The sequence below is a fragment of the Aquarana catesbeiana genome, linkage group LG06, assembly GCF_042186555.1.
Source record: "Aquarana catesbeiana isolate 2022-GZ linkage group LG06, ASM4218655v1, whole genome shotgun sequence".
NCBI classification, from domain to species: domain Eukaryota; kingdom Metazoa; phylum Chordata; class Amphibia; order Anura; family Ranidae; genus Aquarana; species Aquarana catesbeiana.
The window spans coordinates 32074303-32218481 of record NC_133329.1 but is presented as its reverse complement, the minus strand read 5'-3'; the positions used below and the strand labels follow the sequence as shown (position 1 = coordinate 32218481).

The window sequence follows — 144179 nt, the reverse complement described above, 5'->3', positions numbered from 1 at the left end:
CTGTGCTATTGGTAATAATGACTGAACCCATGCTCTCAGAGGTGTCGGAGGACTTGCAGTGTCAGGGGAAACAATTGGGGTACAGATTCTACCAGGGTAGCACTACACCTTATTTCAGAGCGCCTCTCGGCGCTCACGTGGCCGCCCGCCGCTCTCCTCACCAATCTGAGAAGGACAGCAGGAGGGGCTGAGATCTCCCCCGCTGACGTCAGCTGCGAGGAGTGGAGGAGAGGAGGGGGGTGGCAGGCGGTCACGTGATCGCCGAGAGGTAGACATGTGCGATTCGTTTCATACGAATAGGAAATTCGTACATTCATAAGGATCCGAAATACGAATTTTTATGCATACGAATCCTGTACGAAATACGAAATTTCGTTTACGAACTTCGGATAAATTTATCATAACGAACTTTCGTTATTGTTACGAAAAGTTAACGAAACTAAAAGTTAAAAACCCCAGGAAGTCAGCACAGCACAGGGATGGTGGGAGCCCCTCATAATGATAAATGTATCATAACGAACTTTCGCTATTGTTACGAAAAGTTTACAAAAATTCGGTTGAATTTCGGACACTAATTAGGAATTAGGAATTAATTTTAATACGAAACGGAACGAAACAAAACAAATTTATTGACGGCACACATGTCTACCGAGAGGTGCTCCGAAATAAGGTATAAAGCGACATATTTTTTATAAAGCACACACACTGGGCACACAGGGGATTCTATTAAGAAAACACAGTTATAGCAGCAGGAGAGGATAGACGGCGGGCTGACGGAGGCGCGTAAACTGACCACAGTATCAGGGCTAAGCAGCCATGATAAAAGTGGTCAGTTTATAGAGGGGAGGGTAGCACCAGGCGGGATCAGCCAGGTATTTTAGATTAAAGAAAGGGACAAATGACACAGCACAAGCACTGTGCTGTTATTCATGTTTAAAAGGAACAGGATCAATCTTTTTTTTTAGGGTTACAACCAATTTAATACATTCTTTGGAAAGTAATAGCAGGCCCACACGTTCATCCCACTTGCTTGCTTCCAGTATGTCCCGGTTCGTATTAAAAGCACTGAAAAGGTTGCAGCCTTCCGTCCAGTATTCTACGTCTGTCCTTGGTGTATAGTTCTTTACTTGATAGCTTGTTTCACATATATTTACCTAATGTAACTTAATAGTTTCATTGAGACTGTAAACCAGGGGCGTGACCGGATGGGCGGGTGCGTGCTGGGTTGCAGCATGGAGTGAGTGAGAGAGAGCGAGGACGCTGTGTGCTCTATCCCACCTCCGCCCCCTTTTCCCCTTCGGATGTGCGGGCGGCTTGCCAGGTGGAGTTGGATGCGGTGTGCTGCTCGCGTGGAGGGGCGCCTGGAGACTTGGTGGCTCGCCGCTTCTCCTGCTGGGATCCTCCACTCTCTAAAGGGCTATGAGTGCCGATGAAATCTCCGAGCGTGACGTCATCCCCTGCACGCTGGTGTGAGACACACGGTAGGCGGCTCACATCCTCATGCTAGCCACAGAGCTGAAGAGCTGAAGACTTCTAGAGCGGGTACAGTATGTGGACACTAGCTTGTAAATCAGATGATGTTTAAGAACCACAGATAATCTTTGGTTTGGATTGGACTGGATGGACCCCTGATAAGCAGACAACTTTGAAATAATACAAGATACCTATATGCTTCAGTGTCTTGCTTTGCTGGCTGAGTGAGCAGTACAAAGCTCGGGAGATAAAAGTGCTAAAAGAACTAATACAGAGTAAATACTTCCCTTTCTGCGCTGAGATTGGCTTGGGATCAGGAGCAGCAGGGGGGACTATATCCTTCCTTCCTCTTATTCTCAGGTGGTGTCACCCCCAACTCACCAAACTTAAACTAGCCAAAAGCCCAGGATACTTTGTGTGCGTACCTTAACCGCTGCATACCGCTGGTGATTATCTTAGGGGCCTCAATTAATCTTCTCAATCTATGGTGTAGCCCGCTAGGGGGGGGTAGCACTAACTATTAAAGCAGCTGGGGTGCATATGTGGGGAGGGGGCTGATTCATACCGAGTATTTTACCTTAGAGTGCTGCGGTGCATCCCTTGTATAGAGCGTGGATAGGCGTGTAGCCTCTCTCTTTTTTTCTCCTTTTCATCTTCTCCTCTCCCCCTTATTCCCCGGAAACTAAATTGTTGCCAAAAGAGCATATGATGCAGAACCTACGCTCCTCAAAAGATAAAAACCCGCAGCTCGCCCTAGCAGCATCAGCAGCAGCGAAATTGGAGCAATATGCTCACGCCCCCACTCTGACCCCTCCAAAAAAGGGGTCACAGTTGAAAATACAACAGGGGGGGGCATTGGATAGGAAAAGCCAGGGCCAGACCCATTCATAGCCTTCTGGGGCTGTGTCGGCTACCCAGTCATCTAAAACACATAGCAATAAAGGACCGGGGCCAAGTGAACAAAACATAAATGTGAATATGGAGGTAACAAGCGCCCCGAACCTACCCCCGGAGAAAGAGCCAACCTTAACAGATGTATTCATGGCAGTAGGGGTGTGCAATGGCTCGTTTAAAGAACAGATGAAGGGAGTTAAAGCAGACCTGCTATTGGTCAGGTAAGATTTACAGAAAATTGCAGAGAGAACAACAGCCCTGGAAGAAAGAGTCAGTGGGCTAGAAGATAATATGGCCCCGCTGATTAAAGAAATAAAATGGATGAAGGAACAGATGTCCAAGCAAGCCTCCAAATTGGATGAGATGGAGAATAGGAGTCGAAGAGATAATGCGAGGCTAGTGGGACTACCGGAAAAAAGCGAGGGCACCAATCCGATCGAGTTTCTAGAGAAATGGCTGGGGGAGCTATTTGAGAAAGAATCATTCTCGGCCTCATTCTCTATCGTAAGAGCTCACAGGATCCCCTTTAGGGCACCCCCGGAGGGGGGATATCCTAGACCCCTACTTCTGAGGTTCCTTACCTATAAGGATAAAGTGACTTTGCTCCGGAAAATAAGGGAGGCAGGGGATGTTTTCTTTAAGGGCGTAAGAATATCATTCTACTCCAACTTTTCACCTGATCTGCAGAGACGCAGAGCGGAGTTTATCCAGGCAAAGCGCAATCTGCAAAAATTTAAGCTGTCATATGCTCTTCTCTATCCGGCAGGCTGCGGGTTACAGCTTTGGGGGGAACTCTGTTTTTTGACTCTCCAGCTGGGGTTGAGAAGTGGCTTGAAGATAATAGAGAAAAAATCTTAGGCTACACGTAGAGAGATACGGGAGGCATAATAGGCCTGTGATACAACTGGGTGCTACAATAGGATATTGGGAGGTATATGGGTAAAAATTATAAATTTCACGTAGAGGGTTAGGGAAGATGCAATAGGCCGGTGGTACAATAGGGTGATACAATAGGGTATTGGGAGGTATAGGGGTTTTATATTTGCATTTTTTTTTCTTTTTTGGTCTGTGCTCCTTAATATTTCACCCCTACCTGCCTCATGCTAATGTTCTTTGCTTATTGGGGGATGGGGGGGGATGGGTGCACACAGATGTCTGCATGAGGGGAGGTGTAAAAGGGTGGTGTTAGTAGATGAGTTAACGGTCATGGTAAACCCTAGATGGGTGGGTGAGGGTGGGGAAGAGGGGGGGGGGGAGTGTAGGGGTGGGAGAGTGCGGGGGGAGGGTAAGGGTAAGAGGGCGGGAGCGAACGGAGTTAGGGGGGGCAAACCACTATTTATGAGTATATACATCACTAGAAATTATCCTGGAGGTATCCAGGCTTTCACGTATAGATTTTTGGCTTTTAAACATACACATGCAAATACACTCTGTGGCAAATTCCTATTTAAGGAAGGGTTGACATGGCTAAGATGAGCATATGGTTTAGAGATTATAATGTCTATGCAGATAGAAGTGACACAGAATACACTAGGGGGAAAACATTAATTTTGAGTGAAGGGGTGCAAAAATCTTACTTTATAAAGAAACTTGTTACATATGGTAGCACTTGTTGGGGCAATGTACGTTTTTCAGTATCCCAATGCAAGCTAAAACCCTGAAAATAGGATCCTGGAATGTCAGGGGCCTGGGAACACCACTTAAAAAGCTGGCAGTGATCTCTATGATGGAGAGGTGTGGGGTAGATCAGGTCTGTCTGCAGGAAACCCACCTAACCAAGGATACCACTCAGCAGATACAGATGAACAAAATTTCAACATCAATTTCATGCGATCCACTCCTCTTTTAGTAGGGGGGTGAGCATCCTGGTGAAAGCTGGGGTGAAATTTTCCTGCAGACAGGTCAGTATAGATGAGCTGGGTAGATAAATTTTTCTATACTGCTCCATTGATTGCGTTATGTATGTGGTGGCAAATATATATATTCCTCCGCCCTTCAACCTGGATGTTTTGCTTAAATTGAACAAATTTTTGTTAGACAAAAAAGAGGTCCCGATTGTAGCAGTAGGAGACTTTAATGAGATCTTAGATAAAAGGCTGGATAGATTCCCGTTACGAACGTGCTCAGAGGATACAGTGAGGAGTCGTTTAAGTCTATTTCTGGAGGAAGTGGGGTTAGTAGATTTATGGAGGGTGCGGAACCCAGGCGTGTTGCAATATACCTGCTGCTCTGTGTCATACTCCACGCTTTCAAGGATAGACCTAATCCTGGGAAATGACAGGGCACTCCAGATACTAGAGAAAATAGTGTATTGGCCAAGAGGCATCTCAGATCATTCCCCTATGGTAGCTACACTAAATTTAGGAGAGGTTAGATACCGGAAGGGCTGGAGTATAAGCCCGTACTGGTTCGAAGCAATTAAAAAATCAGATGGGATTCTTCCCACCCTGCGGGAGTTTGTCGAGTTCAATCAGGGAACGGTGACTCCTCCTGTGCTATGGGACGCCCTCAAGGCTTTTCTTAGAGGGGTGCTAATACAGCAGATGGCTAAATTTAATAAAGAGGCTAGGAGTGAGGAAGAGAACTCTCTGAGGGAAGCTCTTGAGGCCGAAAATAATTTCATTAGAAACCCAACTCCGGAGACGGAAAGTGTATGGCAAAAGAAACAACAAGCGTATAAATTCGTTGTCATACAGAAAGCAGAGACTAGGCGCCTACTTCAGAGACAGGAATCTATGGTAGAGGGCGAGAGAATGGGAAGGACACTGGCTATGCTAGTGAAATCAAATACAGCTCCATCCACGGTCCTCGCCATTAGATCTCAGAGTGGAGATATCGTATCAAGTACCCCAAAAATAGTACAAGCCTTCAGGGATTATTATAAAAAACTGTATACCTCTCAGAAAAAGGGAAAGGAGGCCAAGATAGAGGACTTCCTGGGGGGGCTGTCAATTCCCGCCATATCACAAGAAGAAAGGGACATATTAGAAACTCCAATAACAATAGCAGAACTACACCAAGCGGTAGCGGGCATGGCAAGCCTTAAGTCACCTGGTCCTGATGGACTTCCAATTGAGACCTATAAATATTATGGCAAAGTTCTAATCCCTGAACTGCTAAAGGTTTTGGGGGGGGTGCTTAAGGGGGGCCAGTTGCCTGCATCAATGCTAGAGGCAACAATTATTTTGCTACAGAAAGAAGGGAAAGACCCCCTGGATGTGGCTGCTTATAGACCAATTTCTCTCTTATGCACTGACGCAAAAATTCTGGCCAAAGTTCTGGCAGTAAGATTGAATGGAGTTATTCATAAACTGGTTCATGAGGACCAGGCGGGTTTTATAGCTAATAGATCCACGAGTTTGAATATTAGAAGAGCGTTTTTTAACTTACAGTCTCCAACGGAGAACGAGGGCTCGAGAGCGCTAATGACTCTCGATGTATCCAAGGCTTTTGATAGCGTGGAGTGGGGCTATATGTGGCGGGTGCTGGAGAAATTCTGATTGGGCCTTTCTTTTATAGGGTGGATTAAAATGCTATATACCTGCCCTAAGGCAAGATTAAAAATTAATAATTAATTATCGGATTGGTTTGAGTTGGAGAGGGGGACGAGGCGGGGGTGTACACTCTCTCCACTACTATTTGCGCTGGTGATGGAACCCCTGGCCATCCCCATAAGGAAGTGCCAGGCGATAACTGGTTTCCAGAGAAAATCGGGCGAGGAAAGAATCGCGCTGTATGCGGATGACATCCTGCTTTTCCTGGGGGACTCGAGAAACTCACTGCCGGGAGCGATGAGAATAGTGGAGGAATTTGGTAGCTTCTCTGGCCTGGAGATAAACTGGGAGAAATCCGAGTTTTTATCGTTAGACCCCATAAATGAGCCAATAGTACGTGGAATGCCCCAGCTGGTAATGGTGGATGCCTTGAAGTACCTGGGAATTGTTCTGACGAAGGACCCCACCCTATATATTAGTAAAAACCTTGCTCCACTATTAATAAAATTTAAACAAAAAATAGGAATATGGAGACGCCTGCCCTTATCAACCGCAGGAAGATGTAGTTTAATAAAAATGGTATGGATGCCACAATTGCTATACGTCCTGCACAACTCTCCAGTGTGGATTAGCAAGAGGTGGTTTAAAAGAATTGATAGCCTCTTTAGGGAACTGATATGGAAAGGGAAGCAAGCCAGGATTCGACTTCGAGTGCTTCAGCTCCCCACCCGGGAGGGGGGCCTTGCCCACCCACGTCCTGAGCATTATTTTCTTTCAACACAATTGCAACAGCTATTGGGATGCGGGACACCGAAAGGAGGCACCCCTAATGGCAGGTTGCTTTGTTAAATGCTCCACACAACACAGTAATTGAAGCTCTAGAGGCGGATATGTTCCATGATGAATGCCCAACAATTAAGCTGATAATTAAACTCTGGAAAACAGTCAAGAAAATAATGAGGTATGAGGACCTAACAGTCTACACCCCTATCTGGAACAATCGCAACCTGCAGGAAGTCCTTAAAATAGGCACTTTTAGAGAGTGGGAGAATCTTGGCATTAGAAGGCTAAGTCAACTTTATAATGGCACTAGGTTAAAGAAATTCTCGGAGTTAGTAAGGGAATTTAAGTTACCACAGAGTTCTCTTTTTCTATACCTCCAGCTAGAACATGCCCTCAAAGCTCAATTTAAAGTTCAGACTCTGAGATGGGAAGAGATGCCTCTATTTCAGAGTATAATCCAGGTAACCCCCACTAGGGGGGTAATATCAAGAATTTATGATCAATTAAGTAAATCGGACAACAGTGGGGGGATACTTCAGGGCGTAAGAGCTAAATGGGAAGAGGATATAGGAGTAATGACCCAGGAACAATAGGTGAGAATCTTGGAGCTGGGGGTTCAGGTCTCGGTGTCCCCTTCACAAAAGCTCTCACATTTGATGCTGCTAAATAGAGCCTATTATACACCTAAAAGACTTTTTAAGTTTGGGAGAAGGCCCAATGACAATTGCCTCAGGTGTCGGGGGATGGGAGATCTCATCCACATGTTGTGGAGGTGCCCCAAGTTGTTCAGATACTGGGAGGGGGTGACTGGGAGTTTGGGTAATATCTTTGGCACCATAGTGGTGAAGGAGGCTATAGTATGCATTCTGGGGCATAGAAGAGTGAAGGGAGAGAGGCTGTGCACTACACTAGCCATCACGCGGGCCCTGTTTCAAGCCAGGAAGATGATAACATTAAGATGGCAATCAAAGGATCCCCCTACTGTGAAAGACTGGATCTCTACACTTAGCGAAACCTTGGGTAGGGAAAGATTGAAGTACATAAAGAGCGTCAATCTTCAGGAATTCGAAAGTATGTGGAAACTATGGGTGGAGAAGGTGGGGTGCCCTCAATAGCGGGCGCGATACGGAGCAGAGAAAGTGTTAGGCTTAACACAGGTATATAGGTAATTGGAACCCTTGACGGTATATAGTGTTATAGCGAGGTGGTTTTGACAAGCATATTTTTTAGCCAAACAAAAGATTAGATAGACACATATTAAATATGGGGGGAGGGTGGGAGGGGTGGAATTAGGAATAGATAACTTTCCGTATAACATCGGCTTTGTTAGTAAAGGATGGACATGGGGGGCCCATAAGTTGGCTTTCATATGTCCTTCATTCTCCCTCTTTTCTTCTTTTTCCTCCTTTTTTTTCTCTTTTCTCTTTTTCCTGTTTTCTCCAAATTGGTTCAGTGAAGGATAAGCTTTAACTGATACCGGGCCATAGCCTAGTTACAGCTGAGTTTATGGGTTTGGAGAAGGCAGGAAGGGATGGTAATGTAATGTAATAAAGTCTTATGTTGTGATTTTATAAAAGGAATTGAGGAAATGCATAATCCACTATGAAGTGAATTTGAGAAGGCGACAGTTAATGAACATCGAGCTGATTTAGCCCTCTAACATTGTTCGCTGATATGGAAAAAAAAAAAAAAAAACGTAATAGTTTCATTAACCGTGCGTGAGAGGCACTTTTGTCCCCGCGCCGCGTCACACCCCCTACCCCTCTTTGGTCTCGCCTAGCTTTTAGGATGTTGTTATGAGTGCTATTGGGTTTTATTCTATTATTTATGTCACATATGCCTTCCTCCCCCCCCCTTTTCTTTCTCCCACAAAGAAAGAAGAGCAAATGTGTCTCTCAATTATTGGCTACTTTGTCCCATTATATTGAGTTTGGATACCATGTTCCTATCCTGGGTTTTTATGTGAAACGGATTAGCTGATCCTTAAATTTAACTAGGACATTTATGTCGAGTGGAATGTTGATTTGTGGTGCCATCCAGTATGGATTTGGGTTGGTTACCTATACAATCTGACAACCCCCCCCCCCCCCATGACAATTTCACTTTAGTATTTGTTTAAGGGACCGTCTTGTCATGTTTGATAAGGCGATTGGCCCACCATTCAGTCTTCAGCACCCTAAGGAGGGGGATAACACCACGTGTGGGCTTACCCACTGGTCGTTTCATGATACATTATGATATGACTACAGTGGGCAATTATGCAAGTTTTTCTTCCACTATATGGCCTTTGGGCTCCCCCCGGGTTATTTGGACGATGTGGCGTTGCTCAGTCCTCACCTTTGGTGGCCTGAGCATGCATTACTTTGTCTGACCTGCAGGGGTGGATGACCTGGGTCAGGTTAGACGTATAGCGCGGTAAGTCTAATTCCACACTAGGATGCACTGTTTAGGATGTCTCCTTTGTATCCGACCACCACGCTGGGCATGTCCTGAATGACAGTGTACATATGGTCCACATATTTGGCCCCCTCTTGGTTGGCGACCAAGAGGCTAGAACCGGACCTTTTAATGTGGCTGAGCTACCCTGTTGCTGTCTTCTATTGTTGCCAGGGCAGTTTGTATCGTGGCGTTCAGATGACAGGAGGGGGAGTGGTTAACCACCCAGCTTGCCAATGAGTGATCCGGCCTGTCCTGAGTATAGATGAGGTTAACTTTAGAGCGGCCGCTCCTCCCTCCCACACAAGAGGCTTGGAGCGCACGCTCCATAGGAAGGAGTGAGGGAGATACCGGCGGCGCATTGGCTGCCAGCTTGTATCACCTCCCTTGTCACGTTCGAGGCTTGGAGTGCATGCTCCTCGTGGATGACCGTGAGAGATGTCAGCGGCGCACTGTTCGCCGGCTGTTGTCTCCTCCCCGGTCACGTGCCCTGATGACTTGGAAATCAAGCTCCTCTAATTACTGTGGTAATCACTGTGGAGGTGAGGCTTGGAACGCAAGCTGATTCGGCGATCCGACGTTTGGGGCCCCCTCCACTGTGTAAACCCCTGTTCGACCCCTGAACTATTCCCACACTCCAGGCCTAATGCTCTGTGTCGCTACACATGCGATCAATACCATATGAGGCCAGTTTATAACGATTATAGTATTAAACTGTGTACTTCCGGTTCCGCCATGATGGGGGCGGACCTAATTATTTTGAAATGGTGTTCATAGTCTGTATACATGGGCAACGTGGGGAGGCTGTTTCATGCCCCAGTTGAAGGCTTTTTAGTCGAAACGCGTAGGGCGTTTGCTTCCCACATTGCCACCATTTTACTTAGTAATCACTTTTTTACTTTGTGAGGCTTTTTATCCAATAAAATCCTTTTATTTTTAGACCTACGCCATGTGGAGCCCCTTTTTTCTCTTTTTTTTTCTCCATGACTTCATCCATGATTGATTTCTTCTGACCTTTTGAACCTGCCTGGAACTGGAGAGTGTGCGAGTGAGCTGACAATCCCCACCTGTGACAATCCTGGTTATCGGTGACCGCGACCCAAGTGACAACCCTGCCTATCGGAGATCGTGACTGAAGGGATAACATCTGGGTGGATTCCACGGGAGGCCACCTCCACAGGCTCTGACAGACGTACTGCTATATGGCAGATATGTCCTACAAAATCCGGTAAGAGTATCCAACTCTAGATGTCTATGACGTGTTGCCTGTGGTTGCTGTGCAGTTCAGTCTTCAGCCAACATCCTGTGTCCAAGCACCCCCACTGTCTGAGAAGACTTCTTTCATCTATATTTATGGACTCTGGTCGCAGAGTTTAGCACATTGTATTATAGACATTTATATATACTTCATAGGTTTTTGTGTTGATTCACATTATTGATAGTTGCTTTAATAGTCACAGATTTATTTTTGTTATCTACAAGTTTTCAGTTTCGGTTTAGCGCTGCACTTGTTTTATATATATTTGATGTGACTTGGTTTGTTTGTGTGCTAGCTGCTATTCATTACATTGTTCACATACCGTATATACTCGAGTATAAGTCGTTCCGAGTATAAGTCGAGGCCCTAATTTACCACAAAAAAATGGGAAAAACTTATTGACCCGAGTATAAGACGAGGGTGAGAAATGCACAGCTACTGTAAGTGGAAAAGAGGGTCAACAATGCCCATTTGCAGCCTCACTGTGCCCATTTGCAGCCATAGGTCCCCTGAACTTCAAACTCGGTAGTTAAGGGTTCCTAGATGCCCCCTAGCTGCAGCCAAAATTTGGGGTCTCTGAACCCAAAGGGTCCCAAAATGACATTGCTGCAGATGGACACAGTTGACCAAATTTGGGGCCCCATATCTCGGGGCCACTTAGTGCTAAGAACCCCAAATTTGGTGTGCAAACCCAGTGGAACTAGCACCATTAAATATAAAACACAGTTATAGCAGCAGGAGAGGATAGACAGCGGGCTGACGGAGGCACGTAAACTGACCACAGTATCAGGGCTCAGCAGCCATGATAAAAGTGGTCAGTTTACAGAGGGGAGGGTAGCACCAGGCGGGATCAGTCAGGTATTTTAGATTAAAGAAAGGGACAAATGACACAGCACAAGCACTGTGCTGTTATTCATGTTTTAAAGGAATGGGATAAAAATTTTTTTTAGGGTTACAACCAATTTAATAGATTCTTTGGAAAGTAATAGCAGGCCCACACGTTCATCCCACTTGCTTGCTTCCAGTATGTCCCAGTTCCTATTAAAAGCACTGAAAAGGTTGCAGCCTTCCGTCCAGTATTCTACGTCTGTCCTTTGTGTATAGTTCTTTACTTGATAGCTTGTTTCACATATATTTACCTAATGTGGTTTGGCTCGCTATTTACTGAACGGTTGTATATACAGTAGATTCAATAGCAGAGGTACAGCCTTCCTTCCAGATACGTCTTATAGTACATTGGATTTTCTAATACAGTGCCTTGAAAAAAGTATTCATACCCCTTGAAATGTTTCACATTTTTGTCATGTTGCAACCAAAAAACGTAAACGTATTTTATTGGGATTTTATGTGATAGACCAACACAAAGTGGCTCATAACTGTGAAGTGGAAGGAAAATGATAAATGGTTTTCACATATTTTTTACAAATAAATATGTGAAAAGTATGGGGGGGGGGGGCATTTTTATTCAGCCCCCTTTACTCTGATAACTAAAATCTAGTGGAACCAATTGCCTTCAGAAGTCTCGCAATTAGTAAATGGAGTCCACCTGAGTGTAATTTATTCTCAGTATAAATACAGCTGTTCTGTGAAGCCCTCAGAAGTTTGTTAGAGAACCTTAGTGAACAAACAGCATTATGAAGGCCAAGGATCACATCAGACAGGTCAGGGATAAAGTTGTGGAGAAGTATAAAGCAGGGTTGGGTCATAAAATAATCTCCCAAACTTTGAGCATCTCACGGAGCTCTGTTCAATCCATCATCCAAAAATGGAAAGAGTATGGCACAACTGCAAACCTACCAAGACATGCGGGTGCATTCAGGAGTGCATCTCAGAAAACGCACCAAATCCACAGGTAATAACAGAAGTCTATGGCTCAGTGCAGGTAACCTGCAGGGCAACTGCACTGCGGATCAGTTTGAAAGCAGCCCAGAGTAACCAGTGCAGAACTAGAACAGATATGCTCATTGGTATGTCATTTTATTAACAAACAAAAAAAATGACCTTCAAACACAACCTTCATTCAGGAATCACCCTGCAGGTATTCCTGGCTGTTGCTGTGCCAGGCGGAGTGCATTTGGTATCACTCCACATGTGACAGGAGCTAGGGTTGCCACATGTCTGGGATTCACCTGGACAGTTCGGGTTTGGAATCATGCGTCCGGGTTTCAGACCGCCTGCAACCCAGACACATTATTCAGGCCGGACTATGGCTTCCCAGCAGGGTTTCTGGCTGCAGTTATCTAAGCTGAGGGTGTCTGTTACATTCTCTTTCACACTGTCGAAAGCAAACATTAACAATTACCCCTCCCCCGACACAGACGGGAGAGGAGAGAGGGCTTCCTCCCGCCAGAAAAAAGGGGGGACAGAAATTTGAAGTCCAGCAGACTCAGCTACATCTGGATGAGAGGTGCTGACTGCCAAGGGGTGAATGAGCTCTCCCTGTCTGTGACTGAAGTCTCCCCCCTTCTCTCTCCTGCCTCTGATTGAGTACATTAAGGATAAATCAGGGTCCTCAGAACACCCCTTACATCAGAGTTCCTCTTTACACCAGAGGCCACAGTGTTCCCCCTTACATCAGAGTCCTCTCCGTACATCAGAGTTCTCACTCTTCCCCCCTTAGATCTGGGTTCCCAGAGCATCCCTTATGTTAGAGTCCCCAGAGTTCTCCCCTAGATCAGAGTCTGCAGAGTCCCCCCTTATGGGGCGTACACACGGTCGGACTTTTCAGCTACAAAAGTCCGACGGACGCCGACGGACTAAAGCTGGCTGACAATCCGATCGTGTGTGGGCTTCTCCGGACTTTCAGCGGACTTTTTCAGCCTCAAATCCGACGGACTTTAGATTTGGAACTTGCTTCAAATCTTTACGTCGTAACTACGACGGACCCCGAAATCCGCTCGTCTGTGTGCTAGTCCGACGGACAAAAACCCACGCTAGGGCAGCTATTGGCTACTGGCTATCAACTTCCTTATTTTAGTCCGGTGTACGTCATCACGTACGAATCCGTCGGACTTTTGTGTGGTCGTGTGTAGGCAAGTCCGTTCGTTAGAAAGTCTGCCGCAAGTCCGCCGAAAGTCCGCCGGAAGTCTGTCGGAAGTCTGTCGGAAGTCTGTCGGACGGGCTGTCGGACGAAAAGTCCGACCGTGTGTACGCCCCATTACAGTGTAAAGGAAACTCTGCGGATTCAGATGGAAAAGGGGGTCTCTGTGGACTCTGATGTAAAGGAGGACTCTTGTGATTAACTTCATTTGATTAGAAATGTTATTTAATTGCAAAATATATGTATAGATTATACTATAAAAACAAATTGCTGTGCGCCTCTAAAGTGTTTGGGTTTGACTTGAAGAAATGGTGGCGATCCTAACAGGAGCCGGCGCTATACGGGAAGCCTTGGTTCTGCTCTCTACGGACAGCTCCATTCTCAACACTGATGCTCTGGGATGGAGGGTCTGGAGCCGCCCGCCACCCCGGAGCAGGAGATCACGGGCCGCATCAAAGAGCACCCCTGACCCATTGGATATTAGTATAGGAGATTACACATATAATGTATACGAGTGATTTATGTCTGAGAGAGGTGGAGCGTATAGTTGTGTGTTGGATATGTGTGTAGTCTGAGAATGTTTTTAAGCTTGATATATGGAATAAAGTATAGCACTTTTTGTACTTAGTCCAGTGAGTTGCTTATGATTTTTTTTTTTTTTTTTTCTACTTTTTTCTTTTGGTTTTGTAATATACGGTATATACCGTATATACTCGAGTATAAGTCGAGGCCCTAATTTACCACAAAAAAATGGGAAAAATTTATTGACCCGAGTATAAGACGAGGGTGAGAAATGCACAGCTACTGTGAGTGGAAAAGAGGGTCAACAATGCCCATTTGCAGCATCACTGTGCCCATTTGCAGCCTCACTGTGCCCATTTGCAGCCATAGGTCCCCCGAACTTCAAACTCGGTAGTTAAGGGTTCCTAGATGCCCCCTAGCTGCAGCCAAAATCTGGGGTCTCTGAACCCAAAGGGTCCCGAAATGACATTGCTGCAGATGGACACAGTTGACCGACTTTGGGGCCCCTTATCTCGGGGCCACTTAGTGCTAAAAACCCTAAATTTGGTGTGCAAACCCAGTGGAACTAGCACCATAAAATTTCCAAAGCTGGGGTTTCTAGTACCAAGTGGCCCCAAGATACAGGGCCCCAAAAATCAGTTCAGAAAATGTCAAGCAGTTTTCAGCAGCAGAGAATGACATTTTCTGAACTGGATTTGGGGCCCCGTATCTCGGGGCCACTTAGAGCTAGGAACTTCAGCTATGTGTGGGTATGTTGTGGTACCAGTTCAACTGGGTGTGCACACCAAATTTGGGGTTCCTAGCACCAAGTGGCCCTGAGATACAGGGCCCCAAAGTCGGTTTGGAAAATTATTTTTTTTGCTGCAGAAAAGTGCTTGACTCGAGTATAAGTCGAGGGGGGTACTTTCAGCACAAAAAAATGTGCTGAAAAATTCGACTTATACTCGAGTATATACGGTATATATTTTTTTATAGATGAGAGTTGGCAGTGCTAGGACGATGTCATCCAGTACCCAGGGCAAAGATACCAAACTGCGCCCCCCTTCCCTTAGGATTAGCGTCAGGTTAACCCTCATCCCTGCAATAAACCACTGCGCCCAGGGCAGCCGCCCCCTCCTGCCCAACCCCTGGTCCCGGACCCTGAGAGTTGGTAGAGTCAAAACCAGGTTTTGTTTTCATTTTTGGAAGCTTTTCATGGTAGTTTTACCATTGACTCCCATCATATCTTATTATACTATATTATATCTATACATACACAATATATTGGATTGATATACATTTAGGGATTTGATTGGGAGGGGTCAAAAGAAAGTTTTGTTGCCTGTTTAGTTTGCCTCGACCTAATAGAGAATAACGTGGAGTTTCTGGGCGTGAGTCAGAGTTATTTTTGTTTTGACATATGGTGGCCGTTGACTGGAAACCACGTGGCTGAGTCATATGGTGACGCTTTACTGATCTCATATAAAGTAAATGTAGAATGTTGCTGTGATGATTTATCACCTTCAATATCTTTCTTTGAAATGTTACTTTCATTTTCTGACGATGTACTTTGGAATGTGGATGGTCAACTAGAAGATCAGCTACTACTTGTTCCTCATCATTGGCTTCTTGTTTAGCGTAGCATTTCTTTCACTTGATTCTTCTCTTCTGAGCTCATGACTTCTGAATTTGCCATGGGATATACTGGATCTTCTGCGTCAGACTCTAATAAAAAAAATAAATAAATATATATATATATATATATATATATATATATACACACAGTGCCTTGAAAAAGTATTCATACCCCTTGAAATTTTCAACATTTTGTCATGTTACAACCAAAAACATAATATTTTATTGGGATTTTATGTGATAGACCAACAAAAAGTGACTCATAATTGTGAAGTGGAAGGAAAATGATAAATTGTTTTCAAAATGTTTTACAAATGAATATGTGAAAAGTGTGGGGTACATTTGTATTTAGCCCCCTTTACTCTGATACCCCTAACTAAAATCTAGTGGAACCAATTGCCTTCAGAAGTCACCTAATTAGTAAATAGAGTCCCTCTGTGTGTAATGTAATATCAGTATAAATACAGCTATTCTGTGAAGCCCTCAGAGGTTTGTTAGAGAACCTTAGTGAACAAACAGCATCATGAAGGCCAAAAAACACACCAGACAGGTCAGGGATAAAGTTGTGGAGAAGTCTAAAGCAGGGTTAGGCTATAAAAAAAAATGCATGTATTTGCAAATGTGTGCAACTAAACCCCTGTTTTTAACGCATACTGTTAGGCAGGTTAATTCGGTTGGTCGCAGGCTGGTTGGTAAGTTGAGCTTGGAAATTCTTTGGTTTTATTTTACATGCGTTTGCCCTTCCAGTGCTCCTTGCTGTGAAGACCAGTTATAGGTGTGGGCAGTGACCTTTTTTTGTATTGTTGACATATTGGTCAGGCAACGCACTGACACCTTTGCTGCCATTGTGCAATGCGCTGGGTGTTCAGTGTGCTCCTGCATCTTTAAGGAGAGTTGGGCTCCCTCCAGTCATCTGCCCTTCATCTATCCATTAGCATACATGTGCTCCCACTGTGGAGACTCTTCAAAGTTAGAGTTAGGGTCTGCAGGATACAGGGTGCCTTGCTGTGGCCTGCAGCTTATGCATGTATTTGCAAATGTGTGCAACTAAACCCCTGTTTTTAACACATACTGTTAGGCAGGTTAATTTGGTTGGTCACAGGCTGGTTGGTAAGTTGAGCTTGGAAATTCTTTGGTTTAATTTTACATGCGTTTGCCCTTCCAGTGCTCCTTGCTGTGAAGACCAGTTATAGGTGGGGGCAGTGACCTTTTTTGTACTATAAAAAAATATCCCAAGCTTTGAACATCTCAGGGAGCACTGTTCAATCCATCATCCAAAAATGGAAAGAGTATGGCACAACTGCAAACCTACCAAGACATGGCCGTCCACCTAAACTGACCGGCCGGGCAAGGAGAACATTCATCAGAGAAGCAGCCAAGAGGCTCCATGGTAACTCTGGAGGAGCTGCAGAGATCCACAGCTCAGGTGGGAGAATCTGTCCACAGGACAACTATTAGTCGTGTTCTCTACAAATCTGACCTTTATGGAAGAGCAGCAAGAAGAAAGACATTGTTGAAAGAAATCCATAAGACGTCTTGTTTGTAGTTTGTGAACAGTGGGGGCACAGCAAACATGTGGAAGAAGGTGCTTTGGTCAGATGAGACCAAATTTAAACTTTTTGCCCTAAAAGCAAAACCTTGGCTACCTATGTGACTATGCTTCTGCCTCTGCTTGGCTCCACGTTCCTTTGACTTGGCTCCACGTTATTACTGAGTGTCTGTACTGGCTACATCCAGCATCACCTGTCATAGGCTTACCGGAAGCACTTATGACCTTTGCCTTCTGAACCTGCAGTGCAACCAAAGATCCCCTTGAACCTCAGCTGGTTCTTCTCGCAATTCTGTTGTTTCTGACCAGGTGTTCTGCTGGATCTTTCATATCTGCATCTCCTGCCCAAGGTTCTGCCATCAACATCAACATCAGCACTCATGTTCCTCCTGTCCCTTGGCACTATCTGTTTCACTTCCAGTGGTGCTTGGGGCAGAGATACAAGAGAGGTCAACCTCATCATTTCAGTAAGGTACATACTTACATTTACAAAGGAAAAATGGTTTAAAATTGCCCTAAAATGACTTTGACAGCTATCATTACCAGCGTATTTTTGTTTTTAACCCTCCATCTCCCAAGGGTCTACTATGTATTTTGGGGGACCTTTGTATAGGTCTTGGTGCTGTGTTTTTTTTTTCCCCCTCCTTGAGTTTGGTATGGATTTTAACCACTTCAGCTCCTGAAAATTTTAAACCCCTCCATGACCAGGCCATTTTTTGCTATTCGGCACTGCGCTAGTGGAAAGTCATGCAATGCTGTACCCAAACAAACTTTATATCTTTTTTTCACACAAATAGAGTTTTCTTTTGGTGGTATTTGATCCCCACTGGGTTTTTTTATGTTCTATCTGTTCTGTTCTGTCTGTTTATAAAACATATCCAATAAGTCTCGGTTCACACTGGGGCGACCTATCAGGCGACTTAGCTGCCTGTGCCTGACAAGTCGCGCTCTATTCAGTGCAATGGAACCGTTCTAATCGGAGCGACTCAAATTGGGTTGACTTGAGGTTCCTGCACTACTTGGGGGTGACTTCGGAGCAGAAGTCATTTGCAAACCACGCTGAAGTCGCACTGTATGGGATGGCTTCAGAGTGGGGCGACTTTCAAGCCGCCCCAGCGTGAACCGAGCCTAAATAAAAAAAATAAAATAAAACCCCCCCCCCCCCCCGAATTTCTATACAAATGTCAGCGACTTTATAGTGGGACTGTGATAGTGCTGTGAGAAATCTGACACTAATTCCGCGTGCACACGAGCGGACTTTTCGACCGGACTGGTCCGACGGACCGAGTCTGGCGGACAATCCGACCGTGTGTGGGCTTCATTGGACCTGCAGCTGACTTTTTCGGTCAAAAATCTGACAGACTTTAGATTTGGAACATGTTTCAAATCTTTACGTCGGAACTCCGCTGGACCCAGTTCCTATAGAAAAATCCGCTCGTTTGTATGCCAGTCCGACGGACGAAAACTGACGCTAGGGCAGCTATTGGCTACTGGCTATGAACTTCCTTATTTTAGTCCGGTGTACGTCATCACGTACAAATCCGTCGGACTTTGGTGTGATCATGTATAGGCAAGTCCGTTCTTTGGGAAAGTCCGTCGGAAGTCCGTCAAAAGGTCAGTCAGAAAAGTCTGCTCGTGTGTACACGGCATTAATGACACTGGGTGGGAACTTGTGAAAATGAAATAAAAAGTAGCGCATAAATGGTGCCAAAAGTCTTCAATCAAGAAAACAACTGAAAAAAACAAATGTCCACAAATAATAAACATAACAGTGAAAAAACTTGTAAGTCTCTCAATATAGGTGAATAAAATCCTGTCGGTGAGTGGGAAACAAATGACATGGAATGTCCCACTGAAAACCATGCATGGATGCAGGGAGACAGAAGTTAAAACGCAAGTGAATCAACAAATCATCCCCAAGTTGTATCTCTCAACAACATGCGACTTGGTAAAGATGGTGTGTAAGAAACTCTTACCAGATGCGATGGACTCCCTTGTCAGCGACAGGGAGTCACTCGAGCGGGTTGCCTCTCAGGGCCAGTGAACGGACATCACAGCTCTGCGAACCTTCTGGGTCAAACTCTGCGCGGATCTCCCGGGGTCACCAGGTGGGTCCTCCCAAAGGATGGCCGAGGTGCGGATCAGAGGGAACAATGCGTCACGTACAAAGGCTGGAGTGAAGGCTGGTTGAATCTCTCAGTAAGTATGTGGAGAAAAAATAAACAAGCTCCACATAGTGTAGCTGAGCAAAAATAGGATTTTTATTGCTAAAAACGCCAGGTAACAATAAAATGTGATCACAGAGTATAAAATCGAAAATGGGCAACAAGGAGGATGCTGGAAGCGCCCGAAGCTTTTCGATCAATGGATCGTCTACTGGAGCATGCTCCAGTAGACGATCCATTGATCGAAAAACTTCTGTCTCCCTGCATCCATGCATGGTTTTCAGTGGGACATTCCATGTCATTTGTTTCCCACTCACCGACAGGATTTTATTCACCTATATTGAGAGACTTACAAGTTTTTTCACTGTTATGTTTATTATTTGTGGACATTTGTTTTTTTCAGTTGTTTTCTTGATTGAAGACTTTTGGCACCATTTATGCGCTACTTTTTATTTCATTTTCACATGTTTCTTTGGTTGTTGTCACCTTGTAAGTAGCTGCTCCGCACCATATATTCTTTCAATTTAGCGCAGTGTACACTTTTATTATATTTGCACTGGGTGGGAACTGACTAACTGACATCACCATTGACACTAATACAGTGATCAGTACTAAAAATATGTACTAATGACTCTGGCTGGGAAGGGGTTATCATTGGGGTGATCAAAGGGTTAAATGTGTGCCTAGGGAGTGCTTACAAACTGTAGGTACTATGGGAAGGCAGAGATCCGTGTCTCTGCTTTGCAGAAACACAGGATCATTTATCTTTCCTACTGACAGAACGGTCATCTGCCTTGTTTACGTAGGCAGACCGCTGTTCTGCCTCTGCCTCTCAAATGATCAGCGGGTCCCGGCGAACAGCGAGCCTGCTGGACCTGCTGCTTGGCTCCTGATGTGTCACCTGTGGCGCGTGTGTGCGCCCCAGACCCGGAAGTGCAGGATCACGTACAGGTACGTGATCCTGCGCAGGAGAGCCACCTTGCCGCTATATATATATATATATATATATATATACAGTATACTTTTGGCAAGCGGTTAACATGGGTGGGTGCCTTGCCAGGGAGACCCCCTGGCAAAGCACCTTGTCCCCATGTTGATTAAGACAAGGGTCTCATCCCCACAACCCTGACCAGTGATTATGGGATGTGCGGGTTGGGGGCTTATTAGAATCTGGAAGCCCTCTTTAATAATAATGGGGCCCCCAGATACCAGCCCCCCTACATGAATGAATATGGGGTACATAGTACTGAACCATCCGCGTTCATACCTATTTATAGCCTTTGCTTTTTATCATCCATTGGAACCGTCACTTTGTTGCAGTCCTGACTTTTTATGATTTGTTTCTACTTCTTACTAAGTAAATTCTTTTAATCCCAATTAAGAACCCTCATTTTCTGAAGTCTACATGGTTTATTGCATTGCCAGAGTTACAAAGTTACTAATACTTTTTTTTTTCATTAGCCATAGAAAACGTAATTTCACTTTGTTATTGGAGGAAAAACTTCAAGGCTGCCAGCTGTTATTTTCCTACCCTTCAGCTGACAGCTGATGGAATTTGATATAACCTCAGGGCAAGTAAAACCAGTAACAAAGTGAAACTAATTCAGGAAGGGTTTTTCCTTGTAATAACTAAATCATCTTAGCTGCTAGGCAGGTTTTTTTTTTTTAAGTGCATGTAAATGGAAAACCTTAGTGGCGGGCCGTCCATAAGGGGGGCAGAAGTGTTGTCGCCCCAATCTCTATGCGCCGGCCCCTAATCTCCATGCATAGAGTTCTATGAGGTTTTTTTTTGTGAAGCACATGAGGCCTGAGGCTCTAATTGACTTCAAAAAGGGTGCGCTCAGGGACCCCGAGCCCACCCACTTGTGATATTAGCGAATGTTGATTCGCTAATGTCTTCCTGCTTCTCCTCCTGGCCAATCGTGACAGGAAGCAGGTCCTAAGACCGGACTGGCCAGGAGGAAAAGCGACCGAATTGGCCAGGAGGAAAAGCGACCGAATTGGCCAGGAGGAGAAGCCGCCCGCGACCCGGATGGGGTAAGTGTGGGGCTGGTGGGCTTGCGAGCGGGCAGAGGGAACGGGTGGGGGGTATGTTTGACCCCCAAAAAACGGAGCACCAGCCACCAGTCGAAAACCTTCCAAATAGTATCAAACAGAGCGGGGAAGCATTAAACTCTCTGTCAGGTATTTATGCTGTGTCCCCACAAGGCGGATTCACTGACAGACTAAAGTAAGCTATGGAGTACACCATTTTCTTTCCTTCCACTATGGGAAAAAGACTGACAGGTGGGAGGAGATTGGATCCCCTTCTGCTTGTTTGGTAACGGACCGGATAAAGGACCGGTCTATAGGGGTGAATGGAGATGCAGCGCTAAGAAATAAGTATTCCCCAGATTTGCATCTAAGGAGTAAAGTGTAAAATATGAAGTGCAGTGAAAGGATGAGTGCATATATACTTAATAAATAACCCTTGAAGTGATACAAATAAGTGTTAAAGAAAGAACATAAAAGTTCATGGTGATGTAACAACATGAAGAAGGTAAATAAACCTACAGCAGGTAGAAGGCTTAACATATGTTAATATATAAAAAATGGAAAACCGCATGAAAGCAGGCAAGGTGGGTACCGACATAAAAACTTGAGAGTGCTGCTACGTAGACTCATCCCCTTCATTCCAGAAGAGGACAAAGCAGCAGTAGTTGGAACAATCATCCATTCCCGACTCGACTATGCAAACTCCCTCTACATAGGACTACCTAAATATCAGATTGCACGCCTACAAGTCATCCAAAACACGGCAGCAAGACTGGTAACGGGAAAAAAACCCTGGGAATTCATCTCCCCATCCCTGAGGACCCTACATTGGCTAACCGTAAAGGACCGGATCACATTCAAGACCTTCTGCCTCACCCACAAATGCACACAAGGAAACGCAATACCTATGCGAGAAAATAAAACACTACACACCCAATCGAAGTCTCCAATCAACTAACCAAAACCTCCTCCTCATTCCCAAGTCCAACTACAAATCAAAGGGAGAACGAAGAGTCACAGTCCAAGGACCACGGCTATGGAACGCTCTACCCACTAACATCCACATGGAAGAAAACCATCGGCCCTTGAGAAAAAAACTCAAGACCCACCTCTTCTAAGAAGCAGAACAACACAGGATGGATCAAGCGCCTTGAGGCGATTCAGTTCACATTTACAGCGCTATACAAGTCATTCATTCATTCAGAGTCAATATGGCAAGATATAGTTCATAATAATAGATATACCACGTTCAATCTCTCTGACGTAATCCCAGGATGATGTTATTCACTAGGTGTAGTTATATGGCTGGACATAGTGGTATTAACACACAACACCAAGGATTGTGTTTGCAACACCAGGGGGAGGGGATGGATACTCTTACCCTAGGCTGTGGACACACACGCCAGTGGCGGTGGGTCAAATAAGCATGGATGGCAGTCAGGAACCCAATCACGATCCCGAACTCCTATTGCTGAAACCGGTGTATGCATACACCTGCATTGATCAAGCAAAGGATGATCCAAGAAACCAGACTTTAAACTGAGATGTTCCTGATACCTGTAGTATTATTTTTCAGCAGAGATTTAATTTCCTTCCTAAGCATCTTCTTCTCTGCAACGTTATATCCTCTCGGCTGCGATTATATGTATCCAGGAGATTAGCAGCCCGCTCACTGACCCTGGACCTCATCACAGATGGCCTCACTAAGGACCTTCAATGTAGAAGCTTCGGCAGGGAGCTGTAAGAGTAAAGAACGATGTAAAGATGTTGTATTTGCCCAGTTTAGTATGAAATAAGATCATCTGGTGCTACATGAACACCTGGAATTTGTAGTTCTAAAAAGGGACAGGCCAGTTAGTATAATATTCTGCTGACTTTTGACTTTTTTAGATTTTCTCTTAACCACTTCAAGACCGCAATACGTATATATATATATATATATATATATATATATATATATATATATATATATATATATATATAATGTTGTGGCCTTGGAATGCTTTTCTGGAGTTACCCCATATTTTTTCTTAGTGGCTGGCTTTCTCATGAAAGTGGTCTGAACAGCTCATGAGCCGCTGGAACGCTTTCAGAAGCGGCGGAAGGGGACGTCCCCCCTCCCCTCCCGCTGCTCCCCGGTTTTTCTCGGGCTGACCGTTTTTAGCGGTGCGCCCAAAAAAACTATCTGATGGTGCATCCAGCTGGTCACAGAGGCGATAAAAGACCAGATCGTCTTTGATGGCCTCTATGGCCAGAGCTATGTCATGACGTCACTTCCGGTCCAGGGTTGAAGTAAATTTTTTTTATTTTAAATGAAAAGATCAAAAATGTTTTTAATCTTTTTTTGCTTTTAAAGTTAGAAAGGAGATATTTGGGGTCTTTTTGACCCTCGATCTCTCAATAAAGAGGACCTGTCATTCTTATTTCTATTACAAGGGATATTTATATTCCTTGTAATAGGAATAAATAAAAGTTATCAAGAAAAAAAGGGACCTTGTAAAAATAAAAAATAAAATGAATTAAACAATTTATAGTGCCCCCATCACTCTGTGCTTGCACGCAGAAGCAAACGCATATGTAAGTCACACACGCATATGTAAACAGTGTTCACACCACACATGTGAGGTATCATTGCGAATGTTAGAGCGAGAGCAATAACTCTAGTGCTAGACCTATTCTGTTACTCTAAATAGGTAACCTGTAAACATTTTTAAGTAGCATAGTTTGTCACCATGCCACAAGTGTACGCAATTTTATAGCGTGACATGTTAGGTATCTATTTACTCAACATAACTTCATCTTTCATATTTTACAAAAAAATTGGGGTATATATTGTGTTGTTTTTTTTTAATGAAGCACTTAATTAAGCCCTAGACTTAAGCCCCAGAAGATTTGGCTACTCAATGACCAGGCCATTTTTTGCGATACGGCACTGCGTCGCTTTAACTGACAATTGCGCGGTCGTGCGGCACTGTACCAAAACAAAATTTATGTTCTTTTTTTCCCCACAAATAGAGCTTTCTTTAGGTGGTATTTAATCATCTCTGCGGTTTTTATTTTTTGCACCATAAACAAAAAAAGAGCGACAATTTTGAAAAAAAAACACAATATTTTGTACTTTTTGCTATAATAAATATCCCAAATTTTTTTTTTTAAATAACAAATTTTTTCCTCAGTTTAGGCCGATATGTATTCTTCTACATATTTTTGCTAATAAAAATCGCAATAAGCGTATATTTATTGGTTTGCACAAAGGTTATAGCTTCTACAAAATAGGGGAAAGATTTATGGCATTTTTATTATTATTATTTTTTTTTTTTACTAGTAATGGTGGTGATGATCAGTGATTTTTATCCGGACTGCGACATTACAGTGGATACATTGGACACTTTTGACACATTTTTAGGACCATTGACAATTATACAGCGATCAGTGCTATAAAAATGCACTGGTTACCGTGTAAATGTCATTGGCAGGGAAGGGGTTAACACTAGGGGGCGATCAAGGGGTTAAATGTGTTCCCTCGTGTGTGTATGTTCTAACTTTAGGGGGAGGAAACTGACTAGAGGAGATGACAGATTGTTGTTCCTAGCTAGTAGGACCACACAATCTGTCTCTCCTCTCCTCACAGAATTTGTATGTTTACACACACACGTCCCTGTTCTGGCTCTCGTGCTCGCAAACGTGCGTGGCCGGAAGTCATCACGACCGCTGGCCACGCGCATGGGCACCCCCGCAGTGCAACAGGCGCGCGCCTGCTATCCCCGCTTAAAGGGCCGACGTACAGCTACAACGGTTTGCGGGAACGCGCTAACCTGATGCAGTATAATGACCGCGGCTGGTCGGTAAGCGGTTAAAGTGTATTTTTCCCAAACAATTGTGTTTGAAAAATCTCTGAACAAATATTGCATGACATAAGAAAAATTTTATTCCCTAGGGTGTCTGCTAAAAAATATATAATGTTAGGGGGTTATAAGTAATTTTCTAGCAAAAAATACTGATTTAAACTTGTAAACAAAAAGTGCTAGAAAAGGCCTGGTCTTCAAGTGACATGAAGGGCAGAGTGGAATTGAACCTAAAAAAAAAAGTCCCTTTGTAGCAGTTTTCCTGTTAAAATAAAATAAAATTGAAAAAAAAACGTTAAATCAGGGCTATTCATATTTTTAAATTTTGGATGAAAAAACAGTACAAATCTTTTACGAGCTATAGCAAAATATGCAACATAGTAAAATTCAGGGGCTCCATCCATTGAGGGGAAGGTCGTAGATGAGAACCTTGTTTGAGCAAAGGAAAGCTCTCTCTCTTCTTCTCTCCCCAACTTAAACTCCCTTCCTTCCTTTTTGCTCGTTGTCTTTATCCTGCTGCTTCTTTTACTTTACATTACTTTTCCTTTTCATGTCTAACTACTTTTTACTATATCAAGCTCAGGTAATCATTTCTCCTCGACGGGTCCACCATCTAGTGGAACTTCTCCTGCATTGCAGCCAGACCAGTTTTTTTGTAAATTAACCATGTTAGCTATCATTAAACCCTGACTGCATATTTAATGACCCTTTAAATAGTTAGTTTGAGCCAAGCTAGCCCAAACCAACAATTTAATTATATTGTACAAAAAATAGTCCCAACGTTCCACAATTGCAACGCTGGGACAAGGGGATTTATATGCGCCCACAAAAATATAAGGAAAAAGAGATTATAAAAGAATACACAATTTTATTAATACATTAATCGCTTTCTGCCGCCTCCCTCTTTAAGGGTTTCAAAAGCTGGGCAGCTGAGGCGGGCATTCGGGTCATCTGACTGCTGTGATTGGCTGTCAAAGCAGTCACATGATCGGAAAGCTCCTGATCGCTAGTATGCATTGGCAGCTTTCTGGTACCTGCTGGCTACAGTGCTGGGAGCGCACTGTCAGCACGGTAAGTGGTTTACACAGGGCCGCATATATGTGGCCACTCAGCATTAAGGCCCATCCTCTGAGCGTCTGCATATATATATATATATATGCGGCCAGTGTCAAGGGGTTAAAACCTATTCAGTGTTAAAACCACATCAAACTAGCTACCATCCGAACAGAAGAGAGATACAAATATAATTGCACATGTAAACAAAGAGAAGTAGATCAACACGTTTCACTTGACAACAAAGCTTCTTCAGGATCCACTTTCTTGTTTTCAATATAATGCGTGGTAGCTGATAAGACACAAATAATATTACAACCAACACAAATTTGTTTTTACATGGTTAGTGATTTATTTTCCCCCTCCCCTTTTTTACTTTTTAACATGTTTACCTATTAATTTCCCTCTTCCCCTTTGTTTTTTTTTTTTTTTTTTGGTCCATTTTTGGGATGCTCCCCTTCTATGATTACCTCCTTTTTTTCTTTAGTTATTGTTTGTTGTTGGATTATATTTTATTGATTGCCCATCTGGGTTGTTAAACTTTTGTTAAATTTTGTATTGGTTGTAATATTATTTGTGTCTTATCAGCTACCACACATTATAATGAAGACAAAAAAAGGATCCTGAAGAAGCTTTCTGTCAAACAAAACGCGTCAATCTACTTGTCTTTGCTTACACGACTAATTTTATCTGCATCTCTCTCCTGTTCAGTTGGTAGCTGATGTGATGTGACATACTATGGTTTTCAATGTATAAATCAATTTCTTTGGGCCCTCACACAAGTGCAAAGATGGAATCCAACTGCCAAATAGCAGCCGTTGATATCAGGTAACACCTAATGACACGTACCATATCCAAAGTGTGCAAAACCTTGTACCCCTTCGTCTGAGGTTGCAGACAGAATGATGGTAGTCCCATATCCTGGCTAAGATGGAACCGCCTTAGGCAAAAAAGGGTGACTGGGGCCATAAAAACCACCTTGACCTGGTGGAGTATCAGGAATGGCTCTTTAAGGAAAAAGCAGACATAAAAATAAAGTCAGAAGGGATATCCTGAATGGGTTCAAATTGAGACTTCTGCAAAACAAAATACTAGGTTATAGTCCCACTGTGTCAAAGGAGTCTTAACTGGTGAAACAATGTGCTTATCTGCTTGAATAAAAGCCGGACCAAAGAATTTCAAGCAGTTGGTCTCTGAAAGAGAATTGCCAAGGCTGATATTTGACCCTTGTCCTTACTCAAGGCCAGTCCCTGATCCACTCCATATTGCAGGAAGGGCAGACTATGACTAACCACTTTTCTTTTTTTTCCAAAACTACATTTTTACGGGAGTGAAATCCCAGAGCTTAATACTAAGAGAAATATAAATTCTCCTGGAAGTTGCCTTGCTAGCCTTAAGCAGGTTAGGAATGACGCATCCAAGACACCCATCGCTTAGGACCCTGGTTTCAACAGCCATGCCATCAAAGCCAGAGACTGTAAAGCAGGATGGAAGATTGGGCCTTGCAAAAGCAAGTCAGATCAGACTGGAAGAGTTCAGGGTTCGTCTGATGCCAACCACGTCAGAGTATCAAGTCTTCCTGGGCCAAGGCGGGGTGAACAGAATCACTGAAATCTCTTCTATTTCAAGCTGCAGTGGTGGAAAGGCATACTGTACATTAGGGATAACTAATTCCAAAGTATCACTAGCCTATTTAGGACCCTGGCTCCCGGGTTTGGTGCACATTTTGTGTGTGGCTAAGTATGTGTACATGGCTGTGCCCTACTGTGTAGGTAGGTAAAAGGCCTGTGTACATGGCTGTGCCCTCCTGTGTAGGTAGGTGTAGGCCAGTGTACATGGCTGTGCCCTCCTGTGTAGGTAGGTATAGGCCTGTGTACATGGCTGTGCCCTCCTGTGTAGGTAGGTATAGGCCTGTGTACATGGCTGTGCCCGCCTGTGTAGGTAGGTGTAGGCCTGTGTACATGTCTGTGCCCTCCTGTGTAGGTAGGTATAGGCCTGTGTACATGGCTGTGCCCTCCTGTGTAGGTAGGTGTAGGCCAGTGTACATGGCTGCGCCCTCCTGTGTAGGTAGGTATAGGCCTGTGTACATGGCTGTGCCCTCCTGTGTAGGTAGGTGTAGGCCAGTGTACATGGCTGTGCCCTCCTGTGTAGGTAGGTATAGGCCTGTGTACATGGCTGTGCCCGCCTGTGTAGGTAGGTGTAGGCCTGTGTACATGTCTGTGCCCTCCTGTGTAGGTAGGTGTAGGCCTGTGTACATGTCTGTGCCCTCCTGTGTAGGTAGGTATAGGCCTGTGTACATGGCTGTGCCCTCCTGTGTAGGTAGGTGTAGGGCTGTGTACATGGCTGTGCCCTCCTGTGTAGGTAGGTATAGGCCTGTGTACATGGCTGTGCCCTCCTGTGTAGGTAGGTAAGGGTTCCTCTGTGTTGAAAAGATCGAAAAAGGCTGCCCTAGACCCTGTATAAATCATTAGAATCTAGATTATATGCAAATTTATAATACAATAATAACTACCTGCAAGGGGGAAATAAAATTTGTACTCTTCATTTGGTAACACGATGACAAGTTCCTATAAAATAAGACATTGGCAAAGCTTAAGCCATTGTTTTAGTAAGAGGTTGTATATTTCTCCTGGGCGGGTTAGTAGATGCCCCAGACTTCATGGTACTATGGGTTGGATAACAAAAGTAGTACAGGAAGGTTTCACAAACTATTACATCTCCCATTATGTTCCTGGACACCCGACATCTGCTTTGACCCATTCTATGGTGCTTACATTTAGTTGAAGGAGCTAGAGAATCCTGAATACTTTATCCTCCCTAGAGCAGACACATATTACACAACGCACTTCAGTAGAAGCTGTAATGTAAGTGTTAAACTTGTATAATTCTAATTGATTGCTATTGATAATTACTCTTTCTCTCGTGTATGAGCCTGAATAATTTGATCATATGACCGCTGGTCTCTGTGATGGACTGACCTTTAGCGCTCTCCCCACATGGCCACAGGTGATCCTCTTTCCGTTGATATCGGCTTTCTGGTGGTGTCAAATTCCTTCTGCAAGATCGGAGATGTATGTTGTGAGGAGATCTCTGAAATCTTCATCTATGTCTGTGAATAGAGAAGGACTCTCATTGGTCAGAAAGACACATGATGGCAGCAGGGGATTTTGTTGAAGGCTCCAATGCAACAAAGTCCCACTGAAAAAATGCACAAGGTGGAACCATTGCATGTACTATATAAGAGAGATGAAGTAGGTGAAGTTTAGCTGGCTGGAGCAAAGAGGGCTTGGGCTTTAAACTGCCATTTGAGCTGATAACCAGTACATTGGCTACTTTAGTAGGTTGGAGGGGCGAGACGGACCACAATCTCTTCATGGGGACACTGGCAGAAATACATGACTTGAGAGTTTCTAATAACCCCCTCCCCCACTGTACAGGGAGATTTGTTACTCCTCGGTCCCTTTGCTTCCTGTCCTGGGGGCAATGAAGGGGTCAGAGGGACAGGAAGTGAGGGGAAAGCTCAACAAGGGGACACCACACCAATACAAAACTCTGTTTCTGACCCTCCCTGCTGTATTGGAACATCTATTATTCTTGCCTGTGCCCCCTCACTTCCTGTTTTAGGTAGGACAGGATGTGAGGGGACATTTCCTCCAGGGGACATTGACAGTAAAATCCCTGATATTATCACCCTCCTCCACTGTAAAGTGTAGAAGTTTGGCTCCATCCACCATTATCTATGTATTATTATGATTTCAGTGATATATTTAGGGTTGCCACCTTTTCTGCAAGTCAAACCTGAACACTTTAGCGGTGCACAGCAATTTCTTTTATAGTATAAACTATAGATATACTTTGCGATTAAATAACATTTCTAATCATATGAAGTTAATCACAAGAGTCCCACTTTTACATCTGAATCCACAGAGATCCCCTTTTACATCTGAATCTGCAGAGTCCCCCTTTTACATCGGAATCCACAGAGTTCCCCTTTTACATCTGAATCCACAGAGTCCCCCTTTTACATCTGAATCCACAGAGATCCCCTTTTACATCTGAATCCGCAGAGTTCCCCTTTTACATCTGAATACTCAGAGTTCCCCCTTTACATCTGAATCCTCAGAGTTCCCCCTTTACATCTGAATCCGCAGAGTTCCCCTTTTACATCTGAATCCACAGAGATCCCCTTTTACATCTGAATTCACAGAGTTCCCCTTTTACATCTGAATCCACAGAGTTCCCCTTTACATCTGATTCCACAGAGTTCCCCCTTTACATCTGAATCCACAGAGTTCCCCTTTTACATCTGAATCCACAGAGATCCCCTTTTACATCTGAATTCACAGAGTTCCCCTTTTACATCTGAATCCACAGAGTTCCCCTTTACATCTGATTCCACAGAGTTCCCCCTTTACATCTGAATCCGCAGAGTTCCCCTTTTACATCTGAATCCACAGAGATCCCCTTTTACATCTGAATTCACAGAGTTCCCCTTTTACATCTGAATCCACAGAGTTCCCCTTTACATCTGATTCCACAGAGTTCCCCCTTTACATCTGAATCCACAGAGTTCCCCCTTTACATCTGAATCCACAGAGTTCCCCCTTTACATCTGAATCCACAGAGTTCCCCCTTTACATCTGAATCCACAGAGTTCCCTTTTACATCTGAATTCGCAGAGTTCCCCCTTTACATCTGAATCCGCAGAGTTCCCCCTTTACATCTGAATCCGCAGAGATCCCCTTTTACATCTGAATCCGCAGAGTTCCCCTTTTACATCTGAATCCACAGAGATCCCCTATTACATCTGAATCCACAGAGTTCCCCTTTTACATCTGAATCCACAGAGATCCCCTTTTACATCTGAATTCACAGAGTTCCCCTTTACATCTGAATCCACAGAGTTCCCCCTTTACATCTGAATCCACAGAGTTCCCCCTTTACATCTGAACTTGCAGATTTCCCTTACACTGCAGCCTCTGATGCAGGGCCGGACTGGCCTACCGGGGTACCAGGACATTTCTCGGTAGACTGCCTGCCCTGGGGCCGCTTTGATCTATGCTGTGGCTGTGGCTCCAGCGCTCCCCTCCCTTCTCCTCCCCTCTACTTGTAACACACAGCGCGCGGGAGACCGCTGTGTCACGGAGATCAGTGTTAAATGTTTGGCCGCGCTGTGACAAAAGTCCCGCCCTCCCCCTAGACCAGCTCGTGTGATAGATGCAGTGTTCTGTCTATCACACGAGCTGGTCTAGGAGGAGGGCGGGACTTTTGTCACAGCGTGGCCAATTAGTGCAACGATGGTGAGGCTGTATGAGGGCACGGTAAGGCTGCAATGAGGGCACAGTAATGCTGCAATGAGGGCATGGTGAGGCTGCAATGAGGGCACAGTAAGGCTGCAAAGAGGGCATGGTGAGGCTGCAATGAGGGCACAGTGAGGCTGCAATGATGGGCATGGTAAGGCGACAATGATGGGCACGGTAAGGCGGCAATGATGGGCACGGTGAGGCTGCAATGATGGGCATGTGAGGCTGCAATGATGGGCACCGTAAGGCTGCAATGAGGGCATGGTGAGGCTGCAGTGAGGGCACGATGAGGCTGCAATGATGGGCACAGTAAGGCGGCAATGATGGGCACGGTGAGGCTGCAATGATGGGCTCAGTAAGGTGGCAATGATGGGCATGGTGAGGCTGCAATGATGGGCATGTAAGGCTGCAATGAGGGCACAGTAAGGCTGCAATGAGGGCACAGTAAGGCTGCAATGAGGGCACGGTAAGGCTGCAATGAGGGCACGGTGAGGCTGCAATGAGGGCATGGTGAGGCTGCAATGAGGGCACAGTAAGGCGGCAATGATGGGCTCAGTAAGGCGGCAATGCTGGGCATGGTGAGGCTGCAATGATGGGCATGTAAGGCTGCAATGATGGGCACGATGAGGCTGCAATGATGGGCATGTGAGGCTGCAATGATGGGAACAGTGAGGCGGCAATGATGGGCACAGTGAGGCTGCATGGACTGGCACAGAGGCTGCATTGATGGGCACAGTGAGGCTGCATTTGATGGGCACTGGTGAGGCTGCATTGATCTCTTGTATCATGTCCACAGTCTCTGGCCATTTCCTGTATCATGTCTACATTCTCTTAACATCTTTAGTATCATGTCCTCATTCTTTAACCATCTCCTGTAATATGCCCGCAGTCTCTGTCATCTTGACCTCTCCTGTACCATGCCCACAGCCTCTGACCATCTCTTGTACTATGCCTGCAGCCTCTGACCATTTCCTGTATTATGCCCACAGCCTCTGACCATCTCCTCTGCCCACAGCCTCTGACCATCTCCGGTATCATGCCCACAGCCTCTGACCATCTCCTGTACTATGCCCGCAGCCACTGACCATCTCCTGTACTATGCCCGCAGCCTCTGACCATCTCCTGTACTTTGCCCGCAGCCTCTGACCATCTCCTGTACTATGCCCGCAGCCTCTGACCATCTCTTGTATCATCTCTGCAGCCTCTGACCATCTCCTGTACTATGCCCCCAGCCTCTGACCATCTCTTGTCTTATTTCATGTCTGCAGTCTCTGAGGGAGTCTGGAGAGGAGTCAAGAGTGAGGAGACTATAGGAAAACCAGAACCACAAAGCTGGAGTCGCTTGACTGATCCATGCAAGGTGAACCTGAGAGGATGTCAGTGACAGCGCCGCCAGGCCAGTCTGAGGGGGGTCACTGATGTAAGGAGATAGTGAATACAATAATGTAAGGGGGCACTGATATAAAGGTTTTCCCTTTATATCAGTAATTCCCCCCCGCTTACCTTAGTGTATTTTCTGCGGAAGGTGGTCGCTGGTCACCATAGTCCCCCTCTTTCCCTCACATTCCCAGAGTCCCAGATGTCCCCCTTGATGATTGCTTCACTCTTACTACTTTTAACTGAAATTTGCTGTTTTATATATATCTATATATCCCTAGGCCTATGTGCTTTCTCAACTGTCTCAACTATATATAATACGCTCTTCAAATGTGCTTTAAAATGCATGATTTTCCCTTTTATGAACAAAAAATCATGATGTTATGCTGTTGGACTGGTATAATAATGCTATGGGCTGGTATGAAATTATTTCCAGGGCTGGTTTTTATTCCCAGTCCGGCCATGCTCTGATGTAAGGGAGAACTCTGGGGACTCTGACATAAGAGATGCTCTGGGAACCCTGATTAAGGGGGAACACTGAGAACTCCGATGTATGGAGAGGACTCTGATGTAAGGGGGAACATTGCTGCTTCTGGTGTAAAGAGGAACTCTGATGTAAGGGGTGCTCTAAGAAGCCTGATTTACCTTACTTTCCGTTTCTGAGGCACAGCGCCAAGGATTGGAGAGGGGCAGGGGCAGGAGAAAGAGGTGCAGATCGATCCTCTCTCCTCTCCCATCAGTTTGTGTGTGTGTGGGGGGGGTTGTTAGAGAGTGTAACAGACATTTCCGGCTTAGACAACTGCAGCCAGCAACCCTGCTGGGAAGGAATAGTCCAGTGTGAATAATGTGGCCGGGTTTCAGACAGTCTGAAAACTGATACATGATTCCGAACCCGAACTGTCCGGGTAAATCCCAGACAGGTGGCAACCCTACCTATCACAGTTTCAAAGGCCATAAAATGCCAAGATAGCACAACCCCCCCCCCCCACATGACCCCATTTTGGAAAGTAGACACCCCAAGCTATTTGCTGAGAGGCATGTCGAGTCCATGGAATATTTTATATTTTGCCCCAAGTTGCGGGAAAATTACAATTGTTTTTTTTTTTGCACAAAGTTGTCACTAAATGATATATTGCTCAAACATAGCATGGCTATATGTGGAATTACACCCCAAAATACATTCTGCTGCTTCTCCTGAGTACATGGATACCTCATGTGTGAGACTTTTTGGGGTACGGGACCCCCAAAAACCAATCACCGCCTTCAGGATTTCTAAGGGCGTAAAATTGCGATTTCACTCCTCACTGCCTATCACAGTTACGGAGGTTCTGAAATGTCCAGATAGCACAAACCCCAAACTTTTTGCTGAGAGGCATGGTGAGTATTTTGCAGCTCTCATTTGTTTTTAAAAATGAAGAAAGAAAAGAAAAATGTATTTTGTTTTTCTTTTTTAAATTTTCAAAACTTTGTGACAAAAAGCAAGGTCTGCAAAATACTCACTATACCTCTCAGCAAATAGCTTGGGGTGTCTACTTTCCAAAATGGGGTAATTTGGGGGGGGTTGTGCCGCCTGGGCATTCCATGGCCTCCGAAACTGTGATAGGCAGTGAAGAGTGAAATCATAAATTTACGCCCTTAGAAAGCCTCAAGGCGGTGCTTGGTTTTCGGGGTCCCGTACGCGGCTAGGCTCCCAAAAAGTCCCACATATGTGGTATCCCCGTACTCAGGAGAAGCAACAGAATGTATATTGGGGTGTAATTTCACATATGCCCATGGCATGTTTGAGTAATATATAATTTAGTGACGACTTTGTGCAAAAACAAAATTGTAATTTTCCCGCAACTTGTGGCAAAATATAAAATATTCCATGAACTCAACATGCCTATCGACAAATAGCTTGGGATGTGTACTTTCCAAAAAGGGGGGTTTTGAACTGTCCTGGCATTTTATGCACAACATTTAGAAGCTTATGTCACACATCACCCACTCTTCTAACCACTTGAAGACAAAGCCCTTTCTGACACTTTTTGTTTACATGAAAATTTTTTATTTTTTTTGCAAGAAAATTACCTTGAACCCCCAAACATTATATATATTTTTTAAAGCAAAGGCCCTACAGATTAAAATGTTGGGTGTTGCAATTTTTATTCACACTGTATTTGTGCAGCGATTTTTCAAACGCAATTTTTTTTGGAAAAAACACACTTTTTAAATTTTTAATGCACTCTAAAACACACTATATTGCCCAAATGTTTGATGGAGTAAAAAAGATGATCTTATGCCGAGTACATGGATACCAAACACGACATGCTTTAAAATTGTGCTCAAACATGCAGCGGCGACCAGCTACATACATTTCAAAGCCTTTACAGGTTACCATTTTAGATTTACAGAGGAGGTCTACTGCTAAAATTACTGCCCTCGATCTGACCTTCGCGGTGATACCTCGCATGCATGGTGCAATTGCTGTTTACATTTGACGCCAGACCGACACTTGCATTCGCCTTTGCGTGTAAGCACGGAGGGAAAGGGATGCTTTTTTTTTTTTTTTTTTTTTTTTGCTTATTTATTTTATTTTTAAACTGTTCCTTTCATTTTTTTTTAAATCATTTTTATTGTTACCTCAGGGAATGTAAATATCCAATATGATAGCAATAATTAGTGACAGGTACTCTTTTTTGAAAAAAATGGGGTCCATTAGACCACAGAGCTCTCCTCTGCCCTCAAAGCATCTGACCACATCAAGATTGGTGTGATAAAATGCTTTCCCAATTTCCCAATGGCGCTGTTTATATCCGGAGAAACCTAAGTCATGAAATGCTCATAGCTTCCGGTTTCTTAGGCCATAGAGATGATTGGAGCTGTTCTGGTCTCTGATCAGCTCTATGGTCAGCTGGCGGAACCACTGGCTGCATTCTCGGGTTCCCTGTTGGGACAGGAGTACCCGGGAAAACCATGGAAGACGGTGGGGGGGGGGGGGACGTTCCCTCCCAATGCTTGTAAAAACGGTCTAGAGGCTAATTAGCCCCTAGGATTGCTTTTACATGAAAGCTGACCACTGGCTGAAAATAACGAAGCCAAGATGATACCTAATCCTGCAGGCATCATTCTGGTATAACCACTCAAAGTCCAGCAACATACCAGTACGTCGCTGGTCCTTGTTGGGTATATATTGTAATTTTTGTTTTCATGCAGCCTGTGGGTTGAACGAAAAAAAGAGATTGATCGGTGTTTATGCCCACCATTAGAATACCGCCCTTCATGCACCCATTTCTAATGATGAGCATACATTCACCATTTTTTTTTTTAAACGCGGTGGTGAAATCACCTCCTACAGCGCTGGAGTCGCTGATTTATGTATTGTGAGAGCAAATGCTGTGGCTGCAAGATAAATAAATCAGTGCTGCAGCTGAATGACGTACCTGCTAAGCAAATGATGGTTAACAATAAAAAAGAGTAACATTACAGTATAACAGTAAGACTTACCATACCTGCAAAGCAAATACAATAAAACATAGTAAAAAAAAAACAGAGAGAGAACTATATAGAACAATAGTGAGCAAACAATAGAGCGGACAGTAGAGAGCGAACATAAGAGAGAGAACAATAGAGAGATAGAGAGAAGAAAAATTAAACCACAACTATATTTGTCTTTTTTATTTTATACTTTTTTTTGTGTTTTTGTGTGTTTTTTTTCCACTTTTATAAAAACTGTAAACTGAACATTGCAGATTAGGGTCTCTCAAAATGTGATGGTCATCTCATCTTTTGAGACCCTGTGTTAGTGTGCCGTAGGACTGTGTAGTGCTGTACCCTATGCTGATACTCCACTAGTGTATGGTAGTGTTTGAAATAGTCACCGATGCAAAGACCAGGTTGATCAGGACAGGAGGGACAATAAAAGCGGGTGTCACGCCTAAATCCGCGTTTTCTGCAGACCCGAATTCTTCTTTGGGGTGTTCTTTGGGTAGGGGTACTCGGGAGGACATACGGAAAATGCCTCTTATGCAGCCGGCTCACTGCATTTGTGTTGGGAAGGTGGGGCACAGCACCGTCTGGAAACGGAAGGGCTGTGATGATCTCTTTCTGGAATTTTAGGAAGGATCCAGTTCATCCTGAAGCTTTGTATAGCACAAAGCATTCAGCAGAGCCAATTGAAATAAGTATACAGACACTTTTTTGTACCAACTACTGGCCTTACATTCAATTAGGTATGGCACCAACAACTGGTCATTGAGGTCCACCCCTCCCATATTAAGGTTGTATTCGTGGACACAGAGGGGTTTCTCCACAACACCAGTCGCCGTAGGAATTTGGACTGTCATATCTGTGTGAAAGGAGGACAGAATGAAAACTTTCTGTGAATCCCTCCACTTCATTGCTAACAAATTATTACACTTCAAGCAGGCTCTCTCCCCCCATCTAAGTCAGGATTCTACAAGCCGTTGGGGGAAGCCTGGCAATTAGATTGCACGGTGCCACATACGCCAATTCCATAATCAAAACTGTAAATGTACAAGTGGTACCCCTTTCCGAATAAGGGTGACACATTCCCACACAATCTTACCAGCGCTCCCTATGCAGTCTGGGTAGTTCTCCGGCTTTATGTGACCATCTCTTCCCTCGTAAACCATAAAACTATATGTATAGCCTGTTGCCCTGTCACAGACCCCATGCTTGCTGGGAAGATACTGTTTGAATGACAAGCGGCCAGAAAACTTAATCAGGGACTCGTGAACGCAGACAACTTGATCGGGAGTAAACAAGGCTGCAAACTGTTGGTTGAAGTGGTTTACGAGGGGCCGAATTTTGTAGAACCGATCAAATCCAGGGTCACCCCGAGGACGACAGAGTTCATTATCATTGAAGTGCATGAACCGCAAGATCTGCTCGTATCTTGTCCTGGTCATGGAAGCAGAGAACAAGAGCATATGGTGAATTGGGTCAGTGGAGCAATATCACCGCAACTCACTCTTTTTAGTTATGCCCATGAGGAGGGATAGGCCCTTAAATTCAGAGACCATAATAGATCTCCAATCTCTAGCAAGGGTCAACTGGGGATTAGCAGCGATGAATTGACCAGCATACAAATTGTTTTGGTCCATAGTCGATCTATAGAGATCTTCCGTGAAAAACAGCGAATAAAAATCAAGTGACGTAAAATCAACTGTTTCCACCTGAATTCTGGGTTGGCCAGTGAATGGGGGAAGTACGGGTGCTGCAGAAGTGATGGGCTCCCAATTAGGATTGGCAAATGCAGCAGGAAGGGCTCAGTAGGTCTGTGTTTGTCTTCTTCTTGGTGGCTGCAGGACATGACTATGGGATGTGGCATATAGTGAGGCTCCCTTAATTAACCCAACCTTATTCACTACCTATTTCTTACCAAATGACCAGACGACACAATCTTCTTTGGAGTCGAATGGCCATAGCAGCCTTTTATTATAACAAAAATACCAAATATCAACATTCTTCAACATATAACTTAAATGCTTATAAATACATTTTTAAATAACATTAAACCAACTATACAGCATAACAACTTTTTTTATCTGGAGGTCTTTGAAGGCTAACTTGCCATTTTTTCTGGGAAAGGTCGCCCATACATCCGTATGAGCCCAACCCCCATTTTTAAACCTCCATTATTCTCATCACCGCCTTCAAAGACCCCCAATACCTACTGCCGCTACGACGTTTTAAAGAATTACCCTTAACCCCCTAAAATTCAACACCCCCAGAAACAAAAAATCCTTCACCAAGCTACCCGAGAAACACTACTACATACCTATAGGGAGGGCGGGTGGGAAATTCACCTTCCTTACTGCCTTCTTCTTCCCCACTGACCACTGCACCTAAGCTCCACCCCCCTAAAAGTATACCAAACTCCCCCCACTGACCGACTGATTAACCCCTACCTCTCCGCCTCACAGCCCCACCCCAGTCATGCTACCCCTGCACTTAATGTTACACTCAGTTCTGGGCTGTACTTTACTCGTGCTAGCCACCGCACCATTTTGAACTGCACTCGCCACGTCACCAAGTGTTACTGCAGTGCTGGTTTGACACGACCAGGGTGTACTAGGCCACTGGTGCTTGCTAGTTCACCAGAAGGATGAGCGGCAGTAGTACTGGTTCTCTGCTCCAAACGAGACCCTTGTGGTTCTTGTACCTCAATGACAGAAGAAGATCGGGGTCTGGTACGCCTGACCTTGGCAGGGACCACAACTCAGTCATCAGAGCTATCTGTTAGGGTTTCGCTGCTGTCTACAGGTTCGTTTTTCTGAGCCTGAATCTGACAGATGAGTGACTTCCTTTTCACTATCTGTCATGCTCAGAAACATGTAGGCCTCTTTACTACTGTACCTTCGATTGGAAATTTTGGTCTCTAAATTTACTGGCACAGTAGTGAGACTCACAGGAAAAAAAGCTCCTGACCGTTAGCGTTTGCAGGGATCAGGCCTGACTCTGCGAACGCTGCAGTTATGTGTTTAGTGTTTTTGTGACAGTGATCAATCGATACTGCACTTGGCTGGGCTGGGCGGAGGGGCTAAACACAGGTGCTAGCAGGTATCTGGGCTGATCCCACTAACACAATGCGTTTTTGGGAACCCTAAACTGCTGACGCTAGTATAGATCTGATCAGATCAGATATTGATCCGTTCAGACACTATACTACAAAGGGAGGTGTATGGTGCGTGCGTGGGTGTTAGCGGTACTGGCACTGATCTGACACTGCCTGGGGTGACGCTCACCCCTAACCGACTAAAACCTAACTGATATCTCAACCGCCGGGTGATCAGGGGTTAAACCTTTATTTAGATAATATACGGCGGGTGCCCTGACACTATAAAAAAATAAAAGAACTAACCAGCCTCATCCGTGACACTAAAATGTTGATCACTGGTGACAGGGGGTGATCAAGGGGTTAAACCTTTATTAGGGGGGGTCCCTAAACCTATCTGGGCCTACCACTAAGTACCCTAACACTGATTTTTTTTCACTAATGACACCAGTACAGTGATAAAAAAAAAATCTGAACACTGCACTGGGTAACACAGTGACACGGGGTGAAGGGGTTAACTGAGGGGGCGATCGGGGGTGACAAGTGTACTTACATGAACTGGTGTCAGTGTAGTGTTGGTGCATTTACTGTGAGATGTCTCCTCGCCTCTCTCAGGAACAGAAAAGTGTTCCACGAGGAGCGATGACATGACTTCCCCTGCTGTGTTTACACTTACACATGCAGGGGAAGGATTTCGTTCGCCAGGACCGATCACCAGGTCCAGGCCATTGGCCATTGAGATTGATCGGTTCTGAAGCAAATCCGATCGTTGGGGCCGCGCGTGACGTATAGCTACAATGCTTCGTGCAGCCGGGCCAACCTGCCTCAGTATAACTGGCCCGGAACTAGTTAACCACTTCAGCCCCGGAAGAATTTACCCCCTTCCTGACCAGAGCACTTTTTACAATTCGGCACTGCGTCGCTTTAACTGCTAATTGCGCGGTCATGCAATGCTGTACCCAAACGAAATTTGCGTCCTTTTCTTCCCACAAATAGAGCTTTCTTTTGATGGTATTTGATCACCTCTGGGGTTTTTATTTTTTGCGCTATAAACGGAAAAAGACCGAAAATTTTGAAAAAAATGATATTTTCTACTTTTTGTTATAAAAAAAATCCAATAAACTCAATTTTAGTCATACATTTAGGCCAAAATGTATTCGGCCACATGTCTTTAGTAAAAACAATGTCAATAAGCGTATATTTATTGGTTTGCGCAAAAGTTATAGCGTCTACAAACTAGGGTACATTTTCTGGAATTTACACAGCTTTTAGTTTATGACTGCCTATGTTATTTCTTGAGGTGCTAAAATGGCAGGGCAGTACAAAACCCCCCAAATGACCCCATTTTGGAAAGTAGACACCCCAAGGAAATTGCTGAGAGGCATGTTGAACCCATTGAATATTTATTTTTTTTGTCCCAAGTGATTGAATAATGACAAAAAAAAAAAAAATTTACAAAAAGTTGTCACTAAATGATATATTGCTCACACAGGCCATGGGCATATGTGGAATTGCACCCCAAAATACATTCAGCTGCTTCTCCTGAGTACGGGGATACCACATGTGTGGGACTTTTTTGGAGCCTAGCCGCGTACGGGGCCCCAAAAACCAATCACCGCCTTCAGGATTTCTAAGGGCATAAATTTTTGATTTCACACCTCACTACCTATCACAGTTTTGAAGGCCATAAAATGCCCAGATGACACAAACCCCCCCCCAAATGACCCCATTTTGGAAAGTAGACACCCCAAGCTATTTGCTGAGAGGCATGGTGAGTATTTTGCAGCTCTCATTTGTTTTTGAAAATGAAGAAAGACCAGAAAAAAAAATGTTTTTTTTCTTTTTTCAATTTTCAAAACTTTGTGACAAAAAGTGAGGTCTGCAAAATACTCACTATACCTCTCAGCAAATAGCTTGGGGTGTCTACTTTCCAAAATGGGGTCATTTGGGGGGGTTTTGTGCCACCTGGGCATTCCATGGCCTCCGAAACTGTGATAGGTAGTGAGGCGTGAAATCAAAAATTTATGCCCTTAGAAATCCTGAAGGCAGTGATTGGTTTTCGGGGCCCCTTACGCGGCTAGGCTCCCAAAAAGTCCCACACATGTGGTATCCCCGTACTCAGGAGAAGCAGCTGAATGTATTTTGGGGTGCAATTCAACATATGCCCATGGCCTGTGTGAGCAATATATCATTAGAAAGCCTGAAGGCGGTGCTTGGATTTCGGGGTCCCGTGCGCGGCTAGGCTCCCAAAAAGTCTCACACATGTGGTATCCCTGTACTCAGGAGAAGCAACAGAATTTATTTTGGGGTGTAATTTAACATATCCCCATGGCATGTTTGAGCAATATATCATTTAGTGACAACTTTGTGCAAAAAAAAAAAAAAAAAAATTGTCTCTTTCCTGCAACTTGTGTCACAATATAAAATATTCCATGGACTCGACATGCCTCTCAGCAAATAGCTTGGGGTGTCTACTTTCCAAAATGGGGTCATTTGGGGGGTTTTGAACTGTCCTGGCATTTTATGCACAACATTTAGAAGCTTATGTCACACATCACCCACTCTTCTAACCACTTGAAGACAAAGCCCTTTCTGACACTTTTTGATTACATGAAAAAAATTTTTTTTTTTGCAAGAAAATTAATTTGAACCCCCAAACATTATATATTTTTTTAAAGCAAATGCCCTACAGATTAAAATGGTGGGTGTTTCATTTTTTTTTTCACACAGTATTTGCGCAGCGATTTTTCAAACGCATTTTTTGTGGAAAAAACACACTTTTTTAAATTTGAATGCACTAAAACACACTATATTGCCCAAATGTTTGATGAAATAAAAAAGATGATCTTAGGCCGAGTACATGGATACCAAACATGACATGCTTTAAAATTGCGCACAAACGTGCAGTGGCGACAAACTACATACATTTTTAAAAGCCTTTAAAAGCCTTTACAGGTTACCACTTTAGATTTACAGAGGAGGTCTACTGCTAAAATTACTGCCCTTGATCTGACCTTCACGGTGATACCTCACATGCATGGTGCAATTGCTGTTTACGTTTGACGCCAGACCGACGCTTGCGTTCACCTTAGCGCAAGAGCAGGGGGGACAGGGGTGCTTTTTTTTTTTTTTTCTTTATTATTTTTTTGCTTTTTTATCTTATTTTTAAACTGTTCCTTTCATTTTTTTTTTTAAATCATTTTTATTGTTATCTCAGGGAATGTAAATATCCCCTATGATAGCAATAGGTAGTGACAGGTACTCTTTTTTGAAAAAATTGGGGTCTATTAGACCCTAGATCTCTCCTCTGCCCTCAAAGCATCTGACCACACCAAGATCGGTGTGATAAAATGCTTCCCCAATTTCCCAATGGCGCTGTTTACATCCGGCGAAATCTAAGTCATAAAATGCTCATAGCTTCCGGTTTCTTAGGCCATAGAGATGTTTGGAGCCACTCTGGTCTCTGATCAGCTCTATGGTCAGCTGGCTGAATCACCGGCTGCATTCTCAGGTTCCCTGTTGAGACAGGAGAGCCAGAGAAAAACACGGAAGACGGTGGGGGGGGGGCATTCCCTCCCACTGCTTGTAAAAGCAGTCTAGAGGCTAATTAGCCGCTAGGATTGCTTTTACATGAAAGCCGACCGCTGGCTGAAAAGAATGATACCAAGATGATACCTAAACCTGCAGGCATCATTCTGGTATAACCACTCAAAGTCGTGAATGGAGTACCTGAAGACAAAAAAATGGTAACAATAAAGCACAGTAAACGGTAAAGTATAAAAAATTGCATACCTGAAAAGCAAACATGATAAAACATAATAACAATAAAACATTGCAGAATAGAATACAGTAAAAAAGAGCAGAACAATAGAGAGAATAGAGAGAGAGAGAGAACAATAAAACGACAACTATTTTTTTTTATTTGTTTGTGTTTTTTTTTTTGTTTTTTTTTTACACTTTTTTTTGTAACTGTAACTTTTATAACTGTAACCGGTTCCAGGTTCGGGTCTCTCAAAATGCGATGGCATCTTGGGAGACCCTGGGAAAGTGTGCCTAGTCTGTGCAGTGCTGTACCCTACGCTAATACTCAACTAGTGAATGGTAGCGTTCAAAACATTCACCAATGCAAAGACCAGGGTTGTCAGGACAGGAGGGACAATAATAGCGGGTGTCACGCCTATATCCGCGCTTGCTGCAGACACAACATCTTTTTTGGGGGGGTTCGTTGGGTAGGGGTACTCGGGAGGACATAAAGAAAATGCCTCTCATGCAACCGACTGCATTTGGTTGGGGATGTGAATGGGGGAAGTGCGGGTGCTGCAGAAGCGGTGGGTTCCCAATTAGGATTGGCGAATGCAGCAGGAAGGGCACTATGGGCACGACGGGCTTGTGTTTGTCTTTTTGGTGGCAGCGGGACACTACTTGTGCTTGCCACCTCACCAGCTTGAACTGCACTTATGGGACTCGCCACGTCACCAAGTATTACTGCAGTGCTGGTTTGACTATGACCGGGGTGTACTAGGCCACTGGCGCTTGCCAGTTCACCAAAACGCTACCAAAAAAACTGTAGCGATCGCAGGGATCAGGCCTGACTCTGCGAATGCTGCAGTTATGCGTTTAGTGTTTTGTAAGTGACAGTGATCGATCGATACTGCACTTGGGTGGGCTGGGCCGGGCGGAGGGGCAAAACGCAGGTGCTAGCAGGTATCTGGGCTGATCCCGCTAACACTGCGTTTTTGGGAACCCTAAACTGCTGGGGACGCTAGTATAGATCTGATCGGATCAGATATTGATCCGTTCAGATACTATACCACTAAGGGAGGTGTACGGTGCGTGCGTGGGTGTTAGCGCTACTGGCACTAACCTGACGCTGCCTGGGGCTGGTGCTTGCCAGTTCACCAAAACGCTACCAAAAAAACTGTTAGCGATCGCAGGGATCAGGCCTGACTCTGCGAACGCTACAGTTATGCGTTTAGTGTTTTGTGAGTGACAGTGATCGATCGATACTGCACTTGGGTGGGCTGGGCCGGGCGGAGGGGCAAAACGCAGGTGCTAGCGGGTATCTGGGCTGATCCTGCTAACACTGCGTTTGTGGGAACCCTAAACTGCTGGGGACGCTAGTATAGATCTGATTGGATCAGATATTGATCCGTACAGATACTATACCACTAAGGGAGGCGTATGCTGCGTGCGTGGGTGTTAGCGGTACTGGCGCTAATCTGACACTGCCTGGGGCGACGCATATCACCGCCGGGCGATCAGGGGGCTAAACCTTTATTCGGTAATAAACGGCGGGTGCCCTGACACTATAAAAAATAAACGAACTAACCAGCGTCACCCGTAACAGTTATACGGTGATCAGTGGTGAAAGGGTTAACTAGGGGGCAATCAAGGGGTTAAAACCTTTATTAGGTAGTATATGGGGGTCCCTGTCGCTATAAAACGCTGACGGCGAACCTAAATATTTACCTCCCTAACTAGCGTCACCAGCGACACTAATACAGCGATCAGAAAAATGATCGCCTAGTGACACTGGTGACAGGGGGTGATCAAGGGGTTAAAACTTTATTAGGGGGGGTTAGGGGGGTACCCTAGACCTACAGGGGGCTACCACTCACTGCCCTACCACACTAACTGTCACAAACTGACACTATGCAGTAATCAGGAAAAAAAAAAAAAAAACAGCTTGGTGTCAGTTTGTGACAGGGGGGGGGTGATTGGGGGGGGGATCGGGGGGTGATCGGGGGGGGGGATCGGGGTGTTTAGTGTGCCTGGCATGTTCTACTGTGTGTGTTAGTGTGTTACACTTACTCAGATTTCTTCTCTCCTTGGCGCGGGAACGGAAACTGCAGAGCCGAGGAGAGATGACATCACATCCTCTGCCTGTGTGTACTATACACAGGCAGGGGATGTTTCTCATTGGCTGGGAGCGATCGCGAGGGGGGGGGCCACGATCGGATGGCCTCCCCCTCATCTCTGATCGCTGCCAGACAAATGCCGACCGCCGCTGGCACCGGGGGGGGTCCGATCGGACCCCCCGCCCGCGGGAAGGCAATCACGTACCAGGTACGTGATTTTGCCTGCCCGTGCCATTCTGCTCACGTATATAGGCGTGAGGCGGTCGGCAAGTGGTTAAGCGAAAATATTCACTTTGCTCATGTAGCGGTAGGGACTGCTGGATATTGTGGTCCAACCTGTCACCTCTACCCAGCCCAGCATTCACTTCTCATTCACCTTAGAGACAATGAACAGTCCGTATGTTTGTTTTGTGTTTTATTGAGGGATTTTGAACTTGGATAGGGTAAGGGAAATTATGGGATGCCCAGAATCAATAATAGAATCAATAAGATGATCAGTTGGAACCTCTATTTGCTCTTCTAGAGCTCCAGCCTCCAGCACAACGCTTATTTGTAGACTGTTCCTCTCTCTCCTGTACAATACTTGGTTTCAGGCTCAACTAGCACAGGGTAGGCCCAACTCTGACTCGGTCAGGCCTTAGCAACTGCCATTTGCAGGCAGGGACTGCGAGGGCCCCTTTAGTGTAGCAACAAATAGTGAAAGAAAAGTCTTTTAATGCTAGCTGTCCTATGGTGGACTACTGCTCCCAGTCAGTCCTCCTCAGGCCCTGCCAGCCCTCCTGACTGCACCCGCCCGACCAGGGCCGTCTTTGGCGCACAGAGCAAACGGGGCACTTGCCCTGGGCCCAATCTTTGTTGGGGGGCCCGCGCTAGCCATGAATTGGGGCCCCGATGACAGCTTTGCAGAGCGCACAGAGGACACGGGAGGATGTATTCCGCGCTATCCAGCTGAGAGGGGGCGGGAGCGGGAGCTCCATGGATGCTCTGACCCCGCCCACGCGCAGCCTGTAAACTCGGAAAAGAGCATCTGTATTGAGAGCCAGTGATCAGAGTGGGAGCATCAGTGGAGTTCCCGGCCCCAGCCCCCTCTATACTGGCTGGTGAATACAGAGGTCCGGGGGTGGGGCCAGGAGCTCCAATGACACTCCCACTCCGATCACTGGCTCTCACTACAGACGCTCTATTCCGAGTACACAGGCTGCACGTGGGCGGGGTCAAAACGTCAGTGGAGCTCCCAGCCCCGCCCCCCTCAACTGGCTAGCGCGGAAATACATCCTCCTGTGTCCTCTGTGCACTCTGCAAAGCTGTCATCTGGGCCCCAATTCACGGGTGACGCGGGCCCCCCAACAAAGCTTCAGTGGAGCTCCCGGCTATTGTAGTGAGAGCAGAGAGTGAAAGCCCCGCCCACACACCTGAATGTATGTAGTGAGTTTGGCTGGCCAGGTATGTTCTTACACACATAAAATGCCTGACTGTTTAAACCCTTAGCTGTGTTATTCAACTGTAACGCTGTGCGTTGCTGAAAGTTCTCTGACCATCTCCTGTATAATGTCTGCAGTCTCTGATTGTCTCCTGCAGTATGTCCGCAGTCTCTGATTGTCTCCTGCAGTATGTCCGCAGTCTCTGGTAATCTGATGCAGTATGTTCGCAGTCTCTGGTAATCTCCTGCAGTATGTCCGCAGTCTCTGATTGTCTCCTGCAGTATGTCCGCAGTCTCTGATTGTCTCCTGCAGTATGTCTGCAGTCTCTGGTAATCTCCTGCAGTATGTCCGCAGTCTCTGGTTGTCTCCTGCAGTATGTCTGCAGTCTCTGGTTGTCTCCTGCAGTATGTCCGCAGTCTCTGATTGTCTCCTGCAGTATGTCCGTAGTCTTTAATTGTCTCCTGCAGTATGTCTGCAGTCTCTGGTAATCTCCTGCAGTATGTCCGCAGTCTCTGATTGTCTCCTGTAGTATGTGTATTAATGTGCTCCTTTACTTGCTCAATTATTTGGGATTGCTGCACTGCTCAGTGAGAGGTAATGATGTGCATTAACCTCTAGCAACTAATCAGCGAACAGTAGTGATCTGCTTTAATCTCTAGCAACCAATCAGTAAGTGGTAATGATGTGCTGTAACCCCTAACAACCAATTAGTGAGCACTAATAATGTACATTAACCTCTAGCAATCAATCGGCAAGCAGAAATGATGTGTTGTAACCTCTAGAAACCAGCCAGTGAGCAGTAAGGATAGGCTGTAATCTCTGGCAAACAATTGCAATCACTGCATGATCTGCTGCAGTAAACTGATTTTGAGTCTACCTGCTATTTTTTGTATGTCTCAGAATGGAGGGGGGGGGGGGGGGGGGGGGGCAAGAAAATGATTGCCCAGGGCTCAATCAAAATTAAAGACGGCCCTGCGCCCGACTCTACTACCTATGACATCACAGTCTCTCCTGCTGGCTCTACATCCATCTTAGACTGCACACTCCCAGTCCGCTCAGGCATGCCTCTCCAGCTCTCCCAACTGTGCCTGTCACTCACCAGCCCCTCTGGGTGCACTTCGGTGGATCCCTCCTGGAGACTTGTCTGGCAACACCAGCTCCCGTTGTCTCGGCCGCTCTCTGTGCCTCCTGTCCAGATTCTTCTTTGTTACTCAGAATGGCTCCGACTTGCACCCGAACCCCACAGGCCCAAGGTCACCCCCCCAGAATGGGGAGTGCCTCAAAGGCCCCCGGCAACCTAGTGCTCCATCTCCAGCTTCTTCCACCAAACAACAACAGCTGTGCTGACCCTGGGTATGTCAAGGAGGCCTGCCCCCTGCCAATCCTAGTTGGGGACTGGTCAGGACTCCCTGAGACACCTTCAGACAGCTCCACCTCTCTTCCCCTCCTCTCTTCTAGAATCCTCTAGAATCCAGAGGGCGGTAACTGAAAGATGATGCTGTGAGTCACCTGCTGCTGCTCTAGTCCACTCCCAGCCCATACAGATCAAAACAAACAGGCCTAGCTTCCAGCTAGGCCTGATTAACCACTTGCCGACCGCCGCATGTACATATACGTCGGCAGAATGGCATGGACAGGAAAATGGGCATACAGGTACGTCCCTTTAGGTTTGCCACCGGCGGAGCGCACGCGACCCTGCCGCAAGCTCCATGAGTGTGATCACGGGTCTCACGGACTCGATGTCTGCCGGGATACCCGTGATCACCTCACGGAGAGGAAGAACGGGGAAATGCTGATGTAAACAAGCATTTCCCCGTTCTACCTAATAACACTGATCACAGCTCCCTGTAATCGGGAGCAGAGATCAGTGTCATGTCACACATAGCCCCTCCCCCCCCACAGTTAGAACACATCCCTAGGACACACTTAACCCCTGCAGCGCTCCCTCTTGGTTAACCCCTTCACTGCCAGTCACATGTACACAGTAATCAATGCATTTTTAATCGCACTGATCGCTGTATAAATGTGAATGGTCCCAAAATAGCTCCAAAAGTGTCCGATCTGTCTGCCATAATGTCTCAGTCACAATAAAAATTGCTGATCACCGCCATTACTAGCAAAAAAAAAATATTAATAAAAATGCCGTAAAACTATCCCCTATTATGTAGACGCTATTACTTTTGCGCAAACCAATCAATAAACGCTTATTACGAATTATTTTACCAAAAATATGTAGAAAAATACGTATCGGCCTAAACTGAGGGGAAAAAAAAATGTTTTTTTATATATTTTTTGGGGATATGTATAATAGCAAAAAGTAAAAAAAATTTGCTTTTTTTTCAAAATTGTCGCTCTCTTTTTGTTTATAGCACAAAAAATAAAAACCGCAGAGGGGATCAAATACCACCAAAAGAAAGCTCTATTTGTGGGGAAAAAAGGACGTCAATTTTGTTTGAGAGCCACGTTGCACGACCGCGCAATTGTCAGTTAAGGCGACGCAGTGCCGAATCACAAAAAGTGCTCTGGTCTTTGGCCAGCCAAATGGTCCGGGGCCTAAGTGGTTAAATTTATCTGCACTCAAAAAAAATCCTACTTCTAGCACTTACCTAAAGTAGAGAGAGCAACACTAATCTTTGTATCTGTATTCTTAAAACTTATTAAAAATTGAAATAAAAGAAAAATATATATAATTTTTGAAAGACACAAATCGAACAGAAAAGATTAGGAACTGTTAGTTTATTGGAAAAATAAAGTTGCAGAACAAGGCTTGCCTTCAATGGACCTGAGGGACATTGGTGTTATTTAGAGATGTCCCCTACGTGGGCCTGTGATGATGGGCAGTTTGCCTTCAGGTGGATTTCACTTGCACTGGAGATGAGTTTAGAAGCTTAAGAGGTCATTCATGGTTCATTAACAGGTACAGGTAACCTTCTAAGATGCATCAACCTGCTCTGAACTGCTTTTGCACATCTTTTGAGTTGTATGGTGGAAAATAAGCAGTTCTGATGCAAACAAAAGCTGGTTGGCACAGGCCCTGTATCTGGTTTCTATAATGTATTGTTGTTGTTTTTTTTTTTTTTATCTCTGAAAGAAATGTAATGTAAATACGAAATCAAATTTCAAATGAATCAAAAAATAATTACCCAAAAATCGTAAAGCTAATAAATGTTAAATATACATATAAAGATATCCGGTAAAAGAATGTGTCACCGTTATAGTAAACAGTTCATAGGTAAAAGAACTTCAGAGTCCTTCCAGAGATATTTCCAGGAACGGTGTCAGTCTTATTTGTCCACCAGATGTTTGGTGTCCTCTGTGGACGTCTCTGTACGGCACTCAGCTTTTATGTCTTTTTTCTTTTCCACGTGTCCAACAACGCGACCAACGCCCGCTCCAACACCTGTGCCAATAGCTCCGAGGGTGACTCCGCCTCCGACGGCCCCTGTGACCACTGCCACGGTTGTACTGCCCAATAAAGCTGCTGCCTCAACGGCGAGCACAGTCCCAGCCACGGCTGCCCCTACAACCCCACCGGCCAGGCAAAGGAATCCGCCTCCTACTGCACAGCCAATACCCACTGCGCTCCTGGTGAAGCTCTTTGAATATTTAGCGCAGAAACCTTCTTCTTTTTCTTTCAACAGAGATTTCATCTCTTCCATGAGCATCTCCTTCTCTGCAGCATTATCGCCTATCAGCATACCCTCATACGCTACTAGAAGAACATCAGCCTGCTCTCTGACCCTGGTCCTCATCTGAGATGTCCTTACCCCAAGGACTTTAAATGGAGAAGCGTTGGCAGGGAGCTGTAGGAGAAAAAGAACAGTAAAAAATAAAAATGTTGGACTTGCCCAGGTTAGAGTGAAACTAGAAAATCTGGTGCTACATACCACACCACCTACATTAAACCATAGAAATTCTATATCGGAACGTGCAAGTTTGGTCAAATATCTGGGCAATTTTTTCAAATATTCTCTGAAGGCAATAATTAACAAGAACTTTAAAAGTACATTTCTAGCAGTCTCTTAGGGTGGATAGAAAAATATTACATATTTTTGACCAGCTTTGGAGAAATAAGTGATATTATAACAACATTTAGTGGCTCCATCAGTCAAGTCACTGGATCTCCATAGGGGAAAGTTGTAAATGCCAACCTTGTTTGAGCACAGGAGAGGAGCGCTCCTTCTACCTCAATCCCCTTCTCAAACTCTTTCCCTTTGTATCTGTTCCGCTTTCTCTTTTGCTTCTTCCTACCCCTCTGTACTACTAAAAAAACTCGGAAAGTGGTTCTAAAGTCAGTAGGTTTTCAATCTTAATGCTTTCTTTGCATTAAGATAAAAAAACCTTCTGTGTGCAGCAGCCCCCCTAATACTTACACAGCGATGTTGCCCAAGAGTCTTGGCTGTCCGGGGCTCACCCTCCTCATTGGCAGCAGCAGGATGCCATTGTCTCCCGCTGCTGTCAAGTCAGTGAGCCAATAAGGAGATAGACGGGACGGGCGAGACCAAGGGGGCTTTGTGTCTGAATGGACACACAGAGCAGCGGCTCGGCTGCCTCCATAGCAAGCTGCTTGCTGTAGGGGGCACTCGGCAGGAGGAAGGGGCCAGGAATGCAGTCGAGGGACCCGAGAAGAGGAGGATCGGGGCTGCTCTGTGCAAACCCACTAAACAGAGGACGCAAGTATAACATGGTTGTTATTTTTAATCAAAAAAGCCAAGACTTTAATATCATTTAAGGAAGCAATCCGTATACAACTGCATCAAGCTCGGCTTACCAAAAAGCCACATCTCTCTCCTCTTCTGAACTGCAGCCAGTGGCAACAATAGACCATGCCTGAGCTATGTGTGTAGGTATAGCAGCTTGTAGTCTCCAGAGGAGCATGTGACATGGTGACAACTCAGAAGCACAGTTAAGAGTTGTCACCCTCTTACAGGAAATATCTGAACAAGGCTGCAAATTTTACACTTTTTAAAACAATCTTTTAAATGAATTTGACATATTAAAAGGTATATTAAAATTTAGTGATTGGATTTACATCTACTTTATCTTTTACAATCAATGACTTTTTAATTCAGTAATGATTTCACAGGCAATTATTAATTACTATGATATATAGCCAATATTTCTAAAAACACCAGCTAGAGGAAGTGTCTAAAGAACCTTATTTTAACAAAGGCTGCAGAATAAAAAAAAAAAAAAAAAAAGAAAAGAAAAAAAAAAGTTTTAAAACAATTTTTTAAAATTAATTAAATAGGGGAAGTTTTCTACTACTTTATCTTTTACTATGCATTGTTTTTTAATTTAGTTAGGATCTTACAAGCAATTACAGGTCATTAGGATAGCGTGAATTTCCATTTTAAAAAAAAAGACGTTTTAAAACAATTTTTTTAAATAATGTAAAATTTTAACATTTATTTTATAAAGTTCACATAAACTTTACCTTTCACTATCAATTATTTTTTTTTTTTTTATTAGATTTTGAATTCAGTACAGAGGAATGCAGCTCAGATGGGTTCATTTTCTCCATATAAATGTTGACATTTCATATACAAAAAGACTTATGCCCTGTACACACGGTCGGACATTGATCGGACATTCCGACAACAAAATCCATGGATTTTTTCCGACGGATGTTGGCTCAAACTTGTCTTGCATACACACGGTCACAAGAAGTTGTCGGAAAATCCGATCGTTCTGAACGCGGTGACGTAAAACACGTACGTCGGGACTATAAACGGGGCAATAGCCAATCGCTTTTGTCTCTTAATTTATTCTGAGCATGCGTGGCACTTTGTGCGTTGGACTTGTCTACACACGATTGGAATTTAAAGGATCGGAATTTGTTGTCGGAAAATTTGATAGCATGATCTCAAACTTTGTGTGTCGGAAATTCCGAAGGAAAAAGTCAGATGGAGCCCACACACGGTCGGAATTTCCCACAACAAGCTCCGATCGCACATATTCCGTCGGAAAATCCGACCGTGTGTACAGGGCAATATCAGGTAATGAGGGGTCTCTGTATTACCTGCTGCTCCAAGAATTCCTCAAATCTTTGTAAGACAGTATTCTTGTATTTCTGGTTTTCAAGTGAATAATACATCTGTTGAGAGAATTGGACACAATGCGGTTAATTTACTAAAGCTGGAGAGTGCGAAATCAGTCTCACTTCTGCAAATAAACCAATCAGCATCTAACCTCAGCTTGTTCAATTAAGCTTTGGCAATAACCTGGAAGCTGATTGGTTTCTACGCAGAAATAGTTTATAAATAAACTCCAATGGGTCTGATTAAAGTAGAACTCCAGAAAAGCAAACAAAAAAGAAAAAAAAAACCACAAAGATCATTAGCCAATATCATTAATCATTATAAGATAAAATAATAAAACAAATAATATTTTACATACAGGTCATCAGGAAAGAGTGTCCATTATATAAAAATGCCCAATATAATATAATAAATACCTGCAAGGGGGAACTAAAGTTGTACTGTCTCCTCTTTAGCATGATGACAAATTTCTATAAAATAATATAGTGTGTTATTGTCTGAACTCAAACTAGAACTTAATTTTATATTTCTATTTATAAGCTCCTCTTTCACTCAATATAAAAAAAAAAAAAAAAAAGTAAAACAATGCCAAGTTTCAACCTCTCTATGTTGCTTCTTCCTTGGTCCAGCACTGGTAGTCCTCTTCAGGGCAGAACGACACCCAGTTACTGCAAGCCCAGCCTGTGGTTTACATGCTGCCACCAGGTGGCGTTTCATTACACAGGCTGAGCTCACAATACTCCACCAAGGCTGAGCGGCACTCATGCGCCATTACCTAAGCTTTGCTTAGTCCTGGAAGATTGACCCCCTTTCCCTGTATTCAGAAGAAGAGGATCTTCCTGGAACATGGTCAAACTGGCTTAAATAATGTGAGCAAGTTCTTTTTAAATATAGCTGGAAGAAAGAGTTTTTTTTTGGGGGGGTGCCCACTTTAAAACCTCAAACCAATGGGATTTTATATATTCCTCTCGGGTTGGCTTATGAAAGACATTATTAATAATACAGTATAACAGTTAAAAACTCCCTGGATGTTAGTAACAACCCCCACCCTTCTGATGGTTGTTATAAAAAAAAAAATTAGATCCAAATGCCTATTTTACTTACCTGAAGCCATGGGCATGTAATGCCACGACCCCTATCCTTCTCCCTTCTTCTGTTTTCTTCTTGGGGTCCTTGTTTGGATGTCCACATCACTGCCTGCATGTGGAAACCCTTTTATCGGTGGAGATGACGCTTCCAGCAACTGGGTCCTCCCTTATAGACTCCAGAGGCAGGAGAAATCAGGGGGGACAGAAAGGGGACTGGTGACCAAGAAGATAACAGGCAGAAAACAATGTCTGCTCCCCAAGGTAGGAAAGGAGTTGGTTCATTGAGGACACCATGACTCTGATCCATTACACTGCAGTGTGGCTTAAAGTGGTAGTAAACTCTCCCCGACAACTTTGTCCAATGTAAATCAGCATAAAAAACCCTAATATACACTGCTTGTAGATATCTCCTTACTTGCTTAGTATTGTTATAATCCTTTTTGTTCTTTAGAATGACTTCACTGAGCATGCCCAGATCTCCCCTGATTTACTGCACACTCTGTGTACTTGTCTGTCTATTATCAGGACTTCCTACGGCACAACTCTGAAATCCCACGAGACTGCAGAATCACTCAGAGCTTCCTACTACACCCCATGTGATCATGTGACATCATGTGGTGTAAACTTGGGCATCGGACAGCATTACTGCAGCCTTATCAGCTGAAGTTGATAAGACTGACAAAGGCAAAGGCAAACACTAGATAATCGCACAAGTAAATACTATGAAATAAAACAAGTCAGCTATGAGCAGTGAAGCAGGGTTGCCATAGAAGTGTTGGATTGAGCAGGAGGCTTGGTTAACAATACAGGAAGTGCTAAATGTAAGAGCGGAAATACACTCTACTGTGGACTCAGAAAACAATACTTAAGATGGCGCTGCCTTACCCCAGGAAACAAGTTTTTTAAAGTTTCTTTAAACAGTAAGTAATATGCATTTTGGGCTGGATTACAGTGGCTATAGTTCGATAATTACTTATTATAATGGACTAAATGAAAAGCAGCATCAGAGTGTGAGAGTATACTTCCTCTTTAAGACAGGGGTAGGCAACCTCGGCCCTCCAGGTGTGGTGAAACTACAAGTCCCATGGGACATTGCAAATACCCCAACAATCACAGGCATTGCTCCTAGAGGCAGAGGCATGATGGGATTTGTAGTTTCCCCACAGTTGGAGTGCCGAGGTTGCCTACCCATTAAGAGGAGGAGTTTGGAATCAAGAGGAGTAAGGTAATTGAAGCACAATGCACGATTTACATTTTTTGGAGTTGGGCTTTAGCATCTGTCCCAGACTTCGTGGTACTATGGGATTTGAGGATGAACATAAAAATCAGGTGGTTTTACAAAATATCATTATGTTCTTGGACAATCAATATCTGCCTTGACACATTCCATAGTGATTGGGTTTTGGTGAGTGAGCTAGAGAATTTTGGATACGTTATCCTCTCTAGAGCCCACACATTAGCTGTAGTAGAAGCTGCAAGATTCAAACTTGTATAATTCTGCTTAGCAACCAGATTCTATCTTGCAGCGGTAGGACAGGAGTAATACTGATTGCTATGGATGATTACACTGGTTTTCTATGTTCCAATAGTAGGACCAGTTGTCTTTGGGATGGACTGACCTTCAGTGCTCTCCCCACATGGCCGCAGGTGATCTTCTCTCCATTGATATCAGTTTTGTGGTGGAGCCAAACTCCTGCCGCAAGATCGGAGATGTATTTTGTGAGGTGATCTTTGAAATCTTCATCCATGTCTGTGAATAGAGAATGACTGTGATTGGATGGAAAGACACACAATGTCAGCAGAAGAGTTTGTTTAAGGCTCTAAAGTGCCAATGAAGAAATGCCACAAGTGGAGCCATTGCGTGTACAATATAAGAGGTGGAGTGGGAAGAGTTTAGCTGGTTGAGCCCACAAGCATGTAAAAATCATCATTTTTTCGCTAGAAAATTACTCAGAACCCCCAAACATTATATATGGGTTTTTTAGCAGAGACCCTAAGGAATTAAAATGGTGGTCGTTGAAACTTTTTATGTCACACAGTATTCGTGCAGCAGTATTTCAAACGAGTAAAAAAAAAAAAATGGTTTCTTGAATTAAAAAAAACAAAAAACCACTAAAGTTAGCCAAATTTTTTGTATACATTTTTTGTATAGATGATGTTATGGCAAGTAAATAGACACCCAACATGTCACGCTTTAAAATTGTGCAAAATTGTGGAATGGCGCCAAACTTTGGTACTTAAAAACCTCCATAGGCGATGCTTTAAATTTTTTTACAGGTTACCTGTTTAGAGTTACAGAGAAGGTCTTAAGCTAGAAATATTGCTCTTGCTCTAACGTTCGCAGCGATACCTCGCATGTGTGGTTTGAACACCATTTACAGATGCGGGCGCATCATACATATGTGTTTCTGTGTGTGAGTATGCGGGAACGGGGGTGCTTTCAATTTTTTTTTTTAATTGTTTATTTTATTTTTACACTTTCCCTTTTAATTTGTTTATTTTTTTTATCACTTTTAGTCCTAGGAATTAGGCATGACAGGTCCTCTTTACAGAGAGATCTGGGGTGTATTAGTCCCCACATCTCTCCTCTAGGCTGTAAAGCCTGAGATAAAAAAACAAATTTAAAAAAAAAAAACAAAAACACAAACACATGTCAGCCTTTCCAGCTAAAAACACAGCAGTGTTTACATCTGCCGAGGCCAGAAGTGACGTCATAACGTCGCACCCGGCCTCCGAAGGTCATAGAGATGGCCGGGGACCATCTGGTCCATCCGGTGATGTCATTTCCGCCCACGTTCCACAAGACACCCAGAGGACCTGCACCTGATCTCTACATCCATGTGGATGGCTCGATATCCAAAGGACAGACCGGGGGAACCCCTCCCCTTCTGCCTTGCTGAACCTGTAACCAGTGTACATCTTGTAAGTGTTTTTTATCCTTGTGGAATAAATTACTTTTTAATCTCTACACTTAGGTGGCCCTTTCTCTCCCTTCTTGTCTTTAATACAGAGCTGGCTATACTCTGGGGACAGCTGCCGCCTTTATTGTATGAACTTCACTAAAAACCTCCTTGCTATTTATTATGTGGCTGTAATTATCTTGCTCATTCAGCAATTGACCTTGCGCCAGGAAAACTGTTTATTTTTTCTCTTATATTATCTTTGCATTATACATATTTGTCCCTGTTAGAACTGTTATGATCTCTTTATAGATACATTTGTTTGCCCTCTAAGGCCTCTTTCACACGAGGCGGGCTCCGTTTCTACGGAGCCCGCCTCGGTCCGCCGGCTCAGCGGGAGATCAGTCCGTTGATCTCCGCTGAGCCGGCGGATGACAGGTCCCTCTCTGCTCACTGAGCGGGGAGGGGCTTGTCAGGCGCCGCTGCCGCCTATGGAGGGATCGGACGAAAACGGACAGCGTGTCCGTTTTCGTCAGATCTCACCCGATCCGATCCGCCAGCGACGGATCTGGACGTAGAGCCATACGTCTGCTTTTAGCGGATCGGACGGGGTCGGATGTCAGCGGACATGTCTCCGCTGACATCCGACGCTCCATAAGCTAACATGGATCGCCCGTTCAGGTCCGCCGTCAAAACTGACAGGCGGACCTGAACGGTCCGATCGTGTGAAAGGGGCCTAATACTCATGAAGAAGTAGACATTTCCGCAAAACATGTCGAGAAGATTTGTATGCATGTTATGTGATAGGTTTTAAGTATCAGCCTTTTGGCATCACTGCATTATTAATCATTTAATAGAGAGCGCCCCTAGTGCTCTATTGTGGCACAACTTCTTTTATTCATCTATGTTTTTTTTCAATTGTAATAAAAAAGATCTTTTATAGACCATATATGTGTTGATGTCCTCCAAAACTATACATTTCCTATAAATACTTCTGTACAGTGCATATTGCCATGGCACGAAATGTTCATTATCTGTACATAGCCAATTAGTTTTTTAGCAGCAATGGTATGGTGCAAACAAAGACTATGTAATGAATGTAGATAATTTGTCTTTAAAAACTGTCTACACAGGAACAGTACCTGAGGGTCTAATTTACCTGCCAGTGTGCCCCGGCTTGATCTCAGGAACCTTTTCCCGGGGTGGGGCAACAGGAAGCCGCTGATAGATGGACTTCTAAGAGTGTCCAGCAAACGACGATATTCTGGACCTTTCCGCAGCCTCAGTTTCTGTAACAATAATAAGGTTACATTTATAATTAATATACAATACATGGCCAAAAGATTGTAGACACCTAACATGCCAATAGGAGTTTGTTTGGCATCTTATTTAAAACACATGGCCATTATTATGGTTTTGATTCTCAATTGTGGCCACTCCTCTGGAAAGGATTTCCACAAGATTTTGGAGGGTTTCTGTGGGAATTTGTTCTAACTTGAAATCAGGTACTGACGTTGGACAAGAAGACTTGGCTTCCATTTGGGGTAATAATTCATCTCAAAGGTGTTCAGTAGGGTTGAGGTAAGCGCTCTGTACAGGCTACTCGAGTTCCTCCACACCAAATTCATCAAACCGTGTCTTTATTGGGCTGGCTTTGTACACAGGGGAACAGTCACACTGGAAAAGAAAAGGGTCTTCTCCAAATTTATGCTCAAATTTGGAAGAGCACTATTGGCTAAAATGTCTTTGTATGTTGTAGCATTAACAGTACCCATCACTGGATACACCTGAACTTATGTGATGACCCTAATGTAGGTATGGTGGTCAGGTGTCCACAAATGTTTAGCCAGAAACTCAAGCATATTAGAAACCTCATAAAGTAAATAAAGCAGTATGTTTTTAAACTTCTGGTGATAATTGTAGAAAAAAAAAAACTATTTTCTGAGCCCTCCTCACATTTTCAATCATACCTCACTCTCATGCTGTAGATAGGTACGAGCAGCTTCACGGCCACAGCGGTCAGGATCCTGCCAGTCTCTCACTAGAACATCCAAGTGCTGAAGAATTGTAAAAGAAAACAATACAATAACTTCTCCAGAGAGGCAACGTTTTTTTTTTTTTTTTTTTTTTTGTTATTTTAGTTAGAGTATTTAGAGATTTAGCTTAACAATTTAAAACAATTGTTTTATTGAAAGAAAAAGAAAACCAGTGGGAGAAATATTTACAGAAAATATATTACAAAACAGCAAAAGCAACAGTAAAATAAAGTGTTTAAAAGTGAAAAATCCTTCAGTGGAAATGTCTGGTCTTTGGGTCTGTATCAGAATCAAGTTGGATCACTTGTAGAGCAGTAATCCAATCTGATATTGCAGAGTCACTGGCCCTCATAAATGACTCTCAGTATCCCAAGCAGTTTTAATTGTAAAATGAGCGCTTTTCTTGTACCTGGAGAGGGTGTTGCAGAGCATATATCCACTGTTATATGTGCTCAAATTAGGAGACTTTCAAAACTAAAGCCTTAGGGCCACAGTATACAGAGGAGCCTTGACATGGGTGCTGCAGCTTTCGCATATATTTGCAAATGAGTGCAAAGAAATCCTTTGTTTTTTAACGTGAATTGTTAGGACAGGGTAAATTTGGTTTGGTTTGTTTGCAGACTAGCTGGCAATTGTGCTGGGAAATGTTTGCTTGTTTGTGATGTGCATTGCCCTTCCATGTTCACCTGACTGCAAAAGCTAGATGGCTGGTTGCCATCTTTTTGTATAGCTTGTTGCAGTGTTAACGTCCAACTTGACAACAGGGGCGACCACTGTTACACACCACTCGAACCTTAGTGGTTCACATGTGATGGTGTCACTTTTTCCATTTCTTTGTTACTTGGTCTTATTTTCTGGCGTCCCTGTACTCACACCTTATCATAGCAGAGTTTATCCTGGTCACTGTACCTCCTCCACTGCGGTACTGAGCTAGTTCGGTGTGTACCCCTCTGGGGGTCCTTTTGAGCCACCTTGAATACTTGTGATTTGTATGTTCCCTGAGGAAGACATTGATGGCAAAACATGTAGGGATGCGATACTCATCAATTATATGTACATAGATACTTTGGCCAGTATAAATTGTTCTATATAATTACTCTGCTTATTTTTTTTATAAATTGTATATGTGTACATTTTTAAATGAAATAAAACATTTATATTTTTATTAAATGAGATGTATAAGTGTTCAGCTGTAGGTCAATATTCCAGATGTACAGATGTGTGCTCCTTAGGTTTATGAATTGGTAATTTATGACAGGGACTAATCAGAAGTCCTTTGAAGACCCTGGCTAAGTAAGCTTTTTTATGATCTGCAATTCTTCAAAGCTGGACTGTGTTTTGTTAAAATGGTCACACTGCATGACTGCCTAGAACAGGGTTTCTCAACCAGGGTTCCATGGAACCCTAAAGGTTCCTCCATAGGTTGCTAGGGGTTCCTTGAGCAAAGAGCAATTTCTGCTGATAAGTTCCCACTGACACCTTGGATCTTTTTTGCTATCTATAAGGGGGTAATTCTTCCCAATGACCACAAGTGTATGGAGCATTCGTCCCATTGACCATCACACTATCATGAGTTGTAGATATAGTAATTTTAGCAGGGGTTCCCTGAGACTGGAACATTATTTCAAGGGTTCCTCTGTGTTGAAAAGGTTGAGTGAGCTGAACTAAAATATACATGAGATTTAAATCTGACCATTTTTGTTATTGATGTTTGAATTTTGGGGAAAATGCGAGTGACACTGTATTCAATACTACTCCCCAATTCTCTCAATACAGTTTTGGATCATATCTCACTATATTTACTTCCGTCATAGCTCTGCACGCAACCTTGAAACAACTGGCAGCTGTTCATCCCATCCCATGACCCTTTCCCCATCACATGACCCTTCCTGCCCCATCACATGACCCTTCCCCCCATCACATGACCCTCCCCCCCATCACATGACCCTTTCCCCATCACATGACCCTTTCCTGTCCTATGTCTGTAGCAGTTAACAGCTGCAGTACATACTGTATGGAGAGGTTTCGTTTGATTAAAAGGAGAGAAAGTTTAGGCCCTTGTAAAAGTTATCGATAAGAAAATCTGTTTCAGGTCACCTGGAGATATTGCAGTGAAAATGATGATCCTGTCAGTTCGGACACATGAAGATACATCTGGAAAGACCAAAGAGAAAAAAAAGCAAGATGTATCAATGACATTCTCCAACATAACAGGATGTTGTCCCTTTCACTATGGCTAACATAGTCCAATCTTGTCCACCAACATAAACATGTCAATATGGTTTTCTAGCAGGCCTAGAGTAAGATTCACAGACAGCAAAAATGGAGAGGAGGGTAAGGGGTGATCGTTTTAGGGAACTTTCCAAAACACAGGTGGTGTCCAACAATGGTGGCCTCAGAGTGAAATACTTGTCAGTCTGCACCATGCAAGCTTTTGTGTTGGTCTTGGAATAGGTCTACACTCATAAAAGCCCTAAAAGATCTAATTTCTGACTTTGCATGACCTTATCACAGTTTTTTTTTACCTTTTTACACACAATTAGTATATAATATGGATGGATGGATTATTCTGGCCAATAATGAAGGCTCTTCTAGACAATGGAGTCAAAGTTTCATCAAGATCCCATGTAAAGAAGTCGTTGTCATGGCTGTGTAAGGTACCACATTGAACCCTCACCTAAGCCAGTCCTGGGTACGAAGGAGAATCACAGCAATAGTCACAACAATAGGACACCAAAATGCCACAACAGACCGGTAGGTTGCTTAGGAATTATATCTGTGCACTGAGCAAAATGTATATGGATGTGATAAATGTGCCTTTGCTGCATGCATGTATGGACACATACCTGGTCTAACATGGAAAATATGAGGCGCTAACCACATAGAGGGAGGACTATTAGCTAGCTGTTGACGTTACCCGATTTGTATTATATTAGAACATTGGATCTCATAAACCACCTACCTCCAGATAATCCAGTTCTGTGGTTTTCAGGCATGTGTTCACATTAAAAATCTGCAGAATACATGAAAGTTGACACATTATCATCATCAACTTATGAATAAGTCAGAACATTACTGGAGAATTTAATATAAATGGCAGAATTCTAGAATCTAATACCAGATGTGAGCTGAGTAGCATAGACAGTGCAGAAAGTTTTAGGCAGGTCTGCAGGTCACCCTCGATATCCAGTGAGCCCTCCGTGTCCAGGACAAATACCGCCATCTGTAAAGAGAAGGTAAATGGTCACCAAAGAAATCAACAAACCAATCTCAAAGGACACACCTTGGGTTATATCAGACTTTAAATAGGTGGTTTGACTGAAAAAATACACACTGTACATCATGACCAACCTTGATTAATAAATTTCATTTGACCAAAGCTTAAGTGATGTATCTGAAGATTCTCATTTATCCAGATCATGGTATAGCTGTTAGTACTTAGTCATATTAAACTGGACTTCTTCTGTGATACTTCAGCCCCGGACCATTTGGCTGGCCAAAGACCAGAGGACTTTTTACAATTTGGCACTGCGCTGCTTTAACTGGTAATTGCGCGGTCATGCAATGTTGTATCCAAACGAAATTTGCGTCCTTTTTTTCCCACAAATAGAGCTTTCTTTTGATGGTATTTGATTGCCTCTGTGATCTTTATTTTTTGCGATATAAACGGAAAAAACCACAAATTTGGAAAACAAGGATATTTTCTACTAATTGATATAAGAAAAATCCAATAGACTCAATTTTAGTCTTACATTTAGGCCAAAATGTATTCAGCCACATGTCTTTGGTAAAAAAAAAAGTCAATAAGCGTATATTTATTGGTTTGCGCAAAAGTTATAGCGTCTACAAAGTAGGGTACATTTTCTGGAATTTACGCAGCTTTTAGTTTATGACTGCCTATCTAATTTCTTGAGGTGCTAAAATGTCAGGGCAGTACAAAAGCCCCCCCAAATGACCCCATTTTGGAAAATAGACACCCCAAGGAAATTGCTGAGAGGCATGTTGAGTCCATTGAATAGTTTATTTTTTTGTCCCAAGTGATTGAATAATGACAAAAAAAAACAAAACATTTTTTACAAAAAGTTGTCACTAAATGATATATTGCTCACACAGGCCATGGTTATATGTGGAACTGCACCCCAAAATACATTCTGCTGCTTTTCCTGAGTACGGGGATACCACATGTGTGGGACTCTTTGGGAGCCTAGCCGCATACGGGGCCCCGAAAACCGAGCACCGCCTTCAGGATTTCTAAGGGCGTAAATTTTTTATTTCACTCCTCACTACCTATCAGTTTTGAAAGCCATAAAATGCCAAGATTGCACAAAACCCAGCCAAATGACCCAATTTTTGAAAGTAGACACCCCAAGCTATTTGCTGAGAGGCATGGTGAGTCCATGGAATATTTTATATCTTTCCACAAGTTGCGGGAAAATGACAAACTTTTTTTTTTGCCGTCTTGCCATCAAATGTCTTTGATGACGCCCTGGAGGAGGGGCGAAACGCGTCGAAGCAACATCCGGCTCACGTCAGCAACCAGTGACGCTGTTTCCTGCTGTCAGTGGAGCGCACGCTAACATAGCGGCGGTCACGGACCAACTCTGAATGCCTGTTTGCAATCTTCATTTTGTGAGTAGCGCTGTTATGTGCATTTGATCCCTTACCCCCCAGTATTACACCATATCCTATTTTGTCTTTTGGGTGGAATATGATGCCTGCGGCTCCCAAGGTTATATCCTAGTGATAGCAGCCCAAGCTTCACCCCATTCTCTTGTATCTACTGCAGCATTTCAGGTGACTGTATGCAATCCCTTGGAGGAGCTGGAAGTCTGCCATCATTGCTTATTGGGTTTTTGTCCGAAGGAACGTTTATATCCATCCTGAACTTATTTCAATATTTATTCACATTGGTAATATGCTTATTCACATTGTTATATGTTGAGGTATTTATATATTTTTTCGATTGCTCATAGTCTCTGTTTCCAAACAGAAACACTACATTTTTATTTATAATATTTTTCATCATATATTATTTGTTTTTTCACCAAATGCAATTTGTCTAGTCACATATATATAGTGATATCATCCACTTGTAGCTACATTCATATTTACATAGTGCCAGTTGCCAATTGTTTTTCCTGTATATCTATATCAAGTTATAGCACTTGTATCCAGCAGCTGTAACAAGGTTTTTTTGCACTTATTTATATTGCGAGCACTGCTTCCATATATATTTATTAATTTCACATATGCCCATGGCATGTTTGAGCAATATATAATTTAGTGACAACTTTGTGCAAAAAAAAAAAATTGTCTTTTTCCAGCAACTTGTGTCAAAATATAAAATATTCCATGGACTCGACATGTCTCTCAGCAAATAGCTTGGGGTGTCTACTTTCCAAAATGGGGTCATTTGGGGGGGGTTTAAACTGTCCTGGCATTTTATGCACAACATTTAGAAGCTTATGTCACACATCACCCACTCTTCTAACCACTTGAAGACAAAGCCCTTTCTGACACTTTTTGTTTACATGAAGAAAATTTTTTTTTTGCAAGAAAATTACTTTGAACCCCCAAATATTATATATTTTTTTAAAGCAAAGGACCTACAGATTAAAATGGTAGGTGTTTCATTTTTTTTTCACACAGTATTTGCGCAGCGATTTTTTAAATGCAATTTTCTTTGAAAAAACACACTTTTTTAATTTTAATGCACTAAAACACACTATATTGCCCAAATGTTTGATGAAATAAAAAAGATGATCTTAGGTCGAGTACATGGATACCAAACATGACATACTTTAAAATTGCGCACAAACGTGCAGCGGCGATGAACTAAATACATTTTTAAAAGCCTTTAAACGCCTTTACAGGTTACCACTTTAGATTTACGGAGGAGGTCTACTGCTAAAATGACTGCCCTCGATCTGACCTTCGTGGTGATACCTCACATGCATGGTGCAATTGCTGTTTAGATATGATGCCAGACCGACGCTTGCGTTCGCCTTTGTGCGAGAGCAGGGGGGGACAGGGGTGCTTTTTTTTTTTTTTTTTAAGTATTTATTTTGCTTTTTTATTTTATTTTTTAACTGTTCCTTTCGTTTATATATATTTTTAAATAATTTTTAGTGTTATCTCAGGGAATGTAAATATCCCCTATGATGGTAATAGGTAGTGACAGGTACCCTTTTTTGAAAAAATTGGGGTCTATTAGACCCTAGATCTCTCCTCTGCCCTCAAGGCATCTGACCACACCAAGATCGGTGTGATAAAATGCTTCCCCAATTTCCCAATGGCGCTGATTATATCCGGCGAAATCTAAGTCATGAAATGCTTGTGGCTTCCGGTTTCTTAGGCCATAGAGATGTTTGGAGCCATTCTGGTCTCTGATCAGTTTTATGGTCAGCTGGTGGAACGACCGGCTGCATTCTCAGGTTCCCTGTTGGGACAGGAGAGCCAGAGAAAACCATGGAAGACAGGTGGGGGGGGATATTCCCTCCCACTGCTTGTCAAAACAGTCTAGAAGCTAATTAGCCGCCAGGATTGCTTTTACATTCCAGCAACATACCAGTACGTTGCTGGTCCTTTTTGGGCATATATTGTAATCTTTTTTTTCATGCAGCTTGTGGGCTGAACGAAAAAAAGAGATTGATCGGTGGGTATGCCCACCATTAGAATACCTCCCTTCATCCACCCACTTCTAATGATGGGCATACATTTTAACTGTGGTGGTGAAATCACCTCCTACACCGCTGGAGTCACGGCTTTATGTATCGTGGGAGCAAACGCTGTTGCTGTCAAGATAAATAAATCCGCGCTGCAGCCGAATGGCATACCTGCTAAGCAAATGATGGTTAACAATAAAACAAAGTAACATTACAGTATAACAGTAAGACTTACCATACCTGCAAAGCAAATACAAAAGAAAATAGTAAAAAATAAAACATTTTTTAACGCAACCTGTTCCTAAAATATATAGATGCCGAAGCATGGGGGCATCCGCCCCAAAAGTTAGGAGCAAATCTCTCCTCCACCCCTGCTGCCCCCATGCTTCGGCATATATGCTCTTTTTTTTAACTGTGGTGGTGAAATCACCTCGGACAGCGCTGGAATCACGGCTTTATGTATTGTGGGAGCAAACGCTGTTGCTGTCAAGATAAATAAATCCGCGCTGCAGCTGAATGGCGTACCTGAAAACAAAAAAATGGTTAACAAGAAAACACAATAAACAGTAAAGTATAAAAAAATGACATACCTGAAAAGCAAACATGATAAAACATAATAACAATAAAACATTGCAGAATAGAATACAGTAAAAAAAGAGCAAAACAATAGAGAGAGAATAGAGAGAGAACAATAAAATAACAATTATTTTTGTTTTTTTTATTTTATATTTTTTTGTGTTTTTTTTATTTTTTACTTTTTTTTTTTTACACTTTTATTTGTAACTGTAACTGTAACGGTTCACTTCCCTCAAAATGCAATGGCATCTTGGGAGAGCCTGTGAAAGTGTGCCTAGTTTATGCAATGCTGTACCCTACGCTAAAACTCCACTAGTGTATGGTAGCGTTCAAAACTACGGATGAGCTTCGTGTTTGAGTCGAACCCATGTTCGACTCGAACATCGTGTGTTCGGTCGTTCACCGAATTACGAATGATATGGGCTGTTTGCGCCAAATTCGAGTGGTGCGTCACGGCCCATAATTCATTGCGGCATCGCAGTGCATTGCTGGCTGATGATTGGCCAAGCATGCACTATGACCCACATGCTTGCCAAATCACAGCGCAGTGTGTACAGAGAGCCGTAATTGGCCAAAGCCAAGGAGGCTTAGGCCAATTATGGCTCAGCGGGTTTAGTACACGCCCCACACTATATAAGGCCGCCTACACATCGGCCCTATGTAGTGTGTTCCGGCGTTGAGACAGAGATAGAGAGAGAGAGAGAAAGTGTAATTTGATTTAAGTTATATAGAGTAGGCAGGTCGAGTCACTTAGCTGCAGTTACAGTGTATTGTGTATATATATGCATCCCAGGTGTTGTGTATATATATATATATATATATATATATATATATATACTGTATTCAGGTTAGCTAGATCCTGTTCTTCTCTTCCTAATATAGTGACAGGCAGGCAGGTGTTTTTACAGTATTTCCAGTTACTGTACTATGTACCCTGCACCTACAGTATAGCTACCTGCAGCCAGGTGCTTGTGTAGGCTCTTTGAAGTATTGACAGTTACTGTACTGTGTACCCCGCACAGTCTCACCTACAGTATAGATACCTGCAGCCAGGTGCTTGTGTAGGCTCTTGAAGTATTCCTATTTACTGTACTGTGTACCCTGCACAGTCTCACCTACAGTATAGCTACCTGCAGCCAGGTGCTTGTGTAGGCTCTTTGAAGTATTTCCAGTTACTGTACTGTGTACCCCGCACAGTCTCACCTACAGTATAACTACCTGAAGCCAGGTGCTTGTGTAGGCTCTTTGAAGTATTTCCAGTTACTGTACTGTGTACCCCGCCCAGTTGCACCTACAGTATAGCTACCTGCAGCCAGTTGCTTGTGTAGGCTCTTGACGTATTTCCAGTTACTGTACTGTGTACCCCGCACAGTTGCACCTACAGTATAGCTACCTGCATCCAGGTGCTTGTGTAGGCTCTTGACGTATTTCCAGTTACTGTACTGTGTACCCTGCACAGTTGCACCTACAGTAAAGCTACCTGAAGACAAGTGCAGGTGTTATCATACTAATAATACTACAGGCAGGCAGTTGATTCTGCTCGCTGCAGTATAATCGGTATATATATATATATATATATATATATATATATACATCCCAGTTTTGTGCAGCTCACTGCAGGCCAATAGTATGTCTGGAAGGCCAACAAGGAGAGGCAGACAGTCACAAGCCAATAAAAGAGGGCAAGCAGGCTCTGTGTCTAGAGGCAACAGTGCTGGTCGTGGACAAGGTGCATCCTCATCAGCACGTGGCCGTGGGACACGCTTGGCCTTTTTTTCGGCAGCTGGCCGTGTTGAGCTGCAACATGTGGAAGACTTGGTCGAGTGGGTGACCAAGCTGTCCTCATCCTCCTCATCCTCTCTCACCCAGGCTCAGGGTACTTTATCTGGCAAAGCAGCTGCCAATGCGGCCTCTTCCCTCGGCTCAATGGCATCAGTGACTCCTTCCCTAGCCCCACCATGTCCTCCTGAGGAGTTTGACCACAGTGTTGGGTACATGCTCTTGGAGGATGCGTAGCGTTTTGAAGGCTCCGATGATGCTACTCAGCTAGATGAAGGCAGTAACGTCAGCCTGGACAGAGGGGGTGCCCAAGAAGGACAGCAATCTGGCAGTCATGTTCCCCCTGCTGCAGCATACTGCCAGGTTTGCTCCAGTGATGAGGAGGGAGGGGATGATGAGTTCACTGACTCCATGTGGGTGCCTGATAGGAGAGAGGAGGAGAAGGAGGAGGAGGCACATCACCAACGAGGCAGGATGCCCTCCAAGGGCCAGCCTAAGGGCAGCACACTGACTGCATCACTCTGCAGAGCTCCGCATGTGCAGGGCGCTGCTGTCTCTGCGCGTTATTCCAAAAGTTCTTTGGTGTGGGCCTTTTCTGAAACGAGTGCATCAGATGGCACCGCTGCTATTTGCAACATATGTCTCAAGCGTATCTCGCATGGCCAAAACATCTCCTGCTTGGGCACCACGTGCTTGACCAGACAGTTGGCAAGCGTACCTTAAAGACCCACACCAAAGAACAAAGAGGACCTCTCCTTGCTCCTCATCAGCTGGGATCTCCATCCCCACTATACCTTCAGTCCTCTCTGAGACTTGCACTGAGAGGAATGAAGGTGTAGAATTAGGTGTGTCACAGCCAAGTACTTGCAGGCAATCTGCTATCGGTATACCGACGTCAGATTGTACCAGGCAAATTTCCTTGCCCCAGCTGCTGCACCGCAGAAAGAAGTTCGCTCCCAGCCATCCACATGCCCAGCGGTTGAATGCTAGCTTGGCAAAATTGCTAGCACTTCAACTGCTACTTTTTCAGTTGGTAGACTCTGCCCCCTTCTGTGAGTTTGTGGAATGTGCGGATCCTCAGTGGCAGGTTCCCAAACGCCACTTTTTCTCACGGAAGGCGATTCCGGCTCTCTACCGCCATGCGAAAGACAATGTCTTGGCCTCGCTTGACAGGGCAGTCAGCGGTAAGGTGCATATTACCGCTGACTCATGGTCCAACAGGCATGGACAGGGATGTTTCCTAAGTTTCATGGCGCATTGGGTGCTGGCAACTGGAAAGGATGCAGGACAAGGTGCAGTAGTGTTGGAGGTTGTTCCGCCACCACGCCTCCAAAATGGCATTACTGGTGATTCTGACACACCTCTCTCCTCCACCCCCTCCTCTTCTTCTTCCTCCATGGCCTCTTCCTGTGCTTTATCCTCGGAACCAGCGGTGCTCCGTAGGCATTTAAGGGGCTACGCAAGTACGCAGGCCAAAAGATGCCATGCAGTAATTAAGCTGGTGTGCTTGGAGGACAGGAGCCACACTGGGGCAGAGATTCTGTCAGCTCTGCAGGGGCAGGTTCAGAGGTGGTTGACGCCACGCCAACTTAAGGCAGGAATGGTGGTTTGCGACAATGGCACCAACCTCCTCTCCGCCCTCCGACAGGGACAACTGACCCATGTGCCCTGTTTGGCTCACGTCCTTAAGTTGGTGGTGCAGCGGTTCTTGGGCAGGTACCCGGGCTTACAGGATGTCCTGAGGCAGGCCAGGAAAGTCTGTGTGCATTTCCACCGGTCATATAATGCCAGTGCTCAGCTGGCAGATCTCCAAAAGGAATTTAACCTGCCCAAGAACCACCTAATCTGTGACATGCCCACCAGGTGGAACTCAAAGTTGGCCATGCTGCAGTGGCTGCACACGCAGCAGAGGGCCATCATGGAGTAGCTGTGCGACTATGGCACGAGGACAGGGTCAGGGGAGCTTGTTTTTTTTCCCATGCCAGTGGGCCATGATCAGGGATGCATGCACTGTCCTGTCACCATCCAAGGAGGCCACGAGGATGGTGAGCAGTGACAGTGCATGCATCAGTGACACTGTCCCCTTGTCCACCTGTTGGAGCATACGCTGCGTGGAATAATGGACAGGGCACTTGAGGCAGAACAGAGGCAGGAAGAGGAGAACTTCCTTAGCTCTCAAGGCCCCCTTTATCCAGACAGTGTTCCTGCGTGTCCGCCGATCACACAGGAAGAGGAGGAGGAGGAGGAGGATTGTGTCAGCATGGAGGTGAAGCCTGGCACTCAGCATCAGCAGCAGTCTTTAAGGGATCATTTAACGTTCCAAGAAACCCATGGACTTGTACGTGGCTGGGAGGAGGTGGCTGCGCATCATGTCGTCCTTAGTGACCCAGAGGACTCTGGACCGAATGCCTCAGCAGACCTATGCTGCATGGCCTCCCTGATCCTGAAAAGCCTGCGGAAGGATCCTCGTATTCGTGGTATAAAGGAGAGAGATCACTACTGGCTGGCAACCCTCCTTGATCCACATTACAAGGGTAAGGTTGTGGACCTTATCTTGCCATCGCAGAGGGAGCAGAGGGTGAAACATCTTCAGGAGGCCTTGCAGAAAGGTCTGTGCAACGCGTTCCCAGAGACTGGGAGGTTACAAACTCCTGTTCCTGGACAACGTGTTGCTGAGGCTTCAGTCAGTCAAAGAAGGAGCGGTGGAGTCCGATATGTTCAGACAATTGTTTAGTCCACAGCCCCAAGGTATGATCAGTTCCAGCAACCATCGCCAGCATCTGTTTTATATGGTGCAGGAATACCTAGGGCCAAGATCTGACTTGGACACCTTTCCCACCGAAAAGCCTCTGGGTTACTGGGTCTTGAGGATGGATCACTGGCCAGAGCTTGCACAGTATGCAATTGAGCTACTGGCCTGCCCTGCATCCAGCGTTCTTTTGGAACACACATTAAGTGCTGCTGAAGGCTTTGTAAACGATCACAGGGTGCATCTGTCCACTTACTCGGTCGATCGACTGACCTTCATAAAAATGAATCAGTCTTGGATCACCACCAGTTACCAAGCACCTGATGCTGATGTAACCGAATATTTTTTTTTGAATCGTCAGATCCCTTCAAGACTGCCTATGCTGATGCTGAGTGAATATCCTGTTATGCTGAGTGATTATCCTCTTCCTCTTCAATGATCATGCTGATAGCTTGTAAGGACATTTTTGGTTCTGGGCGCCGCCACCAGTGGCTAAGGCCCAATTTTTCAGCCCCTGTTTAACAGGGGCATGTAATTACAATTTTTGATGCAATACTTTGCAGCAGGGCTCGTTCCTGCGCTCCAACTAGAGTATCTGTGAGGGGTTGCAGTGTTGTGGCACCAGCACCAGTGCCTAAGGCCCCATTTTTCAGCCCCTGTTCAACAGGGACATGTAATTACAATTCTTGATCTAATATTTCACAGCAGGGCCCGTTCCAGCACCCACCAAGAGTAACTGTGAGGACTTACAGTGTTGTGGCACCAGCACCACCACCATCACCTAAAGCGCCTGTTCAACAGGGGCATGTAATTACAATTCTTGATCTAATATTTCACAGCAGGGCCCTGTGAGTTCTTACAGTGTTGTGGCAACACCAACACCTAAGGCCCAAATTTCTGTAGAGTATATAGGGCAGGACCTACTTTCAAACATCCAACTTACAAACGACTCCTACTTGCAAACAGAAGGAGACAACATGAAGTGAGATGAAATCTACCCCTAGGAAGGGAAATTCTCTCCTGTAAGAGTTAATATGGGAAAAACGTTTCTCCTTTCCACTGATGCTTTATCACCAATCCTTGTTTCACTAAATACCCCAAATTTTCAAAAAACATTTGTCATTGGGACAAAAAGTGAGGTGAAATCTTCTGAAGAGGAGCACAGACAGCAAAACAAATGTCACAGGGGTGATAACCCTTCCCTAGGTTTTCCAAAAAGCTTAAAATAGATTTCCTGATGCCACCATGGCAGCATACTAGTGATAGGCTCCGCCTTTCTCCCCTCCCTCAGGACCAATGAAATAGCATAAATTAAAGGCCAGTTAGGCCCCACCCCATTCTTCTTTTTTGTCCTCATACCTCCACGCACCAGTGAAGAGTAAGCAGTCCTATGTTCCCCCCTCTGCCTCCAGGCAGCTGCCGGCTGGGTTAAGCCTCTCCCAGTATGAAGTCCAAGTATCAGGCTGCTAAAAGCGCCAGAGTAGCTTGGGAGCTCCTTCTGTGGGTCTCGATGGAGCTGAGCAGTTTTTCCTCTTTAGGAATGAAATCTGCCTTTAAGGTTGGTGTCTGCAATGCTTGTTAGTTGGGGAGGCCAACTTTGCATCCTTCTTACCTTTGCCTTTGTCTCCTGTCATTTTCTGCACCTCCTGTTCTTTTCCTCCTGCAGTGCACTGGTCTGAGTACATTACTCCCCCTAGACTGGTTCTCTGTCCTTTGCTGTCCTAGGCCAGCTGTAGGTATAGCTTATGTTTGTAGGTTGTGTATGTATAGGTTTGGGGCAGGTGGGTATGTGTGTATATATATATATATATATATATATATATATATATATATATATATATATATATATATATATATATATATATATATATATATACATGGATTTGTATATATGTGTATATGGGGATCAGAGGGGTGGACAGCTGGCTCAGAGACAGCCCATTAAAACAAAAGTGGCTTTATTCAGCAAAATGGCAAAAAAAACAAGATAAGACAGACTTGTCTTGTCATACGGTTGTGCACACAGGTACAGCTCACAGTTTAGCAGCACACAGGCTTATAGGTAATAGTGCATGGCTCCAATCAGAGCTACAGTCTTTATGTGGTTAAGCTCGCCCAGCACACCATCCAGCAATGGACATTTTCACACAGCATGCTGCTGTCTCTCTCTCTCCTACTCAAACAGCTCCTCTCTGAGACTTTCAGCCCAGCAGACAATAAGCAGGTCTGAAGGTGAAATACCTGCCCTTTTTGATTAACCCCTTCTTAACTCTGCCCCAGGGTGACCCTCTGCAGTATGTATATATGATCATGTATATGTTTGTGTATTTATGTGTGTGTTCTTATGTTGGTTGGTATGTATATATGGATGTGGGGGGGGGGGGGGGGGGTGTTAAATGGGGAGGTATGTGCATGTATTTATATATGCATGCATATTGTTTAAAAAAAAAAAAAGGAGAAAGTGTGTAGATGTGTATATATGTGTATATTTAGATATACATTAATAGAGGGAGAAGCGAAGTCGCTGTTGCCTTATCTATTTTTCCTCTTCTCAGTCTTTCTGCGGCTGTCCGTCTCTCAGCTGGTCGTCCCATTTCTCCACGGTTCGAGTATCAGTCACCACCCATACAAAAGATCCTCAACACTTAGGTGGGGACCACCATGTCAGTAAGTTTTCAGGAAAAGTGCCCTCTCATGCAGATTGCTTTGATTTGCTTCAGCTCCACGCGCCCACGCTCTCAAAGGCCAGAGCCAAAGGCCATAGAAAGGCGGACGTTCTTCAGAGAAGCATAGCTCGGATGCCGCTCCCACTCAGAAGAGAGGTTCCAAGGAGAACGTCTTAGCTCTTCTTTCCCAGACCCAGCACCCCAACAAGAGTCCCGCAGGACCTGTGGCACAGTGCCTATGCCCAGGAGGCTGGTGAGTGAAGTCGCCTGGTTGAAGTTTGCAGCTGGCAGGTAATACCGAATGTCCTTATTACTTATAAGGTGGCACGAAACTTCTGTTTTAAACTCACTGTAATTACTCTAGCTAGCCAGCCCCCTTGTGGCCGGTCTAGCCACTAGCAGAACAACCTGCCTCATGGATCACTCATCCTCTCAGTACTCCTGAGGAGGGGGCGCAGCCTGCAAATGATTTTAGCTCCCTTGCACCAGAGGAAGATCTGGAGCTACTTGGTGTCAGTTTTTCTTTGGAGAACTGTGTATCCAGGCAGTCATGCACACCATTGCATGGGTTAAAAGACAAAGTCATATTTACCCTTTCAATGAGCAATCACTTTTCCATTAAGAAACTGGTTTAATTCAAGGCGGATATAGCATCACTGAAATCCATGCCTTCAGTGGGACCGGCTGTTGTCCAATAGGGTGGCGGCTGGGAAGGGCCTGCCGCTCAACAGAGGCCCTTACCTTGGTGATGGATACTTTGGGTTTCTGCTCCCAGGATATGGTTGTAGAGAAAATCCTTAGGGCTGATATCTTGGGACCCGGCCAAGATGTATCGGCAAATTTCACTGCGGAAGCAGCAATAGTCTCAACCTGGTGCCTGGCCAAGGCAATGCTATACTCAGTTTCGGCTAGGGGTACCCTATGGTTGAGACTGTGTTTGGATTCCTAGAAACAAAATTGGAATAGTCACTTTATAGTGCAAGATCTCTGTTTGATATGAAACCAGAGACGGCCATGTTAGAAGTGACAGGAGGGGGTCCGTTCTTCTCCCATAACAGAAAGCAGGAAAGTAAAAAGAAAATATATATAACTAAAAATTAATAATAATAAATAAAGGGAGAAATGTGTTTATCCTGCTAGGTTCCGCTCCTTTAGGGGCAACCTTTCATAAGGTCCATAAATGAAAATCTTTGGGTGTACCGCAGGTACCCACAAAACCCTTTTACCGGGTGCATGCCCAGACTTTTAAGGTAAGTCCCAGTGGGCACGCATCACGGGTTACTGGACAGTGGATTGTGCAGATCCTTGGAGGATAGGCACTCATGGTCACGTCGGTGGATTCCTCACTGTTCCGTCTCCGGACCTTTTTCTCCCCCTCGGAGCTTCCAGATCTACCGCAACAACGGCGGTTACAATACTTACAGACACTTCACTGGGTAGGAAGATCACCAGCAAATTCCAGAAGAAATTTACCTCCTAGGGAACTGGAATTCACGGACATATTGTCCATCATGCAAGCTTGCCAGAGCATGAGGGGGAGGCTTGTCCACAGGTGGCCTACCACAGACAGGCTTCTTTGCTTCTCACAGCAAATGCCAATTTAAGAAGAGGTCTGACTCAGTTTACGCTCCCCAAAGCGGAGAACAAAAGCTGAGTTTCTCCATGAAACTGCAATCAACCCTACTGTATATGTTTTTCCCCAACTTCTCTCGTAATGAAATTCCTCTGGAAGCTGTCAAGAATGAGCATGGTATCCTGACCACCCCTCCATTCTGACCATAGGAGTCTTGGTGCTTCCTGGCTATCTACTTCAGAATGCAGAAGTCGATTCCCCTTCACACATGCACAGACCAGAGATGCAAGCATAATGGTGGGAAGGGGAAGCCGCAGAACCTAGATTGCTCCGGAGTTGCTCCAAGAGTGAGCTCTACTTTGGGGGGTGCGAAAGGCACTCTACTAACAGCCTCTATGCCAAGATCTGGAACAAAGTTGTGTTTTTTTCTATTTTGCATGGCAAGATATTATTCTTACTGTGCCTCTGGTGGCAGCTGTTCTGGTCTTCTTTTAGGTCAGATTGGACATGAACCTTACCCTATACTCTTTTGAGGTTGCAGGTGTCAGCAAGAATAAGGTTTAATTTGGCCAAAGGACCTTTAGTTTGCAAAATTTTGAAGACAGTTAGGAGGTTTCGTCAACTGCAAGAGGGAATCTTTCACAATTAAAATCTTTCGATGCTGTTGGGGTTTATTTCAACTGTTTACTCCAACAGGGAAGTGTTCGGTTTAAGACATCGCTTACTAACCAGTATTTAGCGCAAATCGTCAAACAGAAGTCGGTTTGAGTTTCAAGCCCTTAGAGCTTCAGAAAAGCATACTGCTTTTTTTACAGGAGTAGAGCTGCATCCTGTAGTTCAGCTTATATCAGAGGTAATTTTCCTTTCCTGACGCCAATCCATGGCAGCATACAGACCCACCCTTGTGCGTTTCGGTATCTAGCTAATTACGAAGAATGGGGCGGGGCCTAATTGGCCTTTAATTTATGCTATTTCATTGGTCCTGAGGGAGGGGAGAAATGTGGAGCCTATCACTAGTATGCTGCCATGGATTGGCGTCATGAAAGGAAAATTACGGTAAGTATGATACAATTTTCCATTTTTTTGTCTGGAGCTAAACACGTTAAAAATGTACCAGTTCAAAATTACAAACAGATTCTACTTCACAACAAACCTACAGTCCCTGTCTTGTTTGCACCGCCTGTATACTGCTCTTCAGAGTATATAGGGTCTGGGGGCCCCACACCTTTCCTTTTTTTAATTTGGGTGCGCGGTTCCCCTTAATTTCCATACAAGACCCAAAGGGCCTGGTAATGGACTGGGGGGTACCCATGCCATTTGTCTCACTGATTTTCATCCATATTGCCGGGACCCGACATTACATTAAAGCCGCAAGCAGTTTTAAATGACTTTTATTCCTTTAAAAATGTCATTTTGTGCAGGGACTGTTCTAAGCACGGGAAACACGCGCCACTTTACAGGCATACTATAGACACCCCCCAGGTACGATATTTAAAGGAATATTTCACTTTTTTTTTTTTTTTTACTTTAAGCATCATTAAAATCACTGCTCCCGAAAAAAGCGTCCGTTTTTAAAACTTTTTTTTGCATTGATATATGTCCCCTGGGGCAGGACCCAGGTCTCCAAACCCTTTTTAGGACAATACCATGGAAATTAGCCTTTAAAATTAAATTAGCACTTTTGATTTCGAACGTTCGAGTCCCATAGACTTCAATGGGGTTCTAACGTTCATGCAAATTTTCGGTCCGTTCCCAGGTTCTGGTGCGAACCGAACCGGGGGTGTTCGGCTCATCCCTATTCAAAACATTCACCAATGCAAAGACCAGGATTGTCAGGACAGGAGGGACAATAATACCAGGTGTCACACCTATATCCGCGCTTTCTGCAGACACAACATTTTCTTTGGGGGGCTTGTTGGGTAGGGGTACGCGGGAGGACATAAGGAAAATGCCTCTCATGCAGCCGACTTACTGCATTTGGATTGGGAAGGTGAGGTGGAGCACCGTCTGGAAACAGAAGGGCTCTGACGATCTCTTCCTGGAATTTAAGGAAGGATCCAGTCCATCCTGAAGCTCTGTATAGCACATGAGCGTTCAGCAAAGCCAATTGAAATAAATAAACAGACACTTTTTTGTACCAGCGTCTGGCCTTACGGGCAATTAGGTACGGCGCCAACAACTGGTCGTTGAGGTCCACCCCTCCCATATTAAGGTTATATTCGTGGACACAGAGGGGTTTCTCCACAACACCAGTCGCCGTAGGAATTTGGACCGTCGTGTCTGCATGAAGGGAGGTGAGAACGAAAACATTCTTATTATCCCTCCACTTCATAGCGAGCAAGTTATTATACTTCAAGCAGGCTCTCTCCCCCAGCCTAATACGGTAATTTACAAGCCGCTGGGGAAAGCCCCGGCGATTAGGTCGCACGGTGCCACATGCTCCAATCTGATGATCAAAAAGGTGGCTAAAAAGTGGCACGCTCGTGTAATAATTGTCCACGTACAAGTGGTACCCCTTTCCGAATAAGGGTGACACCAAGTCCCACACTATCTTGCCAGCGCTTCCTATGTAGTCAGGGCAGTTTGTCGGCTCTACGTGACTATCTTTGCCCTCGTAAACCATAAAACTACATGTATAGCCTGTGGCCCTGTCACAGAGCTTATACATCTTGACCCCGTATCTGGCACGCTTGCTGGGAAGATACTGTTTGAATGACAAGCAGCCAGAAAACGTAATCAGGGACTCATCAATGCAGACAACTTGATGGGGAGTAAACAAGTCTGCAAAACGTTGGTTGAAGTGGTTTACGAGGGGCCGAATTTTGTAGAGCCGATCGTATCCAGGGTCTCCACGAGGACGACAGAGTTCATTGTCATTGAAGTGCATGAACCGCAAAATCTGCTCGTATCGTGTCCTGGCCATGGAGGCAGAGAACACGGGCATATGGTGAATTGGGTCAGTGGACCAATATGACCGCAACATACTCATTTTAACCATGCCCATGTCAAGGGATAGGCCCAGAAAGATCTTAAATTTGGAAACCGTAATTGGTCTACAATCTCTGGCAAGGGAGGACTGGGGATTAGCAGAGATGAACTGACCAGCATACAAATTACTTTGGTCCACAATAGATCTATAGAGATCTTCAGTGAAAAACAGAGAATATAAATCAAGTGACGTAAAATTAACTGTTTGCACCTGAATTCCGGGTTGGCCAGTGAATGGGGAAGTACGGGTGCTGCAGAAGTGGTGGGTTCCTAATTTGGATTGGCGAATGCAGCAGGAAGGGCATTATGGGCACGACAGGCCTGTGTTCGCCTTCTTAGTGGCAGCGGGACCCTACTAGTGCTTGCCACCTCGCCAGCTTGAACTGCACTTATGGGACTCGCCACGTCACCAAGTGTTACTGCAGTGCTGGATATACGACCAGGGTGTACTAGGCTGCTGGTGCTTGCCAGTTCACCAGAAGGAATAGCAGCGCTAGTACTGGCTCTCTGCTCCATATGAGAGCCCTGCGGTTCTTGCACATCAACGACAGGAGAAGAAGTTCGGGTTCTGGTACGCCTGACCTTGGCAGGGACCACAACTCCGTCATCAGAGCTATCTGTCATGGAGCCGCTGTCGTCTACAGGATCGTGTTCTAAGCCTGAATCTGACAGATGAGTGACTTCCTCTTCACTATCTGTCATGCTCAGAAACGTGTAGGCCTCTTCACTAGTGTACCTTCGATTTGCCATTTTGGGCTCTAAATTTAGGGGTACACTAGTGAGACTCACAGGCAAAAAAGCTCCTTACTGTCAGCAAATGTAACAAACGCTACCAAAAAAACTGTTAGTGATCGCAGGGATCAGACCTGACTCTGCGAATGCTGCAGTTATGTGTGTTTAGTGTTTTGTAAGTGACAGTGATCGATCGATACTGCACTTGGGTGGGCTGGACTGGGCGGAGGGGCACAAAACAGGTGCTAGCAGGTATCTGGGCTGATCCTGCTAACACTGCGTTTTTTGGAATCCTAAACTGCTGGGGACGCTAGTATAGATCTGATCAGATCAGATATTGATCCGTTCAGATACTATACCACTAAGGGAGGTGTATGCTGCGTGCGTGGGTGTTAGCGGTACTGGCGCTAATCTGACGCTGCCTGGGGTGACGCAGATCCTAAAACATAACTTATATCACCCGCCGGGCGATCAGGGGGTTAAACATTTACTGGGTAATAAACGGCGGGTATAAAAAACAAACTAACTAACCAGCGTCACCCGTAACAGTTATACGGTGATCACTGGTGAAAGGGTTAACTAGGGGGCAATCAAGGGGTTAAAACCTTTATTAGGTAGTATATGGGGGTACCTGACGCTATAAAAAACTGACAGTGAACCTAAATACTTACCTGGCTAACTAGCGTCACCTGTGACACTAATACGGCGATCAGAAAAAAGATCGCTTAGTGACACTGGCGACAGGGGATGAAAGGGTTAACTGGGAGGTGATCAAGGGGTTAAACCTTTATTGGGGGGGGTTAGGGGGGTACCCTTGACCTAAAAGGTGCCTACCATTAACTGCCCTACCACTTATAACAGTCACAAATGACACCAATGCAGTAAACAGTAAAAAAAAACAACTGCTATTGGTGTCACTGTGACAGGGGGTGCAGGGGGGGTGATCAGTGTGCCTGAGTGTTATACTGTACGTGTAGTGTTGGTGCACTTACTTGATGTCTTCTCTCCTTGGCGCCGGAATGAAAAGACTGACACGAGGAGAGATGACATCACTTCCTCTGCTTCTGTTTACATTACAGGAGCAGAGGAAGCTTTTCCTTCGTCAGGAGAGATCGCGTCGGGGTGGCCATGAATCGGTGGCCTCCCCCTCAGCACGGATCGCTCCTGAAGCGAATCCGACCACCACAGGCACTGGGGGGGGGGGTCCGAATGCCCCCCCGCCCGCGGGCAGGCAGGGACGTACAGGTAAGCCCTTATGCCTGCCGGTGCCATTCTGCCGACGTATATCGGCGTGGGGCGGTCGGCAACTGGTTAAAGTGGATGTAAACTCTCCATACACCCAGTGAAATGAACGGCCTCAAATGATACACAGAGATGAACCAAATCTCCCTACCTAGGTTGTACATGTATATCTGCTGTCTTCACATTTATATACTGTTTAGAAAGTTCAGATCGTATTAGGAAATGTTCTCTTCCTGTTTAACACAGAGTGTGATGTCTAGACATCTACTGTATTAGGGTGTGCACCCCAAAGTGCAAACACATGCGTGTGTGTGTGTGTGTATATATATATATAGCAGTAGGGCAATAGACAGTGTCGGTATAGCAATGGACGATGTCAGTAGGGTAGAGATTGGTGTCAGTATTTTTATTATTATTATTATTATTATTATTTATTTTTTTAATATTACTTTTTTTTAAGTAATTTGTATTTTGTATTTTTTTAATGATTTTTTACAATAATTATTATTGTTTTTTACATTTATTTTTAGGAGCCCCATTGGGGGGACTTTGGTGAAATATCAGGGGTCTAAACAGACCCCTGAATTCTCACTTTTGAGACAGAGAAAGGGAATGAGGACAGAGATTCCCCAGTCCCTTTCTCTGCAGCCAAGCAGCTGAGGAAATCTGCGCAGCACAGGGTGATTAGGGTGTGCCCAGGCACACCTGGCACACCCTGCGAGCACGCCTATGCTGGGCATACAGCCAAGATAGCTAACATTGCTGATTGGAGGAAAGGCACACACCCCCCTCTCCTCATAGGCAGAGACTCTCAGAGGTGTTTTGTAATAGGGCCAGCTGCCTGCTAATCTACTTATAGCAACCTCCCCTGACACAAATTTCAGGCTGCTTTTATCCGATGTGTGGGAGAATTTGTCAGGAGTTATCAGGCTGATAACAGAGGAACGGGTCAGGAGAGAGCTATGGGACTTGGCTCATTGAAGAGAGATAACAAAACACTGCAGATATATGTCCAGCTCAAATTTCATGAATTGGGTTTACATCCACTTTAAGAAATGTTACCACTGACCCAAGTGGCTTCCTCAGTTCTAGCGATTGTCAGGAACATACCCCGGCATTTATACAGTTATCTAGATTGATAAAGAAAATTATCATGCATTTTACTAATTAATAACAATAGAAAGAATAAGGCCAATGAAGTTCCAATATGCACTTTTTGGGTCACTTGTTAGAATGATTTTTACAGAAAGAGGTTATTAGAAGAAATATTGTGTTCTGTGGGCCCTTCTCATGTCTTTTTATGGAACAGAGAGACAGTTAGGGGGTCCAGTAAAAAAAAAAAAAATTAAAAGTCAGCAGCTACAAATACTGCAGCTGCTGACTTTTAATTGGACACTTACCTGTCCCTGGGTCCAGCGATGCGGGGGATCGAAGCCCCGCTCATCTCCCCCCTCATTCAGCAACGCCAGCATTGCAACTGTGGGCGCCGGGCTGTGGCTTCACAGCTTGGCACCCACTGCGCATGCGCGAGCGGCGCCGCGCGCCGTGATTGGCCGCTCAGTCACCCAGGACCTGTAATGGGTCCCAGATGATTGACAGGAGGGAGGGAGCAGAGCTGAGCCCTTCCTGTGCCGAGGGGGAAGTGATGTCACCAGCCCAGGCACTGGAAGGGGCAGACTACGAGGGACCCCCTAGCAACAGGCATTTAGAGGAAAGTTAAAAAAAATATATATCCAAATGTTTTTTTGTTTTGTTTTTTTTTTTAGGATTTTTTTAGGATTTTTCATGTATTTTTGTTTTTTTGGGTGGAACCCCACTTTAAGAAAGTTATTTGGGAGTTTGGAGAGCGATCAAGCTGAAAAGGTGTTCTGGGAAAACAAAAATAAATGTCTCTTTTAAATAATGATGTGTTCCTTGTGCAGTTTATTAAAACTGATTAACACAGTCCAGTGCATCTTTATTCTGCATCAAAAATGCATGCGCAGTGTTTAACATAGATTCCAATGGCCCTAGTTCACGCCAGTGCAGTGCATGCCAGCACAGTCAACAGAAGTAGAACAGGTTGCATTTTTTCTGCAAAACGCATCAAAAACTCACCAGATTGCATCAAAAAGGGACTGGAAAGCACATGTCCTAATGAGGTGAAGAAAAAACGGAGTAAAATGCATTAAAAAAAAGAACCGGGACACATAAAAAAAAAAAAACACACCACACATGCGGAAACTAATGTGGAACACAGAAATTGTGATGTAAACTGGCTATTTTTAGTGGCGCTTTACAGTCGTTGTATCGGCGCTTTACCATCGTTTTAGCGGCGCTCTGAACCCCGCTAACGGCCTAATAAAGGGTTAAAAGCGCCTGCTCCTGTGACGCTTTGCAGGCGCTTCCCATTGATTTCAATGGGCAAAGGCGCTTTAGGAGCGGTGTATAGACCGCTCCTAAAGCGCTGCAAAGATGCTGCTTGCAGGACTTTTTTTAACTTCCCGCTCCAGTGTGAAAGCCAAGCCAATCCCTCTGAAGGCTGGTTATCTCTGTAGTAGGCACTGCTACTACAGTGATGTCCAGTAGGCACTGCACTGCTACTACAGTGATGTCCACTATCTTCCAGGTCCCATGCCATGTGGCTGCTCTACTGATTACTGAACACAGGAGGTCACCCACTTAGCATGGACGCCATTCAGAGAATACTTTACGTTTTCTCAATAAATGCAAAGTGTTTTCTGATAAGTTGAATTGGAGAGGTGGTACAGTGATGTCTCAATCTCCACCACATCTTTAGGTAAATGATTTAATACATAAAAAGGTTTCAGTTGGGTAGGTGCCTTCATGGTAACTGTCCAGGACTGGAGCCTAAAAGCCTCTGTTTCTGGCCAAGTGGTCAGTCCTCCTTGGTACATCTGCCATGTCTAAAGGATCTCCACACCAAAATCTTCATTGTGAGCAGAAGTTGTAGATTTGCTTATCATGATGGGGCATGTTCATGACACTCCATACCAAACTCAAAACATTGCAAAATAAGTCCAGTTGAATGTTATGTTAATGTATTTTTTCCTGCTGGTTACTCTGCCTCTTGACTGCTAAATCCAAAATAGGCATCGCTGCAAGTAAAAATAGCTTGACCCTCACAACAAATTTTCTAAGCCAAGGAAAAAGAAAAAAAGCCAACCTATTCTCCACAACCCAACACCAATTTTAGAAGGAGATAAACTTTTTTTGCCCATGATGCCCTTACATTACAGGTACGGACTCTGTGCTGGAACACATGTGGGCCCCACCATCACTGCCTATAGAAGTACCAGTCCTGTGTTTTCTTGGCACTGGCCTATGTTTGTGTTATTTCTCCAGATGGGGGGGGGGTGTCATTTACACCATTACAGGTAAGCAATACAACTACTGACAGATAAGAGCCACAGGTGGCTTGCCAGTGATCCTGAGATAAGCGATTTGTAAGATTTGAATACAGAGTTACTGTGGTCTGTAATCAGGGGTTAGTACAACTTTTTAGGGAAACCCTTCCCCTGGGTAGATGTGGTGGGTAGGGCTAATTTACTCGCTTATAATCTAGAGCAGGAAGAATTTGAGGCAGAGGGTAATGGGAACGGCTACCCCTGGTATACTGCCATGTTAGCTTGTAGCCTTAAGAAGTGAACCCTTTGGGGTAGGCCTGGTACAGGCGCCATTGGAGAGCCAAGGGGACCTACGGGGAGGACATTGGAAGAGTTGAATGGCCATCCTATGTTAATATTGGACTTGCACTGTGCATAGTTAATAATGTCAGGACTAAAGAGGCAGAGGTGAAGGGTTGTTGGCCAAGAGCTGTACATTATGTTATTGCTACAGTAAAAAAATCATTGAAAATCTGAACGTGTGGACATTCCTTGTTTTTTTGGAAGAGGGCCTCAGGTCAGGAGAATGTGAGTGATCAAAGATGGTGGAGTTTCTCCATGTTATAGGTTTGCGTGTGTACCCAATCTCTCATTCCTGAGCAGGGAGACAGTGGAAGGTGCCCTTGTCCATCATGTTCATTGCTGTTGGAAAATTGGGACCCTGCTAGCAGGTCTATTTGCTCAACTCTAGCTTGGCTGAAGGAAGGGATAAGCTATAATGAAGTGTAATCCCCTATTATTTTTCTATCTTTGTACATGATAAGATATCAGTCTGTATATTTTAAAAGAAAATGTCTCCATCAAACCTTCTCCTCATTCCTCTCCAGGATGAAGGGTTTGCTCCAAATCCAGATCCCCTTTGTTACACTGTCAACACCACTTCTCCATCCAAACCCTGTGAGGGGCTTCTCGTCGTGCCCCAGACTGACCGGCTGCTGTCTCTCCTACAATAGGAAAATTCATCATGAGTTCAATACACTCAATCAGTAAAAAAAAAAAAAAAACACAACATAAAAAACTCTATAAACCAGCTTCATGTATAGGTTAAAGCTGAACTCCAGGGAGATCAGAAAGACACATAGTAAATCATCGGTCGCATTATAGAGAAGCTGCATTGCTTGGGAAGTAAAGCCCACTTAATAAGCCAACGGGAGTTAAAAAGTGGTGTTATGGGGTTAAAAGTAGGGCTCAGGAAGGAGAGATGAGTGATTGTCATTTTTTTTTTGCTGCAAGGTCCACTTTAACTGAGGCAAAAAAAAAAAGTTCTACTCCATTGCCAATATGGGGAAGAGTTGAGTATCTCAGGGCTGGATGGACAAAGACAAATCCTTTGGCAGGTAAAACATACAATATATTTCTTGTGTGTATTTAGGGTTGAAATTATTCTGCATGAAAAACTTATCTGACACACTGTCAAGTTGCAGACAAGATTTACATTAAAGTGATGGAAGCCCCAATTTGAGTAGCTCAGAAGATTGCCCAATGCTATGGAACCAAGTAGACCAAACAATAAAAATATTGAGCAGTGGGGTTGTAGTTAAGGAAGGACTGAAAGTACTGGGAGTAGAAAAGGCTGAAATACCCACCAGGTATTAAAGGCCTTTCAGGTAATGGTATGGATGACATTTAGTACCAGGCGGTAAAGGGCTCTCAGGATATGATATGAATGGGTTTACCAACAAGGTAATGAGGAGCTCTCAGGATATGATACGGATAGCTTTACTCACCAGGCAGTGATGGGATTCCAAGATATGTTATGAATCACTTTATCCACCAGTAGGGATGAGCCGAACACCCCCCGGTTCGGTTCTCATCCAGAACATGCAAACAGGCAAAAAATTTGTTCGAACACGCGAACACCATTAAAGTCTATGGGACACGAACATGAATAATCAAAAGTGCTCATTTTAAAGGCTTATATGCAAGTTATTGTCATAAAAAGTGTTTGGGGACCTGGGTCCTGCCCCAGGGGACATGTATCAATGCAAAAAGAAATTTTAAAAACTGACGTTTTTTTCGGGAGCAGTGATTTTAATAATGCTTAAAGTGAAACAATAAGCGTGTAATATTCCTTTAAATTTCGCACCTGAGGGGTGTCTATAGTATGCCTGTAAAGTGGCGCATGTTTCCCGTGTTTAGAACAGTCTGACAGCAAAATGACATTTCGAAAGGAAAAAAAGTCATGTAAAACTATTATCGCTAGCGCCGGCTATAATGAATTGTCGGTCCGGCAATACACATAAAAGTTAATTGATAAAAACGACATGGAATTTCCCCACAGGGGAACCCCGAACCAAAATTTTTTTTAAAAATGCGTGGGGGTCCCCCTAAATTCCATACCAGGCCCTTCAGGTCTGGTATGGATATTAAGGGGAACCCCATGCTAAAATTAAAAAAAAAAATGGTGTGGGGGTCCCCCTCAAACCCCTCAAAATCCATACAGGTCTGGTATGGGTTTTAAGGGAAACCCCGCGCCAAAATTAAAAAAAAATGACCTGGGATCCCCCCAAAAATCCATACCAGACCCTTATCCGAGCATGCAACCTGGCAGGCCGCAGGAAAAGAGGGGGAACAAGAGAGTGCCCCCCCTCCTGAACCGTACCAGGCCACATGCCCTCAACATTGGGAGGGTGCTTTGGGGTAGCCCCCCAAAGCACCTTGTCCCCATGTTGATGGGGAGAAGGGCCTCATCCTCACAACCCTTGCCCAGTGGTTGTGGGGGTCTGCGGGCGGGGGGCTTATCGGAATCTGGAAGCCCCCTTTAACAAGGGGACCCCCAGATCCTGCCCTCCCGTGTGAATTGGAAATGGGGTACAAATGTACCCCTACCATTTCACAAAAAAAGTGTCAAAAAGGTTAAAAAACACAAGAGACGGTTTTTGACAAGTCCTTTATTAATTTCTTCTTCTTGTGCTTCTTCCATCTTCTTTCTTCTGGTCTTCCTTCGGTGTTCTTCTTCTTCCTCCATCTTCTTCTTCTCCATCTTCTCCACCTTCATCTTCTTCTTCTCCATCTTCTTCTTCCTCCGCTCTTCTCGTCCCGCATCTTCCTCCGGCTTCTTCTCCGCTCCGTCTGCACGATCCGCCTCAGTGGGAGTCTTCCGCCGTGTGACGCTTCGGTTCTTCTGACACTTCTTATATAACGGAGGGCGGGGCCACCCGGTGACCCCGCCCTCCTCTGGCGCATGGGAACTTCACGGGGAGTTCCCTATGGCTTTCCCTGTGTTGTCAGAGGGGGGCGGGGTCACCCGCTTACGTAAACGGGTGACCCCGCCCCCCTCTGACAACACGGGAATGCCATTGGGAAGTCCCCGTGCATCAAAGGAGGGCGGGGTCACCTTTAAAATGAGCACTTTTGATTTCTCCCATAGACAATTCACTATAGCTGCTATTACTTCATTACTTTTTTCCCTTTAGAAATGTCATTTTGCTGTCAGACTGTTCTAAACACGGGAAAAAGCGCCACTTTAAAGGTAACTATAGACACCCCCAGGTACGAAATTTAAAGGAATATTTCACTTTTATTGTTTCACTTTAAGCTTTATTAAAATCACTGCCCCCGAAAAAAACGTCCGTTTTTAAAACTTCTTTTTGCATTGATACATGTCCCCTGGGGCAGGACCCGGGTCCCCAAACACTTTTTATGACAATAACTTGCATATAAGCCTTTAAAATGAGCACTTTTGATTATTCATGTTCGTGTCCCATATTCTTTCATGGTGTTCGCGTGTTCAAACAAATTTTTTGCCTGTTCGCATGTTCTGGATGCGAACCGAACCGGGGGGCATTCGGCTCATCCCTAGTCACAAAACAAACTTTATGGGGTGTTCGCGGCAAATTCGAAAGCCGTGGAACACTGTTTAAAAGTCTATGGAGATTAACATGAAAAATCAAAAGTGCTAATTTTAAAGGCTAATATGCAAGCTATTGTCATAAAAAGGGTTTGGGGACCCGGGTCCTGCCCCAGGGGACATGTATCAATGCAAAAAAAGTTTTAAAGACGGCTGTTTTTTCGGGAGCAGTGATTTTAATAATGCTTAAAGTGAAACAATAAAAGTGAAATATTCCCTTAAATTTTGTACCTGGGGGGTGTCTATAGTATGCCTGTAAAGTGGCGCATGTTTCCCGTATTTAGAACAGTCCCTGCGCAAAATGACATTTCTAAAGGAAAAAAAGTAATTTAAAACTGATCGTGGCTTTAATGAATTGTCGGGTCCCGGGATATAGATAAAACTCGTTGAAAAAAAACAGCATGGGTTCCCCCTCAGTCCATTACCAGGCCCTTTGGGTCTGGTATGAACATTAAGGGGAACCCCGAACCAAAAAAAAAAAAATTCCGTGGGGGTCCCACCAAGATCATTAACCAGACCCTTCAGGTCTGGTATGGATATTAAGGGGAACCCTGCGCCAAATTTTAAAAAAATGGCGTAGGGGTCCCCCAAAATCCATATCAGACCCTTCAGGTCTGGTATGATTCTAAGGGGAACCCTGCGCCAAGATTTAAAGAAAATGGCGTAGGGTTCCTTCCAAAAATCCATACCAGACCCTTATCCGAGCACGCAACCTGGCAGGCCGCAGGAAAATAGGGGGGGGGATGAGAGAGCGCCCCCCCTCCTAAACCATACCAGGCCACATGCCCTCAACATGGGGGGAGGGTGCTTTGGGGCAAGGGGGCTCAAAGCACCTAGCCCCCATGTTGATTGTGGGGGTCTGCAGGCGGGGGGCTTATCGGAATCTGAAAGCCCCCTTTAACAAGGAGACCCCCAGATCCCACCCCCCTATGTGAATTGGTAACAGTGTACAAGTGTCAAAAATTGTAAAAAAGACATGAAACAGCTTGGGGCAAGTCCTTTATTAAAAAATAAAATGGGAGGCGGCCGCCGAATGACACTTCTCCCGCTGTGACTGCTGTTATATAGCTGAGGGCGGGGCCACCCTGTGATGTGTGTGAGTGACCCCACCCCCTCTGACGCCGGGGGAAACCTCTGTGGCGTCAGAGGGGGCGGGGTCACTCATACATGTCACCGGGTTTCCCCGTGGCATTAGAGGGGGCGGGGTCTCCCTACACATCACCGGGTGGCCCCGCCCTCAGGAATCTGGAAGCCCCCTTTAGCAAGGAGACCCCCAGATCCTGGCACCCTCATGTGAATTGGTAACGGGGTACAAATCTCAAAAATTGTAAAAAATACACAAAACAGCGTGGGACAAGTCCTTTATTAAAAAAAAAGAAATAAAAATTTCCATCGATGTAAATCTATCTTCTATCCTGCAGCCAAACCAAAAAAAATAAACGCTGCCACGATCCGCCTCCATGGGAGGCGACCGCCGAATTACGCTTCTTCCGCTGTGACAGCTGTTATATAGCTGAGGGTGGGCCACCCTGTGATGTGTGCGGGTGACCCCGCCCCCTCTGACGCCGGGGGGAAACCTCCGTGGCATCAGAGGGGGGCAGGGTCACTCGTACACGTCATCGGGTTTCCCCGTGGCGTCAGAGGGAGGCGGAGTCTCCCATAAACGTCACCAGGTGGCCCCGCCCTCAGCAATATAACAGCTGTCAAAGTAAGCGACACATCAGACGGCGGGAGCCACCCATGGAGGCAGAGCTGGGTTTTTTCGGCAACGGCGGCGGAATAGAAGATAAAGATGGACATTGCTGCACATTTTTATTTTTTTATTTTTTAATAAAGGACTTGTCCCAAGCTGGCTCGTGTCTTTTTTACAATTTTTGACACTTTTTTTTGTAAAATAGTAGGGGTACAATGTACCCATTACCAATTCACATAGAGGGGTCGGGATCTGGGGGTCTCCTTGTTAAAGAGGGCTTCCAGATTCCAATAAGCCCCCCGCCCGCAGACCCACACAACCACCAGGCAAGGGTTGGGGGGGATGGGGCCCTTGTCCCCAAAGATAAAACCCCGAAGCATCCTCCCCATGTTGAGGGCATGTGGCCTGGTACGGTTCAGGAGTGGGGGTGCTCTTTCGTCCCCCCCCTCTTTTCCTGCAGCCTGCTAGGTTGCGTGCTCGGATAAGGGTCTGGTATGGATTTTTGGGGGGAACCCTACGCCATTTTTAAAAAAAATTTGGTGCAGGGTTCCCCTTAAAATCCATACCAGACCTTTCAGGTCTGGTATGGATTTTGAGGGGGACCCCTACGCCATTTTTTTAAATTTTGGCGCAGGGTTCCCCTTAATATCCATACCAGACCTGAAGGGCCTGGTATGGAATTTGGGGGGACCCCCATGCAATTTTTTTTTTTTCAATTTTGGTTCGGTGTTCCCCTTAATATTCATACCAGACCCAAAGGGCCTGGTAATGGACTGAGGGGGGAACCCATGCAGTTTTTTTCAATGAGTTTTATCTATCTGCCGAGACCCGACAATTCATTATAGCCGCGAGCACTTTTAAATTACTTTTTTCCTTTAGAAATGTCATTTTGCTGCAGGGACTGTTCTAAACACGGGAAACATGCACCACTTTACAGGCATACTATAGACACCCCCCAGGTATGAAATTTAAAGGAATATTTCACTTTTATTGTTTCACTTTAAGCATTATTAAAATCACTGACCCCGAAAAAAAGGCCATTTTTAAAACTTTTTTTTGCATTGATACATGTCCCCTGGGGCAGGACCCGGGTCCCCAAACACTTTTTATGGCAATACCATGCATATAAGCCTATAAAATTAGCACTTTTGATTTTTCATGTTTGTGTCCCATAGACTTTAATGGTGTTCGAACAAATTTTTTGCCTGTTCGCAAGTTCTGGTGCGAACCGAACCGGGGGGTGTTCGGCTCATCCTTACTCAGGATATGATATGGATGGCTTTACTCACCAGACAGTCAAGGGCTCTCAGGATAAAATTCAGTAGGGTGGACTTTCCTCTCCGCTTCTCTCCAATCACACAGATAAGGCACAGGGGGTATTCCGACACTTCTGTGTCCAAGAAGCATCTCTGTGCCACCGACTCATCAAGTTGCAATCTTTCATCATTATCTGTATACACCAGGTGAAGGGCTGAGGGTGGAATCTAATAAGATAAAAAAAGTCACCAGTAATATGAGGCTGTTCCTTTCTTATGGAGACTGCTCAAGTGGTGAGTCGAGATCATCCTGTGAGTCACAGTAAGGCACCATTTAAGTCAAGTCTTAAAAGTAGAGCTAATCCTAGTTGGATAATGTACAGTGGGGCAAAAAAGTATTTAGTCAGCCACCAATTGTACAAGTTCTCCCACTTAAAAAGATGAGAGAGGCCTGTAATTGTCATCATAGGTATACCTCATCTATGAAAGACAAAATGTGGAAACAAATCTAGACAATCACATTGTCTTATTTTTGAAAGAATTTATTTGCAAATGATGGTGGAAAATAAGTATTTGGTCACCTACAAACAAGCAAGGTTTCTGGCTCTCACAGACCTGTATCTTCTTCTTTAATGGCTCCTCTGTCCTCCACTCAGGGGCGGCGCCAGGTGGGTGCTTGGGTGTGATGAAGCTCCCCCAAAAAATCTTCAAGCACCCTCATAGCACCCCCAAAATTTCCACAGTGGTATTACAGTACAGTCACAGGATTTAAAAAAAAATTTGTACCTGCTGTGAATCCTGTCTGCAAGAGGCTAGGGACTCTTTTGTAAAGTGGAGGGATAATGCCGAATAAGCTGCTAATGATCAGTTAGACCCGAGAGGGGCTGGGTGGTGAGGAGCCTGCATCAGTGGTGGATTGATCCAGTGCTGGTCGCCGCATTTGCCGCCAAAAGAAGAATTTGGATGGGAGCAGCAGAGAGAGCCCAGCTCTGTTCAGGGCCCCAGGAAACCTGGAGGAAGCCGGTATTCTAAGGAGAGCGAGGAGGAGAGAAGCTGTGTTTATTTATATGGTGGTGGGAGGAGTGAGGGAGCAGAATGGAGCTGCTGCACTCAGTGCATTGTAGTCTGCAGGGCTTACTGAGTCTGTCAGTGTCAGAGGACAAGAGGGGTGTGTGTGTCACATGGTGTGCTCCGAGGGGGAAGGCTTAGGAGGAGCGAGGCTGATCACTGCTGCAGGCATCTTCTGTTTTTATTGTAGCTGCTGAGCCTTGAAGGGAGGGGGGCTTTCCAGTCCTCTGATCTATAGCAGCATGCTGCATTACACTGATTGAGGGGCCTGATCTGGACTGAGCAGTGGACACTCTGAGGGAAATCCTCTGATATCAGCCCTCTCATTGGGCTTGGAGACATGTACTGCAATCATTAGAATGCCACACAGATCAAAAGTGCCTGTGCCTGCTACTTACAGTGCCCAAATGATGATCAGGTGTCTTCATAACAGTGCACCACTGGACTATGGGGTCACCATTGTGTTGTGAACACTGTGCATGGGGTCACCGTCGTGCTGTGGGTACTGTGTATGGTGTCACCCTCCTGCTGTGGGCACTTTGTATGGTGTCACCCTCCTGCTGTGGGCACTGTGTATGGGGTCACCCTCCTGCTGTGGGCACTGTGTATGGGGTCACCCTCCTGCTGTGGGCACTGTGTATGGGGCCACCCTCCTGCTGTGGGCACTGTGTATGGGGCCACCCTCCTGCTGTGGGCACTGTGTATGGGGCCACCCTCCTGCTGTGGGCACTGTGTATGGGGCCACCCTCCTGCTGTGGGCACTGTGTATGGGGTCACCCTCCTGCTGTGGGCACTGTGTATGGGGCCACCCTCCTGCTGTGGGCACTGTGTATGGGGTCACCCTCCTGCTGTGGGTACTGTGTATGGGGTCACTCCTGCTGTGGACACTGTGTATGGGGTCACCCTACTTCTGTGTATGGGGTCACCCTCCTGCTGTGGGCACTGTGTATGGGGTCACCCTCCTGCCGTGGGCACTGTGTATGGGGTCACCCTTCTGCGGTGGGCACTGTGCATGGGGTCACCATCGTGCTGTGGGCACTGTGTATGGGGTCACCGTCGTGCCGTGGGCACTGTGTATGGGGTCACCGTCGTGCCGTGGGCACTGTGTATGGGGTCACCGTCGTGCCGTGGGCACCGTGTATGGGGTCACCGTCATGCCGTGGGTACTGTGTATGGGGTCACCGTTGTGCTGTGGGTACTGTGTATGGGGTCACTGTTGTGTTGTGGACACTGTGTATGGGGTCACTGTCGTGCTATGGGCACTGTGTATGGGGTCACCGTCGTGCCGTGGGCACTGTGTATGGGGTCACCGTCGTGCTGTGGGTACTGTGTATGGGGTCACCCTCGTGCTGTGGGTACTGTGTATGGGGTCACTGTTGTGTTGTGGACACTGTGTATGGGGTCACCGTCGTACTGTGGGCACTGTGCATGGGGTCACCTTCCTGCAGTGTGCTCCGTGCATGGGATCACTGTTGTGCTGTGGGTACTGTGTATGGAGTCACCCCCCTGCTGTTGGCACTGTGTATGGTGTCACCCTCCTGCTGTGGGCACTGTGTATGGTGTCACCCTCCTGCTGTGGGCACTGTGTTTGGTGTCACCCTCCTGCTGTTGGCACTGTGTATGGTGTCACCCTCCTGCTGTGGGCACTGTGTATGGGGTCACCCTCCTACTGTGTATGGGTTCACCCTCCTGTTGTGGGCACTGTGTATGGGTTCACCCTCCTGCTGTGGGCACTGTGTATGGGTCACCCTCCTGCTGTGGGCACTGTGTATGGGGCCACCCTCCTGCTGTGGGCACTGTGTATGGGGCCACCCTCCTGCTGTGGGCACTGTGTATGGGGCCACCCTCCTGCTGTGGGCACTGGGTATGGGGTCACCCTCCTGCTGTGGGCACTGTGTATGGGGTCACCCTCCTTCTGTGTATGGGGCCACCCTCCTTCTGTGGGCACTGTGTATGGGGTCACCCTCCTGCTGTGGGCACTGTGTATGGGGTCACCCTTCTGCTGTGGGCACTGTGTATGGTGTCACCCTCCTACTGTGTAAAGGGTCACCCTCCTGCTGTGGGCACTGTGTATGGGGCCACCCTCCTGCTGTGGGCACTGTGTATGGGGCCACCCTCCTGCTGTGGGCACTGTGTATGGGGCCACCCTCCTGCTGTGGGCACTGTGTATGGGGTCACCCTCCTGCTGTGGGCACTGTGTATGGGGCCACCCTCCTGCTGTGGGCACTGTGTATGGGGTCACCCTCCTGCTGTGGGTACTGTGTATGGGGTCACTCCTGCTGTGGACACTGTGTATGGGGTCACCCTACTTCTGTGTATGGGGTCACCCTCCTGCTGTGGGCACTGCGTATGGGGTCACCCTCCTGCCGTGGGCACTGTGTATGGGGTCACCCTTCTGCCGTGGGCACTGTGCATGGGTTCACCATGGTGCTGTGGGCACTGTGTATGGGGTCACCGTCGTGCCATGGGCACTGTGTATGGGGTCACCGTCGTGCCGTGGGCACTGTGTATGGGGTCACCGTCGTGCCGTGGGCACTGTGTATGGGGTCACCGTCGTGCCGTGGGCACTGTGTATGGGGTCACCGTCATGCCGTGGGTACTGTGTATGGGGTCACCGTTGTGCTGTGGGTACTGTGTATGGGGTCACTGTTGTGTTGTGGACACTGTGTATGGGGTCACTGTCGTGCTGTGGGCACTGTGTATGGGGTCACCGTCGTGCCGTGGACACTGTGTATGGGGTCACCGTCGTGCTGTGGGTACTGTGTATGGGGTCACCCTCGTGCTGTGGGTACTGTGTATGGGGTCACTGTTGTGTTGTGGACACTGTGTATGGGGTCACCGTCGTACTGTGGGCACTGTGCATGGGGTCACCTTCCTGCAGTGTGCTCCGTGCATGGGATCACTGTTGTGCTGTGGGTACTGTGTATGGAGTCACCCCCCTGCTGTTGGCACTGTGTATGGTGTCACCCTCCTGCTGTGGGCACTGTGTATGGTGTCACCCTCCTGCTGTGGGCACTGTGTTTGGTGTCACCCTCCTGCTGTTGGCACTGTGTATGGTGTCACCCTCCTGCTGTGGGCACTGTGTATGGGGTCACCCTCCTACTGTGTATGGGTTCACCCTCCTGTTGTGGGCACTGTGTATGGGTTCACCCTCCTGCTGTGGGCACTGTGTATGGGTCACCCTCCTGCTGTGGGCACTGTGTATGGGGCCACCCTCCTGCTGTGGGCACTGTGTATGGGGCCACCCTCCTGCTGTGGGCACTGTGTATGGGGCCACCCTCCTGCTGTGGGCACTGTGTATGGGGTCACCCTCCTGCTGTGGGCACTGTGTATGGGGTCACCCTCCTTCTGTGTATGGGGCCACCCTCCTTCTGTGGGCACTGTGTATGGGGTCACCCTCCTGCTGTGGGCACTGTGTATGGGGTCACCCTCCTGCTGTGGGCACTGTGTATGGTGTCACCCTCCTACTGTGTAAAGGGTCACCCTCCTGCTGTGGGCACTGTGTATGGGGTCGCCCTCCTGCTGTGGGCACTGTGTATGGGGTCACCCTCCTGCTGTGGGCACTGTGTATGGTGTCACCCTCCTGCTGTGGACACTGTGTATGGGGCCACCCTCCTGCTGTGGGCACTGTGTATGGTGTCACCCTCCTGCTGTGGGCACTGTGTATGGGGTCACCCTCCTGCTGTGGACACTGTGTATGGGGTCACCGTTGTGCTGTGGGCACTGTGTATGGTGTCACCCTCCTGCTGTGGGCACTGTGTATGGGGTCACCCTCCTGCTGTGGACACTGTGCATGGGGTCACCCTCCTGCTGTGTATGGGGTCACCCTCCTTCTGTGTATGGGGTCACCCTCCTACTGTGTATGGGGTCACTCTCCTGCTGTGGGTACTGTGTATGGGGTCACCCTCCTGCTGTGGGAACTGTGTATGGGGACACCCTCCTGCTGTGGGCACTGTGTATGGTGTCACCCTCTTGCTGTGGACACTGTGTATGGGGCCACCCTCCTGCTGTGGGCACTGTGTATGGTGTCACCCTCCTGCTGTGGACACTGTGTATGGGGTCACCCTCCTGCTGTGGACACTGTGTATGGGGTCACCGTTGTGCTGTGGGCACTGTGTATGGTGTCACCCTCCTGCTGTGGGAACTGTGTATGGGGTCACCCTGCTGCTGTGGACACCGTGCATGAGGTCACCCTCCTGCTGTGTATGGGTTCACCCTCCTTCTGTGTATGGGGTCACCCTTCTACTGTGTATGGGGTCACCCTCCTGCTGTGGGCACTGTGTATGGGGACACCCTCCTGCTGTGGGCACTGTGTATGGGGTCACCCTCCTGCTGTGGGCACTGTGTATGGGGACACCCTCCTGCTGTGGGCACTGTGTATGGGGTCACCCTCCTGCTGTGGGCACTGTGTATGGGGTCACCCTCCTGCTGTGGGCACTGTGTATAGGGTCACCCTCCTGCTGTGGGCACTGTGTATGGGGTCACCCTCCTGCTGTGGGCACTGTGTATGGGGTCACCCTCCTGCTGTGGGCACTGTGTATGGGGTCACCCTCCTGCTGTGGGCACTGGGTATGGGGTCACCGTTGTGCTGTGGGCACTGGGTATGGGGTCACCGTTGTGCTGTGGGCCGTCTAAAGGGGGCAGTCTCCTTCTCTGGGCCCTCTTAAAGGGCGCACTCTCTGTATGGGGTCACTCTTTCTCTTTGCACTCTAAGGGCTCACTCCTAATCTGGGCACTCTAAGGGGTCACTCCTGCTCTGCACTTTATGCTGTGTACTGCTCACTGACCTCCACTGTAAGTTGCTCACTGCTGTGCTGTGCTGGGTGTTCTGGCTGGCCCTAACATGTACTATGGGGTTGTCATTGCTGGCCCTTATACATTCTGGGGTTTCTCATCGCTGGTTCCATTTGGGCTTGTTTTACTCCCACAATCAAGTGTGCCCGAAGGTCCTATTTTATCTATACGATGGGAGAGACAATGAAAAAAACACATACTTTTTGGCCACACCCACTTTTGACCACGCCCACAAGAGGGCGACGCGTGCCGCATTAGCACCACTACTTATACTTTCAGCACCCACACAGCATCCCCCAAAAAAAATGTCTGGAGCCGCCCCTGCCTCCACTCATTACCTGTATTAATGGCACCTGTTTGAACTTGTTATTAGTATAAAAGACACCTGTCCACAACCTCAAACAGTCACACTCCAAACTCCACTATGGTGAAGACCAAAGAGCTGTCGAAGGAAAACAAAATTGTAGACCTGCACCAGGCTGGGAAGACTGAATCTGCAATAGGCAAGCAGCTTGGTGTGAAGAAATCAACTGTGGGAGCAATAATTAGAAAATGGAAGACATACAAGACCACTGATAATCTCCCTCGATCTGGGGCTCCACGTAAGATCTCACTCCGTGGGGTCAAAATGATCACAAGAACGGTGAGCAAAAATCCCAGAACCACACGGGGGGACCTAGTGAATGACCTGCAGAGAGCTGGGACCAACGTAACAAAGGCTACCATCAGTAACACACTACACCGCCAGGGACTCAGATCCTGCAGTGCCAGACGTGTCCCCCTGCTTAAGCCAGTACATGTCCGGGCCCGTCTGAGGTTTGCTAGAGAGCATTTGGATGATCCAGAAGAGGATTGTGAGAATGTCATATGGTCAGATAAAACCAAAGTAGAACTGTTTGGTAGAAACACAACTCGTCGTGTTTGGAGGAGAGAGAATGCTGAGTTGCAACCAAAGAACACCATACCTACTGTGAAGCATGGGGGTAGCAACATCATGCTTTGGGGCTGTTTCTCTGCAAAGGGAACAGGACGACTGATCCATGCACATGAAAGAATGAATGGGGACATGTATTGTGAGATTTTGAATGCAAACCTCCTCCCATCAGCAAGGGCATTGAAGATGAAACGTGGCTGGGTCTTTCAGCATGACAATGATCCCAAACACACCACCCCGGGCAACGAAGGAGTGGCTTCGTAAGAAGCATTTCAAGGTCCTGGAGTGGCCTAGCCAGTCTCCAGATCTCAACCCCATAGAAAACCTTTGGAGGGAGTTGAAAGTCTGTGTTGCCCAGCGAGAGCCCCAAAACATCACTGCTCTAGAGGAGATTTGCAGGGAGGAATGGGCCAACATACCAGCAACAGTGTGTGACAACCTTTTGAAGACTTACAGAAAACGTTTGACCTCTGTCATTGCCAGCAAAGGATATATAAAAAAAGTATTGAGATGAACTTTTGACATTGACCAAATACTTATTTTCCACCATAATTTGCAAATAAATTCTTTCAAAAATCAGACAATGTGATTGTCTGGATTTGTTTCCACATTTTGTCTCTCATAGATGAGGTATACCTATGATGACAATTACAGGCCTCTCTCATCTTTTTAAGTGGGAGAACTTGCACAATTGGTGGCTGACTAAATACTTTTTTGCTCCACTGTATAGTTTGCTAAGGCACGGTGTACCAAACAATTGTAATTTTTTCTATAAAATACTGTTTTTACCTTTTTTTTTGTTACTCTTAATTCCCATCCCAGTGTCACTGACCTCATGCATTCCTGTTCAACTACTTCCTGTCCACACACACTCACTCCAGCATCAGCTGCACATTATTGCTCTAGGACAGTGATGGCCAACCTTGGCACCTAAGATGTGTTGGAGCTACATTTTCCATGATGCTCATGCACTCTGCAGTGTAGTTGAACATCATAGGAAATGTAGTTCCAAAACATCTGGGGTGCCAAGGTTCGCCATTACTGCTCTAGGATGTCTTCCCGACAGTAGCAACGGTGGACCATGCCTGAGCATTGCGTGTCAGTATAGCCAGAGGAACATGGTAAAGTGACAAAGCAGGAGCACTATTGAAAATTGTCACCCCATAACAGGCAGTGCTTGAATAAGGACCTTCAGGGCTGGAATAAAACAAAAACTTCAGATTTAAATAGACTGCTTTTGAAATTACTTTAACATACGTAAGCCACATATGCAAGTTTATTCAAAGGACTTACTAGTAAAAAAACAAAATTTCCTGTAGTACAGTAAAGAACAGAGGAGCTTTAGTCTTAAACCACAGGTTATATGCAGCTACTTTCAGGTAATTGCAAGTAAGAATTCTGAAGGTCTACTAAAGCCAGAAAATTTCCTAAAAGGAGAAAGGCAATGGCTGACTCCATACAAAACTTTTGAACCCTGAGGAACAAATTAAGAGTCTTCAGGCCCAGAATGGTCCAAAAATCCTCCATTTGGCTTGGGAACTGTGCACAGAAACCCTAAAAATGTTCCTCATTCAGAAGGGTCTCTGTAATTTTGCCTTTTGAGAGTACTCCAAGCTTGATCCAGACTAGACTGGAGGAAAGACAAGATGTGTCTGACAGTACTTCCTAGCATGAAATTTCCTGGTCTTCCACCATGCAAAATAGGCTTTCCAGATGTAATGGTAGACTGTGCAAAATTTAAAAACCACCATCCCTTAGGAACTGGGCTTCAACAGCCAAGTCATTAAAGATAGTGACCGAGAAGCAGGGTCTTGGACTGGCCCTTGGGACAGAAGGTCCAGACCATTATTAGGAAGGGCTCACAGAGAGTCTGCCAGTAGTCTGAATAGGTACCACACCCTCCTGAATCAGTTTGGTGTGATGGAAATCACCATAATGCTTTCCATCATGATCCTGACATACAAATGAGGGAGCATCTGCAGAGATGGAAAGGCACAGATCAGATGTAACCAATCGCACTGAGTCCACTGTGAAGGCCATGGGGTCCCTGGACCTAGCGACAAACCTGTCCAGTTTGTTGGTGAATCTGGACACTGGAAGATCCATATCCATTGTCCTCCACTTGTGGTACAGCAATTGAAACACCTCCAGTTGAATATCTCATTCCCTGGATTCAGATGCTGATGAATGAGAAATTCAACCTCCAATTTTTCATGCCTGGATATGGAGAGGCAGACAGGTCCAGAATATGCAATTCTGTTCACAAGAGGATCAAGTCTGTTTCCTTTTGAGTGGCGCAACTTCTAGCGACTCCCTTCTGATTGATGTAGGCCACAGTCATGGCATTGCCTAACTGGATTCTTGTCAGGTGGCCTCGCAACGGAGGGGTCCAGCATTGAAGAGACAATTGTCAAGCATTGAAAGGACTTCCCATACTGATGGGAAGATGAGCTTCCCCCAATGACCACGTCCCTTGCTCCGAGAAGGCATCTAGGACACCTCCCCCAGCCTGACAGACTGGCATCTATCACGAGAATGCTCGACATCTTTGGTTGAAAGGGTTAGAAATCCACCACGCCAGGGAAAATCTGGCCTTGCAGGTGAGATGCACAGGGTGGTGCAATGACCAAAACGGTTTATCACACACTGCCAGAATGTTGAGTTGCAATTATCTGGATTGAAACTAGACATACAGCACTGCCTTCAAGGGCATAAAGAACCAGGTTAAGGCCAAAGCTTCTCATGCAGACACAAATTTCAGGGTCGAACCTGAACCCGAAGAAACCAAGCACAAGAGTGGGGGAACAGAAGTGTCAGGTCAATGCACACCGTTGGGATAAGGGGTGCACCGCAAGGCAGTGGACCTTACCGCAGACTGCTGCGGATGGGAGTCCAGGTATAAGGAAGGCACGGCCGCTGGAACACCAACACGGATCCCACCGGGGTTAGAGCATAGGATTCCCTGGGGTGCGGAGTCTAAGAGCCAGCAGGTGTTCACCAGAGCCTCTAGTGGTGAGGATGGACTGGGCTGCAACTGGCTCCAGGTCGCGACCCCCGGGGTCCCCCTGTTCACACCCACAGTAGGCAACAGAAGGATAGGGATAGTAAAGGAATAAGCCAAGGTCAGGGCCACAAGCAGACAAGGACAACAGAGTACACGCCAAAGTTCAGGGTCACAGGCAAACAGAGATAGTCGGGGACGCGCCAAAGGTCAGGGTCACGAGCAGACAGGAATAGTATAGAACACGCCAAGGTCGGTAACAGAAATAAACATAGAGCACACGGCAGGCAGGAACAGGAAGACAAACACACAAAGGTGACCTGCAGTGCAGAGGTTAATATAGAGTTCCCTGATAGGAGCTGGGGTGGAGCCATGCTAGAGGAGAGCTAATAAAAGCAGTCAGGTGAGAGACAGCTGGTCTTTGGAGATGAACACATGGAGACAGGTAAGCTGACAAACAAACTCTATTGCATAACCATGACAGTACCCCCCTCTTACGAGGCCCCCCCTTCCCCGCCTGGGACCAGGTTTAGAGGGGAACTTCAAATGAAACTTCCTCAACAGACGAGGTGCAAAGACCTCAGAAGGCTTGATCCATGACCTCTCCTCAGGACCAAACCCCTTCCAATGCACGAGGTACTGGAGAATGCCTCTACAGAGACGGGAATCCAAAATTTGGCTAACCTCGTACTCCTGATTATCCTCAGAGACCGGCACTGTGGTAGAGAGAGGACGAGAGAACTTATTGAGGACTAAAGGCTTCAGAAGAACAACATGGAAGGAGTTAGAGATTTTGAGGCTTTTGGGAATCTGGAGCTTGAAACAAACCGCATTCAGTTTAGAAGTTATGGTGTACGGACCAATGAATCTTGGGGCAAATTTGAGAGAAGGAACCCGGAGTTTGATGTTCCTGGTGGAGAGCCAGACTTTGTCTCCTGGCTGAAGAGAAGGCGGCTTACGCCTGCGACGGTCAGCAAAACTCTTGAATTTGTTGGCAGCTTTCTGGAGGGAATCATGAACGTCAGCCCACATGGAATTGAATGATTCCTGAACAGAAGCCAAGGTTGGAATATCGGAAGAACAGGTCATAGGAATAGGGAGTTGAGGTTGTCTTCCATAAACAGTGATAAAGAGTGTTTTCTGAGAACTGACGTTGACATGATTATTGTAGGTGAACTCTGCCCACGGAAGTAGTGATGCCCAATCATCGTGATAAGCCGAGACCAAGGTACGGAGAAAGACCTCCAACTCCTGATTAACCCTCTCAGTCTGGCCATTGGATTGGGGGGGTAAGAAGAGGTAAAATCCAAGGTAATGTTGAGGGATTTGCAAAAGGCTCCCCAAAAATGGGACGTAAACTGAACACCCCTGTCCGAAACGACATGAGAAGGAACACCATGAAGGCGGAAAATCTCTCGTACGAAAATGGGAACCAAGGCAGAGGCAGAAGGGAGACCAGGAAGAGGAACAAAATGAGCCATCTTGGAGAACCGATCGATTACCACCCAAATGGCTGTATTATTCTCCGACAGTGGAAGATCGGTGATAAAATCCATGGCGATGTGAGACCAGGGCTCCTTAGGAATGGGCAAGGGCATGAGAAGACCAGCAGAGGCTAGTGTGGAAGATTTATGCCCCGTACACACGGTCGGATTTTCCAACGGAAAATGTGTGATAGAACCTTGTTGTCGGAAATTCCGACCATGTGTAGGCTCCATCACACATTTTCCATCGGATTTTCCGACACACAAAGTTTGAGAGCAGGCTATAAAACAAAATCCGTTGTCGGAAATTCCGATTGTGTACACAAATCCGACGGACAAAGTGCCACGCATGCTCAGAATAAATAAAGAGATGAAAGCTATTGGCCACTGCCCCGTTTATAGTCCCGACGTACGTGTTTTACGTCACCGCGTTTAGAACAATCGGATTTTCCAACAACTTTGTGTGACCGTGTGTATGCAAGACAAGTTTGAGCCAACATCCGTCGGAAAAAATCCTAGGATTTTGTTGTCGGAATGTCCGAACAAAGTCCGACCGTGTGTACGGGGCATTAGACTGCGCACAGACATGACAAGCCTTAACGTACTCTTTAACATCCGAGCGGAGGTTAGGCCACCAGTAGAGATGACTGATGAGCAGGAAGGATCGGAGGAACCCAGCATGACCTGCCACCTTGAAATCATGTCCCCAACAAAGGATCTTAGCTCTTAGCTCCATGGGAACAAAGGTTTTGCCAGGAGGAATTTTTGATTCCAGGGTGGTAGAATTGGCAACAATGCATGAGGTCGGAATGATCGGCTCAGGATCAGGGGTGGACTCCTCGTCCAAAGTGTCAAATGACCTAGAGAGAGCATCAGCCCGACCATTGCACGAACCAGGTTTGTACGTAATCGTGAATTTAAAAGGAGAAAAGAAGACGAGAAGGTGATGTTTCTGGGTCCAATACTCCACCTTCCAAATGTATTAGACCCGAGCGTTTCCCGGACGAAGCGAGGAGTCACGAAAATGACCCTTGCCCCCACAATAAAGACACAAGCCTAGAGTTCTGCGTCTAGCACATTCTTTGGTGGTTAGTCTAGTCCAGCCCAGCTGCATAGGTTCCTCAGCAGGTAGAGGATGCTCCACAGAGCGATGGGGGAAGAGTTCTGGCTGACTAGGACCTAGAGGGTGCTGGCGTCTTTTTTCTAGGGACCTCTCCTGGAAACAAATGTAAATCTGATTGCACAAGGAAATTACATCGTCCAGACCGGCGGGGATGGCTCTTCCTGCTAATTCGACCTTCACTCGGTCAGAGAGGCCATGTAAAAAGGTTGCGACCAGGGCCTCATTGTTCCAGCTCAATTCAGCTGTGACGATACGGAACTGAAGCGCATATTGTCCCACTGAACGAGATTCTTGGCAAAGGCGTAAAAGGGCACTAGCCACTGAAGAAACCCGAGCTGGTTCCTCGAAGATATTACGAAAAAGCTTCAAGAAGTCGGACAGGCTGGAAACCACCGGGTCATTCTTCTCCCACAGGGGGGCAGCCCAAGCTAAAGCTTCACCAGAGAGGAGGGAAATGATATAGGCTACCTTAGCCCGATCAGACAGAAAGTTTTGAGGCTGGAGCTCAAAATAAATGGTGCATTGGCTGAGGAAGCCCCTGCAGGCCTTGGAGTCCCCAGAGAAACGGGACGGAGCTGGCAGTAAATACGAATGTGTGGCTGCGACTGGTGCGATAGGTGCAGCTGCTAATTATACTTGAGGCTGCAGGTTCGGGTTTCCCAAGGAAGCCTGGAGCTGCTCGAAGCGGGAAGCCATATCCTTAAGGAATAGCATCACCTGAGTCTGATTAGATTCCTGGGTCTCGAGTCTGCGAACTATGCCCTGCAATGGATCGGCTGCAGGAAGCGGCACGTCAGCCGGGTCCATGGCTGATCAAACTGTCAGGTCACCTTGAGGCTAAGTGACAGATACACACCGTTGGGATCAGAAGTGCACCGCAAGGCAGTGGACCCTATGGCAGACTGCTGCGGATGGGAGTCCAGGGATAAGGAAGGCAGGGCCGTGGAACACCAACACGGATCCCACCGGGGTTAGAGCGTAGGATTCCCTGGGGCGCGGAGTCTAAGAGTCAGCAGGTGTTCACCAGAGCCTCTAGTGGCGAGGATGGACTGGGTTGCAACTGGCTCCAGGTCCCGACCCCCAGGGTCCCCCAGCTCACACCCATAGTAGGCAACAGAAGGATAGGGATAGTAAAGGAATAAGCCAAGGTCAGGGCCACAAGCAGGCAAGGACAACAGAGTACACGCCAAGGTTCATTGTCACAGGCAAACAGAGATAGTCGGGGACATGCCAAAGGTCAGGGCCACGAGCAGACAGGAATAGTATAGAACACACCAAGGTCGGTAACAGAAATAAACGTAGAGCACACGGCAGGCAGGAACAGGAAGCCAAACACACAAAGGTTGATCAGCAGGGCTGACCTGCAGTTAATATAGAGTTCTCTGATAGGAGCTGGGCTGGAGCCATGCTAGAGGAGAGTTAATAAAAGCAGTCCGGTGAGAGACAGCTGGTCTTTGGAGATGAAAACATGGAGACAGGTAAGCTGACAAACAAACTCAATTGCATAACCATGACAAGAAGTTTGTTTCAAGGTAGGAAGATTCTGGACAAGGCCAAAAGGAGGGAGGCAATGACTGACCTGGCCGATCCTATGCTGATAAGAGGCATGGAGGAGCTCAGCTATGAGGAAAGATTAGAGGAACTGAATTTATTCACTATTGAGAAGAGGAGAATAAGGGGGGATATGATCAACATGTTCAAAGGATATATGAGGGGTCCATATAGTGAACTTGGTGTTGAGTTATTCTCTTTACGGTCAACACAGAGGACACGGGGGCACTCTTTAGATCTAGAGGAAAAAAGATTTCACCTCCAAATACAGAAAGGTTTCTTCACAGTAATGCCGCGTACACACGGTCGGACTTTTCAGCTACAAAAGTCCGACAGCCTGTCCGACAGACTTCCGGCGGACTTTCGGCGGACTTGCGGCAGACTTTCTAACGAACGGACTTGCCTACACACGACCACACAAAAGTCCGACGGATTCGTACGTGATGACGTACAACGGACTAAAATAAGGAAGTTCATAGCCAGTAGCCAATAGCTGCCCTAGCGTGGGTTTTTGTCCGTCGGACTAGCACACAGACGAGCGGATTTCGGGGTCCGTCGTAGTTACGACGTAAAGATTTGAAGCATGTTTCAAATCTAAAGTCCGTCGGATTTGAGGCTAAAAAAGTCCGTTGAAAGTCCGGAGAAGCCCACACACGATCGGATTACCAGCCAGCTTTAGTCCGTCAGCGTCCGTTGGACTTTTGTAGACGAAAAGTCCGACCGTGTGTACGCGGCATAAGAGTTGTGAAAATGTGGAATAGACTCCCGCCAGAGGTGGTTCGGGCCAGCTCAGTAGATTGCTTTAAGAAAGGCCTGGATACTTTCCTAAATGTACATAATATAACTGGGTACTAACATTTATAGGTAATGTTGATCCAGGGAAAATCCGATTGCCTCTTGGGGGGTCAGGAAGGAATTTTTTCCCCTGCTGTAGCAAATTGGAGCATGCTCTGCTGGGGTTTTTTGCCTTCCTCTGGATCAACTGTGGGTATAGACTTGGGTATATTGGATTGTACGATATTTTTTATTTTATTTTTATTTTTTATGGTTGAACTGTCTTTTTTCAACCTGATTAACTATGTAACTATGCAAAATGTTTGAATTTGCAAAAACAAATGATGAGTCTTCAGATCCAGAATAGGCCAAACTCCTCCATTTGGCTCAGGAACTGTGCACAGGTTCAATCAGAAACCCTGAAATCATTCCTCATTTGGAGATGGAAAGAAGAAGATCTGCCCATCTTTGCTGAGAGAGAGGCAAATTTAGGAGCATGGAGCAGGGAGCAAAGTCTAAAACTCTAGTTTGTAGCACCTGGGAAATTATGCTATGGATTCAGACATCTTAGATTTCCTGAAAACAGAAGGGCAAAAAGCAGAGAGACATCTGACAAGTGAGGGTGGCCGATATCTGACAGCAGGGCTTGGAGTCACAAGTAGTTGGCTTGGAGAACCATCTCTTCTGATGAAAATCGTAGTGACACCTATGTGGGCGACATGGATTCCGGGGCATGGCCCTGGACACAGCATCATTGTGGCTGAGACACCTACACCAAAATGAGGCACTATTCCTCCCACTGAGACCAATAATGGGGCACTATTGCTCTAACTGAGACCAATGATGGGACACTATTACTTTAACTGAGACTAATGATGGGGCACTATTCCTCTAACTGAGACCAATGATGGGGCACTATTCCTCTAACTGAGACCAATGATGGGGCACTATTCCTCTAACTAAGATCAATGATGGGGCACTATTCCTTTAACTGAGACCAAAGATGGGGCACTATTTCCTCCACTGACATCAATGATGAGGCACTATTCCTCCCACTGAGACCAATAATGGGGCACTATTGCTCTGAGACCAATGATGGGGCACTATTCCTCTAACTGAGACAAATGATGGGGAACTATTCCTCCCACTGAGACCACTGATGGGGCACTATTCCCCCCACTGATACCACTACTAGGGCACTATTCCTCGCACTGAGACCATTGATGGGGCACTATTCTTCCCACTGACACTGGGGCATTTTCTACTCCCACTGGCCAGAGCCTGGACCTCCTAAAGCCTGAAGGACAGTAAACTGGCCCTTTCTTTAAAAGGTTGGAGACCCCTAGTTTAGAACAAGCAACATGAAGCCCCACCTGGAACCTCCTCCTCCGTTGCATTTCACCCAACTGGACCTATTTGTAACAATACATTCTTCACGATTAGGTCTCGTTGTGTGAAAAGTGTTAGAAGAGGTATTGTGTTGCTTGTCCTGGACTAATAAAGTTATATAGGCACTGGACTTTACACTGTGCCACCTGTTTTTTTTTTTTGGTGTACCGCTCGATGTTTGCACTTGATCAGCCAAACAATTGATTCACTATAGAGGACTTGGAAGTAGGTTGAAAGCTTTAGTTAGGTTTGTTAATAAAGCCCTATCATTCCATCTTCCAAATAAATTAGAGTGTGTGTGAGGGTAAGATTACAGTTGTTATGGGATTTGAAATACGTACGCTGCTTGATCCTTCAATCAAGAAGGATAGCGTTTGAATTTACACCTCCTGCCCTGATAGGAATATTTCCTTTCTGGTATACACCCTATATAGTAGAATTTTCCACTCTCTCACCTCTCTGCTCTGCTCTTCCTTGACGGCCAGTTGGACCTTGGTCACCACGTTCTTCAGCCTGTAGGCAGGGATGAGCTGGTTTTGGGGGCAGATTTTCCTGCACTCTGGGCAGCGGTAACAAAGGAGCTCCGGGGCATCCCAATATTTGGTTATACAGCCTCTGCAGAAGGTATGACCACAGGTGATGGAGACCGGATCCGAGAGCTCATCAAGACAAATGGAACAAAAAATATCTTCTTCTAATTTGTAAAATTGTGCAGCACCTTCCTGAGGGATGGTACTCCTGGCAGAAATAAAACATATGTTAGCTCTAAACAGAGAAGACTGAAATCCATAGAGAGCTGGGAATGTCCATAGAAGATCAAATGTCATAAAATACAAGAAGATAACTGCAAACTGGGAACAGGGCAGGACCTTGTACATAGAAACTCATTATACTGTATGATAAACACGCTAAAGAAGAACTTATCAGGTACAGAAAATAAGGGAAGGACCAGACAAAGAACAGGAAGAATGTAAACACGTGTTGTTACTTCAGCAGAGGGGAGAACATTGGAGGTGTAGCGTCACATATGGCGACCCATCACATTTGGCTACCCGCTGGACTGCGCATGCGTGACACCCCTGAGTCCAGGTTCAAGCCCCACCATCCAAGTGGACATAGAGTTAGATTATAATTATGCAGAGCGAAGCGAGGCCGTGCCTGAAGCGTGGCGAGCCCGAGAGGGGCCCTGTGGCAAAGTAGTCTTACAACAGTGTTGGAACGCATATGGCAGCGTCACGCATGCGCACTCCAGCGGGTACCAAAATGTGATGGGTAGCTGAATGTGATGTGACAGGGGCTCAGTGACCTCTGTATAACACTCTGGATCCTGTCAGAGCTATATAAATGTATAATAATAGTGCGACTGTGGAGGGACATTAGAGTGTAAGCTCCTTTGGTACAAAGACGGATGTGACTGGCTCAGTGTTCTCTGTACAGCTCTGTGGTATATGTCAGAGTTATACAAATGTATACTAATAATAATAATAGTGTGTGACTCTGAGGGGGGTTGGCATTGGAGTATACATTTTTTTATTAAAAAATCATACAAACATGCAGTTCATTAATAAAAACATATTTACACAAAAATAAACAACAACTAAACAAAAACACAAAAACAAGCGTGCTTACATCAGCAAGTAAAGAAAAACGTTTCCTGACAAGATAACATAAAAAGAAACATATTTTAATGACAACAAAAAAGAGACTAAAAACTCCGAACCTCAACTTAAACACAATCCAGGCTAAGAAACATTTTGAGATTTAATTGCCATCAGGATGCGATTCCAACCCCCCCCCCCATTAACTCCTCCCCCCACATCATTTACCCCGACTTCCACATCATTTACTCCGACTTCCACATCATTTACTCCGACTTCCACATCATTCACCTTGCATTCTGCACCAGCCACCCTCATTCCCTTCCCACCTCCCCCTCCACCATCATCCAATCCATCCTTCACTCCACCCCTTGGTGTCTTCCGACCTCCAGCCACACTTCTGCCATGCTGAGGAGGAGGGGTTGGCACCACCATACATTCTGGTCCAGCACACTCCGCTGCCTTCACTACACTAGGAGAAACAATAGGTGCAGACACACACTTGACAACCACACTTTCTGACACTGACTGGGGAAGCACAGACTGGGGGGACACCAACACCACAGATGGCATCACAGACAGAGATTCTGATGGGACAGAGACACTAGGATTCCCTGGTACAACCTCTGACAACCCAGACTCTTCTCTATCCAGACGGAAGAATTCCTCCACTAACTCTGGATTATTGTGCAAAGCCTCAGGGCACTGGCTATAAGGGAGACCAACCTTATCACATAGGTTACATTTAATGATGTTACAGTCCCTCACCAGATGCCTCAGTTCCTGACTCAAAGAGCACTTCTGTTCTGGACAGTTAGAGGAGAAATGTCCCTTGACTCCACATTTATGGTACAGCTTAGGTTGACCAGGGTATGAATGAATGAATGAATGAATGAATGAATGATTTGTAAAATGCTGCAAATGCAAACTGAATCGCCTCAAGGCGCTAGATGCGTTCTGTGTTATCAGTTTCTTAGAAGAAGCAGGTCTTGAGTTTTTTCCTGAAGGGAATCCATTGCAGCTTGAGCACATGGAGTGCCTCTTGAGAGCCTCCACCTTCATCTCCCCCCACCCACTGCATGGGGGCTGGGGGAGAAACCTGCAGGACAGGCCCAGGCTTGATGTTTCCTCCAACTGAGAGCAAAGCAGAGTGAGCCAACAGCACCACCTGGTGGAGAAGCTCCTCTGGTGCAGAGACTGATGTGACTGGCTCAGTGTTCTTTGTACAGCACTACAGTACAAGTCAGAGCTATATAAAGGGCTTTTTTTCCCCCAGAGAATAGGTGCAGGAACCCACAATCCCAAGTCAGCTCCCTGCCCCCAACCCCACCTCCAATTCCTCCATTCCTCAGGAAAGAGAAGTGTTGCCAAATAATAGGTGTGGTCAAGGCTCACCCCCCCAGCTCTCCCCCCAATACACAGATCCCCTTCTCTCCTCTCATCCACAGTTCACCACCCTCCCTGGAGGTCACCTTCTCTCCTATGGTCTACAGATCCCCCGACCCCCATCCACAGTTGACCTTCTCTGGTCCACAGCTCACCCTCTCCCCCCTGTCCACAGCTCTCTCCCTCCCCCATAGGTCACATTCTCTGGTCCACAGCTTACCCTCTCCCCCTTGTCCACAGCCCCCCCCCCCACCATCTACAGCTCACTATCTCTCCCCCCCCCCACAGGTCACCTTCTCTCTTCTGGTCTACAGCTCCCCCGAGCCCCAACCACAGCTCACCCTCTCCCCCCTGTCCACAGCCCCCCCCCCCCATCCACTGGTCACCTTGTCTTCTCTGGTCCACAGCTCGCCATCCCCCCCCTGTCCACAGCTCTACCTCCCATCCACCGGTCACCTTGTCTTCCTTGGTCCATAGCTTGCCATCCCCTCTGTCCACAGCTCTCCCCCCCCATCCACCGGTCACCTTGTCTTCTCTGGTCCACAGCTCACCATCTCTCCCCTGTCCACAGCCCCCCCCATCCACTGGTCACCTGGTCTTCTCTGGTCCACAGCTCACCCTCCCCCCCCATCTACAGGTCATCTACTCTACTCTCATCCACAGCTCACCCTCTCCCTCCACAGTTCAACCAACCTGTCCCCCCTCCACAAGTCACCTTCTCCCTCCCCATCTACAGCTCACCTAGCCCGCAATTTGCAGCTCACCTTCTCCTTCCCCCCCACATTCCACAATACACCTTAGCATGCGCCCCCCCCTCCAATCCACAATTCCCCTTTTACCTATTTTCAACATATCACCCCCCCCCCTCCCGTTCACAGGTTATCTCCCACCCTCCACATTTCACTTTTTAATGACAGCTCAACTCAAGCCACAGCTCTCAACCTCTGCAACCCCCCCCCCCCCATCTTTCACCTCCGCACCCCCACAACACTCTGTACGAATCCCTCAGCCCACAGCTCTCACTTTACACAGTCTAACACCCCCCCCCCCACATCAGAGCTGTGACCTCTGAAGAACATCCACAAGTTCTCCACAGCTGTCACTCTGCATAACCAACAGGCTCAGTGTCCTCTGTACAGAACTGCGGTATATGTCAGAGATATATCATTGAATGATAGTCATGTATACACACACATAAATATTTGAATCTAATAAACGTACGGTTTGTTGGTGCTGTTCCCCATGAGACTCTCCGGGGTTCCTCCTCACTTTGTGGGATCTGCAAATAAAACTTTGTTACTAGAAGTGAAAGAAACTAAAAAGAATGTCGATATTACAGAGAAACTAAACTGACCAGAAAATCAAGAACTTCTCGCTGAAGGATAGAGTGGGAAAGGGAACCACAGTGTATGTCTATATATATAATGTACTGTAGTTAGGGAGAGCCGCACCCGGTTTGTATGTAGTGCAAAGCAAACTGGTCTTCCTACCGACCATACATGTAAGAAAAAAGTTCGAAGGATTGCTGCACTTAAAATGTTATTTTTTCAAACATTTCAAAAATAGTTATATAGTAAAGTGTTCAAAGAGATTTTTTGCTTCGGGCTCACATGCTTACGCCCTTCCTCAGATCAGAACACACCTAACATCACAATTCACAATTACATTCATGAGAATTTACAAATTTTTCAAATAAATCACATATGGAATCAATTACGTGGTTAATTACTCATTAGTATAACTGGATTTTTCATGGGTTGATTTTTTTCAAAGCCACTGATACAGAAATGGTTAATCAAGCAGACTTTCATCTCACTATTCCATCTGAAACCATCATATTGTTAATCTGGAAAAAGTGCAACAGGCACTACATACAAAACGATCTTGTTGACATACATTGCGTCTCGACAAGTAGCAATAGAGAATTTTAGCATGTTACAAACGGTTGAATAATAATATGGCTGTGTAGGACCAATAGGGGAAGGTGGGAGATTAGCAGGGAGAGCCTGAGGGGGTAGTCAGGGGAGGATATTCCTAATCATCCTCATGGCAGGTGGAGGTATTCTCCAACCATCTATCCCATATTTTGTGGTACTTATTCGGGCAACCCCTGTGGATGTACAACACTTTCTTGTATGGGAGAGTGTTATTGACAGCTCTGATCCATTGCTGCAGCGTGAGGGGGGGGGGCTCCCTCATCCACAGTCTGGCTATCTGCAATCTGGCCAAAAATAGTGTTTCTTGGAGAAATATGTTCAAGTATTTCTCATTTTCAGATAGTGAGAGGAGTCCCAATACACACTGTCGGGGGCATAGGGTCAGTGGGGAACCCATGTGGTCGTAGAGGAACCGGACCACCTGGGTCCAGTATCCCTGAATGGACGGACAGGTTCAGAGCAGGTGGTAGAATGTGCTGTTAGGGTGCAACAGTAATAAGGAGAGCCGGCAAAACTTTATTCCTTGAAGTGCCGTTTATTGGTACATCATACAGACATTTTAGGGGACACGGTCCTACAGGTGGCGAGTGCCTCCTCCCAGTCCTCATCTGATATGGTGCCCAGGTTGGATTCCCAACTGGATTTCAGTTGGTAAGCTGTGGTAGTTGCTGTGGGTAGCATAAGGTAGTTATACATTTGGGAGATGAGCTTTTTGGGGTTTCTTCCAAAGATAATGTACACTAATATGGTTTCAAGAACTGGGATAGAGTCCCTGAATTGGGTGTTGAGTGCAGGTATCAGAAAAACATATAGTTGGGTAGAGCAAAGTTGTCTTTTAGCGTTTGGAAAGACTGGACCGTCCCGTTGGCCACTACTTGCAATAGATATAGGACCCCCCCTGTCGATCCACAGACCGGAGTAAAGAGGGAATAGTGATCAGCTCGGGCATGTGTGGGTTGTTCCATAAGGGTGTGTGCGAGTGTGGGGTGGGTGTCTCGCTGAGGTGCATGACCAATTGCCAGATTTTCCAATGGTGGAAGAGCATATGCTTCCTGTCACTGGTTCGGGGTGAACTGCGGAGGCCACAAAACAAAATCTGGAAAGGGTGAGCCGCTGAGCCAGGGGCCTGGGAGCAGACCAGGGTGGAGTATCTTTCCCTGTTGATTTGGTTAATGTAAAAGAAGTGGGAGAGTTGGGATGCTATGTAGTATGTGGAGAGGTCTGGTAGTGCGGTGCCGCCGAGGTCAATCGAGCCTTTTAGGACCTGCCACGATAACTTGTGTCGGGAGGGGCCCCAAATAAACGCATTGAGTATTGATTCCATGGATTTAAAAATGCGTGAGGGGATATTTAGCGGGGCCTGCCAGAAAATGTAGAGTTGCTTGAGGAGTAGTATCATCTTAATAAGATTTATTCGGCCCATAACACCCAGGGGGAGACGGGACCGTGTTTGTGTTTTGGTTTTGAGGGTATTGTATAGGGGTTCAATATTAAGAGTGATGTAATCTAGGAGGGATCTAGAGACGCGGACACCCAGGTATTTAATAGTGCTGCCCTGACTAAGGGGAGTGCAGCTTGATCAGCAGTGGGGACATCCGAGTCTAGAGGGAGAATTTGGGACTTGGCCCAGTTTATTTGCAGACCAGAGAATGCTCCCAAGTCTGTGATGAGTTGTAAGGCTGCCTGGAGTGAGGGACCGGAATCAGCAAGGTATAAGAGCATGTCGTCTGCGTATAGACTAACTACCTCCGTCAGTTGTCCGCGTCGGAGACCGGTGATACCTGGGTGATTCCTAAGTGCAATGGCCAAGGGCTCAACAGCCAGGGCGTACAATAGGGGTGAAATGGGGCAGCCTTGGCGTGTACCATGGGAGAGTGGGAAGGAGGGGGAGATTCTACCGTTGACCTGAATGCGTGCTGTGGGAGCTTGGTAAAGAAGTTGGAGCCATTTAATGAATTTTTTTTTTCCTTTTCTTCCAAGCTTTATTAAAGAACAAAACATGCACTAGGCAGGTAGAGGGTGAAAAGGGATTCAGGTACCTTGGATCTTGGTAATTTCTATATCCAGCGGCTGGCACTTGCACAGCTGGATTCAACAACCACCGGATAGGTCTCTCTCACCGACCTAGCAGCCAATGTGATGCCACAGACCTTGCAATCTTGAATGAACTGACTTCTGTGTTTGATCCTAGATGCGTCTCCGACTGAGTTCCCAGGCTCTTCTCAAGTTACCAGCCTTATGCTCGGTCCTCTCCTGAAGAGTCCTCCACTGGTCACTGCAAACCCTTGCTTCTTCCCGCAGGCCAGACAGCAATGAGACCATCATGCAAACCAGTAGACCACTGAAGCTCTGATCCTTCTTTTAGTAGCTAGGCCTTGAGTCTGCCAACCTCAAGGCAGAACTTTAAGCAACAGCAGTTCCCCAGGCCAGGAGGGCCACGAGGTCAGGAAGCGCCAACCTCTCTTGCACGGTGTCTGTTCCTTAAATACCATTTCCCAGAATGCTCGGCGGATGAACCACTCCCACGAATAGTCTCAGAGCAAAGAGTATTCAATAAGTTCGACCAGACTGCATTTACCACATCCACCAATGGTGACAGCACCACCCATGGTCGGATGGAAATCTGCACAGTCCAGCCAAACTGGTACAGAAACCATTACATTTAGGTAATAATAAGTTGAGCCAAACTGTAGCTTCAACTAACTTAAATTTCCAAAGAATAGCATCTGCTCTTCAGGAGCAGGGCGCTACACACTCCCCCCACAACAACAGACGATGTCCTCATCGTGGAGGAAAAAAAATAAATTTAACACTCAATCCTGAGAGTCAAATACGTGAATCCCAACATTTTAGTTGAAAGAAGAGAGAGAGTAAAGCAACAACACATTAAATGATTAACAACATCACACATGAATTAGAAAGTATAGCAACACTTTCCCATGACCTATCGAGCTATCTGCACCACCCACTTCCCAATTGTTTGCTAGAAGATCAAGTCTAATCTGAAATAAAACACACAAAACAAAACAACAATATAAAAGTCAGTACCTTTCTTGCAAGAAGCAAAACCCCATTTCCTGGAAAATGAAATTTTCTTTCTCGCTAAAAACTATGTTTATCATATATTTCTTTCTAAATGCAAAGTTCGACCTTGTCGGGCAAACTGCTACCACCTGGTGGCAGAAGTCGTTGCAATACAAATCCTTTTAGGCAAGTGTTGAAATAGTTCAAAAACCTTGACACGCAGTTTCTCTATCAACTGACACTAACTCACTATTCCCCATAGTTTTGCATTGAAGAAAGGAAAAGAAAATAGAAATTTTCTTCTTAGGCTATCACCAACAGAAACAGTTACCATAATCGGTCACCAATAAAACCGGGGATCAGGCAAAGTCACAGCTTTCCCTTGTGCATCTACTGTGGTGATAAAGTATACGATGTTATCTTTTCCCGGCCGACAGTTGACAACTTTATCTGCATATATGTGTCTCCCATAGCTCCAATGCAACAGGCATCTGGCAAATCCATCTATCATAGAAGAACATCCTGGCTTCCTAAAAGGCTTTGGCACTTTCAAATAGTCCCAAACGTCTTCACTATACCAGCTCTCTCTGTTCTCCTCAATCTCTTGCATGATATCCCTAGGAACGTAGAGGAATTCAAGCCCATATTCTGTGGCCACTCGTTTATTTAACAGCTGTTGAGATCGAGCAAACCTTGGCACAGAACGGAAACTTCCCAAACCAGAGGGTACACATGAAACCGGGGACTTGTGTACCATAGCGAAGAGAGATGATTTGTTTTCCCCAGACGGACCGGTATTTTTAGACAAAGTCCCGCTAGTAATTGTAGGGGTTTCCACCCAAGGTGATGTGTTCCCTGAGTTCACGGCTGCCCAGTCAGACAAATTAAATGTTGCAGCAACATCGTCACTATTCGCCCACAGCATCTCCTGGGACAAAGATTCAATGAGATCATCATCTCCTGAAAGATCTGAGAGAGTCTATTTCCGAGTCCCGCAACTCCTCGGCAGGTGTATAGGGGCAAACAGTCCCCCCATGCATAATGTCCCCTGAGATCTCACCCGTTCCTGACGTGGACTCCTTCTGTGGATCCGGTTCAGACAATCTCTGAGGTAAACCTCGACCGCGGCCGCGGGAGGCTTTTACATATCCAACCTTCTTTTGAGTAGGAACAGCAAGGTCGGTAATGGTGGAAGTGATGGCAGTAGCAATATTCACTGTCGGTTCCTCAATGGTAGTTACAGCACCATCTCTCTTGGGAACACTTGGCGTAGCAGACTTTGAGAGCGTAGGCCTGATTGTAGGATTGAATACAACAGTTTCTTCAGTGGTGATGCCTGTAGCCCAATCCATCCGGTAGGCCCGTGGCGACATGGTGAGTTGCTCCACAGTGAGCAGATACTCCCCGCAGTGCAAGCACCGGACAAACAGTCGAGGACTTGCGACCAGTCCCTCGCATCTGTTACACAGCATGCCCAAAGCCTCTGAGTCTCCCGTTGTATACAGGATGAAACGCCCATGCGGTTTCAGGCGAATCCCTGTGTCTGTCAGGGTTCCAGGCAGTCTAATACTCGCAGTGGTGCCTCCAGAGAACATTCTGGGCCCCATAGCAGACTGCATTCCTGGCATTCAGAACATGGTGACAGCTCGGCAGGTCCTTCCTTCTCCGCGTTTTTTCAAACCACACAGTGTCTCACTCAGCATGTAATTTGGACAACTCCTCCCATTGGCTCCTCTGGTCACACAACTCCCGGGCTTCCTTAACTTCCCCCACCACTGACTCGCCATTACCTTGATCCGTAACCAATGACGTTGTTGAACACAAACAGACAAAAAAAAAGCCAAGTCCAAAGTCCAAAACCCTCTATTGCAATAATTCCTTGGCAAAAGAAAAGTTCCTTTAGTTGCTATAGGTAACCGTAAATCCCAGACTCGAGCCCCCACATGTAGCATAGTCATTTTTACCCCCGCAGGATCTGCTAATATTTTTCTTCGGGCTTACCATTACCATCTTCACAGTGTTCATCCTAGGGGTACTTATCACTTGCTCAATTGAAACACTGGCTCCAACATTTAGTCCTTTTGCCTATTGCAAAACATGCAATAGGCAGGTAGAGGGTGAAAGGGGATTCAGGTACCTTGGATCTTGTGGTTTGAGGTAATTTCTATATCCAGCAACTGGCACTTCCACAGCTGGATTCAACAACCACCGGATAGGTCTCTCTCACCGACCTAGCAGCCGATGTGATGCTCGAACATGGTCTCTGCCACAGACCTTGCAATCTTGAATGAACTGACTGCTGTGTCTCCGACTGAGTTCCCAGGCTCTTCTCAAGATACCAGCCTTATGCTCGGTCCCCTCCTGAAGAGTCCCCCCCTGGTCACTGCAATCCCTTGCTTCTTCCCGCAGGCCAGACAGCAACGAGACCATCATACGGACCAGTAGGCCACTAAAGCTCTGATCCTTCTTTTTAGTAGCTAGGCCTTGAGTCTGCCAACCTCAAGGCAGAACTTTAAGCAACAGCAGTTCCCCAGGCCAGGAGGGCCACAAGGCCAGGAAGCGCCAACCTCTCTTGCACGGTGTCTGTTCCTCAAATACCCTTTCCCAGAAGGCCTGACCATATGTTCGACCAGACTGCATTTACCACATCCACCAATGGTGACAGCACCACCCATGGTTGGATGGAAATCTGCACAGTCCAGCCAAACTGGTACAGAAACCATTAAATTTAGGTAATAATAAGCTGAGCCAAACTGTAGCTTCAACTAACTTAAATTTCAAAAGAATAGCGCCTGCTCTTCAGGAGCAGGGCGCTACACAAGTATATACCACTATGTATCAGAACAATATGAATGACGTTCTGTATTTCTATGATTATGAAATGTTTACAACATGGAAAAAAAAAAAAAATTATTAAAAACGCACAACCTCGTGTACTCTGTATGCATTTCTTGTGTCCGGCCTCATTCAAAGTCCCCAGGATCATTGTCATTTTGTAGGTAAAAAAGAGTTGCAGAAAACGTGACGATTGGATAAAAAGTGAGCTAGGCTGGAAAGGGTGCAAGACAGATGATGAGTGTGGAGATCGGAGGCTGCAGTGATGTTTGCAGTGCAGATTTATGGAGGGGAGAGCAGAAGAAAAAGGACATAAAGTATTCAGTGGAGAGAGGAGGAGGATCGGATTGTATTGTGTGAAAGGAGGAGGAGGATCAGATCGTATTGTGTGTAAGGAGGAGGTAGAGCAGGATCGGATCGTATTGTGTGAAAGGAGGAGGACGATAGTATGGTATTGTGTGAAAGGAGGAGGGGGATCGGATCGTATTGTGTCAGAGGAGGAGGAGGATCGTATTGTGGAGGAGGATTGTATTGTGGAGGAGGAGGATCGTATTGTGTCGGAAGAGGAGGAGGATCGTATTGTGGAGGAGGAGGATCGGATCGTATTGTGTGAAAGGAGGAGGAGGAGCAGTATCGGATCCTATTGTGTGAAAGGAGGAGGAGGATCAGATCGTATTGTGTGTAAGGAGGAGGACGATCGGATGGTATTGTGTGAAAGGAGGAGGAGCAGGATCGGATCGTATTGTGTGAAAGGAGAAGGAGGATCGGATCGTATTGTGTCGGAGGAGGAGGAGGATCGTATTGTGGAGGAGGATCGTATTGTGGAGGAGGAGGAGGATCGGATCATATTGTGGAGGAGGAGGAGGATTGGATCGTATTGTGGAGGAGGAGGAGGAGGATCGTATTGTGGAGGAGGATCGTATTGTGGAGGAGGCGGAGGATCAGATCATATTGTGGAGGAGGAGGAGGATCGGATAGTATTGTGGAGGAGGAGGAGGATCGGATATTCTGGAGGAGGAGGAGGAGAAGGAGGATTGGATCGTATCATATTGTGTGAGAGGAGGAGGAGAAGGATCGGATCGTATTGTGTGAGAGGAGGAGGATCAGATCGTATTGTGGAGGAGGATTGTATTGTGGAGGCGGAGGGGGATCGGATCGGATTGTGGAGGAGGAGGGGGATCGGATCGTATTGTGGAGGAGGAGGAGGATCGGATCGTATTGTGGAGGAGGAGGAGGATCGGATAGTATTGTGGTGGAGGAGGAGGAGAATCAGATCATATTGTGGAGGAGGAGGAGGAGAAGGAGGATTGGATCGTATCGTATTGTGTGAGAGGAGGAGGATCGTATCGTATTGTTTGAGGGGAGGAGGAGTAGGATCGGATCGTATTGTGTGAAAGGAGGAGGAGGAGCAGGATCGTATTGTGGAGGAGGAGGAGGATCGGATTGTATTGTGGAGGAGGAGGATTGGATCGTATTGTGGAGGAGGAGGAGGATCGGCTTGTATTGTGGAGGAGGAGGAGGATCGGATCGTATTGTGGAGGAGGAGGATCGTATTGTGGAGGAGGATCGTATTGTGGAGGAGGAGGAGGATCAGATCATATTGTGGAAGAGGAGGAGGAATGGATCGTATTGTGGAGGAGGAGGAGGAGGATCGGATAGTATTGTGGAGGAGGAGGAGAATCAGATCATATTCTGGAGGAGGAGGAGGATTGGATCGGATCGTATTGTGTGAGAGGAGGGGGATCGGATCGTATTGTGGAGGAGGAGGGGGATCGGATCGTATTGTGGAGGAGGAGAAGGATCGGATCGTATTGTGGAGGAGGAGGAGGATCGGATCGTATTGTGGAGGAGGAGGAGGATCGGATAGTATTGTGGTGGAGGAGGAGGAGAATCAGATCATATTGTGGAGGAGGAGGAGGAGAAGGAGAATTGGATCGTATCGTATTGTGTGAGAGGAGGAGGATCGTATCGTATTGTTTGAGGGGAGGAGGAGTAGGATCGGATCGTATTGTGTGAAAGGAGGAGGAGGAGCAGGATCGTATTGTGGAGGAGGAGGAGGATCGGATCGTATTGTGGAGGAGGAGGATTGGATCGTATTGTGGAGGAGGAGGAGGATCGGATCGTATTGTGGAGGAGGAGGATCGGATCGTATTGTGGAGGAGGAGGAGGATTGGGTCGTATTGTGGAGGAGAAGGAGGATTGGATCGTATTGTGGAGGAGGAGGAGGATCGGACTGTATTGTGGAGGAGGAGGAGGATCGTATCGTATTGTGGAGGAGGAGGAGGATCGGATCATATTGTGGAGGAGGAGGATCGGCTTGTATTGTGGAGGAGGAGGAGGATCGGCTGGTATTGTGGAGGAGGAGGAGGATCGGATCGTATTGAGGAGGAGGAGGAGGAGGAGGATCGTATTGTGGAGGAGGATCGTATTGTGGAGGAGGAGGAGGATCAGATCATATTGTGGAAGAGGAGGAGGAATGGATCGTATTGTGGAGGAGGAGGAGGAGGATCGGATAGTATTGTGGAGGAGGAGGAGAATCAGATCATATTCTGGAGGAGGAGGAGGAGAAGGAGGATTGGATCGTATCGTATTGTGTGAGAGGAGAAGGATCGAATCGTATTGTGTGAGAGGAGGGGGATCGGATCGCATTGTGGAGGAGGAGAAGGATCGGATCGTATTGTGGAGGAGGAGGATCGGCTTGTATTGTGGAGGAGGAGGAGGATCGGCTTGTATTGTGGAGGAGGAGGAGGATCGGATCGTATTGTGGAGGAGGAGGAGGAGGATCGTATTGTGGAGGAGGATCGTATTGTGGAGGAGGAGGAGGATCAGATCATATTGTGGAAGAGGAGAAGGAATGGATCGTATTGTGGAGGAGGAGGATCGGATAGTATTGTGGAGGAGGAGGAGAATCAGATCATATTCTGGAGGAGGAGGAGGAGGATTGGATCGGATCGTATTGTGGAGGAGGAGGGGGATCGGATCGTATTGTGGAGGAGGAGAAGGATCGGATCGTATTGTGGAGGAGGAGGAGGATCGGATCGTATTGTGGAGGAGGAGGAGGATCGGATCGTATTGTGGAGGAGGAGGAGGATCGGATAGTATTGTGGTGGAGGAGGAGGAGAATCAGATCATATTGTGGAGGAGGAGGAGGAGAAGGAGGATTGGATCGTATCGTATTGTGTGAGAGGAGGAGGAGGAGGATCGTATCGTATTGTTTGAGGGGAGGAGGAGTAGGATCGCATCGTATTGTGTGAAAGGAGGAGGAGGAGCAGGATCGTATTGTGGAGGAGGAGGAGGATCGGATCGTATTGTGGAGGAGGAGGATTGGATCGTATTGTGGAGAAGGAGGAGGATCGGCTTGTCTTGTGGAGGAGGAGGAGGATTGGATCGTATTGTGGAGGAGAAGGAGGATCGGATCGTATTGTGGAGGAGGAGGAGGATCGGACTCTATTGTGGAGGAGGAGGAGGATCGGATCGTATTGTGGAGGAGGAGGATCAGATCGTATTGTGGAGGGGGAGGAAGAGAAGGAGGATTGGATCGTATTGTGTGAGAGGAGGAGGAGGATCGGATCGTATTGTGTGAGAGGAGGAAGAGGATTGGATCGTATTGTGGAGGAGGAGGATCGTATTGTGGAGGAGGATCGTATTGTGGAGGAGGAGGAGGATCAGATCATATTGTGGAAGAGGAGGAGGAATGGATCGTATTGTGGAGGAGGAGGAGGAGGATCGGATAGTATTGTGGAGGAGGAGGAGAATCAGATCATATTCTGGAGGAGGAGGAGGAGAAGGAGGATTGGATCGTATCGTATTGTGTGAGAGGAGGAGGAGGAGAAGGATCGGATCGTATTGTGTGAGAGGAGGAGGATCAGATCGTATTGTGGAGGAGGATCGTATTGTGGAGGAGGAGGGGGATTGGATCGGATTGTGGAGAAGGAGGGGGATCGGATCGTATTGTGGAGGAGGAGGAGGATCGGATAGTATTGTGGTGGAGGAGGAGGAGAATCAGATCATATTGTGGAGGAGGAGGAGGAGAAGGAGGATTGGATCGTATCGTATTGTGTGAGGGGAGGAGGAGTAGGATCGGATCGTATTGTGTGAAAGGAGAAGGAGGAGCAGGATCGTATTGTGGAGGAGGAGGAGGATCGGATCGTATTGTGGAGGAGGAGGATTGGATCGTATTGTGGAGGAGGAGGAGGATCGGCTTGTATTGTGGAGGAGGATCGGATCATATTGTGGAGGAGGAGGATCAGATCGTATTGTGGAGGGGGAGGAAGAGAGAAGGACTGGATCGTATTGTGTGAGAGGAGGAGGAGGATCGGATCGTATTGTGGAGGAGGAGGATCAGATCGTATTGTGGAGGGGGAGGAAGAGAGAAGGACTGGATCGTATTGTGTGAGAGGAGGAGGAGGATTGGATCGTATTGTGGAGGAGAAGGAGGATCGGATCGTATTGTGGAGGAGGAGGAGGATCGGATCGTATTGTGGAGGAGAAGGAGGATCGGATCGTATTGTGGAGGAGGAGGAGGATCGGATCATATTGTGGAGGAGGAGGATCAGATCGTATTGTGGAGGGGGAGGAAGAGAGAAGGACTGGATCGTATTGTGTGAGAGGGGGAGGAGGATCGGATCGTATTGTGTGAGAGGAGGAGGAGGATTGGATCGTATTGTGGAGGAGGATCGGATCTTATTGTGGAGGAGGAGGATTGGATCATATTGAGGAGGACGAGGAGGAGGAGAAGGAGGATCGGATCATATCGTATTGTGTGAGAGGAGGAGGAGGAATGCTGGCCATACACTATAGGAAAAATTGTCCAAACCCATTTTCAAAAAACAAACATTCGGCAGTGAGAGCAAACGATAGTGCCGTCATGTAATGACTGATAAATCGTTCAGTGGACATAAATGAATCCATTTTTTGTTCTTTTTTTTACATATAGTACAAATAGTTCAGACGGGAAACACATTCATCTTTCAATTTATTGTTCATTCGGCAGAAAATGTACAACAAGTAAATGATATTCAAACCACGCCTCTGGTATCGCCACAAATGTTATTCTTTTGAAAGGTAAAGAAAAGATCTCTACATAAAGAGGACCTGTCTTCCTTTTTATAATTACAAGGGATGTTTACATTCCTTAGAATAGTAATAAAATTGATCAAAAAAAAAAAAAAAGCGCAGCGCCCCCATCCCTCCGTGCTCGCACACAAAAGAGAAAGCATACATACGTAAGTCACACACATATACGTAGGCGATATTCGAACCACACGTCAGGTATCTCCGCGAACGATGATCTTTTGCTTTGAAAAAAGGGTGAAGAAGAGATTTAGGGGCCTTTTTGACCCCGATCTCTCCATAAAGAGGACCTGTCATCCATTTCTATTACAAGGGATGTTTACATTCCTTGTAATAGGAATAAAAGTGATAATAAATTGTGTTGTTTTTTTTTAAAGGGGACAGTGTAAGTAAAAACAAATAAAAAGCATCCCCATCCCTCCGCGCTCGTGCACAGAATCAACGCCTACGCAAGTCGCGCCCGCATATGTAAATGGTATCCAAACCACACATGTGAGGTGTCACGTGAACGTTACAGCGAGAGCAATAATTCCAGCACCAGACCTCCTCTGTCACTCTAAACAGGTAACTTATATAGGCGTTTAAAATCGTCGCTTGTGGAGATTTTTAAGTACTTAAGTTGTCGCTATTCCACGAGCGTGCGCAATTTTAAAGTGTGACATATTAGGACATCATCTTTCACATTATACAAAAAATTGGGGTAACGTTTGCATTTTTTTTAAATTAAAAAGTGTAATTTTTTCCCAAAACAAAATTCCGTTTGCAAAACCGCTGCACAAATACTAAGGAGGAGGGAGGAAGGGAGGAGGGAGGGAGGATGGAGAGAATGAAGGAGGGAGGATGGAGGGAAGGAGAAGGGAGGGAGGAGGGAAGGGGGAGGGAAGGAGAAGGGAAGGAGGAGGGAGGGAGGGAGGAGGGAAGAGGAGGGAGGGAGGGAGGAGGGAAGGAGGGAGGGGAGAATGGAGGGAGGATGGAGGGAGGGAGGGAGGAGGGAAGGAGGAAAGGGGGAGGGAGGGAGGAGGTAGGAAGGATGGAGGGAAGGAGGAGGGAGGGAAGGAGGGAAGGAGGAGGGAGGAAGGGAGGTAGGGAAGGAGGAGTGAGGGAGGATGAAGGAAGGAGGCGGGAGGAGGGAGGGAGGAGGGAAGGAGGAGGAGGGAGGATGGAGGGAAGGAGGAGGGAGGGAAGAGAGAAGGATGGAGGGAAAGAGGAGGGAGGTAGAAGGGAGGAGGGAGGAGCGAGGGAAGGAGGGAAGGAGGAGGGAGGAGCGAGGGAAGGAGGGAAGGAGGATGGAGGAAGGGAGGAGGGAAGGAGGAGGGGGGAAGGGAGGGAGGAGGGAAGGAGGAGGGAGGGAGGGAGGAGGGATGGAGGGAAGGAGGAGGGAGGGAGGAGGGAAGGGGGAGGGAGGGAGGAGAGAAGGAGGGAGGGAGAAGGGAGGGAGGAGGGAAGGAGGAGGGAGGGAGGAGGGAAGGGGGAGGGAAGGAGAAGGGAAGGAGGAGGGAGGGAGGGAGGAGGGAAGGAGGAGGGAGGAGGGAGGAGGGAAGGAGGAAAGGGGAGGGAGGGAGGAGGTAGGAAGGATGGAGGGAAGGAGGAGGGAGGGAAGGAGGGAAGGAGGAGGGAGGAAGGGAGGAGGGAAGGAGGAGGGAGGGAGGATGGAAGGAAGGAGGCGGGAGGAGGGAGGGAGGAGGGAAGGAGGAGGGAGGGAGGATGGAGGGAAGGAGGAGGGAGGGAAGAGAGAAGGGATGGAGGGAAAGAGGAGGGAGGTAGAAGGGAGGAGGGAGGAGCGAGGGAAGGAGGGAAGGAGGAGGGAGGAGCGAGGGAAGGAGGGAAGGAGGAGGGAGGAAGGGAGGAGGAAGGAGGAGGGGGAAGGGAGGGAGGAGGGAAGGAGGAGGGAGGGAGGGAGAGAGGATGGAGGGAAGGAGGAGGGAGGGAGGAGGGAAGGGGGAGGGAGGGAGGAGAGAAGAGGAGGGAGAGAGGGAGGGGAGGAGGGAGGAGGAGGGAGGGAGGAGGCAGGGAGGAGGGAAGGAGGAGGGAAGGAGGAGGGGGGAGGGGAGGGAGGAGGGAAGGAGGAGGGAGGGAGAGAGGATGGAGGGAAGGAGGAGGGAGGGAGGGAGGAGGGAAGGGAGAGAGGAGGGAAGGGGGAGGGAGGATGGAGGGAGGGAAGGAGGAGGGATGGAGGGAGGGAGGGAGGAGGGAGGGAGGAGGGAAGGAGGGCGGGAGGAGGGAGGGAAGAGGGAGGGAGGAGGGAGGAGGGAGGGAAGGAAGGAAGGAAGGAAGGAAGGAAGGAAGGAAGGAAGGAAGGAAGGAAGGAAGGAAGGAAGGAAGGAAGGAAGGAAGGAAGGAAGGAAGGAAGGAAGGAAGGAAGGAAGGAAGGAAGGGGGCGGGAGAAAGGAGGGAGGAAGGAGGGAGGGAGGAAGGAGGAGGGAGGAAGGAGGAGGGAGGAAGGAGGAGGACCTATTCTTTAACCATTACCTCTCCTCCCAGATCATCCTTGCTTCATAAAAACTCCCCTTCCAAGCAGATTTTCATTCAGAGTGACATGCATTTCCACTCGCATTCCCCCCCATAAACATGCATTGCACATACGGATGTTTTGGTCGTGGAGCGGTTCGTGCTTTTGCGTGACAAATGCCTGGCAAAAAATGCAACTGCTAACTGATTCTGGAAACATTGCTGCAAAAACGCATCACCCTTTTGCATTGCCATTATGGAGACGCAATGCGGGTTTGCAGCACGTTTCTGAAAACGCATGACAGAGCGCACCTTTTTTTCTGTGTGGGTTCATAAAACAGGCAGGTGCAAACACAGCCTAAACGGTAATGCAAAAGCGTTGCGCGCCTGCCGTGCCTTGACGAAGCACGCTGCAAAACGCACATTTTCTGAGCGGGTTGTAGTGCGTTCAGGAAATACACACGGATGCAAACACAGCCTAAAATGGTAACACAAGCATGACGTGCGTTTGCCACACATTATTGAAGTTCACAGCAACATTAACCTTTTTTTTGGGGCAGGTTGCCGTGCATTTAGAAGCGCAGCCTAAAGCAGTAATGCAAGCGCGATGCACATTTGTCATACGTTATGGAAACGCATGGCCAAAACGTGCATTTTCGTAGCGGGTTCAGATACTTCCAGATGAGAACACAGACTAAATGGTGACTCAAGAGCGATGTAAGTATTTCCGAAACACGCAGCAAAGCATGTTATCTGTGCAGGCTGCCGTATGTTAGAAAAAGTGAAGATGAAAATGCAACCTAAATGGCAACACAAGAGAGACACATTTGCAGTGCGTTTCCAAAAAACGCAGCAAAGTGCACGTTTTCTGTGCAGGTTGCTGAGCATTTGTAAATGCGCAGATGTGAACGAAAACAAATGGTTAATGGCAGCCCAATTGTGGTTAGTGTGACAAAATGTGCTACAAACAAACCAACATGCACGACGCTCCACAATTGGGAAGCTTATTAACCACTTGCTGTCCAGGCTCTCTCAGGAACTTTTTTTACATGTTTCAATCAGTATTTTTTGCTAGAAAATGACTTTTAACCCCCAAACATTATACATTTTTTTTGAGCAGAGACCCTAGGGAATAAAATGGCAATTGTCGCAATTTTTTATGTCACATGGCATTTGCAAAGGCAATTTTTTGGGAAAAATTCACTTGAAATTAAAAAATAAAAAAATTAAAAAGCGCAAGCGTCACCCCAATTTTTTTTTTGTAGAATGTAAAAAAATATGTTTTGCCAAGTAAATAGATACCAAAAATGTCATGCTTTAAAATTGCGCACGCTCGTGGAATGGCGACAAACTACAGTACTTTAAAATCTCCATAGGCAACGCTTTGAATGCCTTTACAGGTTACCGATTTAGAGTTACAGAGGAGGTCTAGCACTAGAATTATTGATTTCACTTTAATGTTTGCAGCGATATCACACATGTGTGGTTCAAATAACATTTACATATGCGTGCATGACTTATGTATGCGTTCGTTTCTGCGTGCGAGCACGGAGGGATGGGGGGGGGGGCACTTTAAAAAAAAATTTTATTATCATTATTTATTTTACTTTTACACTGTCCCTTTAATTTTTTTTTTTGTTTTTTAATCACTTTTATTTATATTACAAGGAATGTAAACATCCTCCGTAATAGAAATAAGGATGACAGGTCCACTTTAAGGAAAGATTTGGGGTCCAAATCTCTTCTTTACCTTTAAAAGCAAAAGATAAAAAAATATTATTAATAATAATAATAAAAAATATAATCTGTATTATGAAATATTATATATATATATATATATATATATATATATATATATATTAGTTGTGCTCATAAGTTTACATACCCTGGCAGAATTTATGATTTCTTGGCCATTTTTCAGAGAATATGAATGATAACACAAAAACTTTTCTTTCACTCATGGTTAGTGTTTGGCTGAAGCCATTTATTATCAATCAACTGTGTTTACTCTTTTTAAATCATAATCACAACAGAAACTACCCAAATTACCCTGATCAAAAGTTTACATACCCCAGTTCTAAACACCGTGTATTGCCCCCTTTAACATCAATGACAGCTTGAAGTGTTTTGTGGTATTTGTAGATGAGGCTCTTTATCTTCTCAGATGGTAAAGCTGTCCATTCCTCTTGGCAAAAAGCCTCCAGTTCCTGTAAATTCTTGAGCTGTCTTGCATGAACTGCACTTTTGAGATAGAGTGGCTCAATGATATTGAGGTCGGGAGACTGAGATGGCCATTCCAGAACCTTCACTTTATTCTGCTGTAGCCAATGACAGGTCGACTAGGCCTTGTGTTTTGGATCGTTGTCATGTTGGAATGTCCAAGTACGTCCCATGCGCAGCTTCCTGGCTGATGAATAATAATTTGATAACATACTGCATTCATCTTGTCATCAGTTTTGACCAAATTTCCTGTGCCTTTGTAGCTCACGCATCCCCAAAACATCAGCGAATCATCTCCGTGTTTCACAGTAGGAATGGTGGACCTTTCATCATAGGCCTTGTTGACTCCTCTCCAAATGAAGCTTTTATGGTTGTGGCCAAAAAGCTCAATTTTGGTCTCATCATTCCAAATGACTTTGTGCCAGAAGGTTTGAGGCTTGTCTCTGTACTGTTTGGTGTATTGTAAGCGGGATACTTTGTGGCATTTGCGTAGTAATGGCTTTCTTCTGGTGACTCGGCCATGCAGCCCATCTTTCTTCAAGTGCCTCCTTATTGTGCATCTTGAAACAGCCACACCACATGTTTTCAGAGAGTTCTGTATTTCACCTGAAGTTATTTGTGAACAATTTTCCTGGCAGTTGTGGCTGAAATTTTAGTTGGTCTAACTGACCGTGGTTTGGTTTCAATGGAACCCCTCATTTTCCACTTCTTGATTGAAGTGTGAACACTGCTGATTGGCATTCTCAATTCCTTGGATATCTTTTTATATCCCTTTCCTGTTTTATACAGTTCAATTACCTTTCCCCGCAGATCCTTTGACAATTCTTTTGCTTTCCCCATGACTCAGAATCCAGAACTGTCAGTGCAGCACTGGATGAAAGATGCAAGGGTCTGTCAAGAGTCCAGAAACTCATTGACCATTTATACACACACACACTAATTACAAGCAAACAGATCACAGGTGAGGATGGTTACCTTTACTAGCCATTCAAACATCAGGTGTTCCCAGTGGAGCCCTTCCTTACATCAGGTGTCCCTCAGCGGTATCCCACTTACATCATGTGTGCCCCCCCAGCGGTGTCCCTCCTTACATTAGGTGTCCCCAGTGGAGCCCCTCCTTACATCAGGTGTCCCCCTTACATCAGGGGTCACCCAGTGCTGTCCCCCTTACATCAGTTGTCCCTCAGTGGAGTCCTTCCTTACATCAGTTGTCCCTCAATGGTGTCCCCCCCTTACATCAGGTGTCCCCCAGTGGAGCCCCTCCTTACATTCCAGCAGCGGAGTCATGCAGTCATTAGAGTAGATCAGCTCTCGTGTAAAAAGGGAACAAGCAAGAGGTTTGTTTAGATCAGTGGTTCTCAACTCCTGTCCTCAGGACCCGCTAACAGGCCAGGTTTGCATGATGACTGAAACACATCACAGGTGATTTAATTTGCTGCTCAGTGATTGCAGTATTCTAATCTGCATCTCCCCAAGGTAATACTTAAAATATGGCCTGTTAGTGGGTCCCGAGCACAGGAGTTGAGAACCCCTGGTTTAGATCAAAGTATATTCATGTGTTAAAATGTCCCAGTCAAAGTCCAGACCTAAATCCAATTGAGAATCTGTGGCAAGACATGAAAGACGCTCTCCATCCAATCTGACAGAGCTTGAGATATTTTGCAAAGAAGAATGGGCAAAAATGTCTCTCTCTAGATGTGCAAAGCTGGTAGAGATATCCCCAAAAAGACTTGCAGCTGTAATTGCAGTGAAAGGCAGTTCTACAAAGTATTGACTCAGGGGGGCACCATACAAATGTACACCACGCTTTTCACATATTTACCGTATATACTCGAGTATAGGTCGATTCCAGTATAAGTCGAGGCCCTAATTTACCACAAAAAAAATGGGAAAAATGTATTGACCCGAGAATAAGACGAGGGTGAGAAATGCTGCAACTACTGTAAGTGGAAAAAGAGGGTCAACAATGCCCATCTGCAGCTGTATACCTCCCTGTGTCCTGTGCATGTGTCCTGTGTATATGTGCATGTGTCATGTGTCCTGTGTATCTGTGCATGTGTCCTGTGTATATGTGCATGTGTCATATGTCCTGTGTATCTGTGCCTGTGTCATGTGTCCTGTGTAGGGATGAGCCGAACACCCCCCTGTTCGGTTCGCACCAGATCATGCGAACAGGAAAAAAGTTCGTTCGAACACGCGAACACCGTTAAAGTCTATGGGACACGAACATGAATAATCAAAAGTGCTAATTTTAAAGGCTTATATGCAAGTTATTGTCATAAAAAGTGTTTGTGGACCCGGGTCCTGCCCCAGGGGACATGGATCAATGCAAAAAAAAAGTTTTAAAAACGGCCGTTTTTTCAGGAGCAGTGATTTTAATAAGGCTTAAAGTCAAACAATAGAAGTGTAATATTGCTTTAAATTTCGTACCTGGGGGGTGTCTATAGTATGCCTGTAAAGGGGCGCATGTTTCCTGTGTTTAGAACAGTCTGACAGCAAAATGACATTTTGAAGGAAAAAACCCATTTAAAACTACCCGCGGCTATTGCATTGCCGACAATACACATAGAAGTTCATTGATAAAAACGGCATGGGAATTCCCCAAAGGGGAACCCCGAACCAAAATTAAAAAAAAAAAATGACGTGGGAGTCCCCCTAAATTCCATACCAGGCCCTTCAGGTCTGGTATGGATATTAAGGGGAACCCCGGCCAAAATTTAAAAAAAAAATGACGTGGGGTTCCCCCTAAATTCCATACCAGACCCTTCAGGTCTGGTATGGATTTTAAGGGGAACCCCGCGCCAAAAAAAAAAAAAAACGGCGTGGGGTCCCCCCAAAAATCCATACCAGACCCTTATCCGAGCACGCAACCTGGCAGGCCGCAGGAAAAGAGGGGGGGACGAGAGTGCGGCCCCCCCTCCTGAACCGTACCAGGCCACATGCCCTCAACATTGGGAGGGTGCTTTGGGGTAGCCCCCCAAAACACCTTGTCCCCATGTTGATGAGAACAAGGGCCTCATCCCCACAACCCTGGCCGGTGGTTGTGGGGGTCTGCGGGCGGGGGGCTTATCGGAATCTGGAAGCCCCCTTTAACAAGGGGACCCCCAGATCCCGCCCCCCCCCTGTGTGAAATGGTAAGGGGGTACTTACCCCTACCATTTCACTAAAAAACTGTCAAAAATGTTAAAAATGACAAGAGACAGTTTTTGACAATTCCTTTATTTGCTGATGCTGATGTAACCAAATAAATTTTTTTGAAATGTCAGATCCCTTCAAGACTGCCTATGCTGATGCTGAGTGACTATCCTGTTATGCTGAGTGACTATCCTCTTCCTCCTCAATGATCATGCTGATAGCTTGTAAGAATATTTTTGTTTCTGGGCGCCGCCACCAGTGGCTAAGGCCCAATTTTTCAGCCCCTGTTTAACAGGGGTGTGTAATTACAATTTTTGATGCAATACTTTGCAGCAGGGCTCGTTCCTGCGCTCCAACTAGAGTATCTGTGAGTGGTTGCAGTGTTGTGGCACCAGCACCAGTGCCTAAGGCCCAATTTTTCTGTCCCTGTTCAACAGGGTCATGTAATTACAATTCTTGATCTAATATTTCACAGCAGGGCCCGTTCCAGCGCCCACCAAAAGTAACTGTGAGGACTTAGAGTGTTGTGGTACCAGCACCACCACCACCATCACCAAAGACCCAATTTTTGTGCCCCTGTTCAACAGGGGCATGTAATTACAATTTGTGATCTAATATTTCACAGCAGGGCCCTGTGAGGGCTTACAGTGTTGTGGCAACACCAACACCTAAGGCCCAAAATTCTGCTGAGTATATAGGGCAGGACCCTACTTTCAAACATCCAACTTACAAACGACTCCTACTTGCAAACGGAAGGAGACAACAGGAAGTGAGATGAAATCTACCCCTAGGAAGGGAAATTCTCTCCTGTAAGAGTTAATATGAGAAAAACTTTTCTCCTTTCCACTGATGCTTTATCACCAATCCTTGTTTCATTAAAAACCCCAATTTTTCTAAAAAGATTTGTCATTGGGACAGAAAGTGAGATGAAATCTTTTGAAGAGGAGCACAGACAGCAAAACAAATGTCACAGGGGTGATAACCCTTCCCTATGTTTTCCAAAAAGCTTAAAATAGATTTTTTGGCTGGAGCTAAACATGTTAAAAATTTACCCGTTCAAAATTACAAACAGATTCTACTTAACAACAAACCTACAGTCCCTGTCTTGTTTGCACCGCCTGTATACTGCTGTTTAGAGTATATAGGGCCTGGGGGCCCCACACCTTTCCTTATTTTAATTTGGGTGCGGAGTTCCCCTTAATATCCATACAAGACCCAAAGGGCCTGGTAATGGACTAGGGGGTACCCATGCTGTTTGTCTCACTGATTTTCATCTATATTGCCAGGACCCGACATTACATTAAAGCCGTAAGCAGTTTTAAATGACTTTTCTTTTAACCACTTCCCACCCGGCCACTGCACATAAACGGCCGGGTGGGCTATCTCTCCTTCTGAGTGGACGTTCAGAAGGAGAGATAGCCAGCCGCTGCAGCCGGCTTCACTGATCACCAGCCGCTGCAGCCGGCTGGTGATCAGTGTATATGAGCTTTTTTTTACAGCTTTTTACTCACTGATCACCAGTCTAGTGTCCCCACACATGTAAAAACACAAAAAAAAACACTAAAAAACAGTAAACACACAATGTCCCTAAAACACGTCCCCAAAACACATGTCCCCAAAACACATGTCCCCACATAGTAAAAACACATGTCCCCTACATATGTCCCAGTAAAATCACATGTCCCAATGATTATCTGCACACATGTCACCTGCGCACATCTGTATATCATCATTTGCGTAAATGTGTCCGTGATCACACGAACCAATTATTATACACTTAACGGGATTTATTTTACCAAAAACATGTAGCAGAATACGTTTTGGCTTAAATTTATGACAAAATTTGATTTTATTGGATTTGTTTTAAAATAGAAAGAAGAAAATATTGTGTTTTTTTTCCAAATTTCCGCTCTTTTTTCGCTTATATCGCAAAAAAATAAAAAACGGAGTCGTGAATAAATACCACCAAAAGAAAGCTCTATTTGTGTGAACAAAATGATAAAAATTTAATTTGGGTACAGCGTAGCATGACCGCGCAATTGTCATTGAAAGTGTGAGAGCGCTGAAAGCTGAAAATTGGTCTGGGAAGGAGGGGGGCGAAAGTGCCCAGTATTGAGGTGGTTAAAAATGTCATTTTGTGCAGGGACTGTTCTAAACACGGGAAACACACGCCACTTTACAGGCATACTATAGACACCCCCCAGGTACGATATTTAAAGGAATATTTCACCTTTTTTTCCTTTTAAGCATCATTAAAATCACTGCTCCCGAAAAAACGTCCGTTTTTAAAACTTTTTTTTGCATTGATACATGTCCCCTGGAGCAGGACCCGGGTCCCCAAACCCTTTTTAGGACAATACCATGCAAATTAGCCTTTAAAATTAGCACTTTTAATTTCGAACGTTCAAGTCCCATAGACTTCAATGGGGTTCTAACGTTCGTGCAAATTTTCGGTCCGTTCGCAGGTTCTGGTGCGAACTGAACCGAGAGGTGTTCGGCTCATCCCTATTATACAATATGTGTCATTATCTGTAGAGATGTTTGTTAACGCTTACTTTAAGCGAAAATATTCACTTTGCTCATGTAGTGGTACCCCCATAGGGGCTGCTGGATATTGTGGTCCAACCTGTCACCTATGCCCAGCCCGGCATTCACCTTAGAGAAAATGAACAGTCTGTATGTTTGTTTTGTATTTTATTGAGAGATTTTGAACTTGGATAGGGCAAGGGAAATTATGGGATGCCCAGAATCAATAATAGAATCAATATGATGATCAGTTGGAACCTCTGTTTGCTCTTCTAGAGCTCCAGCCTCCTCCAGCACAACGCTTATTTGTAGACTGTTCCTCTCTCTCCTGTACAATACTTGGTTCCAGGCACAGATAGCACAGGGTAGGTCCAACTCTGACTCGGTCAGACCTTAGCAACTGCCATTTGCAGGCAGGGACTGCGAGGGCCCCTTTAGTGTAGCAACAGATAGTGAAAGAAAAGTATTTTAATGCTAGCTGTCCTATGGTGGACTACTGCTCCCAGTCAGTCCTCCTCAGGCCCTGCCAGCCCTCCCGACTCCACTGCCCACCATGACATCACAGTCTCTCCTGCTGGCTCTACATCCATCTTAGACTGCATACTCCCAGTCCGCTCTGCCATGCCTTCCCAGCTCTCCCAACTGTGCCTGTCACTCACCAGCCCTCCTGGCTGCACTTCGGTGGATCCCTCCTGGAGACTTGCCTGGTAACACTAGCTCTCATTGTCTCTCTCGGCCCCTCTCTGTGCCTCCTGTCCAGATCCTTCTTTGTTTCTCAGAATGGCTCAAACTTGCACCTGAACCCCACAGGCCCAAGGTCAACCCCCCCCCCCCAGAATAGGGAGTCCCTCAAAGGCCCCCAACAACCTAGTGCTCCATCTCCAGCTTCTTCCACCAAACAGCTCCTCCCCAGCTGTGCTGACCTTGGGTACAAGGAGGCCTGCAACCTGCCAATCCTAGTTGGGGACTGGTCAGGGCTCCCTGAGACACCTTCAGACAGCTCCACCTCTCTTCCCCTCCTCTCTTCTACAATCCTCTAGAATCCAGAGGGAGGTAACTGAAAGATGATGCTGTGAGTCACCTGCTGCTGCTCTAGGCCACTCCCAGCCCACACAGATCAACAACTTCTAGCTAGGCCTGATAAACCACTTGCTGACCGCCGCATGTACATATACGTCGGCAGAATGGCACGGACAGGCAAATGGGCGTACAGATATGTCCCTTTAAATTTGCCGTCGTGCGTGGTCGTGTGCACGCCGCCGGTGGCGCGTGTGCGGCCCTGTCACGAGCTCCGTGAGTGTAATCGCGGGTCCCGCTGACTCGATGTCTGCGGGGATACCCGCGATTGTCTCACGGAGAGGAAGAACAGGAAAATGCTGATGTAAACAAGCATATCCCCATTCTGCCTAATGACACTGATCACAGCTCCCTGTAATTGGGAGCGGTGATTAGTGTCCTGTCACACATAGCCCATCCCCCCCACAGTTGGAACACATCCCTAGGACACACGTAACCCCTGCAGTGCCCTCTCCTGATTAACCCCTTCACTGACAGTAACAATTACACAGTAATCAGTGCATTTTTAATTGCACTGATCGCTGTATAAATGGAATGGTCACAAACTAGCGCCAAAAGTGTCCGATCTGTCCGCCATAATGTCGCAGTCAGGATAAAACTGCTGATCGCCGCCATTACTAGTAAAAAAAAAATTATTAATAAAAATGCCATAAAACTATCCCCTATTTTGTAGACGCTATAACTTTTGCATAAACCAATAAATAAATGCTTATTGCGATTTATTTTACTAGAAATATGTAGAAGAATACGTATCGGCCTAAACTGAGGGAAAAAAATGTTTTTTTTTATATATTTTTTAGGGATATTTCTAATAGCAAAAAGTTAAAAAATTTTGCTTTTTTTTTCAAAATTGTGGCTTTTTTTTGTTTATAGCGCAAAAAATAAAAACCGCAGAGGTGATCAAATACCACCATAAGAAAGCTCTATTTGTGGGGAATAAAGGATGTCAATTTTGTTTGATATCCACGTCGCACGACCGCGCAATTGTCAGTTAAAGCGACGCAGCGCCGAATCGCAAAAAATGCTCTGGTCTTTGGCCAGCCAAATGGTCCGGGGCTTAAGTGGTTAAATTTACCTGCACTCAAAAAAAAAACCTACTTCTAGCACCTACCTAAAGTAGAGGGTGCCACACTAATCTTTGTATCTGTATTCTTAAAACTTATTAAAACCAATTGAAATAAAAAAAAAAAAAATATATATATATATATAATTTTAGAAAGACGCAAATCGAACAGAAAAGATTAGGAACTCTAATGCCCTGTACACACAATAGGATTTTCCGATGGAAAATGTGTGATAGGACCTTGTTGTCGGAAATTCCGACCGTGTGTAGGCTCCATCACACATTTTCCATAGGAATTTCCGATACACAAAGTTTGAGAGCAGGCTATAAAATTTTCCGACAACAAAATCCGTTGTCGGAAATTCAAAGTGCCACGCATGCTCAGAATAAATAAAGAGATGAAAGCTATTGGCTACTGCCCCGTTTATAGTTCCAACGTACGTGTTTTACGTCACCGCGTTCCGAACAATCGGATTTTCCGACAACTTTGTGTGACCGTGTGTATGCAAGACAAGTTTGAGCCAACATCCGTCAGAAAAAATACATGGATTTTGTTGTCGGAATGTCCGATCAATGTCCGACCGTGTGTACGGGGCATTCGTTTATTGGAAAAATAAAGTTGCAGAACAAGGCTTGCCTTCAATGGACCTGAGGGACATTGATGTTTCTTAGAGATGTCCCCTACGTGGGCCTGTGATGATGGGCAGTTTGCCTTCAGGTGGATTTCACTTGCACTTGAGAAGAGTTTAGAAGCTTAAGAGGTCATTCATGGGTCATTAACAGGTACAGGTAACCTTCTAAGATGCATCAACCTGCTCTGAACTGCTTTTGCACTCCTTTTGACTTGTATGGTGGAAAATAAGCAGTTCTGATGCAAACAAAAGCTGGTTGGCACGGGCCCTGTATCTGGTTTCTATAATGTATTGTAATTTTTTTTTATCTCTGAAAGAAATGTAATGTAAATACGAAATCCAATTTCAAATGAATCAAAAAAATATTACCCAAAAATGTAAAGTTAATAAATGTTAAATACACATATAAAGATATCCGGTAAAAGAATGTGTCACCATTATAGTAAACAGTTCATAAGTAAAGAATGTCCTTCCAGAGATATTTCCAGGAATGGTGTCAGTCTTATTTGTCCACCAGATGTTTGGTGTCCTCTGTGGATGTCTCTGTACTGCGCTCAGCTTTTGTGCCTTTTTTCTTTTCCACGTGTCCAACAATGCGACCAACGGCCGCTCCAACACCTGTGCCAATAGCTCCGAGGGCGACTCCGCCTCCGATCCCCCCTGCGGCCATTGCCGTGGCTGCACTGCCCAATAAACCTGCAGCCTCGACGGCGAGCACAGTCCCAGCCACGGCTGCCCCTGCAGCCCCACCGGCCAGGCAAAGGACTCCGCCTCCTACTGCACAGCCAATACCCACTGCGCACCTGGTGAAGCACTTTGAATATTCGGCGCAGAAACGCTCTTCTTTTTCTTTCAACTGAGATTTCATCTCTTCCATGAGCATCTCCTTCTCTGCATCATTATCGCCTCTCAGCATACCCTCATACGTATCTAGAAGAACATCAGCCTGCTCTCTGACCCTGGTCCTCATCTCAGATGTCCTTACCCCAAGGACCTTTAATGGAGAAGCGTTGGCAGGGAGCTGTAGGAGAAAAAAAACTGTAAAAATTAAATAAAATTGTTGGACTTGCCCAGGTTAGTGTGAAACTAGAACATCTGGTACTACATACCACACCACCTACATTAAACCATCAAACCAACAAATTCTATATTGGAACGTGCAAGTTTGGTCAAATATCTGGGCAATTTTTTCAAATATTCTCTGAAGGGGATAATTAACATGAACTTCAAAAGTACATTTCTAGCAGTCTCTTAGGTTGGATAGAAAAATATTACATATTTTTGACCAGCTTTGGAGAAATAAGTGAGATTATAACTACATTTAGGGCAGTGGTTCTCAACTCCTGTCCTCAGGACCCACTAACAGGCCAGATTTTAAGTATTACCTTGGGGGAGATGCAGACTAGAATACTGCAATCACCGAGCAGCAAATTATATCACCTGTGATGTATTTCAGTCATCTTGCAAACCTGGCCTGTTAGTGGGTCCTGAGGACAGGGGTTGAGAACCACTGATTTAGGGGCTCCATCAGTCAAGTCACTGGATCTCCATAGGGGAAAGTCGTAAATGCCAACCTTGCTTGAGCACAGGAGAGGAGCGCTCCTTCTACCTCAATCCCCTTCTCAAACTCTTTCCCTTTGTATCTGTTCCGCTTTCTCTTTTGCTTCTTCCTACCCCTCTGTACTGCTAAAAAAACTTGTAAAGTGGTTCTAAAGTCAGAAGGTTTTCAATCGTAATGCTTTCTTTGCATTAAGATAAAAAAACCTTCTGTGTGCAGCAGCCCCCCCTAATACTTACCTGAGCCCATCTCGATCTAGTGATGTTCCCCAAGTGTCTTGGCTGTCCGGGGACTCACCCTCCTCATTGGCTGAGACAGCAGCGGGGCGCCATTGTCTCCCGCTGCTGTCAAGTCAGTGAGCCAATAAAGAGATATACGGGGCGGGACCAAGGGGGCTTTGTGTCTGAATGGACACACACACACAGAGTGTCATATACCAGATAAGACCAGAACTGTGTGGACTGCAACAGAGGAAACCCAGACGTTTATAAGTGAAAATATAAATGATTTATTAAAGATGAATGAATAAATATAACACAACCACCTTCAATATCACTCAGTGCACCACAACCAATACAAAACAGAACCCCACAAATAATAATAATAACAGAACAAATATATACAAGTAAGGGAAATACTGAGATCATAAACAGAGCCAGGCCAGGGTCGTCAACGGGAGGTCAGCAGCGGGGGAAGGGAAACAAACAGGTCAAGAGAGGATGGATGGATCACAGGAGGGACGGGTCAGATACAAGGTTCAGGGTCCAGAGCAAGGAAACAGACAGGGAACAGGAACAACAGGAATCAGGTCTCAGGAACAGGAATCAGGTCTCAGGAACAGGAATCAGGTTTCAGGAATCAGGTCAACAGGATACAGGATGCAGGCTGCAGGTCAGGGCTCAAGGAGAGAGATACCAAGGCAAGCATGTGAGGGCTTGCCGAGTATTTATGGGACTGACAATAATTGTCTTCATGTAACACCTGAGCGCAGGAAGTGTTGTCTTCTCCATACTGCCAGGATCCATCCGCTGGTGGACGTCAGTACCGCGGCCAAAAGATGAAATAACACCAGCAGGGAAAGATTCCCCTGACAGTTCCAAACTGCCAGGAGACTGCCTGCTGGTGGACCCCAGTACTGCACGCCAAATGATATATCTTACCAGCGGACGGACCCTTTCCTGACACAGAGCCTCCATAGCAAGCTGCTTGCTGTAGGGGGCACTAGGCAGGAGGGAGGGGCCAGGAATGCAGTCGAGGGACCCGAGAAGAGGAGGATCCAGGCTGCTCTGTGCAAAAACCACTAAACAGAGGATGCAAGTATAACATGGTTGTTATTTTTAATCAAAAAAGCCAAGACTTTAATATCATTTAAGGAAGCAATCCGTATACAACTGCATCAAGCTCGGCTTACCAAAAAGCCACATCTCTCTCCTCTTCTGGACCTTCTTCTGAACTGCAGCCAATGGCAACAATAGACCATGCCTGAGCTATGTGTGTAGGTATAGCAGCTTGTAGTCTCCAGAGGAGCATGTGACACAGTGACAACTCAGAAGCACAATTCAGAGTTGTCACCCTCTTACAGGAAATATCTGAACAAGGCTGCAAATTGTACACTTTTTAAAACAATTTTTTAAATGAATTTGACATATTAAAAGGTATATTAAAATTTAGTGATTGGATTTACATCTACTTTATCTTTTACAATCAATGACTTTTTAATTCAGTAATGATTTTACAGGCAATTATTAATTACTATGATAATGAGCCTATATTTCTAAAAGCACCAGCTAGAGGAAGTGTCTAAAGAACCTTATTTTTTTTTATCCTGCAGCCTTTCTTTTTTTTAATTTGGGTTTGGGGTTCCCCTTAATATTCATACAAGACCCAAAGGGCCTGGTAATGGACTGGGAGGGGGGGGGTTACCCATGCAGTTTGTCTCACTGATTTTCATCCATATTGCCGGAACCCGACATTACATTAAAGCCGCAAGCAGTTTTAAATGACTTAAAAAAAAAAAAAAGTTTTAAAATAATTTTTTCAAATTAACTTAATAGGAGAAATGTTCTACTATTTTATCTTTTACTATCCATTGCTTTTTATTGTAGTTATGATTTTACACGCAATTACAGGTCATAAGGTTAGCGTGCATTTCCATTAAAAAAAAAAGATGTTTTAAAACAATTTTTTAAAATAATGTAAAATTTTAACATTTAATTTTAGTTCACATAAACTTTACCTTTCACTATCAATTATTATTATTTTTTTTTATTAGATTTTGAATTCAGTACAGAGGAATGCAGCTCAGATGTGTTCATTTTCTCCATAAAAATGTTGACATTTCATATACAAAGAGACATGTCGGAGTATCCGATAATGAGGGGTATCAGTATTACCTGCTGCTCGAAGAATTCCTCGAATCTTTGTAAGACAGTATTCATGTATTTCTGGTTTTCAAGTGAATAATACATCTGTTGAGAGAATTGGACACAATTTACTAAAGCTGGAGAGTGCGAAATCAGTCTCACTTCTGCAAATAAACCAATCAGCATCTAACCTCAGCTTGTTCAATTAAGCTTTGACAATAACCTGGAAGCTGATTGGTTTCTACACAGAAATAGTTTATAAATAAACTCCAATGGGTCTGATTAAAGTAGAACTCCAGAAAAACAAACAAAAAAGAAAAAACACAAAAATCATTAGCCAATATCATTAATCACTATAAGATAAAATAACACAAACAATATTTTACACACAGGCCATCAGGAGTGTCCATTATATAAAAATGCCAAATACAATATAATAAATACCTGCAAGGGGGAACTAAAGTTGTACTGTCTCCTCTTTAGCATGATGACAAATTTCTATAAAATAAAATAGTGTGTTATTGTCTGAACTCAAACTGGAACGTAATTTTATTTTATATTTCTATTTATAAGCCCCTCTTTCACTCCTTATATAAAAAAAAAAAAAAGTAAAACAATGCCAAGTTTCAACCTCTCTATGTTGCTTCTTCCTTGGTCCAGCACTGGTAGTCCTCCTCAGGGCAGAACGACACCCATTTACTGCAAGCCCAGCCTGTGGTTTACATGCTGCCACCAGGTTGCGTTTCATCACACAGGCTGAGCGGCACTCATGCGCCATTACCTAAGCTTTGCTTAGTCCTGGAAGATTGACCCCCTATCCCCGTATTCAGAAGAAGAGGATCTTCCTGATGATCTTCCTGGAACATTGCCAGACCGGCTTAAATAATGTGAGCAAGTTCTTTTTAAAGATAGCTGGAAGAAAGATTTTTTTTTTTGGGGGGGGGAGGCCACTTTAAAACCTCAAACCAATGGGATTTTATATATTCTTCTCGGGTTGGCTTATGAAAGACATTATTAATAATACAGTATAATGAGAACAGTTAAAAACTCCACGGATGTTAGTAACAACCCCCCACCCTTCTGATGGTTGCTATAAAAAAATAAATTAGATCCAAATGCCTATTTTACTTACCTGAAGCCACGGGCATGTAATGCCACCACCCCTATCCCTCTCCCTTCTTATGTTTTCTTCTTGGGGTCCTTGTTTGGATGTCCACATCACTGCCTGCATGTGGAAACACTTTTATCGGTGGAGATGACACTTCCAGCAACCGGGTCCTCCCTTATAGACTCCAGAGGCAGGAGAAATCAGGGGGGACAGAAAGGGGACTGGTGACCAAGAAGATAACAGGCAGGAAACAATGTCTGCTCCCCAAGGTAGGAAAGGAGTTTGGTTCATAGAGGACACCATGACTCTGATCCATTACACTGTAGGATGGCTTAAGACAGAGGTAGGCAACCTTGGCCCTCCAGCTGTGGTGAAACTACAAGTCCCATTGGACATTGCAAGACAATCATAGGCATGACTCCTAGAGGCAGAGGCATGACGGGATTTGTAGTTTCCCCACAGTTGGAGTGCCGAGGTTTCCTACCCCTGGCTTAAGAGGAGGAGTTTGGAATCAAGAGGAGTAAGGTAATTGAAGCACAATGCACCATTTCAATTTTTTGGAGTTGGGCTTTAGCATATGTCCCAGACTTCATGGTACTATGGGATTGGAGGATGAACATAAAACCAAGTGGTTTTACAAAATATCACACCTCCCATTATGTTCTTGGACAATCAACATCTGCCTTGACACATTCCATAGTGATGGGGTCTAGGTGAGTGAGCTAGAGAATTTTAGATACTTTATCCTCTCTAGAGCCCACACATTAGCTGTAGTAGAAGCTGCAATATTTAAACTTGTATAGTTCTGCTTAGCAACCAGTCAGATTCTATCTTGCAGCGGTAGGACATAAGTAATACTGATTGCTATGGATCATTACACTGGTTTTCTATGTTCCAATAGTAGGACCAGTTGTCTTTGGGATGGACTGACCTTCAGTACACCTCCCACATGGCCGCAGGTGATCTTCTCTCCACTAATATCGGTTTTGCGGTGGTCCCAAACTCCTGCCGCAAGATCGGAGATGTATCTTGTGAGGTGATCTTTGAAATCATCATCCATGTCTGTGAATAGAGAAGGACTGTGATTGGATGGAAAGACGCACAATGTCAGCAGAGGATTTTGTTGAAGGCTCTAAAGTCCCAATGAAGAAATGTCACAAGTGGAGCCATTGCGTGTACAATATAAGAGGTGGAGTGGGAAGAGTTTAGCTGGTTGGAGCCCACAGGCATGTAAAAAATCATAATTTTCTTGATAGAAAATTACTCAGAACCACCAAACCCTAAGGAATTAAAATGGCGGTCTTCGCAACTTTTTATGTCACACAGTATTTGCGCAGCAATTTTTGCCCTTGATGTCCCTGCTGGTTGCCGCAACCATCTTCACCCCTCTTCCTTCCAGCGCCGCGGACTCTGACTCTGTGACTGGCCGGAGCCAGGTTCCGGTCATGGCATGGGCCTTTTTAGAAACGACACAATAGTGCCCTTTCTTCAGTGCGCATACGCAATGACATAGGCGCAAGCGTATATGGTAAATATCTCCTAAGCAGTGCAGGTTTAGGAGATATTTCCAGTACCTACAGGCAGTGTTAATTTCGTCGACTAAATGAATATTCATTTAGTCGACTAAAATAGGACTAAAACAATTGAGATGACTAAAATACGACTAAAACTAAATTTAAATTCGACTTCAAAATTAACACTGATCTGTAGTGCATGTTCATACCTCAATACCATAAAAAATAATAAATGAGATTTTTCACTCCAGCAGTATATAATGAGTTTGGAAATTGTAGAGAAATGTTCACTAATGCATTACAATTGAATTACACCCATTAGATTTTAGTCGACTAAAATGTACTGGAGATTTAGTCGACTAAATATGACTAAAACAATTGCAGAAGACTAAAATGGGACTAAAACAAAAAATGCCATTTTAGTCCTAAGACTAAAACTAAATCGAAATTTGCTGCCAAAATGAACACTGCCTACAGGTAAACCTTTTTATAGGCTTACCTGTAGGTAAAAGTGGTGTAACTAGGTTTACAACCACTTTAAGCATCAGCCTTTTGCCATCACTGCATTATTATCCATTTAATAGAGAGCGCCCCTAGTGCCCTATTGTGGCACAACTCCTTTTAGTTATGTATGTTTATATTCAATAGTAATAAACAAGACCTTTTATAGACCATATATGTGTTGATGTCCTTGTATAGTACAATTAAAGTCCATGCTTGCCTCCAAAACAATACATTTCCTATAAATACTTCTGTACGGAGCCTATTGCCATGGCAGGAAATGTTCATTATCTGTACACAGCCAATTACCGTATATACTCGAGTATAAGTCGTTCCGAGTATAAGTCGAGGCCCTAATTTACCACAAAAAAAATGGGAAAAACGTATTGACCCGAGTATAAGACGAGGGTGAGAAATGCACAGCTACTGTAAGTGGAAAAGAGGGTCAACAATGCCCATTTGCAGCATCAATGTGCCCATTTGCAGCCATAGGTCCCCTGAACTTCAAACTCGGTACTTAGGGGTTCCTAGATGCCCCCTAGCTGCAGCCAAAATTTGGGGTCTCTGAACCCAAAGGGTCCCGAAATGACATTGCTGCAGATGGACACAGTTGACCGAATTTGGGGCCCTGTATCTCAAAGCCACTTAGTGCTAAGAACCCCAAATTTGGTGTGCAAACCCAGGGGAACTAGCACCATAACATTTCCAAAGCTGGGGTTTCTAGCACCAAGTGGCCCCGAGATACAGGGCCCCAAAAATCAGTTCAGAAAATGTCAAGCACTTTTCTACAGCAGAGAATGACATTTTCCGAACCGGATTTGGGGCCCCGTATCTCAGGGCCACTTGGTGCTAGGAACCCCAGCTTTGGATATGGTACCAGTTCCACTGGGTTTGCACACCAAATTTGGGGTTCCTAGCACCAAGTGGCCCTGAGATACGGGCCCCCAAATCAGTTCGGAAAATGAAATTTTTTGCTGCAGAAAAGTGCTTGACTCGAGTATAAGTCGAGGGGGGCACTTTCAGCACAAAAAAATGTGCTGAAAAATTCGACTTATACTCGAGTATATATGGTAATTTTTTAGCAGCAATGGTATGGTGCAAACAAAGACTATGTAATCAATGTAGATAATTTGTCTTTGAAAACTGTCTACACAGGAACAGTACATGAGGGTCTAAATTACCTGCCAGTGTGCCCCGACTTGTTCTCAGGAACCTTTTCCCGGGGTGGGGCAACAGGAATCCGCTCATAGATGGACTTCTGAAAGTGTCCAGCAAACGACGATATTGTGAACCTTTCCGCAGCCTCAGTTTCTGTAACAATAATAAGGTTACATTTATAATTAATATACAATATATGGCCAAAAGATTGTAGACACCTAGCATTCCAATATGAGTTTGTTTGGCATCTTATTTAAAACACATGGCCATTATTATGGTTTTGATTCTCAATTGTGGCCACTCCTCTGGAAAGGATTTCCACAAGATTTTGGAGGGTTTCTGTGGGAATTTGTTCTAAATTGAAATCAGGTACTGACGTTGGACAAGAAGACATAGCTTCCATTTGGGGTAATAATTCATCCAAGGTGCTCAGTAGGGTTGAGTTAAGGGCTCTGTATAGGCTACTCGAGTTCCTCCACACCAAATTCATCAAACCGTGTCTTTATGGAGCTGGCTTTGTACACAGGGGAACAGTCACACTGGAATAGAAAAGGGTCTTCTCCAAATTATTGCCCAAATTTGGAAGAGCACTATTGGCTAAAATGTCTTTGTATGTTGTAGCATTAACAGTACCCATCACTGGATAAACCTGAACTTATGTGATGACCCTAATGTAGGTATGATGGTCAGGTGTCCACAAACGTTTAGCCAGAAACTCAAGCATATTACAAACCTGCTAAAGTAAATAAAGCAATATGTTTTTAAACTTCTGGTGATAGGAGGGGCATGCGCGGAGTCTAACAGGAAGGTCATGCCCTGTTAGAGCTCCGCTACGTGAAGGGAGAAAACCACCGTTCATTATCAGCCCGCCGGCATTCAAAACACACGGCTTCTCCCACTTGCTCCTGAGTACCTGGAGGAACGTTTTGGGACACAAAATGGTGCTGGGGGGGGACCCGCACAAAGGTAAAAACCTTCCCCAGCGGTGGTACATGGTCCCGCGCTGC

At 45.6% G+C, this 144179-nt stretch overlaps 2 protein-coding genes and 1 long non-coding RNA gene across 5 annotated transcripts in view; all 3 read right to left on the bottom strand.

Moving 5' to 3' along the window:
• Nucleotides 1-14701: 14701 nt before the first annotated feature.
• Nucleotides 14702-28729, bottom strand: LOC141148268 (uncharacterized). The gene is made up of 4 exons (XR_012245189.1): nucleotides 28673-28729; nucleotides 27010-27167; nucleotides 22820-23000; nucleotides 14702-15604 (listed from the first exon to the last, which is right to left on the bottom strand). It is a non-coding gene; the product is annotated as an uncharacterized lncRNA (long non-coding RNA).
• Nucleotides 28730-49399: 20670 nt separating this feature from the next.
• LOC141148264 (RING finger protein 112-like) lies at nucleotides 49400-110330 on the bottom strand. Its single transcript, XM_073635532.1, has 13 exons — nucleotides 110222-110330; nucleotides 106472-106754; nucleotides 89932-90126; nucleotides 83906-84043; nucleotides 61862-61966; nucleotides 61706-61756; nucleotides 60841-60897; nucleotides 58678-58764; nucleotides 57867-57996; nucleotides 55427-55557; nucleotides 53136-53189; nucleotides 52701-52775; nucleotides 49400-50481 (listed from the first exon to the last, which is right to left on the bottom strand). Exons 1-13 carry the CDS (start codon nucleotides 110242-110244, stop codon nucleotides 49963-49965), a joined length of 1848 nt encoding a protein of 615 aa, XP_073491633.1. The 5' UTR covers nucleotides 110245-110330; the 3' UTR covers nucleotides 49400-49962.
• Nucleotides 110331-129740: 19410 nt separating this feature from the next.
• LOC141148265 (RING finger protein 112-like) overlaps nucleotides 129741-144179 on the bottom strand; it is a 50648-nt gene continuing 36209 nt past the window's right edge. For 2 of the 3 annotated variants that reach the window (XM_073635534.1, XM_073635533.1), the window contains 5 exons: nucleotides 143196-143325; nucleotides 140931-141061; nucleotides 139336-139389; nucleotides 138922-138996; nucleotides 129741-135991 (listed from right to left, as the gene is read on the bottom strand). In XM_073635534.1, the coding sequence (XP_073491635.1) occupies nucleotides 135473-135991; nucleotides 138922-138996; nucleotides 139336-139389; nucleotides 140931-141061; nucleotides 143196-143325 (909 nt within the window). In that variant the 3' untranslated portion in view covers nucleotides 129741-135472. The remainder of the gene's footprint in view (nucleotides 135992-138921; nucleotides 138997-139335; nucleotides 139390-140930; nucleotides 141062-143195; nucleotides 143326-144179) is intronic. The other variant, XM_073635535.1, reaches the window with a different exon arrangement.

Bases quoted from the DNA above. Each gene is read 5' to 3' on its own strand.
- LOC141148264 (XM_073635532.1), bottom strand. From the start codon at position 110,244: ATGGGGAACAGCACCAACAAACC. The intron at 106,755-110,221 runs GTACGTTTATTA...TATTTCTGCCAG, and splicing joins GGGAACAGCACCAACAAACC to GAGTACCATCCCTCAGGAAG. The intron at 61,757-61,861 runs GTATTAGATTCT...TGTATTCTGCAG, and splicing joins TGCTACTCAGCTCACATCTG to ATTTTTAATGTGAACACATG.